Below are 144,179 nucleotides of genomic sequence, written 5' to 3'. Positions count from 1 at the left end.
AAAAAACGTACTGACCTCAAACTTTTGAATGGTAGTGTATTTCAGGAATGCACATCTCAACTTTCTTTGGATATATTCATAAAAGAACATGGCATGCAGCTGACACACACACATAATAAATCTTTTGATGTATTAATCTAAATGAAGTGCAATTACAATATTAATGGGCATAATATACAATTAATATTTTTTTTAGACTTTTGTACTTCAGTACTTTGTCATATGCAGCTGCTTTCGGCTGTTGTCATTGTGTCTGAGGTGGTCTTCTCTGGTCTCGTGGCAGTGGCAGCGTGACTTGATTTGAGATCTTCCTGTAAGTCCCTCAGGTTCAGTGGAGCTGGATCAGGAAGCTGCAGCCATTGATTTTTCTCTCTTCTTCTATTTTAAACCCTCCACAGTCACTGTCTCCACTCAGCTTTGGCCTCAAGGCTGCTGTCAGTTTAGCACGGACCCCTGGGATGAGCTGTACCGTAAAGACTACGCCACGGGCGCAACCCTCAGCACAGCTCCTTTGGCCCTATGCTTTGCTTTACTAAAACAGACTCAAACAAGCGAATGGCGAAATACTCAAACTACAATACTGATATATATTTTGCTCCAAATATGCTCATGTTGTAATTTACAAAGCGAAACATATGTTGGCTCAAACCTTTGTGCAGCTGTCTCACTTTCCAAGTATGTTACCTAGCTTGCTAACTGAAATGAACCTGATTTTATCAAGCTGTGCTGCTGATACAATCATACATTCTAACTCTTTTTCTTATGATATTACATCAATAGTTCTGGAGTTTCTAACCTTTTCCCCCTTTTTTTTTTTTTTTTTTTTTTGGTCTGCTGAACCCCCTCAGAGATTTTAAGTTAGTATTTCAATACAACTATTGACACATTCACATGTTCACGTTTATCTTATGTCAATATTAATAATAATAGTTGTAGTAGTAGTTGTATAATAAAAATGAAGACACAAATATATCATCGTTGTAAATAAAAAACGAATATTTGATAATTATAATAATGAAATGCACTGTGTGTCTTGGGTAGTCATTGGGTTAGATTTGAAGTAATAACAGTTGTGGGGTCTCTATAGTTACAGCTTCAAACAGATGGGGTCACGACACGCCTTCAGGTTCTTTTGAAATGAGGTCACAAGCAAAAGTGAAACAATACAATCAATGTTCCACATTACTGTACTCTGATGATCTGTTACTCTACAATTCACTGTGACATTTCGAAGAAACAAGCCTTCGTCTGCCTGACGTGAAATATCACGGAATGTGCGGCCGTCATTGGGCTTTTCTTAAAACTGCTGTGTTGCTTTTCTGATTGTGATCATTTTACTACTGAAAGAAAAGTTACGGATTTACAACTAAATAAGCTTATTACATGGCTTGGTTGAATTCTAATGTAGAATGTGGTCTGTTATTTCTTTCATAACAGACCGCTGCTAAGTATAACACACCGTTGCCATGAAAAGCAGAGCGTTGCTATGGACGCAGGATTCTAACCGTAGAGACGTAACGGACTATTTTCTTTAGCGGAAGCAATACAATAGTTTTTAAATCAATAAACTCCTTTTTAAATCTATTTTGTGTCAAATTGTTGATTTATTTGGTAGGTAGCCATGTAATAAGCGTAATAACCTCCACTTCGCGTCGGGGTCCTGATCAGCCTGTCGGGGTTGTATTCGCTATAACAACCGCCTCGCTCTAGCTCTACATTATCCCTTACTTAATTGACAGCATCAGTGACATGAAAATAATTACGTTTTTAAAAAATACTCGCATTAACTGAATTTGATTACAGGTTTTAAAAGCAGAAATAATTTTTTTTTACTCATCCAAATTGTCCTTTTAGCACTTGGACTGAAAAAAAAACAAAACAAAAAAAACGTATAGAGTAAAAAAAAAAAAAATATTGACGTTGTAAATAAAACTACGTTTTTTGGAGTATGTTTTACTTGAAACAGGATTTCTGCTTGTCTTTCTTTATTCGCCATTACTCAAATTAAGGCCTTAAAAAGGTCTTACATTCATAAAGTTATGGCATGTTGCATGCATAGAAAAAAAATGATATCTAATTATAAAAATATTATAATTATATATATATATATATATATATATATATATATATATATATATATATATATATATATATATATATATATATATATATATATATATATATATATATATTATATTATATTCAGTATTTTTGTCCTGCTTTCCAATGCAAATATCAACATTCTTAAATTACAATACATTTACTTGAGATGCAAATGTAAAATGATGTTTTAATTGTTTTGTTTTTTTAAATTAAGTATGTTTATGCTTAAAACTAGGACAAATGTATCTATTAAAGAGTTGGAAACTTCCATTTGAATTAAGTTGATTTTTAATGAGCTCATTGGCAGATATTCTTGTTTTAATCATACACTCATTTCATTTTGGTCAGTTTCACAAAAAAAAAAAAAATCATATTCTATGTTACTTTGCATTTCATGCTAATTGTATCTTGGATTAAGAATATTTTTTTCTAAAATGAATTAAAAAGCAATGGATATCAGATGGAATATTTCTAATACAACATTGGGTTTCTCCCTAGACATTTAAAGAACATATTGACATTGTTTTCCCTACAATTTATCAGTTAAAATGTCTTTAGTTGGTCTTAAAAAGGTCTTAAAAAGGTCTTAAATTTACCTTCATAAAAACTGCAGAAACCCAAATACTATTTCAGCCTTATACTTAAAAACTTCTTTAAAGGTTGAAATATTGGACATTGCATCACAGATTTAGCAATTTTATCATGCTATATTCATTATATGTGTTAACACAACTTCTTTCAAAACGGTGTACTTTTTAACCTTTATCCCAGAGAACGCCTTGCCCTATAGACTTCCATTATAAGTTCATTACTGTACATGTGATTTATTCTTGCTTTCACTAAGTGAGGGCTGTGTCTGTGGCGAGAGCTAAACTTGCGTTTAACCCAGAACATTCCTTTAAGTCCCTGTAAAAGGGAAAGTAATGTGTTTTTGGCAGCAGGTATCACTGAACCGTGTCTTTAGACGGCTTTCCTGTGATAATTAGCCTGTTGGATGTAATCAGAATGGGAAAGTGGTTTACTTCGGCCACCTGTGTGTGTGTGTGTGTGTGTGTGTGTGTGTGTGTGTGTGTGTGTGTGTGTGTGTGTGTGTGTGTGTGTGTGTGTGTGTTTGTACACATGGTCATGTGAATGCACTCTCACAAGGTCACTACAACAGCTGCAAGCCTGCTAATCTCAAATAGTGGACAGGTGTGTGTGTTTGCCCGTTGCGGCACATTTGAGTGCGTGAATGTGTTTGCCCCTCGTTGAGTGATGGGAAACGGGACTGTGTTTTTTTACAGTAGCACTGTATAGGCCTAGTACACAGGTGTGCTTTCAAATATTTGTCTGCAGAAAAATACTGTTTTTGTTTGTATCGTGGTTGAATTTCTGCTAAAGTGTTTTTCTCTCTATACAGGAAGTTTGGGGAGCGCCCTCAACCACAGCGCCTGACAAGGTACGTTTATCACCTTCACATGCTATTAACAAACAAACAAGCTGAGAAAAATGAACAACTTTTCCGCCCTCTGGTACGGCCTACATTTGTGCATTACATGAAAATGTTAAAATCTGTAAATTGGTTAACTATTACAGTTACCTATTAGTAACCATGTAGTTGTTTAACATCACATCTATGTAATTTTACTATAAAATGCTAGCAAGTTTTTTCAAGTAAAAATTATTAATTATTTTCCAGAAATCCCTGTGTTTAGTTTCTTATTTTTGCTCTCAGTAATAATAACCCATATAAAAATAGTGTTTTGTGTTATGTATTATGTTAATTAGTTAGTTCATGTTTATTGTATTATTTCAGCATTGTGTGTTATCCTAGTGTTTTGTTTTTGTTTTTGTTTGTATGACCCTGTGCACTGTCTATATATGAGTATTGGCCATGTTTTATGGACTTACAATGAACTAATTCGTCATGTGGCTTTCTGTTGCATCACCTGAATTATCATGGTTGTAATCAGTACATTTTAAGCTAAAAGCAGATTTTGGTATATTAACATTATATCATTTAATGAAATATATGCTCACTTTCCACTTTATTAAGTACCACCTTTCTAGCACCGGGTTGGACCCACTTTTTCCTTCAGAACTGCCTTAATTCTTCGTGGCATAGATGCATCAAGGTGCTGGAAACATTCCTCAGAGATTTCCATATTGACATGATCGAATCACACATTTGCTGCAGATTTGTCGGCTGCACATCCGTGAATCAGCGAATCTCCAGTTCCACCACATCCCAAGTGTGCTCTATATTGAATTTAGATCTGGTGACTGTGAAGGTCATTTGAGTATAGTGAACTCATTGTCATGTTCAAGAAACCAGTGTTGGAAGTGGCCAACAGAAGATGGGCATACTGTAGTCATAAAGGGATTGGCATGGTACGAAGGGGCCAACGTGTGCCAATAAAATATCCCACAAACCATTGATACAAGGCAGGATGGATCCATGCTTTCATGTTGTTTATGCCAAATTCTGACCCTACCGTCTGAATGTTGCAGCAGAAATCGAGACTCATCAGACCAGGCAATGTTTTTCCAATCTTCTATTGTCCAGTTTTGGTGAGCCGTGTGAATTGTAGCCTCAGTTTCTTGTTCTTAGCTGACAGGAGTGGCATCCGGTGTGTTCTTCTGCTGCTGTAGCCCTTCTGCTTCAAAGTTCGACGTGTTGTGAGATGCTCTTCTGCAGACCTCAGTCCTAACAATTTGAGTTACTGTGCCTTTCTATCAGCTCAAACCAGTCTGGCCATTCTCCTCTGACCTCTGGCATCAAGAAGGCATTTTCACCCAGAGAACTCTAGAATTCTCTGTAAAGCCTAGAGATGGTTATTCGTGAAAATCCCAGTAGATCTGGAGCTTCTGAAATACTCAGACCAGCCCGTCTGGCACCAACAACCAGTTCAACGTCACTTATATCACCTTTCTGCCCCATTCTGACGCTCAGTTTGAACTTCAGCAGATCGTCTTGATCATGTCTACATGCCTAAAAGCATTAAGTTGCTGCCATGTGATTGGCTGATTAAATATATGCATTAGCAAGCAGTTGAACAGGTGTACCTAAAAAGTGGCCCGTGAGTGTATGGCTATAATTTATCAAATATTCAGTCACCAATGTGCCATCCTGTAATACCTGAAACATTGTCAAAGTATTTAAAAAAAAAAAAAATTATGGTTTATATGTCATTTCTACCAACCACAGCCTTTTTGCAGTAAATTTAATAGGATTTTGTACAGTGTAGAAATGATAAAATTTTCCTTTTTTTGGAAAATCTTATATTATACAAGTAATTTTTGACAAAAATATATTCATAGTTGTTGCAACAATGTTTTAGACAAAAATGTGAAAGAAAGGTATGCACATTTATCGAAAATCTTATGTTTAAGCTTATAGAAGGTATGCCACGTAAGTGCATCATTGGCTAAGACATTTAAAACTGTGAAACTGTTGAGATTTACAATGTAGGTTTTCGAATAGTTCCTACACTGCTGAATGACTCGGTATGTAAAAACAAAACATGAAACCACATATAAAGCAAAAGGGATCCGTTTTCCCTTCACAAATTTGAATGTGATTTCTAATATTGAAACTATATTTTTTCCTGAAATTAATTGGTCTATGTTGGGTAGCACAGACAACATAGACCTGTTTATCAGACATTTTTGTCTGAGATTTAATCTTTGGCAGCATTACAGTTTATTTAATGGCCGGTCTGAAAATAAAAGCACTGTTGGCTCAGGACGGCCACTGAGCTTTGGTTTTAGAGTCTCTCGACACTGCTGTGGAGTTTTTCCACAGTTTCTGTCCCTTTTTGTCGCCAATCGTTTCACTCTACTTTCTCTCAGCCTCTTTCTCTCGTTTCCTTCTCGTCTCTCCTTGTTCTTTTCCTCCATCCATCCTTTTTTTGAAGAGTCAAAATTAGAGGCCAAGAATTCACTCAAGAAATAAGGAACGAAACGTTTTCAGACGAGCCGTTCTGTGAAGCAGCTCCAGTCAGCGGTTTTTGTTTTGAGTGGAGAAGTGAGGGACATGGAAAATGATAGAGAGGAGAGAGTTCAGCGCTGCCCGCCCAACCCGTGCCACACGCCCTGCGGTGAACTCGCAGCACGACTGCATTCTGGCACAGATGACACACGCCCTGGCAGGACGTTGCCACCGCTTCACGGCCCCTGTCTGTGCTGGGCCCCGTCCCTTACGGTTCACTAAGGTGCTGTTCAGTCATAGGTTAGGAGCAGATTAGGTCAGATTCATTTGGGTCAAACTTATTTAGAGGATGCTTTCTGTGGACGTCAGTTATTTTAATGAAATGTTCGCATGGTGTGACTGCTATAGGGGATAAAGTGATGAAGTGTGTGTGTGTGTCGGTGAGCCAATTGCTAAAGATAATGTGACATGCCCGGAGGAAGATGAACCTCTTTAAACCTCTAGAGTCTCAATTAACTGGCAGAGTATTATACAAACTATCTTCTTCTCTTCTCGTGCACATTCAAACATGCAGCTTTGGCACAAGTTACTGTTTTAAGCAGTATTACTAATTCTGCAAAATGTGGGCATGAACTAACTTGAGCATTTTGTCGTTCAATCTTCCCTCTTTTCTCTCCAATTGTCTAGCCTTTTCTCATATATAGTTTGATAGCTGTCATTTGATTTTTGTTGTTGTTGTCCAAAGACTGTCTATCTCTCTGTCTATTTAGATATATTATTATTCTTATGTGTTTTTTAAAATATTCTTTAGTGAACTATTAACCGTGGTTGCTACTAGTGGGAACATCCAAATTCTTGACCGAATTTTATTAGAAACATATGTGTCCCTGAGTGCAAGATAAGTCACCAATAGTTTTCATCTGAAGAGAAAATCTGTATGCCCGCTAAAAATATATTTGTTTGCTTTTACACTAACACGTACACTACCATTCAAAAGTTTGGAGTCTGATTTTTTTTTAAAGAAAGTAATACTTTTATGCAGCAAGAATGCATTCAATTAATCAAAAGTGATAGTAACGAAATTCATAATGATACAAAAGATTACTATTTCAATAAATGCTGTTCATCAAAGCATCCTGAAAACAGCGTGTCTTGGTTTCCAAAACCAATATTACACTGCACAATTTTTGTCATACAATTCGGAATGTTTCTTAACACCAAATGAGCATATTGGAATGATTTCTGAAGGATCATGTGACACTGAAGAATGGGGTTATAATGCTGAAAATTCAGCTTTGCCAACACCAAAATAAATTATGTTTTAAAATATATAAAAATGGAAAACGGCTATTTTAAATTGTAATAATATTTCACAATATTACTGTTTTAACTGTATTTTGATCAAATAAATACAGCCTTTGTGAGCATAAGAGACTTTTAAAAACATTTAAAATCTTAACCCCAAACTTTTGATGGGTAGTATAGATGGCCTCAAAGTAAATAGATATGGATTACAAAACAACAAAACTCTTTGCATCATGACCTGTTGGAGATTTAAGAAAGAGTACATCAGTAGTAAAAGATGCAGATAGCATTGGAAGGTTTGATTTATTTCCACCAATCACTTTTAAATGAATGTCCAAGATGTTCATGGAAGTCTATGGTTCTATTGTACATACTATATGTATATGTTTATACTTTAGGTGCCATAATGGCACATTACCTTATTCTTCCCTGTTCATTTATTGAAAAACAGTTTTGAACTGGAAATATTAATTTATTGTCTTTTAGTCATTAAAATGTACTGAATACGTACTGTATAATGTTTTGCTTTTTAACAATTTTGACTATTACTTGGACCATTTTCTCATCCAGTTGATTTTTCCTGATTAAAATGCTCTTTTAAGCCATTTCAGTGCACTTTCACAAATACCAAAATATATTAAAACCTTTTTGTTGTCAGTGTTCAGCGCCATTAGGCTAGTTCACCATTATTTTTCTTCTTTTTTAAAAAAAATGGTGAGTAACATCAGCTTCGGACTTCGGAGCCATTCATTTAAAGACAATTGAATGATTCAATTCCACATTTATGACACAAATAAAGAAAGATCACCGAAAATATGGTTCTTGACTTATGTAGCCCACATTGTGGTTTTCCAATTACAAAGCTTTGGTCTGTCTGACTGTTTTAATCTTTCTGGTCATTGTATCTTATGTGGCGTTCTGACTTTCTTGTCCTGCGGTTTAGAAACGTAATAAAATATGTGTATGTAGATTATGGCGTGTGTTGTGGGTTCGCTGTTGCGTGTTCAGTGTTTGTGTGCGTGTCAGAAGCTCTTCCTGTTGAAGTGCCCATATTTGTCATGCTGTTGCTGAAAACTTATGACTCACATAGGCTTATCCACTTCTTCCCTCAATGTGTGTCTGGCTTTGTGCGTATGTGTATCTGTGTGCTGTAGCTTGTTGCGTTTTTCTATCCTTCTGTGTCTAAATGTTATTTCATATTGGTTTTCTCCTCTTACAGTAAGGTGCACATATAGATCTGAATATGTCTTTCAGTTCTTTTTGAACTGAAGTCTCTCTATCGATCACTACAGTTTTGTTTAAGTATCTGTGTATGTGTGTTTTCCATGAGGGAGCTGAAGGTCTGTGGTTTTTCTCTTCAGCATATGACGTCACATGGCCCAGCGGCTTGACTTTGCGTGCAAGACCTTTGCTTGTGCGTGTGTATAGGAAAACTCTGATTGATCTTCAGGACCGCTCGCATGAAGTTGCATGTTATTGATGACCTTATTTTTACCAGCACTGCAAGATGCAATAAACCATGACATGGATAACGCCAAGTTTGGTTCAAATGTTCCCCGTATATGTTGGCCAATGAAATAAACCTCAACTTCTATCATATGATTTCCACTTTAGCATTCGGGTGGCGTATGTTTTGGATCCTAAGTGATCTATGATCTTTAAATACATTTTTGAACTGAACACACAACTGCATATTTTCAAAATCTTCTTGTCGGTGGGTTGTCAGAACAACTAGTCATTTTAGAAAGCTTTGTATAATTACAAAGTTCAACGTCCACCAGACACACTTCCAGATATGTTTTTGAAAAAAAAACCCACTTTGCTCACCATGGCTGCATGTATTTGAACAAATACAGTAAAAACTGTAATATTGTGAAATATTATTGCAATTTAAAAGAACAGTTTTCTATATGAACAGATTTTAAAATGTAATTTATTCCTGTGATGGCAAAGCGTCATTACTCCAGTCTTCAGTGTCACATGATCCTTCAGAAATCCCTCTAATGGGCTGATTTGGTGCGAAATCTGTTTGGCTGCTTAATACTTTTGTGGTATCCGTGATCATTTTTTTCAGGATTCTTTGATGAACAGAACAGTATTTATTTGAAATAGAAATCTCGTTTTACTCTCACTTTTGATGACTTGACGGCATCCTTGTATTCATTTCTTCTTCTTCATTATCAAAAAAATCTTACTCAACCCAAACTTTTAAACTGTAGTGTATTCGCAACCTTCTATGACTATGAACGACTAACTGACTATAACCTATTATCAAAACCATAATAGTCCTTGAAAACAAATGGAGGTGTATAAATTATGCACATTGCTCACAGCAGGTGGTTTGAAGTCTGACAGTAATTGTCTTGAAATGTATTGTTGAAGGTGGTGAATTTGTCATATAATTAGTGCTTTGATGACTGAGGTGAATTTGAAGAGTTTTACCATCTTTAGAGGTTACTGTTACAGTATAGGCACGTTAAACCTTTCTCTGATAAGTTGCATCCTAAATTTCAGCCTCTTTTTGCATTGTCGCCTAAAAAGCGACAAATGTATATAATCTTACTGGTCAACCTCACTAGTCACTACTGAACTGATCATGTTGACCTAACTTTCCAGAAAAAAATGGCAACCTTTTTTAGCTGAGAGCTATACTGTCAGATGCAATGCTAACAGAAGATGTATTATGGTTTTCCTAGCATCCTTGTAAATGGCGAGGGCCATCAGTAAACTCTCTTCTGAGATGCTTTGTAAACACTGCTGGTGTTTTTGTGAATTGTCATGTTGCCTGATATCAAAGCTGAACCCTGTTGATTTGAAAACACTTGAGCATTGGACGGAAATGTCGAAAGTCTCTGAATGTTCTTGCTTTGCTGTCTGTAATCACGATTCAGACGTGCAGCTGATTTCATGTGTCTCTTTGCACTGTTGAGGGAATTCACTAGCATTTGGGGAAACGGGTACATTTTATCCGGGGATAGAGGAGGGCTCTGCTCAGAAAAGATTTCGATCTCGCGTTTCTGAGGCACACAATCCAAATCCATGTCAGAGATGGTCGCTGAGTCTTCCTTTTCTGAACACACACACGGCAGGTTATTAGAAGTATCAAAGGTTTCAGATGACATGGGCCTGAGGAAGATGACATCACCAGATCTGCAGGAATTCGCTGTATGTGTGTGTCCTGTGAGGCTGGGAGGTTCAGAACAGTTTAGTATTTACTCGGTTCACAAGGTTCACTGACATACAAGATATTAGATAAACCTGTATGCAAGCTGCCAGGTAGGATATTTTTCTTCAGTGTTCTTTTATGACGGTAAAATCATTTAGCATGAGGGAAAATACAAATTTGACAGTGTACGCTTAGACCCAAGTCTTACTGCTTTTATAAAATGCTGACAATAACAAGAAATAACAGAAATCAAAAGTAATATAAATAAATTATTTTATTTATTTATATATTTTTTTATATTAAGTCCATTTTGGGGCCATTCATACGGAAACAATTGCATTGTTTAAAGCACTATAAATTAATGTGACTGATAACAAAGACATAAATTAGCGTAAATAAGTATGGCATATGCAACTGGAAAGATCAAATCTTTTTCCCCCACTAACGTGTGTCTTTTTTTTTTTTTTCTCTCTTGGCCTTTATTTAGATAGTATAGTAGGTGACCAGGAGGGAAGTGAAGTTGGAGATAGAGAGGGGAGCGGGGTCGAACCCGGGACGCCCAAAATGTCGGATGACTGCTCACGAGGCTATCAGCTCGAATGTGTCTTACGTTTTTAAATGCAATAAATGAGAGACGCAGGGTAGTGGAATGAAAAAAAGAACAAGCTCTGTATCTGAAATGGAATACTTCTCATAAATGATGCGATAAACAGTATTCCAAAAGAGTAGTATGTCCAAATACTTAGTATTCACAAAACAGGTGAAAAGCACCCGGATTACCTACTACTTCCGCTGATATTCTGGAGTGTGATTCCATGTCTTTCTTTCTTCAGTCGAAAAGAAATTAAGGTTTTTGAGGAAAACATTCCAGGATTTTTCTCCATATAATAGACTTCAATGGCAGCCAACGGTTTGAAGGTTCAAAGGCTTGACACGATCCCAGCTGAGAAATAAGGGTCTTATCTAGAGAAACGATTGGCCATTTTCAAAAAATAAATAAAAATGATATACGTTTTAACCACAAATGCCCGTCTTGTACCATCTCTGAGATGCGCCACGCATTACGTCATCACGTTGGAAAGGTCACGCAATCAAGCTGCATTGAGACTGACATTTGGACCTTCAAACCGTTAGCCACCATTGAAGTCCATTATATGGAGAAAAATCCTGGAATCTTAATTTCTTTTCGACTGAAGAAAGAAAGACATGGACATCTTGGATGACATGGGGGTGAGTAAATTATCAGGACATTTTTATTTGAAAGTGAATGACTCCTTTAAGATTTGCCTTCACGTCTTACCGGAATTATCATAAAAATAAGTTTCCTAGTCGGAAATTAGACATGAACGCCATCTCAAGTTGTATTTACTACTGGAAATCTCTGAGATAATTTTGATTCTTGAGTTTTCAAGTTGGACATGCCATCAACTTTAAACATGGCAGAGGGGAGAACGATTGCTACATCACTTTGTCTTGTCAATAAAGTAGTGCATATTGTCCATTTGAAGAATACCATATGTTTTGTACACAGCGAAAATAGTATGTATTTGACCGAAAATCCAGAATCGTCAGCAAGCTGACTATTTCGATTTTGCGGTAAATGTCAACGAATGGGATGCTGCATTTTATTCAGAATGAAATATCTTTACTATATTTTGGCTTAAATCTTTCCCCAAGAAATAAGAAAGAATAAACCTGGCGTTCTCCATAATTCCTTTTCTCTCTGACAACAAAGCACTTGAGTGCGCCAAGCTCGTAATCACGACTTTAGAAGTGGGAAGTAGGAAAGGCAGCATGTGAAGGCAGCGTTATGAATTGCACTGAAGCGACGCGACTGATGCTGGAAGGTCACATGACAGTAACAACATGCCAGATGTACTATGTCCAAATTTAATTGACTATTTCATACATTATAGAACTTATATACTTGCATATTGCTATACTTTTTTAGCGGTTGTGAAGTAAATTCATATGTAGTATCTACTCAACATGCAATTTCTGGATGCACCTATGATCTAGAACTTTCTTAGCTTTAGTGCTCCATTTTTAGATCACTGCATCGTGAGCGGGACGCAATACGCATGTTATGTCGGTGCACAAACTACTCAATGCACCTTTAATATAAAGCGGATAATAGATATTTTTGCTGACACAACAGTGCTGTTTGTGTGGCATCACACAGCATGTTGCCCTCAATGTGGGGAGGCGGATTTGATGCTGGAAACTTAATTAGGCCAAGTTACTTTTACCTTAAACGTTATTTCTCCTGTTAGTCTTGGTGCACGTTTTCAGCGAGCCTGTCTCTCGTCTTGTAGGAGAAGGATTATTGTCAGAGCACAACCCCTTTCACCTCTCTTACCTCTCATTCTTCCCCTCCCACCCTCATGTCGCAGGGCCCCCTTGCTTTCCATAACAAAAGCCTGTCTAACTTGAGCGTGTGTGAGACGTTTGCGTGGCAAAGTGAAGCTGCTTGTGTCTGTGTGTGTGTGTAAGCTGCCCCCACAATTACCCCATCTCTGTGTCCCTCTGAGCATTTTGACGTGTCAGGTGTCACCGACATCTGTGCAAATGAGCCGTTTTTTTGTGCGTAACCTTTTTTTAATCCAACACTTAGGGTCTGTTACAGATCAGAGTGTTTTCATCTTCCTGCAGAATATTTCTGTTTGGGATTCTGTTCAAAGCACGTATGTTATTGCATTAAACAACCTTGAAGCAATTTTTTTTATTTTTTTTTTATGTTTCCTTGAAATGCATCACACTTGCAGAGTGTCCACATTTAGAGAGCTAATTTAAGTTTGCACATGCTGGGATGTTTTTCGTTAGTTAACTGAGGTAATTGGAACACTGACACGAAATCGGAATTCCTCGATTATGAGCTAAGAGTTTTTGTGGCGTTTGACTTGTACACACACACATTGTTGTCCTTTTGCCCTTTTTCTTATCCCCCCCTCTTCCCCTTCTTTTTATTTTAAAGACCCCCAGCTGGAAAGCTGAGGTTTTTGGCCACAGTGTTTGTATGCTTTCTGCAAGCAACACATAGTTGCACTCACCAGAGAATTGGCTAATCAAACTTGGGCCTGTGTTTCTAGTCAAGCTCTGGAGATGTGGGTTTTGAAGCGCATACAGGCCTTCAGAAAGCTTTCTCTTCAAAAAAACACGCACACATGCTTTCACCAGAACCGTCTACAATAGCAATTCTAAAGCAGATTAACAGGTCTGAAACACAAGGAGATGTTTTAAAAAACATTTAACTGTGGTATTGGACTTAAAGCAGACAAGTGAAAAGCTGCCGTTTTTATGAAAATACTTAACAAAAATGTAATCTTACCTGTTTCAGTAATGGATTTTAGTTTTTTCTATGATAATGTTTTATCAAAGTTTCGTTACTTGGCAGCCAGAATCAGGCAGCTTGTCTTGCAAAGAGGATAGACCAAAATCGGTTTGTCGAAATAACATTTCAATAACATACTTCAAATCAAGATTAAAATCTGACATCGATGGTATGATATACTTTGCTGCTTGAATTCAAATCACGTTAAAAAATGTGTGCCTTTCCAGCTAATGTGCAAGTGCCTTCGAGTGTAAAAAAAAATAAAATAAAAAAAAAACCTTTTAAATGTAAGGTAGCACTTTCATTCCTACAGCACTGCATTACGTTTACTCCCGTTCATGTATTTACATGTGGACCGTATACCGTATATGGATGTGCATGAGTAATCAATTGGTCGAGATTTTGCATACGTTATTATTTTTGAACGCGCATTTTAAGTTTACCTGTAATCATTTACGTTGGTTTTTATTATGTGTTTGAGTATGTGGCTACAGATTTACTCACAATTCCCATTACTCCCATTTTCGGTCTTATGTGTTTCTTTTCCTTCTGTGATTTCAGAGAAGCCATGCGGAATTACCTGAAGGAACGAGGAGACCAAACTGTGCTCATCCTCCACGCTAAAGTTGCACAGAAATCATACGGCAATGAAAAAAGGTAAATGACCACTGCGATTCTTGATGAATTCACGAGATGAAATTTAACTATGAACATTTGCAACATTTTTTATTATTATTGCAATGTGTCTCACTTTTTTTCAGCATCTTACGCCATGAGCGTTGCGATTTTAAGACACATTAAAACTTTTTTACACTGTTCCATTCCTAACCTTGAGCACAAAAACGTATCCCATGTGAAACCCCTTATGCTGTCCATCTCTTCCCTAAAGTAGGAATATTAGGTTTTTAGGGAAGAATGGAGTAAAATGAAGAGGTGAAAGGACAAGAGAAGGAAAGAACATTTAAGAAGAAAAAAAGGAGGGAGAGAGAAGCTGATAAGAAAAGAAACCAAATAATGACAGGAAAGAGAAAAGAAATGATAAGGGAGGTGAGGTGATATGAGACAGGGAAGTGAAGGAGAGAAGGTCAGCGGAAAGAGAGACAAGATGATAACTGTAGAGAACCACAGTGTCTGGGGAACTGATGTCGCGGTTACAGCTCGCTCGGCCTCATTTGGCAGAGAGACAGCACTGTTATTCGTGAACAGCACAGCCAAAACCTGGACACTTGTCAAGAGCGACAGAATGCCAGATGAGAACAAAAGTATGCGCTTCATGAAATCATATACATGTGTTCTGTAATCAGAGATGATTTATGAGGAGGAAATGTATCACTTAGCTTCAATTGAAAATGAATGTGAAGCACTTGACTTGTTGCACCAGTTCTGCTCCTTTGCATGTCTTTGAGACCATGTTGTCTTTTAAAATTCCTAATGGTTACTATTACCGTTGGACACAATAGCAACACCCTGGAAAGCAACTACCTGCAAACCAATGCCATAACAACCCCCCCAAAACATCCTAGGGTCACTGATTTTGCCAAGTAAGACCTGTTCCTGGATCAACATATTTTGTTGATCCTGAAACAACATTCCTGTCCAAAAACAGTCCTAATCGTATCCCTACCCCTAAACATAACCCTACCCATAATTTATCTCTAAAATCAGAGGGAAATGATAGGTGAATAACACTGATGTAGAAGCACCTAACCCTGGTTGTAAACCTAAACTTGTAAACAAACTGTAAACTTGTCCCTCAAATCTGATTGGTTGATTGGAATATTGTTCCAGGATCAACAAAGATGTTGATCCAGGAACATGTTGTACTTGGTTAGCGTTTTGTCATTTTGCACGTGTTTGGTTAGCATTTTGGTGGTGAGATTAGATTTGTGCAACTGTTTCCATCAGAAAATGTCAAACTCTAGTTGTCTTTGTAGCTGTATGTAGTAAAGTCGTGGTTTTACATGGTGGTGAACATCAAAATGACATCAGAAATGTTATATACAGTAGATTAAACCAACACGTTGTTGCTGCCTTGTCAATGACAAATTGATATAGGTCAAACTCGTAAGTCTACTGGTTCTGACTACGACATGCGTCTTTCACTATTAGGATGTGAAAGTAGACTTCAGACATGTCTTTTCCTTTTTCATTTCAAAGACACCAATACAGAAAATGCTAAACAGTGCCAACAAATTGATTTAAAAACTCTTGGGGTTGGGTCTGTCCCCTAACTCATATCTACAGCATCTCTGTCTGACTGGATGTGGAACCGCTGTTATTCCCCTTTTATTGCACCAGTTTTCAGATATTAGCCGCAGTTCTGTGTCATGAGCATTCCCCCGCCTCACGTCTAGACGTTTACAAGCATTTCTCCAAGATGTGCGGTGAGCTGATAACGTCACCCACAGAGATCACGGCTTTAATGTCAAGTACAGATTCCGTGCTTCGGTATTCAAGGTCACACTGATTGCTATCTGTTTGCTCTTACATCCCTTTGATGATCTAGGCCACAATATGCACGAGATAAGCAAAGATGACATAGACCCCAGACTCTGGTGAGGTTCAGGACGTGGTGTAAGACAGTGTGTTCCTGAGTTATGAAATGTACCTTCTGTGCAGCTTTGCGTAGGTTCAGGTTGTCAGTGTTGTAGATTGACCATCTGATGGTGGTTTCTTGAGTTTGTCTTGCAAGTGAAAGCTGTACCAACACTACACATGTTCTGCTGCCACCTAGTGTTGATGTAATGCACTTCTGATAGGTCATGTACATTTTATGCGTAATGTGTAGCTATTCATTCATTCATTCATTCATGTAACAGTTGTGTTGATAATTGTACATTTTATCATTAATGTACCCCTTGCAGAATCTGTTGAGTTTTATTGCATTATTCATTCATTTGTTTGTTGATGTCATGACAATGGCAGCTTTTATTTATTTATTTGATTGTTTATTTTTTTATTTGTTTGTTTTAAATATTCATTCATTATTTCATTTTAATCCTGCCCAGAAGTAGCTCTATCTATCCATCCATCCATCCATCCATCCATCCATCCATCCATCCATCACATAATATATGAAGAATTCCATCCATACATCTCATGCAGTGTTTGTTTCCATCCATCCATCGCATAATATATGAATTATTCCATCCATACATCCATCATATCACAATATATATGAAGGATTCCATCCATCCATCCAGACATCCATCATGTCACATAATATATAAAGGATTCCATCCATCCATCCATCCATCCATCCATCCATCCATCCATCCATCCCATAACATGTGAAGTATCCATCTATAGGCCTACATCTCATGCAGTGTTTGTTTCCATCCATCCATCTATCCACATAATATGAAGGATTCCATACATCCATCCATCGCATAATATATTAAGTATTTCATCCACCATCGCATATGAAGTATTCCATACATCCATACTTCGCATAATATATGAATTATTCCATACATCCATCCATCCGCATAATATATGAAGTATTTCATCCATCATTACATAATATGAAGTATTCCATACGTCCATCCATACATCCATCTCATGCAGTGTTTGTTTCCATCCATCCATCGCATAATATATTAAGTATTCCATCCATCCATCCATCCATCCATCCATCCATCCATCATATCACATAATATATGAAGGATTCCATCCATCCATCATATCACATAATACATGAAGGATTCCATCCATCCATACATCCATCCATCCATCATATCACATAATATATGAAGGATTCCATCCATACATCCATCACATAACATGTGAAATATCCATCTATACATCTCATGCAGTGTTTGTTTCCATCCATCCATCCACATAATATATGAAGTATTCCATCATCCATCCATACATCCATCATATCACATAATATATGAAGTATTTCATCCACCATCGCATATGAAGTATTCCATACATCCATCCATCGCATAATATATGAAGTATTCCATCCATCCATCTCATGCAGTGTTTGTTTCCATCCATCCATCCATAGCACAATATATGAAGTGTTCCTTCTCATCCATTGTTTGCGTCCGTTCATACATATGTATGATATTCTGTCTAAATACATATCTAAATATACTAAATTGGCTACTTTAAATTTGTGCCAGCAATGGATGCACGACTCGCATTTTGTTCTGAAAAGGCAACAAATCGAGGATTTTTTTTATTTTTATAAATGAGCATGGCCCATATGCCATGCTTTGATATTTTTAATGAACAGTGTTCTCCACAAACACTTCTCTGTCTTACAGTAACACTCTTCATTTTTGTGTTTGCCTAGGTTTTTCTGTCCTCCCCCATGCGTGTATCTGATGGGCTGTGGATGGAAGAAGAAGAGAGAGCAGATGGAGCGAGACGGCTGCTCGGAGCAGGAGTCTCAGCCCTGCGCCTTCATCGGCATCGGCAACAGCGATCAGGAGATGCAGCAGCTAAACTTAGAGGGGAAGGTAACACACTCATGCACAGATGCAAACCGCAAGAGCTACTACAGAGCCAAAACAACATGATTAGCATACCATTATTTTTCTCATGAATACGCAAATCTTGCCTCTTCCCTGCAGAACTATTGCACAGCCAAAACATTATACATCTCCGACTCCGACAAAAGGAAGCACTTCATGCTGTCAGTAAAGATGTTCTACGGCAACAGCGCAGACATCGGCGTCTTCCTCAGCAAGAGAATAAAGGTCATCTCCAAACCTTCGAAAAAAAAGCAGTCCCTCAAAAACGCAGACCGTGAGTGCATTCACCATTCATATCACGCTCAATGGAAACACCTACAATGCTTTTGAGACGGTTTAACAATAAAGCATAACGGGAATGAATAATAACATCCTGTTGTGTAATAACTTTAAATGGAAATGAGATATTGATTCAAACAGCATGTTCTGAAGTCTCTGTGGAGGGTTCTGACAGAGTTGTGTGTCTCTCCTGTGTGCAGTCTGTATAGCATCAGGAACGAAAGTGGCGTTATTTAACCGGCTTCGCTCTCAAACGGTCAGCACGCGTTACCTGCACGTAGAGGGAGGAAACTTTCACGCCAGCTCACAGCAGTGGGGAGCCTTCTTCATCCACCTCTGTAAGTCGAACACACATTCACACACACTTCTGTTAAAGGAATAGATGACCCAAAAATGGAAATTTGCTGTGTGTGACTTTCTTTCATTAGTAAAACATTAAAGATGTTTTTTTTTTTTTAGTCAAGCCCATAGTCCTTGGTGATTCAAAAACGCTCCTGATAATATATTGAGGTCTAATAAAGCAAAACGATCAGTCTGTGCAAGAACTGTTCAAGGGACACTTTCCCTGTCATAACTTGTATATGCACTACTGTTCAAAAGTTTGGCATTGGTAAGATCATATTTAAAGGAAGTCTCTTATGCTCACCAAGACTGCATTTGTTTGATCAAAAATGTATATTGTGAAGTATGATTTTCAATTTAACATTACTGTTTTCTATTTTAAATGTAATTTAATCCTGATATGGTTAAGCTGAATTTTCAGCATCATTACTCCAGTCTTCAGTGTCACATTAATCTTTCTGGAATCATTCTAATAATATGCTGATTTGCTGCTCAAGTAATATTTCTAATTATTATCAATGTCGAAAACAGTTGTGCTGCTGACTATTTTTGTGGAAACTGATGCATTATTTTCAGGATTCTTTGATTAATAGAAAGTTCAAAAGAACAGCATTTATTTGAAATAGAATGTTTATGTAACATTGTCTTTTTTGTCTTTACTGTCACTTTTTTTTTCAATTTAATGCATCCTTGCTGAAAAGACCTATAAGACCCTTTGTGCGGTACTTTAGTTCAAAGTACAAAGTGTTTGGAAGATTTTAAACTATTACACTCACTGTTAATATTATTTTGGCCTTATTAGAAATCTGACCAACCACAGTTTACATGGTGTTTGTGATGTTTAAGAGGAGGTTAACCTGAAATATAATAAAATATAACCCTGAGAGCAAAACTGACTACACAGGTTTGCTTTACCTGCTACTATGTGTCTTAATGTCATCTTGAAATCAAAACTGACACTATTTACTTTGTTAGCGCACATTACTAGTCTTGTGGTGAACAGTAAATCCATGCAAGTTAATACACAAAAAAAAATAAAAAAAAATCTTTAAGCACAATTTGAACCTTTGCTTCCGCTCTGAAATGACTTCCCTCTCTGATCATGTCAGTTTGACGGCTTCCCTCCAACTATCAGTCTGCTATGAGCGAGGGATGGAGAGAGGAGGTGCGCTAAAGTAAACCCTGCCCTCTGTTCAATATTCCGTTTCACTTTGAAATACGTCACAACACTGAAGTAAAGTCGGTTGCAACTTCTGGTTCACTGGGACTTTAAACAAAACTGGCTAGGTCTTTTATTGATTTGATACAGGGAAACGCAAAGATTTTCAAATCCAGCTAATAGTTCTTTCTCAGAAGCAGCAGCCATTTTTAGCAATCGCTGAACATGATTTTATCTCCTGGCAAACTGAATATCTCCCATTTTGAATTCCATAAAGCCAGCCAATCATGTTGGAGCTTGTCATTTGGAGAAAACTATTGCCATTGTTGTGCATCAAGCCTTACAGTGTAAATGCAGTCCAATAGACCCATTACTGTCTATTATGTCATTGATGTCAATTAAATAGACAAGAAAGAAAGATAAAACTCCTCTGTGTTCTTGAGTCATTTCTTTTTCCTTTATTACTGACCATAACTATTTGTGTGTAATGGTAAAACATACATGCCATTGACACTGAACTTTCTGTGTTTTGACAACCACAATGGAAGGTCTGATCAGAGGATATGCTTATATTTCAGTGGATGACGAAGAGTCGGAGGGAGAGGAGTTCACTGTGCGAGACGGCTACATTCACTACGGCCAAACTGTCAAACTTGTGTGCTCTGTGACTGGCATGGCTCTTCCTAGACTGGTAAGAATCTGTCTCTATTCATCTGACGATTTTCATCATGTTATCATTTCTCTCTATTATCCTCTGTTTTGTTTCTATCTGCTGACAGTATGTATAATTAGCAGCCAGTTTATAAATCTTTAGGGGTCACAATCAGTCACTGCAGAGAATAGAATGCTGACGTCCTAATGTTTATATGATACTTCTGCTGATACTCTTATCAACTTCCTTTCCTTCTCCCCGCACACACAGATCATCCGTAAAGTGGACAAGCAGACCGCCTTGCTGGATGCAGATGACCCCGTCTCCCAGCTGCATAAGTGTGCCTTTTTCCTGAAGGATACGGAGAGGATGTACCTGTGCCTTTCTCAAGAGAGGATCATCCAATTTCAAGTGAGTAGCTCACTGGAAACTTTGAGTAAATGCATTTCTTACCGTTGGTTCAATGTGCTAGTAATGATGACTTCAGAGATGCAGTTTGATTTTGTTGGAAATATGTATCCTTCTAATCACGTATGTATACAAGACCTGATGTTTTTCTTAAATTAAATATTGTATATATAAATTGTGTATTGGAAGCTGTGAGCAGTCAATATTTTTTTTTATAATGACCTCCAAACTATATATTAGTATTTTCGGTTTTGTTTCTCTCCGGGGTCTCTCTTTCTTCATTCCAACACAAATGACACCTCCTTGCAACTTTTTTAATGTACACTACCATTCAGAGGTTTAGAGCTGGTAAGATTTTGTGTGTGTGTGTTTTTGAATGCAGTCTCTTATGTACGGAGCCCCTAAAGGGACATGGTGATGGAAAAATGATATGTCAATGCTGTGCTTTTGCGTTTGCTCGCAAACTTTCTGCATTCCCCCGAGAAACTTTGCAGCGACTTTTCTTTGTGAGCGAACGCAAAAGTTTTGCGAGGGAATGCAAATGTATTGCAAGCGAACGCAAAGTTTCTCAGGGGAACGCATTGAGACTTAATTTTTCCTCCCATATGATATTTTTTTCCATCACCATGTCCGTTTAGGGGCTCCGTACTTTTGCTCACCAACTCTGCATTTATTTTATGTTTTAAAAAATACAGTAAAAACAGTAATATTGTGAAATATTACTACAATTTTTTTTTATATATATATATTTTAAAATGTCATTTATTTCTGTGATGGCAAAGCATCATTACTCCAGTCTTCAGTGTCACATGATCCTTCAGAAATCATTCTAATATGATGATTTGGCGGTCAATAAACATTTCTTATTACTATTATTATCAATGTTGAAAACAGCTGTACTGCTTAATATTTTGTGGAAACTGATACATTTTCCAGTATTCTTTCATGAAAAGAATGTTCAAAAGAACAGCATGTATTTGAAATAAAAATCGTTTGTGACATTTTACATGTCTTTACTATCACTTTTGATGAATTTATTTTAATTAATTTATTTATTTATTTATAAGAAATTAATTTCTTTCTTCAAACCCTCTCCCCCCCAACCCCTAAAACTTACCCCAAACTTTGGAAGGGTAATTTATGTTGGACATCAAACCTTTGACTGATAGCAAAGATTCAGAAAGAGACACAAAGAGCTGGAAAATAGAGGAGGACATGGTGCATTTGATGTAATTGTTAGCGAACTAGTCAAGTCCATAAAACATCAAATTGATGACAGGTTAAAAATTATTTATGGATTTAACATTTCCATAGTGGAAGCATTATTTTTGCGTAACTTTTAAAATAATTTTAGCAATATCACATCCATGTATTTATAGCCATCTAATAGGCGGGATGATAGTCATTATCACAAAATAAACCCTCTCAGGGTGATAAAAATATCCTGATTGTTGGTTTTTATTTTGCGATAATGGCTATTTGATTGTGTATTATCCATTTTTTTATGCTATTTTTGAGTTCCCTGTATTTATGTGTGTTGTGTGTGTGTGTGTGTGTGTGTAGGCTACTCCATGCCCAAAGGAACCAAATAAAGAGATGATAAATGATGGTGCCTCTTGGACAATCATCAGCACTGATAAAGCAGAATACACGTTCTATGAGGGCATGGGCCCTGTACACACCCCCGTCACACCTGTGCCTGTGGTCGAGAGCTTACAGGTAACCCATACACACACAGAAGCTTGCATCTCTTACTGGTGTTGTACACTCACAAGTCTCTGCCTGCAGTTGATAATGCATGTACACTGTGTGTGTGTGTGTGTGTTGGAGCAGTTAAATGGCGGAGGAGATGTAGCGATGCTGGAGCTAACAGGACAGAACTTCACTCCAAGTCTGCGTGTGTGGTTCGGTGACGTAGAGGCTGAAACCATGTACAGGTATGGATATTATTTGAAAAGATATTTATATAGGAAAAGGGAGTAGAAATCCAAGAGGACTTGAAATGTCATTTATGTATAATGTTACAGATGCAGATCATTTTATACTGGGAATTTTTACTGGGAAGTTCTTTACAATACATTTATTGTATTGTTTACAAGCTTGATTTAGATCTCCACAGGGGCTTAACATACTTCAATAATTGTACTTCATTATTATATCTCAGAAATTTGAAATCCATACCAAAATTAATTGCTAAATATACTAAAATGTAAAATCGGCTGTGGATTAAAGGTGGTATCAGCGATTTCAGGCCCAAACATAAATGATCACATTCATCTAATCTTTCCTAACGATCCGCTAGCTGCCCGCCCCATAAGCATGCCGTCAAAAAAACGCATCTCTGTAGGCAGCCTAGGCTCTGAGATCTGCACACAAAAACAGTTGGTTTCACCAACCACTCAAAACCAAAATAAATAGTGTTCCAACCAATCACCGACAGGGGGAGGGTGTTGTGAGGTTTTGCGCTCGTGCACGCGATGTCGGAGCTGAAGAAGAAGACAGCATCTATCTAATGGCGCTTTTCCATTACCAGTACCAGCTCGACTCGACTCGACTCGCCTCGGCTCGGCTCACTTTTCGCTCCGTTTTCCATTGCAGATAGTACCTCCACAATAGTACCTGGTCGTCATAGCGACACCGCAGGAAACTGCCGTGACTTAATCTTCTACGCGATACCTTTATTTTACTGTCTGCGCGAGACACACCCGCTACCCACACACACAGGACAATGGAGGAAATCGAGTGTATGCTGTTTTTGGATGTTTTTGTTTTTGCTGTTTTTTATTCAGGATACTCCGTCTGGCGCGTGCAATGATGACGCAGTGAATAGTGACGATTCTCTCGGACCAATCAGCAGTCTGCCGTGTTTTCACGTCACATTTTAGTATCGCCTCAGCTCGCTTAGAACCTCGCCGGAGCTGGTACGAAAAAAAGTACCTGGAAGCAGGTACAGGTACAACTTTTACACAGTGGAAAACCAAACAAAGCCGAGTCGAGGCGAGCCGAGGCGAGCTGGTACTGTGTAGTGGAAAAGCGCCATAACCCTACCTTTCAAAAGCCTTCCCGATAACTATTCGTGTCTTGGAATAAACACGATGGTATTCCCTCACCCTAATCCTCCTCCTCCTCTTGGGGATTGACTCAGCCATGTTCAATTTCTCTTGTTCATTGATAGACGCTGTCTTCTTCTTCAGCTCCGACTTCGCGTGCAGCCGTGCACGAGCGCAAAACCTCACAACACCCTCCCCCTGTCGGTGATTGGTTGGAACACTATTTATTTTGGTTTTGAGTGGTTGGTGAAACCATTTGTTTTTGTGTGCAGATCTCAGAGCCTAGGCTGCCTACAGAGACGCATTTTTTTGACGGCCTGCTTATGGGGCGGGCAGCTAGCGTATCGTTAGGAAAGATTAGATGAATCTGATTATTTATTTTTGGGCCTTTTTTGGGTCTGAAATCGCTGATACAGCCTTTAATTCAAAGTTTCAGTTTAACATCCGGTGCGTCACTTGTGAAAAAGAAGTACACGTTAGCATACTTTCAAAAGAAGTACTTATTACATAAATAATACTTTAATACTATATACTGTGATAAGTGCAAACTGAATGTAATGTTTTGGACACTTAATTGCATGTTAGTTGCCATTAAATGAAACTTTAACTTTAAAGTGCTTTTTGACGCACTTAATTACACCTTTCATATGCCTGAAATATGGTTAAAATGTACTGCCAATTGTACTCATGAGCATTTATTGTAAACTAAAATATACTTTAATGTCATACAAGACTTGTGTGTCTGGTATTTTATTAATTGCACATTTGTAATTAGGAAAGTATAACCAATTACTTTAAAATAAAGTAAAACTTTGACATTATTACAAAGTGCACTTTTTAAAAGTGTACTTAAGTATGTTAAGAAACAGTCATTAAACTTTTATTTCATTTATATATTATCTGCAGATACAGTGTTTATACAAATAAGTACTGAGTAATATTAATTAACGAAATTAGGGTTATGGTTTGATTTAGTTGCTTGTAATTATACATGATTTACTGTTATTACTGTAATAAGTACATGCAAATGTGTAACAGGAACACTGTAAAATAAAAGTGTCACCAAAAAATATTTTTAAGATTTGAAGTGCACTTCTTGAATTGTTCTATTTCACAAGGGATTCCTAAATCCTTACAAACCTGTTTTATTGCAACAGTAAAAGACATGTTAAGATTTGACAGGTCGTAGGTTGAATGAAGTGCCTCTGCCTTGTAAAATTTGAAGTGGACAGACCCCACATGTTTTGTTTAATCTGTATGAAATCCTTATGTAGTAGTTAAAGAAAAATGTGTACTTTTATTACAAACATTGTAAAAACAGACTGATAGACATTTTATTTCCCCTGAAGGTGCGGGGAGAGCATGCTGTGCGTCGTCCCAGACATCTCTGCGTTCCGCGAGGGCTGGCGGTGGGTTCGGCAGCCGGTGCAGGTCCCCGTAACGCTGGTCCGAAACGACGGCATCATCTACTCCACGACGCTCACGTTCACATACACTCCCGAACCCGGTCCCCGTCCTCACTGCAGCGCGGCCGGCGCCATCCTACGAACGGGCAACACCAGCTTGCTTTCCACGACCGGCAACATCGCGGGAGTGACCGGAGAAACGACACCCTACGGCTCCAACAGCACGTCTAACGCCGTCACAGCGTCGTCCTCTAACGCAGCCGCGGCTGTGGTGTTATAACACACGCAGCAGTGCTCACAAACTCACTGCGAGCTATGCGTGAAAACAGAAGACTGCAAACTGTTTGCAAAAGTGCTGCGTATTGAATTTCAAAATCAAGGGATGGACGGGCAAAAAAGGCTAAACTTGTGGCGAGGACAAAATGTTTGAGAGATGGTTCTCCTGTGCCCTCTTGTGGTTTTTCTCCAAGGAGCCGGTTTGGTGCTAGCAATAGACAATGCCTGAGAGGAAACACCAGCACCTGTCAACGGGTGTAGAAGACATGGAGACAAGACCACAGCAATGATACATCGGCCGACTGAAAATCATGTTTAGTCTCCTATGTTTCCTCCTTCCGGTCTGCTCGTGTGCGATTGGGTGAGATGTATCATAGCCTGGGAGGTCGAAACTCTTAGGAAAAGGGTCACATTGAAATTGTGAGTTGACAGTTTTTATGGACCAAGGATATTGTATAAGCTTTAGTAAAGGTACATTTTTTTTTTTTTTCCTCCATACCTTTTTTATATCAAACATTATAGTACGCATTTGTTACCAAATAGGTTCTATTCCTCCTCTGAGCTTCGCCTTTTTATTTTTTTGTTTTTCTGTATATAGATAGTTTCATATACATATGTTCGCTTTGACTCCTTCAGTTTTGATACTTTGTATTTTGTAATACCGTCCTTTTTCTTTTCCCTACGGTTTTAGTTTAATTTTCCATTTGGGAGAAACTCAGAGGGCCTGTTTTTTATCATTCGTTTTTATGAAGTCTTTAAAAAGAAAAGAGCTTTAAGCAATGCGTCTGCCTTGCCTGCATTACAATATGCGCTACGCTTCCTTTAAGCATTTCATCATCGATCGATGTGTCTAGATCTCACAAAAAGGAACAATGCCATCTTTCTATGTCTTATTTGGAAATATAAACCAGAAAACACAATATATAGGCTTTGGATGCAACGTGTCTCTTCGATGCGGTAGCCATAGTGTAGTTCATTTGCTCTAGGGCGCACATACGGTTCTCACATATCAATTTGAGAAAGTTCATAGTCGTTGGATATTTGTAACGGTCAAGTTCTGACCTGAGTTTAGACTCCTACAGTTTTAGTGCCGTTTTATAATGTTTCTTTCTAAAAAATCCAGTTTTTTGTCTTCCTGAACATCCATTTGCAGTTTCTAAAATTTGAAATGATCTCAAAAAAGGATGATTTGGAGACGTGCTCTACCATTAGATGTGGCCTTACTGGAACAAAGGTTCCCGCTTTAGTTCACCCCTTCAAAAGGAGGTTTACAAACGCGACCCGAGGAACCACGCCTTGCATTTTGAACATTTTACATGCGATTTTTGATATTTAAACTCCCTAAACTTCAATTTTTTCGTTTGGATTTAGAAGATCTAAATGTGTAATAGATACGAACATACCCAAAGATATTATATTGCATTGTTGTCTCTGTTTTTTGAATATTTGAAGAGTATGTTGAGAATTGTGGCCTCTCGCACACCAAAAGTAGGAAGCTTTACTCCGTTGGTCATTGATGTGTTTATCGTGGCCTTGGTGTCTCACCAACTGGTAGACTCCCATACAGCAACATAGTGTCGGACCAGATCCGGCCCACACCTGGTACACGTTGATTCCGTGCGGCCCAGATGCGGGCCTGATCTGGGCCGACACTATGTTACTGTATGGGCTAGTATTAATGACAAAAACAAAAAAAAAAAAAAAAAAAAAAAACTAGCTGTAATGAACCCATCAACCAGCACTAATAGTGTTTTGTGACTTTCTTTTTTATGTACAGTAATTTAACTTTTGAATTTTATGCATCCATTTGTAAAAAAAAAACAAAAAAACAAGTAAAAAAAAAAAAAACAAAAGAACGAAAAAGAGAAACCATTCAGCCATTTTTTTTCGTGCGTCTGTGGCTCTTAACCCAGTTATGTCCTTGGTGTTTCCCGTCAAAACGGTTGGGTGTTTAGTGTCCGAGTTTGTCCTTACCTTGTATGCTAATGTCCGGATAGCAAATGGACATCATGGGACTAGAAACATGAATGGCCTTTAAATGTGTGTGTCTCAAATGTGTAAGCATACAGCAATACTGTATAGGTCACTTTGTGTGTCTTGGTCTGTGGAAATAGCCACTGATTTTTCACCAGCCTGATCCACAACACATGTGGTCATGAAGAACAGCTGGCTCAACTAGAGTCATATTCACTTTCTTTTACACTTCTCCTTCTACTTTCTCTTCTTCATACTAATTTAATCAGACACCTTTTGCGTGGATCCTGCACTGTCTTCCTTACTTGGAAAATCTGTAGTGTAGTACAAGTAGGCGACCCATCAAATAAGGCAATACTCCAGCATTGTAGGCCTATAATGTAGTTTATTTCGGGAAAAACTGTAACTTGAATGTTTCTGCAAAAAAAAAAAAAAATACAAAAAAAAAAAATACAAATCACTCGTTGCCTCCACTAGATTTTTCTTTTCATCATTATCATCATCACCACCCATATTTTTTGTTCAAAATGACTTTATTCTGTCCTTGACGGACACTTTGCAAAAATCTTCCATGAGGTAGTTTAACCTAAAGCTCTTGCACTCGGTTTCCCAGAATTCTCGCGTCTCAGTCTCAGTCACATTTTACCGCGCTCTTGCTATTCAGAATCATATAAGCGCACACTTCCATTTGGGGGAAGACGGCACTGGGCAAAAGCATGGATGCATTTTCTAACAGATATCTTGTTAAACGTTTACCAGCAGTCCATTTTTAATTTTTTCTCCCAATTATTATTCAAATGCTTCCCTTGATTTATATGGGATCACGACCCCAAAAAAAGACAAAAACAAGTGCTTTAAGCCAGTCCGCCTTGAAATGATTCAGCATCATTGAAACCGTTCCTACACAAACAAAAGAAAGCGATTAATTCAGACCGTAAATTCAGTTTGACTTTATCATGTTTTCATTAGCACAGCACAATATATCATCATTTACTCATTTATAATGAGAACATTTCTGAACCGCTCCGTCACTCTGATTGCTGCCTCTGTTCCACGTTTTGTTTACATTGTGGATTTGCTCAGCTCTACCCCTATTTTACCGTGGTGTTATGGTGGTAAAGTGCATTGTTGCTTTCTGAACAAACTAATTGACAATCTTGCTGTTTTTTACTGTTTACAGTTTTTGAAGGTGTTGAGCTTTAGAATGAAGGATTTGTTCAAACGGGCGTGTTGAGCTGTGTGTTTAAGTTGCACAGAAAATTGGAGGATAACAAAATCCATACATTTGCATTATATCATTTTGCTGTCAGTTATAAATCAATGGAAGAGCTCGAAACATGTTTTTCATGTAATATGTAGAGGTCATGCGCCGAGCCTTAAAAACACATTTAATTGCAAATCTGAGTGAACAAATAGTCATTTTTTTATGTTTCTAGTCAGTCAGTTGGTGTCATTTATGTCTATATGTTGGTTTTATAATTCTCCATTAACTTTGCTCTTCCAAAAACTGAGCTCTGATCAATGTGTAGGTGATATGCCAAATGTCTTATACTCACATTTTCATGCACTGCTTTTCAAACATGGCACCAGAGGCAGCTTTTCAAAGATATCTCAATAGTTCTAGACGAGAGAAGGATGGGAATAAATGATTATGTACTGTATACAAACAGTAGCGGTTCTCTAGTTCCATACAAAGAGCTTGAATCAGTCCTAACGTTGTCTTGCTTTGCCTTTTGGACGTGGAACATTTAATCAAAGGCTTAAATAGGGCACAACTTTTTCTCTTTTGCCGTCGGGAGAGTTAAGTGTTGTACTGCATAGTATCAAGTTATTATGCCTCTAGGACAGTTTTAGTTTGGTAATTCACCCTTTGCTTTCAGAAAACCACATTTGTCTAGATTAGTTGCTTACAGTCACTTTTCATGTAAAGCAATCCCGCTGTGCCTAATTTGATGCTCTGTGCTAGGCTTTATGTGTGCAGCTCATCGCTTTCACTTCCTGTTTGTCAGTGTCTCTTCCCCCCCTTTTTTTTTTCCTACTTGGTCTGTTCTAGTTATTATATTCAGAGGTATCAGTATGGTAGCAATCTCAGTCCTTAATGGGCCGCTGATGTTAGGATCATGTGCCCCAATGTGAAACAAGGAGAATTAGTTCCGTTTCATTTGTCTGTATGTTTGATTTTGTACATATTGCACCTGCTCAGTTCCATATGTCATTAAATAATAAAACTGCAATATTGGCATAAAAATCTAGAAATAAAAGTGAGATTTATTTCCATTGTATATTCTTTTTTTGTACAACTGCAACTCTTATATAACTTTTATATAACCTATAATGTTCTCTGAGGTCCACTTATTAATAATGTTATCAAGACTTTTACATCAAAAACATCCTAATTTATAAGTAATAAGCTATTTTCTATCCTGTTTTTGACCCTTTCTTTCAAACACTCCATTTTGATAGGCATGCCGCATTCAAGAAGTAAACGCGCACAAAGATATTTTGAAGAATGCCGGTAACCAAACAGTTGATGGACCTTATTGACTTCCATATTATGGGGAAAAAATCCTAATGAAGTCAATGGGGTCCAACAACTGTTTGGTTACCGAAATTCTTCAAAATATCTTTTTTTGTGTACAGCAAAAGAAAGAAATTCATACAGGTTTGGAACAACTTAAAGGATGAATAAATGATGACAGGTTTTTTTTTTTTTTTTTTTATGGGGTGAAATATCCCTTTAAATGTTTGCTCACCCCTGAAATGGGTCATACAGGAGTAGCCTACATTAAAATGCAATTTACACAAAAAGTAACTACAGTAATGATTTTTTATTTAATTTTTTTCTAAACCCAACGGAGGTGTCCTCGATGAGCACACAGCACTTTATGTGTCAGGTTATTTATGCTGCTAATGTTTGCTGTTACAGGGGCGTTTTCCATCGTGACATCAAGTTGGAAAACCCGCTTGTGAACCCGAACACCCTGGAGGTCAAATTAATTGACTTTGGCTGTGAAGATGGTTTTTTTTTTGTGTGTGTAGATGATTTTTACATTTATTTCAATGCATTCCTATCTTTCTCCCCCAGAAACATTTTCGACATTTAGACTCCAAGATGCTGGACTTTGTCCTTTGTCCAAATTTTCCTCTCCTGCCTTATGATACTCCTTTGAATAGTTTTTTTTACTCCGATTTGTACAATAAAAGGTGTCTTTTCCATAGTCAAATGTCCAGAGTCAAACACTATTAGGGCTATTTAGCAAGAAGATGTGGAGGAGGAGGAAATATCAGAGGAACTCTGGGAAAAAGGATCCTCAACAGGGTACATAGATCGTCTACTGTATGTGCCAGACACTCACTTATTCAGTGCAAAGTTGTGCATGCCGTGTTTATTCTACAAATGCTAGATTGGCAAAGATGTATAAAGGTGTTTCTCCAGCATGTGACAGCAAACCTGATTCATATGTCTTCATTGTATAATTATTGGACCAATTTTTTTTTAAACTTTGTCATTTCTTCCTGGGGAAAGAATTGAACCAAATTCTCTCACTGCTTTGTTCAGAATTTGCCTCTCGGTACCATCCTTGTTAACTCTTAACCCTCTGGTGCTCTTCTCGTTTTTTTCAAGACTTTTTTTTCTTCATCGGAATGGTAAGAAACTTGGTAATGGTGTTGGCACTTGCTAGGATGAACACACACACAAAAAAGAAAAAATATGGACATGATTCAGACAGTTTAAATGGTCCTGAACAAAACTTGAATTTCATCTAGTGGAAACTTTTGGTACTGAGCCCAAACAAAATCTTACTGAAAGCTCATTCTTTTAGATATCAGGCTCAAATTTGGAACACAACTTGTTTAGATTTATGGCTTTGATTTTCTCACAGGTTTAGAGTTTTAAAACATGTTTTTGAAAATATGTATTTCATATAAAAATTGAAAATAGTATTTTTGATTTATGTTATGATACATTTTTCATAACAATAAAGTAAAATTCTGTTACTTTTTTATTTATTTTTCACTTCAGCAAAACTGACGGGTGGCCTTTTCATCCATCCACTTATCATTCTTATCACTGCTGATATTACTTAGGGATGTTTAAATATTGAATATAGTTTTAAAGTTGTACCATCCTTCCTCTTAGGCCTTATTACTGGCAAAATTACTTGTTTAGGGATGTTATATTGTATATTACGTTAAGTTTATCGGAGGAACACAAAACCTTTGTGAGAGAACAAAACCATGTCCCTTTAGGGGCTCTGTAGTATATAGTTTCAATTTTTTTATATTTAAAATATTTATTATACCATCCCTATACTTAGGCAGTATTATCGGCAATATTACTTGCTTAGGGATGTTTAAATATTGTATGTTATTATATGCTTGTAAATACTTTTTATATAAAAAATATTTATAATAAATAAAAAATATATATATTTATATTGCACTGTTTATATTATTGCACTCAGTTGTGGTGTCTTCCTAATGCAATAAAAAAAACTGTATAGGCCTACACCTTTTGAATTTTACCATGTTTTTACCATGCTATTACTTCATTTACCGCTGTATACGATTTAAAAATTTAAATATTCTTTTTGAAATTTTCAGCAAAAACCAATGTGATGCAAGACAATATATATTTTTGATCAATATTTATGAGAAAATTTATTTGAATATATCATTAGATGAAATTTATGTAATATGATAATTACCAGTACAATCTCATGGATTTCAATGGATTAATTAAATTCATTTTGAAACTTATAACAGTCTAAATTTAGGAAACCTATTGTTTTTTCTAAAAAAACAACATCAATATTACTCTGAAAATGTTTTCAAATATATTAATTTTACTAGCAAAAACGTTTCCTTTCATATGAAAAAAATGATGATGATGATAAACAGTTTGAATCTCCTTTTCAATGCTGCAATGGTTCATCAATAGGTGGCAGCAAAGTGAAATGTGTACCATTTCTTTTCCAAACCCTCTTTCAAATTCAGACTATTTGTTATACTTTTGCTCTACTAACACATTAATACATTCATTTGTTTTTGTCGTTTTATGTAAATTTTAAGAGGCTAAATGCATTTTACAGAACTAATTTGAGACAAATCTAATAATGTAAAAATAAAAAATAAATAAAAAAAAACATAATTCATGTGTAAAGCCAGTTTACTTTGGGGTCAAAACAGACCCGAACACAGAAAGTGTAACAATTTAGTTCAAATGGTTATATCTCTTACATTCTTTTTATTTTTTTTGTTTAAAGAATAAAAGAAATGTGTATTTTGACAGTTTTACATCTCCTTACTAAAAATTATGAATGTAAAAACTTTTTTTACCTCTTCTAGTTCAAAACAGACTCTAATGCAATAAGAGAGCTTTATGGCACATTCCCCTCACCTAGTTGCCCAAAAAGCGATTTCGGTTAACCCGCTAATGGTCCCAGAGTTCCCAGTCATGGTCACCCCAGTCCCAGAGTTTCCCGTCTCAACCGACATGGTACCAGAGCTCCCCAGATGTCCATCCCAGAACCAGTACTGCTCACCCCTGCAAAAGGTTCCTGTTGCTGCAGCTCCAGTTGTTCCTGTAGCTTCAGAATACGCTACAGTCCCAAATGGATATACAGAATATTCATGTCATGACCGCAGCCAAAGCCAGTTCCCATGGCAGCCACAGTCCTGTTGCCTGTTTCAGCCTCCCCAATCCCAGAGGTTCCTTTCAAAGCTTCTGCATGTAAGTCTACCTGTAACATGAATCTTTACTTGTAAATATAGACATTTTTCTAGCTCTCACTGATTTTAAATCGTAATGTTGGCCACCCCTGAAATGGATCATTGCGTCTCTCGTACTACTACCATGACCTGTGTGAATCGGTGGGCGGGGCTAAAGAGGCCTAATGATGTAGAAGTAGGCGTTGATCTTCTGCAGAGGCGGTCTTTCGTCGCACTATGATGTCATAGAGCTGGTAAGTCCCACCCCTTCCGCTAACCCCACTGGACCTCTAGGTTGAAATATCATCAATGCAAGTGAATGGGAGAAAATAATTATTTTCTGGTCCCGTTTGAATTGTGCCATGAATGTGAACATATGTTGTCTGTGAATTTTTAATATAATGTTTCGTGTGAAGAATGCCACAATTTAGCGGGTAGAAGTTTGATATGGTTTGACTTTGTGTGAGAGCACTTTGTGGACTACAACTCTTCGCTGCTTTCGACGCGGGAATCTGAAGAAAGAACAGCCCATTTGGTTTGAATGGTGACATTTGGGTACAAAACACACAGGCATCTCGATCTGTCTCCATAGATTATCGCAGCATTAGCACCGTGATTTGACAAGTGGAGGGAAAATGTGTTATGGGGTGACGTCACATAGGCGACATGTAGTCTTTCTCGTTATGTCTTTTCCACAACTGCTAGCCAAAGAATCATACCATATACTGTCAAACTCGTAACATGAAAAATTATATAAAAAATTCACAGACAACATATGTTCACATTCATGGCACAATTCAAACGGGACCAGAAAATAATTATTTTCTCACATTCACTTTTTTCATTTTTCAACCTAGAGGTCCACTTGGGGTTTTACGGATGGGCGGGACTTACCAGCTCTATACTGAGGCAAAATCTGAAACGAGTCGTTTAACAAAAACAAAAAAAGTTTTGATTTCTGAAACTTACTCGATATTTTTATAGTACAATGACAGATCAAGGAAAAATTGATTTCTCATTTCATGACCTCTTTAAAAGAAGCTGAACTGGCTTTCTGATAACTTTATACTTACTAAAGCATACTAAAAAACATCTTTAAGCCTCATTTTTTTTAAGTTGTTGTGCTGCATTGGAAAGGATTTCTCAATTTGTCAAAGCTCTTGAATAGTTAGCACCACACTGCCAGCCAACAACACTTCCATTTAGCCACACAAATGTTTTTATTGGGTCACTCTGTGTTATGTCATTTCGCAGACCTCTTTACATCCATAATAGCTGATAGATTAGATAAAGCAAGCCTGAACTCACAAAGTTATTTGTAGGCCGGGATTAAACTTGCATATTTGCCATTGTTTTGCTCCCTAAAAGGATAGTTCACCCAAAAGTTCTGTCATCATTTACTAAGGCCCAAAAGAATATTTTAAAGAACGATTCATCTGTTTTTGTCCATATTATTATAGTTGTTCTAACACTGTATAAACACTGAGACATATTTTAAAATATCTTATTTTATGTGTGTAAAATATATGTCCACCATATGCTGCTGATGTAAACCATATCATAGTATATTAAAAAGAGCATCCCATTAGCTATTTATTGTCAATGGCTTTCAAAATTATTGACTTCCTACATTCTGTCTGATAAAACAATGGAAACTATGAAAAAAGTTTTATAATATTTGCACTTCACAAGAATACAGTGACGCAACTGAAATAATAGGAACATTCTGGTCTGACCCCCAGGTTGCATTTCATACAAAGCACTCCTAAAATATTCATTATTAGATGATATGTGCACTGGCATATGTAAATCTCCTCAGGGTTTTGAAATGTTTCCTTCATTAATAAACAGATGTTTATTATTTCGGGTGGTTCAATTTCCTGGTATATAGACATCCGACAGACGATTAAGACTTTACACGGTTTAATGTGTCAATGTCAGTGAGTATACAATGCGTTGCCAGTATCGGGGACCATGCGAACGTGCGTTATAACATCTTGGCTGATGAGTGTGCAATTAAAGGAAGAAATAATTGTTTATTTCATTGAGAGATGAAATTAAAAATGTGACTTTTGGCATATACAAATATTATAAACAAATATAGTCAATGACCATGTGTCCTGGGGAAAATATCCCAGATGTCAGAAGCAGCCTTGAGTAGGTCCTTTGAAGTGCGCAACAGGTGTTAAAAGTCTCATGCAATGATAAGGACAGACTCTATGTCACAGTGTACAAACAGTACAGCTTTGCTAACACAAGATAAAGACATGCCTGTGTACTTTCTTAGAGGAAAATGGTTAATGCTACACATCTACCTATAGACACAAGCTGGTACGTTTTGTACAGAGTTTTCACATTTTTGCATGTTGTATTGGCAATGAATCCAAAGAGGTTTTGCTATTGCAGATTGTGTAAGTACTGTATGTGTCATACATTTATCAAACAGAGAATTATATGTGTGGTGTGGTCATTACTGAAGCAGATATGATGAACAAAATATCAAATACAGCCCACTGTACACTCTTAAGCATCTGTAAACTGATCTCAGATGTCCGATATATACACTACCATTCAAATATTTGGGGACAGTACGATATTTTAAAAGACATTAATACTTTTATTCAGCAAGGATGCATTAAGGATGCACTGTTACAAAACTGTTTCATATAAATGCTGTTCTTTTGAACTTTCTGTTCAGAATCCTGAAAAAATAATGTTATAATAATGTTTCTTGAGCAGCAAATCCACATATTAGAATGATTTCTGAAGGATCATGTGACACTGAAGACTGGAGTAATGATGCTGAAAATTCAGCTTTGCCATCACAGGAATAAGTTACATTTTAAAACAAATTAAAACAGACTTTTAAATTGTAATAATATTTCACAATTTCAAAAACGTTTGAATGGTAGTGTATTTATAAGCACTATTAGTCTATTCTCAAAACATCTGGATGATTGCTTTGACTGTAACACGCACACACATACACAAATTAAGTAAAATACCAAGAAAAGCAAAGGAATCCCTCTTTGTCTTCTAGGTGAGCCAGAAAATTAGAGCACCAAATGGACAAACTTATTTATAAAGTCATGTGTTTTATGTAAAGCCCAACATGTATAAGGCATAGCCGTAATGAGGACTGGACGCTACAGTCTTGCTCCATTTGATTCTGCTGTTTGTTTAACAGTGACGTACTAAATTTAAGCACTGGATTCCGTCAGCATTTCGATGCTATTGGCAGCCATTGCTTGTGCTCTCATTTATCAACAGTCCAATGAGTCTCTTTTCAGCTAGCAGCCATTTTACTAAACACCGCCAAGCTCCAGGCACGTGCACTGATAGACCCCAAGTGGTGCTCAAGCACCTGCCCTTTTGGCCTCTGACTAGATAAGTGCCCTAATTTATGTATGCCCGTGGCATCCATCCTTAATCAATTCTCAGCGTGTGCCCAACAACTTATTCTTAATAAGCTGTGCAGGGCAGACGAGCAGCATCCACATCTCCCGGACCTGCCTTCATTGGTGACAGTCTGGTAACCATAGAGTTCGGAAATGCCACCAAAATGAACAAAAATGCCCCCATAATACAAGATATCAATTGCCCTTGTACGAGTATTTTTGTGTTTATAACATAATATAGTTAAGCAATATCACACAAGCAGGAGTGCTATTTACGCAAATATCAACACGATTGCAAAATGTAATATTCAGCCGTTTGATAAACATTAAGTTTATTTTTAGACAGAACATTGTCAATTTTGAATGTTTTTCCTCTATTTTGCCAACAAAAAAAGTTCCAAACAAAGCAGAGAAGTCACGTCTCCCTGCGACACACAGCGGAGTTTTGTTCTTGAATGATTCACCATTTTTGAACGAATCGGGTGAGTCAATGATTCAATGACGCATTCATAAACTCAGTGGACATTTGCTTCTTTCATGAATGAATCAGCCGGTTTGAACGAATTGGTTAAATGGACGATGATTCATTTATTACGACTTGCTGCCATCTACTGTCGGTTTTAGTTTAATATATAATAGTATTATTTCATATTTCTATACTAGAAACAATAATCTCATTACATTATTTAGGCAATTGTAATTGCAGTCTAAATGGATTTTGATAAATGCTAAGATGGATTTTTTAATACTGATTTCAGTTCATTGGTATAACAGGCCTATAGGGTGTAGTTTTAAATAGTGTAATTAATTAAAAGATGATCAACAATATGAAACTTTACTTTTTATAAATAATTTTAAAAGGTATAGTACCTTTTTTTTTTTTTACTAGAGCACCTGCCCCCCAAAATGTCTGTGCACGGCCCTGCCAAGCTCTGAACGATTTTGATTTCATATTGACTTTACTCAAGATAAACTCTTTGGTAAACCAAAATGGGTTCCTACGCTGCAATTTTCAGGGTTCGATGAGTATCAGTTACGCTTGTGCCGAGCCACGGATACTGGTGTCAGTCAGCCTGGTAAGCGTTCCTGAGGTTTGCGTGTTACTGTCGGTCTGTCTGGTTCTTCCAAACCGCGTTCCCAGCCCTCCAGCTCCTCTGGCGCTCCGTCGGGTGCTGCTCCTGCTCACTTCATCGAAATCATCCCTACAGCAGGTGAATGTCGCCAGAATGCCCTGTCTGAAGCGTTTGTTCATAAAACAGTAGACTATAGGATTGACACAGGCGGAGGTGTAGGACAGCAAGTGGATGAAGGATATCGGCGCTCCTGAGAGGAGACGATCGGTCGAACGTCTGTCGAAGGCTCTCCAGGCGTTGACGACGAAGATCGGCGTCCAGCAGAGGAAGAACAGCGCCACGATCACCAGCAACATGCGGATGACCCTTTTCTTGGCCATGAGGTTTGCTGTGGAGCTGTTGCTGCAAACCCTTCTCAGTTTGGATTTTGGGTTGCTGAAACTGAGCGTCACGGGTTCGGCGCGCTTCTTCTTGGACGGCTGGAGGTAGCAGCCGTCGCCGTCGCCATTTTTCAGATTGGACGTGCCGAACTCTTTCTCTAGTGAGCAAAGTGAGGATGAAACCGTGATTATTTGATTCAAGATAAAGCTGTTCTCTTTGTAATCCTAAAGCAGCTTCCCCGCTATCTCCGACATTTGCATATCATTTTCGCAGTTTGCATTTATTGATACACACATGAGTCACGCTTTCACGTTGGTCACAAAGCAGACGATGCCCTTCGCTTATTCAACATGCTAAAATAAATGAATACAAAAAGAAATGTCTGCCAATAGATCTAAAAGGAAAACATAGTAGGGCTAGTCAAGGTAAATAATTATTCAATAATTATAAAATAATTATTTCGCACTTTATTCATAACCGCCCATTTTACAAAATAGCATTTAAAGAATAACGTTTTAGTGGGAAAATATTGTTAATTCACATCATTTCTCATAGACTATGTCCATACTATATAGTACGCGAAAAACAGCACGCTAAAAGAGTAGTATATCCGAATTCATAGAATTCCAAATTTCCCATTGTAAATACAACTTCACTTGGTTGTTTAGGTGCTCAGAACTCTAATTTACGATATTTCTGATTCCAATTGATGGGCACATTCTAGGTTGTCCTACAAATTGACTTCATGGCTAAACAACTCAATTTAAAAGGGTTTTATATGATAATTACACATTTGAAATATTAAGGTCAGGAAGTCTATGATTTTTTTCCCTTACCTTTGTTTGACTTCCTATTAGCCATTTCAAATTTGATCCCCCTGTAGAGTTCGATTGAGGTGAGGCCATAAGCTGTCATCATTATGATCCCAGGCACGAGAAAGAGTATCAGCAACAGAAAAACATACCTTAAAAAGAGAGGGGAGAGAGAGAGAGAGATAAGTCAGTTGCAAAGTCAGACATGGGGCTGACAGTTCACAGTTTTGTTTTTTTTTAGCTGAAAGTAACCTTAAGACTGCAAATGCTGGGTAGCTTTCTAAATTTACATTTACATGATAGATTACTCCCAAATTAAAATGGTTTACTCATCCTCAAGTCATTCCAAACCTATCCAAGTGTTTTTTTTAGTTTTTTGGTCAAGTAGAATTTTTGATGAATCTTACAGATCTTTTCCATTCACTATTTCACTTCCATCTTCATTGGTTTGTAGAGTTTTTAGACCACATTCACAATTTTAGTGGAGCTTAAAGGCTGGAATACACTAGACAATTTTTGCCCTGATCTGCAGTCTGGAGAAGTTGATGCTACTTGCTGAAAATCAGAGACAATCTGCAGATTTTGGGAAGTCGGAGTTAACAGATTTCCATGAAAATCTGGTACTATATGATTGGGCACACACTCCAATTTAGGGGTAGGTGGGGAGAGAGTTAAAGTACAGTTACGTGTTTATATTAAGTATAAAAACTAATACCTAAATCGTAACATACAGTAGTAGCATACTTAAAGTGCAAAACTAGTAAACTATGATGTTAAGTTCACTTAAAAAAAAACTTACAAGTGTACTTGCAGTATATAACTACTAAACTAGTAGTTTACTAAGAGTATACTTCAAAGTGAACTTTCATAAACTAAAAAATACTTATTTAACTAATGAACTACCAGTATACCTATAAGTTCACTTGTAGTATAGACGCGGTACAAATGAAAAACATAGTTGTAAACTAGTTGTGTATTCAACGTTTACATTTAAAGTATACTTTTACACACTAAAAAGTGGGCCAAATTAATTCCAAGTAGTACTAGTACACTTAGTACAAGTATACTACTTGTACATTGATATCAGTATACTTACTTCATAAGTATACTTAAAATTATACTTGATCTTTACTTAAATATACTTAAAAGTATACTTATTTTTTTTGTAAGGTTTAACATGCACACACTAAACTTCTTGAATAAATAAAAGAGCAGCATGAAGTTTTTTTTTTAATTTCTTTTGTATTCCACAGAAAAAAAGCGTCTTTACAGTTAGTGCAAATAATCATGTTAGCAGCGGCAATTTTCACTAACTCCAATGCTCTGATGTTTTACCTTTAGTAGAAACATTACTGTATATTACTTCTATTTACACTTTGTGTGAATAGCATCTGTCCCTATTTGCACTTATACATAGTGCAAACAGTACCTACCACTATTTACACTCAGTATAAATATCATCAAGTTTTTTTACTCTTAGTGTAAATAACTGCTGCTGAAAACATAACAGCATACAGGGTGGGAACAACATGACGATAAATTATGACCGAATTTTTCTTTTTGGTCCCTTTTCCTTTAAAGGGATAGTTCACCCAAAAAGGAAAATTAGCCCATGATTTACTCACACACAAGTCATCCAAGGTGTAAATGACTTTCTTCTTTAAGATGAATACAATCGGAGTTATATTAAACAATATCCTGGCTCTTCCACATTTTAGAATGGCAGTGAATGGCTGTTTCTGTTTTGAAGTCCATCAAAGTGCATCCATCCATCATAAAAGTGCACAGCTCCGGGGGGTTAAATAAAGGCCTTCTGAAGTGAAGCGTTTGTGTAAGAAAAATATTCATTTTTAACATGTTACAAAGTAAAATTCTAGCTCCCAGCCAAATGGCCATACGCAGTCTACCTGCGCCTAAAGTACAACTGATGACGCAGTGTAAATATCAGCCGAACTCGCAGAAGTTGTGCTTAGACTTAAGTGATATCCGTATGTTCGTTTGGCCAGAAGCTATATTTTACTTTATAGAGTTTTAAATATGAATATTTTTCTTACACAAACGCTTCGCTTCAGAAGGCCTTTATTTAACCCCCCAGAGCAGTGTGGAGCACTTCTATGATGGACAGATGCACTTTTATGTACTTTAAAACAGAAACAGCCATTCAATGGCATTATAAAGCTTGGAAGAACCAGGACATTTTTTAATACAACTCTGATTGTGTTTGTCTGAAAGAAGAATGTCATATACAACTTGAATGGCTTGAGGGTGAGTAAATCATGGGCTAATTTTAATTTTTGGGTGAAATATCCCTTTAACACCTTATCCTCACAAAGATTAAGACACACACAGTCCTAATAAATCTTACCAGGTCTGCATGACATCACTGGGCCAAACCAAGCGGCACATGTTGCCTGTGCTGTTGTTACTGCGCATGAAAGGCACCAGGGTGCTGCCTATCGGATAAGGCAGCATGAGCAGAAAAGACACGACCCAAGTGGCTGTGATGACTTTTGCAGCGTGGGACTTCGTCTGCCAGGTACGGGACTTAAAGGGGTTGCAGATGGCACTATAGCGCTCCAGGGAGATGGCCACAAGGTTAAATGTGGATACGCTCACCGAAATACCTGTGTGTTTGGACACACAGAACTCAGTTGCACATACAGAAATAAATCTGGGCTTGTTAAAGTACTGATTCTCAGGAGGTCTGATATATATGCGTCTATAAACAACAGTAAACACAAAAATGGGAACAGACAGGAAAACTTCATAACAAACTATGTCTAAGCCCTGATAACAAAGGCATGGACTGTTAATAAACTTAATGGTGCGACTGCACCCTTTGCAACTAGTAAGACAGCAGTTAATTAGACAGCAATGTTAACATACACGCGGTAATAACAACAGAGCATGTAAATTGCGTCAGCTTTATCATGAACAAGTATTACAGAATAGCACAAAACAAACACATAAAACATGCTGATGCATCAAATAGAGAGACAGTGGCATTGTCTAATTACTAAATTGTTTACATGGCACATTTGCAACATCTGGAAGTGTGCAACCAACTGGCTATAAATAGTTTTCAGAATTGTTACACAATTCAACAAGTCATAAATATGAATTTAAAATGGATGTGCCTTCCAATAAACTATGTCTCTACAGTTGAGAATTAAATAGAATAAAAAGCATTTCTATTAGTGCAAGCTGCTTTACTGTGTTTGTGGTCTGCTTTTAGCCCCTTAATGAATAATAATACATCTCTAAATCAATCTTTTTTTACAAACCAAATGTGAGAAAAAAGCAGCTGGAACATTAAGCATTTCCTTTTGTTAAGTGACCCTTTATAGTCTGCCTCTCTCGTGTATAATGTTACCAGATTTCCTTTTTTTAAGGTACAAAGATGCTTGTCAGTTCAGAGAATATTAGACATTCTCATAAAGAAGTGTATCGTGATACTCACACTCAAAGTAACACAGTTACTATGGTAGCACTAGGTACTAACCCTGAACTTACCCTTAAATCTAACCTTAACCCGTGTAGTTACATTATATTACCAGTACTTCCATGGGTAACTACACTGTAAAATTAAGTGTAACCAAAATTTCACATTTCAATTTTGGTACCATAGCAAAAACAGTTTGAACTATTATATACATAGGCTACAAAATAACAGCATGTAGCCTTTAGATAGTTTTTTGGAAAGAAAATTGAAAACTGAATCACATCTCATTTCTAGTTTGATTCAAGATGAAATGCATGTTTGTTAAACGATCTGCTGTCATCTGAATTACCTTATTTATAAAGAATTATTATTTATATTTTGAAAGAAAAAAAAAGTTACAGACCAAATCTGTAGAACTCACTGTCATCACAATAACAAACAAAAATATTCTGAAAAAAAATATATAAGCCTTCTATATGAGAAAGTTCCCATATTGATTTAAAATTGGACTAATTGTTGTAACTCTAAAAGTATCCTTCATTGTATTAACTCAAATTTTTTATTTCAATGAACTCAAATTTTTAAGGCAACTATGTAACTTACTTTTTTAAGTTAAACCAACAATATTGTTTACAGTCTATTTACTATCTGGTAGAAGAAGCTGCAAAAAGTGAAGCGTGAACTACAAATATCAAAATGACTCACCCATGAAGTACGTGGCCACTTTACACATGCCGCTGCCGAAAATGAAGTCCTTCATGAGGTTGGGGATGAGTGTGAAGGGCATGCAGAAGACACACAGCATCAGATCACTGACGGCCAGAGACAGCAGGAACAGATTGGTGACCGTCCGCATGCGCCGGTTCCGCACCAGAACCGTGATGATGAGGCTGTTCCCAATGAAGCTCAGGAGGAAGATCAACACATACAGCACGATCCGCACAGTCTGGTTCATATCTGACAAACAAACACGAGAGAACGAGATGAGAATACCATATTTTTATACCAAGTTTTAACAAGCAGTTGTGTGTCTTTTGAACAAGTACAAGACGAAACTTGTCTTGGTTCGTTCACACATTTCTCAACACAAAAAGCCTGCGCTAATGCAAAGACTAAAGGCAATAAAAGTAAAATATGAATAAATGTAAATATATGCAGGCCTATATAAAATATGTATTAGCCTATAAAAGTTTTTTTTTTTTTTTTTTACCTTTTGGTTCCAACGTGCTGTCTCTGTCATTTTTACACTCCGACAAATTCCCGATTCCTAATCCACATAATATTTTATAAATATCAGTGGAATTGATGAGCATATCTTGAATTGTAAATGTCTCCATGTTTGTTTGTTGTTTCTGATGATTTCCCGCTTTCCTTCACAATATATATCCAAATGAATGTCTCTTCATCTCTTGGAGGTAAAAGCAGTACAGCAACATTTGCTCTGCCATAATGCCACAGTGCTGCACTCTATAGTAAAGCACATGGTTTGATCTTTATTCACAATGATATATACCTACTGTATAAAGTTTTGAGATGTCAAAAGCAAGAAGCAAACAAACAAAAATAACAAAAGAAAATGGATATTTAAAGTACGTCCAGGACTGTATTTCGTCAAGTGTTACTGCTCATGAGTTGTGATGTGAAGTAATGCTGTTGATCAGCGCTGCCTTCCAAAGAACAGCTGACCCCGCCTTCACTTTTTAAAAGACACCTTCCGACCCCAACGAAGAAAAAAAAAACAGTTTTTTTGAGAATTTGTAAAACTGTTGTAAAACTGTAAAGCTAATTTATTTGTACTTAGGCTATAATGATGATAATAATAATAATGTTGTTGTTGTATTTATTTTAGGCCGGTTATTAAGTCCAAAATTGTATATTTTGATGTGTTTCTTATTCTGCTGGCAACTCAGGTTATTCAACTCAGATTTTCCCATATATATATATATATATATATATATATATATATATATATATATATATATATATATATATAATAATCATTACATTTTGACACCGCAAGAAATAACATAATTTGGAACCTTAGCTTGATAAGAAAAAAAAGAGTAAAATCAATTTTTTTTTTCTTTTGTACACAAATTATAGTGTTGAATGTATTCATATGTCAGTTTTGTTTGACGGTTTGACAAACAACTCCAGATATTGAAGCCACCAAAAACTTTAATTTATGTGATATATATACGGTGATGGGTGTTTTATGGGGACTTTCCATAGACATAATGACTTGTATAAACTGTATAATTATATCCCCTTTTACATTATATCCCCCCTTTTTTTTTTACATTTTCAAAAATCTATTTCATATGATTTAAATGCTGTTTTCCTCATAGGGGTTAAACAAACAAACAAAAAAAGTCCCCACAAGGCCAAAAATTACTGGTATTACTATCTTTGTGGGGACATTTGGTCCCCATAACATTACCAGGACCACCAGACACACACACAACACACACACACGGATGGATGGATTTATTTATTTTGTACACAAGTCATGAAATGTGCTATAACTCTATTTATTCTTTCACATAACCGAACAACTACTTTTACAAGTGAAGTTGTTTGGGTACTCTTGGATACTGTTTTACTATTCTGATTATTCTGAAAGAGATTTTAAGGGCCCTTTTATGTCATTCACTGACCTCTCCACACTGAACAAAGCACTCATGCTCTCACACAATTTAAACAGCCTGGAAGATGCTTTATAGCTTTGGAAAGAGATCTGCAAAGTTAACAGACTTTAAATGGTTTATTTTAGCTTTTACAACATGCTAAATTCTTTTAGAGTGTGTGTGTATAGCTTATAGTATAATATCAAATATCAAGGTTTGCAACAACTTGTCAACTATTCTACAACTATCCAATGCCTCAGATCTTTGTTGAGTAGTTGTGGATCACGATTTATGTTGTGCTTGTTGATGCAAAAACCTTATTAATATTGACCTAACAGTTCACACACTGAAGTCACATTGTGCCCCACACTCCCCTATGTCTGGAGGAAGAAGAATGAAGCATATGCTGAAAAGAACCCTCTGTCTAGAGTTAAGCATTGTGGGGATCGGTGATGCTCTGGGGCTGCTTTACATCCTCTGGCACTGGAAACCTGCCACGTGTGGAAGGCAAGATGGATTCACTGAAGTATCAGGAAATTCTAGGAGAAAACATCATGCCGTCAGTGAGGAAGCTGAAGCTTGGGCGTCATTGGACCTTCCAACAGGACAATGATCCCAAGCATACTTCCAATTCCACCAAGGCTTGGTTGCAGAAGAAGTCCTGGAAGATTCTACAGTGGCCATCACAGTCACTTGACTTGAACCCCATAGAAAATCTCTGGTGGGATTTGAAGAAGGCGGTTGCAGCACGCAAAACCAAGAACATTACTGAACTGGAGGCCATTGCTCATGAGGAATGAGCTAAGATTCCTCAGAAACACTGCCAGAAGCTGGTGTCTGGTTAATACATCTCGTTTGCAGCAGGTCATAACAGCAAAAGGCTGTTCTACATAGTACTAAAGATGCTTGTCATGAAGGGGCTGAATAATTTTGAGACTGCATAAATCATTAAAAGTTGCATTTTCAGTTGAATTTGGGGAAACCACTTGAACATTTTGTTGTGTTGAGCTACTTCAGTTTTGTTTGATTTGTTCATTGCAAACAGTTGAATGTCTCCAAATGATGCCAATATACTTGATATGCAATGGGGGTTGAATACTTTTGTTTACAACTGTATTTATAATAAATACTGCAATATTCCATGAAATAAGAATGGTCTATTTCATGGTGACTTTAATTGTTGTTCTGGATGACAGAATGTGTTTTAATGATTTGGCAATGTAAGACTTCCTACTGCCATAAAGCTAGTACATAACATTCAGCTTTCAGACATACTATAAAACATTGTAAAACATAAAAGGGCTTTAGGTAAGTGTTTTGAAGAAGACCACACACAGATTTTGTTAACTCAAAAATCTCTAGCACTGACCAAAAGCTTTAATTCCTGATAGCTGCTGTCAGATATATCTGTGCACAATAAACATTATCAGCCTTCCTGCAAAGAGAAACAGAACCTGCTTGCTTGTTCATGCCTATACATGTTCAGGTTTAATCTGTAAGACTGGAGAAACTGGAAGATGCAGAGCCTTCTGGACCGAGGAACGAAACACAAAGGACATTTCTGGAAATTAACTAAATTAGCATTCCCACCAGAGATGCAATCACATTGAGTCAATCACCTTAGTATTGTCTTAAATTACATTTCTTTCCCCTTCACCCCCTCTTTCCCCTCTTCTCCCCATGCTGCAGATAACCTGAAATTCACCCAAAATTATATATGGGTTAATGCGAACAACTATCATACAACACTACATGTTTGGTATCATTTGAAATGTCTCAGTGCGACTGGTACAAATGTCTCATTCCCACAGAAATAAACCAAAAGGTAATAAAGAGTTTAGAGATATTTTGCTTTCTGTAGAGGGTGGATCCTCTCCCAATTGGTCTTCTTCTGTCCTCAGTAAGGTGTAAACTACCCAGATCTGGAGACTTGAGTAATGCAAATTCCCATTGTTAGCTCATGTTTCCATTTCAAAGAGGTTTCTGTCTTGGTCTGAGTATTTAAAGAGATTTAAAGAGCCTATTTAAAGGAGGCTCAAAGCACGATTTGTAGTCAGATCAGCCTGTAATGCTGAATGTCCTCAGACAATCAGCCTTATGTATTTTCTCTAATGTCAGGTATGCATCGTTTACTCTTTGTTCCAGAGCATTTCATGTTTTGGGTAACTCTTTATTTTGATAGTCCACTTTAGACATTCTACTAACTATAAGTAACTTTGCAACTCCATGTCAACTAACTGTCATTAAAGTGTAAGTAGACTGTATGCTTAATATCTGCTAACACTTTATTTTGATGGTCCCCCAACAGATATTCTGCTGACTATAAGTAACGCGCCATTTGGAAACTGTCGTTAGGCCGACTGAGAGGGCCCTACAAACCTGATGAAAACCTGAGCAAACTACAGACTTTACAGATTACATTTTTCTTTCTTTTTTTTAGAATCATAGATATTTAATGAGTATCATCTGATATACCCTTCTCTTCCCTGTTTCAGTTGATGACCAGCTTAAGCCATCACTGTTTACTCACCCAGCATACATACACTGGTCAAAATGACTAGCTGCAAAAACCCCACTAATCAACAGAACAGCATTCCCATCTAAAGCTACATTCATTTATCTTGTACAGCCGTGGCCAAAAGTATTCGCAAAGTTTTCTGCTTCAGTATTTGTAGATACCTTTTTTCACATGTTTCTACTGGAAAACAACCATTTCATAAGAATTTCATAACTTTTAAAGGCCTTTATTGGCAAAAACATAAAAAATGCAAAAGAGTCAATATTTACACATTTTTCTTTCATAACCTCTGTAATTCACTCTAGCATACTGGATATCAGCTTCTGACTGGCCGTGGATGTGGATCCAAAATCTCAATGCAATGATCTCAGAGTCTCTTCATCACTCCTGCCTAGGCTTGTGACATGATGCTCCATCATGCTGGAAAATGCACGGACCATCACCAAATTGCTCTTCGATCGTTGGGAGAAGTGGCTCTCGCAGGAAGTTTTGATACCATTCTTTATTCATGGCAGTGTTTTGGGGCAGAATTGTGAGTGAACCCACTCCCATGAAAAGCACCCCCAAAAATGGATGGTCTCAGAATGCGTCATTGTTGACACGACACAGGACTTCCCTTTTTTTGTCCGGGCAATTGATTTTACACATATCCCAAACAGTCAGATGGAGGCTTCATCAGAGAAAATAACTTTGCACCAGTCTTCTGCAGTCCAAACCTTGTACTTCCTGCAGAATTTCAGTATGTCCTTGGTGTTTTTCTTGGAGAGAAGAGGCTTCTTTGCTGCCCTTCTCCAAAGGTCTTGGCCTCACTGTGCATGCAGATGCACTCAAACCCACTGCTGCCAATACTGAACAAGCTTTGCACTGGTGGTGACACAATTCAAGAGAAGGTGCTTGCTGGACACTCTGGGACATTCACTGAAGCCTTCTTCTCTGCAGTTGAACCTATCTCCTTAAAGTGATCGATGATCCGGTAAATGGTTCTTTCAGGTGCAATATTCTTTGCAGCTATTTCCTTACATGTGAGGCCATTTTGATGCAAAGCGATGGCTGCACATCTTTCTTTGGAGGTATTTACGATTTGCTATTAGCAACCATTGCTATTCTAACACAAGAACACAATGATGGAAGACCCGTCCTTTTATCACAATTTATTTTAATATAAATGTATTATATATTAAAAGAATATATATATTTATTAATATATATTTTAGAGAACTAAAATAATTACAGCATAGGCCTGTAAAGTTTAAAAAAAAAAAATTATTTTGTGGAATTCATTTGAGTCGATAGCATAAAAACTCTTATTATTAATGTTAATAAAGGCATGTCGTATTTTGTGGAATTCATTAGTTTGAGTCGTTAGCATGAGAACTTTTTTATTAGCCTACTGTTAAAGGAATAGTTCATCCATAAATCAAAATTCTGTCATCACTTACTCACCCTCAAGTTGTTGAACACACCTGTCACACCTGTATACGTTTCTTTTTTCTGTTGAACACAAAATAAGTTATTCTAAAGGTGATGATACACAGGGCAACTTTTTGGGCAATGTTGCCATCAACGGGCAACCAAATGAGACACAGGGCCCATGACTGATCTAAATTATCCAGATAGAAATGTATTGCCCATTTTCAATGGGAAAGTGCCCAAAGCAACAATCGCTCGGCAAGATTGCCCAGCAACATTGCTCAAAAACTTGCCCTGTGTATCATCACCTTAAAGAATGTTGGTAACTGAACAGTTACACCCATTGACTTCCGTAGAAGGAAAAAAAAAAAAATTGGCTACCATCAACTGTCTGGTTATACCAACATTCTTTAAATGATTTCTTTTGTATTCAACAGAACAAAGAAACTCATACAGATTTTGAACAACTTGAGGGTGATGACAGAATTTTCATTTTCGCTATCCCTTTAATAAAGTCCTGTAGTGTCGGAACCTTCCGTCGAGGACATGTTTCCTGAAAGGTTTGTTGTCATTTGCCTGGATACGGTGCTTCATTCTGTGATGCTGCAGCGCTAACAGATGAGAATCTGTTGGGGGGAAAAAATCACATCGACATCACATTAAAAGTGTGATAATTATGGACGAAAGCACAGAGCTGTCTGTCTCTATAACGCAGATAGTTCAACGGCTCAAAGGGACTCATTTACACTCTCAGCTGGAGAAACAGGCTAAAGTGAGTAGCTTCAGCTAACTGACTGCAGAGTGTGCAACACGATATACGGTCACTGCATTCTTGACTGCCAGCTTTCGTTTGCTGTTGTATTTCATTGCAGAGATGTGTTTTTTTCTCTCTCTAGGAATGTATGCACAAACCAGAAATTAAACTAGAAACACTGAAAGATGATGTGAGAAGATTGTTAAAAGAATCAGGTACATGACCGTCGTATGAAATTTAAAGTGAATTAATTTTTATTTATTTAAATAAAAGTTAATTTAGTATCGTTCAAAAGTTTATGTTCAGTAATATATATATACAGCAAAGCTTAATTAAATTGATCAAAAGTGAGAGTAAAGACATTTATTTATAGCCTACAACATATTCTAATTCTATTTTTAATAGGATAAATGCTGTTCTTAGGGAAACGTAATTTAAAAAAAATGTTTTTTACAAATATTTTAGGCAGAACAAATGTTTTCAACATTGATAAGAAATGTTTCTTGAGCACCAAATCAGCATATTAGAATGAATATATTCTATTACTATTATACATAATCACTCTCATATTGATTGAGAGACTACTTTTTTTTCTTATTATCTTATCTTATCTTTATTTAATTTTTTACTTTACTAATTTTTTTTATTTTATTTTACTTCTATTTTTTTATATATATATATAAATATAGACAGAAGGGGCCTACTATATATATATATATATATATATATATATATTTACGGTATGTAACCTAAATTCTACTCAAGGAATAAAAAAAATATTTTCTTTATTAAAATTTATTTTAATAAAGTATAGTTTATTTTTATATTTTATAAAATTCTTTATTCCTTTTTTTCTTATATATATATATAAGAAAAAAAGGAATAATATTTACGGTATATAAATTCTACTCAAGGAATAAAAAACATGTACATGTCAAATGTCAACTTGCTCAAGAGATGAATGTGTTCTCTGTTGTACTGCCACTGACCCTTTTATTCTTGTAGGTTGGGAGAGGAAATTACAAAATGCAGTTTACAGGGAATTGCACATGTAAGTGATATACCATTTTATATTCATGATATACAACCCGAATTCCGGAGAAGTTGGGACGTTTTTTTAAATTTGAATAAAATGAAAACTAAAAGAATTTCAAATCACATTAGCCAATATTTTATTCACAATAGAACATAGATAACACAGCAAATGTTTAAACAGAGAAATTTTACACTTTTATCCGCTAAATGAGCTCATTTCAAATTTGATGCCTGCTACAGGTCTCAGAAAAAGTTGGCACGGGGGCAACAAATGGCTGAAAAGCAAGACATTTTTAAAAGATTCAGCTGGGAGAACATCTAGCGACTAATTAAGTTCATTGATATCAGGTCTGTAACATGATTAGCTATAAAAGGGATGTCTTAGAGAGGCAGAGTCTCTCAGAAGTAAAGATGGGCAGAGGCTCTCCAATCTGTGAAAGACTGCGTAAAAAGATTGTGGAATACTTTAAAAACAAGTTCCTCAACATCAAATTGCAAAGGCTTTGCAAATCTCATCATCCACAGTGCATAACATCATCAAAAGATTCAGAGAATCTGGAGAAATCTCCGTGCATAAGGGGCAAGGCCGGAGACCTTTGTTGGATGCCGTGATCTTCGGACCCTCAGGCTACACTGCATCACTCATCGGCATGATTGTGTCAATGACATTACTTAATGGACCCAGGAATACTTCCAGAAACCACTGTCGGTAAACACAATCCGCCGTGCCATCTGCAGATGCCAACTAAAGCTCTATCATGCAAAAAGGAAGCCATATGCGAACATGGTCCAGAAGCGCCGTCGTGTCCTGTGGGGCAAGGCTCATTTAAAATGGACAATTTCAAAGTGGAATAGTGTTCTGTGGTCAGACGAGTCCAAATTTGACATTCTTGTTGGAAATCATGGACGCCTTAAAGAGGAGGGAGACCTTCCAGCATGTTATCAGCGTTCAGTTCAAAAGCCAGCATCTCTGATGGTATGGGGGTGCATAAGTGCAGCTTGCATGTTTTGGAAGACTCTGCTGAAAGGTATATAAAGGTTTTACAGCAGCATATGCTCCCCTCCAGATGACGTCTGTTTCATGGAAGGCCTTGTGTATTTCAGCAGGACAATGCAAAACCACATACTGCAGCTATTACAACAGCATGGCTTCGTCGTAGAAGAGTCCGGGTGCCTGCAGTCCAGATCTTTCACAACATTTGGCGCATCATTAAACGAAAAATACGTCAAAGATGACCACAAACTCTTCAGCAGCTGGAAACTTATATAAGGCAAGAATGGGACCAAATTCCAACACCAAAACTCCAGCAACTCATAACCTCAATGCCCAGACGTCTTCAAACTGTTTTGAAAAGAAGAGGTGATGCTACACCATGGTAAACATGCCCCCGTTCCAACTATTTTGAGACCTGTTGCATGAATCAAATTTGAAATGAGCTAATTTTGTGCATAAAATTAATAACATTTCTCAGTTTAAACACTTGTTATGTTATCAATGTTCAACTGTGAATAAAATATTGGCTCATGTGATTTGAAAGTCTTTTAGTTTTCATTTTATTCAAATTTAAAAAACGTCCCAACTTTTCCGGAATTCGGGTTGTAATTTTTTTCTAATGCATATCATTAAAAACACTAGCCAGTTTATTCTAAAACATTTTATTCTTGTATTACCACACTGAGATCATCAGCAATAAAAAGGATGACATGAGATTTAGACAAGACAATATACCCTCTCTCTCTCTTCTCTCACACACTCATATACACATACATTGGGAAAGTCGAGAGTTTTTCTTCTTCCAGTTTTAGTGTTTATACAGTTTTATGAAAGATACTCTTTCTGGCAAAATGTAAAAATGACAAGAGACAGAATTGCTTCATTAAGCTTAAAATGATCCAGGTACAAATACAGGACAAGACTTAATGGAGAGTCTGACGTACAATATAAATTGCTTTTACAGAGTGTAGCCCATAAAACTGTTCGAGCTGGACATCGTTAGAGATGAGAAGAAGAAAAAAATGCATACCTTTAAACATATGGCTCCTTGTTTGAAAGGACAGCATTGTCAGATGTTTTGTAGATACATGTTTTTGGTGATGTGTTTATTCTAAAATGACTGTTTCAAGCTAATGGGGCTGAGAAAATATTGAAGGGACTGAAACAAAGAAGCGTAGGACTGGCTTCAAAAAGTTTGATAATGGAATATGGAGCAGGTGTCTGCTAAATGTCTTTTTGTGTAGACATTAATGTGAAAGTCTGGTGTATGTCAGGGGTTTCAGAGTGGGAGGAGGCAATATATGGGTACAATAGAGTGCAACAGTTGGGTTCCGGAAGGAAAATCTCATTCATTTTCTATCGTAGGGGAATCAATCTAAATTGATCATTTTAACTAAACATGCTTTGGTGTGCATAAACGTGTGAATTATATGGACTCCTTAAATCATTTGGTTATATAGTGTCCTTTTGGAGTCTCACAAATATCCTTTTTTAGAAAGGCCTAAATTTACCTTGAAAAAAGCTTGCAGAAAATACAGTTTTGTGAGAATCCAGAAGTAATGGTTTACTCTTCTGGATATTGCAAATGATGACAAAATAAACATGTTAAACAAGATAAATGGTGTATGCTTATTTTCACGATAAGTGAAAAAGGGTGCTATTAATCGCGATGAAAATGTTTAATCTATTGACAGTCCTAGTTTATAACCCTTAAACAGAGGACCTGTACTAATACCCATACTTGTAGCCTTTGCACTTCACCACTTGTCAACTTGCATGACATATTTCTTGTATTTGGCCAAAGTTTTCAAGTGGGTGCCCAATGGGACACACTTACAACATAGTGTTGTAAAAATGCAAGAGCTTTATTTACACATTTTGATTTTCAATACACTTCAAACTTTAAAATGTCTGTTCATTACCTATAACAAACACAATTTACTTGTGGTGCTTCATATTAAGTGATAAAAAGCAGCTGCAAACTTTGCTCATGCACACATGCACACACTCTCTAGTGTGCCAAGACCGCAAGTGTGGGTAAGTGTGGGACAGGCCCACCAACATTCCCAAGTGCCTATGGGAAAATTGAATGGGAGAAATCATGCTTCCGAAACCAAGGCCGCTGAAAAAGTGTGCGGGCACTGTTGCACTTTAAAACATTTCTGAGAATGAAAATTGTTTAATACAGAAATTGCATAAATAAGGTCTAATTTTGACTGTAGGTTTCCATCGAGGTTAAACTAATGTAACTGATGGTTTGTCCATGCTTCTGTGTCTTATGTTTATGTGTGGTGAAGTCTGCCTCCCCCTGGGCACCCCAGAGCACCTCCTGAACACGCCAAAGAGCCCCTGGAATATATGCGCAAAGCCCAGGTACACATTCTTTCTCTTATTTCTATAGACCTTATGCGCCAGAGAAACGAGGGCGCCGCCATCTTTAGACTATTGTCTTTGAACTTCCGTTTTTGCAGTCGCTCTGTATATTTCTATGGCATTGCTATCCATGAGTAATTAGCTTTTGAAGTGGATTTACTTAATTTAAAGTTAACGAAAGTTATCATGAGGACTGTAATGTTTGAAGCAGATGTCTTAACAAATGTCAGTAGACCAGGAAGATTTTAAAATGAGCCGTACATTCATAAATACGCAAGATCACTGTGAAAATACAGACCGCAAGTCAAAAGCCAACGAGCGCAGCGCTGAAAACGGGCGGGGCTACATAAGGTCTATAGGGGTTCAAGAAAGGGGTTGTTAGAAATTGTTAGAATTTCCAAGGATCAGCATTCTCCCCTAAAAGTGATCGGGCAGACCAAACCATAAGTCGCAGAGACTTGAAACTTCGAGGGATGGTAATACCCACCCAGTCTACAACGTCACCAAGGCTCGCCCCAATCGGCCTGATGGTGGCGCTACAGCGATCAAAAGTATGTGATGGCTCATAACTCCTAAGCCATTCGTCGCAGACTCAAGTGTCTTATATCGTTGGATGCACGTTTCTGATTTGATTGTCACCCTGGTGAAATTTTCGGGTATTTTTTTTTTTCCGAATCGGAACCAAACCAGTGCAAAAAGATTTTCGAAAGTTCAATTCAAGTCCGAGACGGGACGTCTAAACTTTTGAAGGTGGGCGTGGCCACTTTGACGAAAACGTCTATCCCTCTTGAATGGAATGATATGCTTTCACCAAACTCGGTACACCTATGTATGAGCTCGGTCCAATGAAAAAGGACGCTTGGTGGCTCTGTAAAATGAAAAAAAAAAAAGTGCTGCGAAAATAGCTATAGCTACGCAACAGTCAGTCCGATTGGCTTGAAAACTGGCATATGGTGACATAGGCGCAATATGGCGGAATAGACCCGCCTTCAAAGAGCCAATCGCTGATTGGTAAAGTCATTGTGTCACTGCAGCTGCCGTTAGAAGCTCGGGTTCCGAGAGACTCGCGATTAGGACTGCACATGCGCATTGGCTGGTCAAGCCTGAAAACTAAGCTTTTTTTAACTCTATTTGAGCATAAGAAACAACATTTACGGGACAGTTCATGTCAGATTTTGTTGCTGATTTGAAATGGGTTATTTAGTTGAGTTCGGTAAGCAGTTTTTGAGATTTCAGGATTCCCGCATTCAAATAGATAGAACTTGGATGACCAAAATAGCTGCCCGGAGGCGTTGCAAATATGGCCGCCGAGTGAACCGACTTTCCCTGAAAAAGACTTTGACCTCAATAACTGTTAAAAAGCTTTAAAACATGTATTTCATTAGGAAATTGCCTGTTTTGGCTGTAAATGGTCTTTTCACATATGATCTAGGTGGTTACTGTCACATTTTGCCTGTGTTTTGGTTTCGTTTTCATATTGGACATTCAGTTTCCTGTTTCCTGCGTTCCCTCTAGTCATTAGTTACCATGGACACTCTATTTGGTTATTTGAGTTTGTTTGACTAAATAAATACTTTTGTTTTGAACCCTTTGCATTTGTGTGTGTGTGTGTTGTAGGTGAGCTGGGAGAAGAGGATCCTGAAAAGTTTGAACAGTATGTGCTCTGAGTTAGGAATCCCACTGGCACGGAAGGTAAAGGTCTAAACCAGCGTATGTACAACACAGAATCTATTACATATTCATTTAATCAGTTATATGTTTTTTTTCTTCTCCTCCTTTTTATAGCGTCCCGTCTCAGAGCAGAAAGAGCTGACAAATAAATGGAACGAGATGGGAACTGATGAACCAGGTAATGCAGACATTCACAACCCCTCCTGACATGTGTTCGAGGTTACATCTCGGTGTGTGTGCGTGTTAATGCATGCACTCTATTGCAGAATGTTTACACACAGAGGTTTGGCTCACACACAGAAGCCCTGAGCAGTATAACAGCTCCATAACAATGCTATCAGTTTGCAGTGTGTATGATAACATTTACCGCCTTCTGGAGGACACTGGCATAAACAGCCCTGCCTGTGAAACCAGAGCATGTCCAGACCCCTGGACCGCATTCCCAATTACTAAAGCTTTCTTTCTTGCGTTCTTCTTTCTGCTTGCGTTCTTTTGCACTTTCTTTCACACTCTTTTTTTCTTTTTTTTTTCTTGGTTTCTCTTATTCTTTTTCTGTCTGTCTTACAATTTTGCAAATGACTTTGAAACAGAGTGTAATACTGCCAGGCCAGCAGCTTTTGTTCATGTTAAAGAAATAACTTTTTCCCCAAATTAACTTTTGGTCATCATTTACATCATTTACTCACTCTCAGCACACTACCAGTTAAAAGTTTGGAGTAATTAAGATGTGTTAATGTTTTTGAATGAAGTCTTTTATGCTCACCAAGGCTGCATTTACTTGATCATTGGTCCCCAATGATTTCTGCATATTAGAATGATTTGTGATGGATCGTGATGTTATTTTAAAATATAATTTATTCCTATGATGGCAAAACTGAATTTTCAGCATTATTACTCCAGTCTTCAGTGTCACATGATCCTTCAGAAATCATTCTAATATGCTGGTTCGGTGCCCAAGAAACATTTCATATTATTATCAATGTTGAAAACAGTTGTGCTGCTTAATATTTTTGTGGAAATTGTAATACACTACCATTCAAAAGTTTGGGGTAATTAAGTTTTTTTTTAAGCAAAGTAAAAACATTTATAATGTTACACAAGATTTCTATTTCAGATAAATGCTGTTCTTTTGCCCTTTCTATTCATCTAAGAATCCTGAACAAATGTATCGCAGTTACATATAAAGCAGCTTTGTTTATTAAAGTATCTTTATTCATGAATCTGTCTCTTTGCTACCATGATAATTATGACATTAACACTGATAATAATAAGAACTATTATTAATAATTGAGCACCAAAAATAATTGATTATAATGGATATTAATATTTATGCTAAGCCTAAGAGACTTCTTTCAAAAATACTCAATAATTTAAAACAATAATTTTATTCCAAAGTGAATTATTCCGAAATGTTGTGTTTGTGTATTATCAAAATCATGCACCTCAGAGAATTTGATCATCCTGAATCTCATCATTTGCATCATGTTTGGCATCAAGTCTTTATTCTCTAAATAGCTTTTTAAATATCAAAATGTAAATATTTTTCCAGCATTTATTTGTGTCTCCCTCTCCTTTCTTTTTCTTCCTTTCACTTAAGTGTAGATCTTACCAAGTCATTCCATTGGACTTTTAAGTATAATGTAAACAAAACAGGTTCTGATTAGCATCCTAGTATGTTGCCCGTGTTATTTGTCAACCGTATCCTGTTGCGCTCTTGTTTTCAATTACACTAATTGCTAGGCCATTACATACAAGTTTGGAAGCACTCAGATCTCTGTATTCTTTATTTAATTGCAGACCTAAGCAAATTCAGGCCTGTCTACGCACCCAAAGACTTCCTTGAGGTGGGTCTCGTTTACATAATCGAATCAGTTTATTTTCAAACATCCGGTCCAAATGAGAAAGATTGGGATGGATATGAAGCAGCTGATTGGATTCCCTCAGGAAATGTTCGGTTAAATTACTCTGAGTGAGAATTGACTGAGAGGTTGTTTTGATAGCACCACAGAACCACTTGATGAATGGTTTATTTATATTTGGCATATTGAATTGGGATAAGAAGGGGTTTGTAGAAAATGTTATCAAAGGTTTTAGCATTTGTCGTGTCTAGTACTTTTTACTATAAGTATTCTTATTTAGGTAATATGAAATGTATTACTTGTTGTCTTGTAGGTGCTGATTGGTTTAAGAAATCTGAATAATGATCGCAGTGAAGATCTAACAGTAAGAAGCAACTGGGGTTTAATCCAGGTTTCCCTCAATGTCCGTGACATTCCTCAAATGGTGAGTCACCCTCTTTTTATTTTGCTTTCTTCTATTTTCATGTCAAGACAAACAATTTGCATTGCAACTGCTGATAATCATCTGAAACCATTTCTATAAACAAATTATAGTAATCAAGTCAAGAGTTCTAGAGAAATTGAAATGATTGTGGAAAACTATCTTGGTGTTCACTGTGGACGAGATCTCGCGATATTAAAACGTGACGATATTTTCTGTCTCGCGAAATCAGCATGACGGAGTTGAGTTTGTGGCTAAACCTTGCTGTTTTTTGGGGGGGGTTTCCAATAACGTGCATTTGAGAACACATATAAAGTCTGACACGCTTTGTTTCATTGCGTTGTTATCATTTACATGTGTTGAGCATGTAACTCAAACACCATCTCTGCATATGCTGTGAGTTTAGCTCTCTTATAACGTTCATCTTGAAACGCAACATGCGCCATTTCACCAGATTTGTAACGTAAATAATTTATAAAGCTAGGCCAACACAGGAGAATACATCAATATGTTTCTAAATATGCAAATTGTCGTTCATCGCAATTTCAAAACAAAGTTTGTTCTTGTTCAAGAAATTACAGTGGGTGTAGCATTTCTATCATTAATATATTTAAAGATTAAGTGGACATTTTAATGAAATGTTGTTTGGCCAAATTAAACAAGGATTTGATGCTGTAAAGTGTAACAACAATCACCAGGCCTTTGGCTTTCATTTGTTATAATAATGTACATAAGTTGATTGTTTATATTATGTATATATTATTACATAATGTATTTTAACAGTGTTGTTCAATAAAACCATATGATTACTTGCTTTTGAACCAATTACCATTGCCTTATTGTTATTATATTTATTTTAAGTTATTTTAAAGGCTGTTGTTCACTTAGGTCTATTTGTATGACCACAAAAATGATCAGATTACACTATTAATCGTCAAAATAACCAGCCAATTACTCGATTACCAAAATAATAATTACTGACAGCATTAGATTAGTTAAAACTTCAAAATGCACCTGCATTGTTTTGCATTTTGAATAATTTTTTTTCCAGTCATCTATTTCATCATTGAAGAGTTCTTCAAAATGGTGTTTATACATCATCTCATCACGTTCTCGGGAACCAAATGTCGTGTATCGTTTCGTCTCGTGAGATAAGTGTATCATCACACCCAGATGGCATGCATTAGAAGTGATTTATAAGAAACAAATTTGGCCAAATTCTTTTGCAAGAATTTGAATAGATGAATGATCATAAAGCTAACCCACTTTGTCCTTTTGTAGGGATCAAATATTTTGATAATTGTTGCCCATTATTTCTCTGTGTTGCAGAGGGAAACATATCCAGAACTGGGTCTTACTTATGGGCAGCTTGGTATAGATGATCACACTCATGTTCCCCCAGGTATTTATTTACTCATTCCATTCATAACATGATTATGGAATAATGGAATATTACGTGGGCTGAGCTCCACTCCCGCCAGGTCCCAAAGTCCTTTCGCACTGGTCCAAATAGTTGTAGTTGATGTTTCTCTTGTTTTTTCCTACTAACTTGTCACAAGTCAGCAGAAGCTTCACCCACTGTATACACCCTGTGTAATATGTTCCGACTCCCTAAATTCTGTATTTACTATATTGTATTTAAAGCTACCAAAGAGGCTCACTACTCATTTGTAAATATCTGTGTTGTATGGTCTGTTTGCACTATCACTTCTTTTCTATCTTTCACTATCTCTCTGCTGTTTCAACACAGATTTGTTTGAGAGTGAGCACATTCTCATTGGAAAAAAAGGTAAAAATAAACTCTTTTTGCCGTTATCATGACACTAATGCTTGTTTAAAACCGCTTTATCACTCTTGTCTTGTTGGGAATATTTGTTTAATATTTGCCATTCCATTTCCCCTCAAATAATAGTCTGATTAGAATTTGAAGGCAGCTTAGCTGTGAGATCCCATGATGCTATGCAATCAGAAGAATAAAATGGTGTACTTTAAGTTTTATGAAATTATGATCACATTTATTGTGAGACAAAACATTTACACTACCTTTTTAAAATAAACATATAAATACATTGATACTTCTATTCAGCGAGAATGCATTCAATTAATCAAAATGGCAGGAAATAAATGTTTTTGTTACCAAAGATTTCTATTTCAGAACATTCTGTTCTTTTGAACTTTTTTTTTCATCAGTAAAATCCTGAAGAAATGCATCATGTTTCCACAAAAATATTAAGCAGCACAACTGTTTTCAAGATTGATAATAATAAGAAACATTTCTTGAGGACCAAATAAGCACATTAGAATGTTTTCTGAAGGATCATGTGACACTGAAGATTGGAGTAATGATGCTGAAAATACAGCTTTGCCATTATTTTCAAATAAATTACATTTTCAAAATATATTGAAATAAAAAGCTTTCATTTTAAGTTGTAATAATATTGCACAATATTACTGTTTTACTGTATTTTTGATCAAATAAATGCAGTCTTGGTGGGCATTAGACACTTAAAAATCATAAAAATCTTTCTTTAAAAACAAAACAAAACATTAAAACCCTTCCCAAAATTTGTGGTCCCCCCAAACAACGGTAGTGTAACTTACTTAATGATTTCTTGGTTTTCTCTAAAGCTCACTTTAATTTGTTCTGGATCATTAGACCTGGTGTCATGAATTTTCTTAAGATGTTCCTTCATATACAAAACACTGCCTGTTTAGTCACAGACTAGGCGGCAAGGCAGCTGCTTTAGGTTTTGGACGCATCCACAGAGTGTCTCTCTCTGAAAGGCCAAAGTATATGGAGGATTAGCTTTGGATATGACAAGAGCCTCTCAAGATGCGTTTACTAAAACAAATGCGTCTTCTTCTCCTGTTTTCTGCGTTTCTGTAGTGGTAAATGAGCAAGACAGTGCAGCGGCGCAGCAGTACAGCAGGCAGGGCTGTCCCACGGGTCTCAGGGCCCAGCTATGGACTCTCATCCTAAATACTACTGATGATCCTGAGGTACTGACTGAATTTCAGAATGCATTTTTTGTGCCCATCAAGGTCATTGTGTTTTCAACATTGATAATAATAAGCCATGTTTCTTGAGCAGCAAATTAGAATGATAAAATATTTTAAAATATATTAGAATAGAAAGCAGCTATTTTTCATTGTAATAATATTTCACAATATTACAGTATTTACTGTATTTTAATCGAATAAATGCACCCTTGGTAAACATAAAAGGCTCAAAAAAACAAACAAAAATCTTAAATCTTACAGACCCCAAACTTTTGAACGGTAGTGTATAAATATTTCTCTCTCCCTTTTTATACACACAAAATCAGTTACAGGTCCTCAGCCATATGTAAACCTACCATAAATATTTATGTACATTTAAACAAATTAAACTGTTTTTGTATATCTAAACTGACATTTATGGCAGTTGTTTTGAACATGTGCCAGAACTGACATTTAATGGGTATTTATTTGTACTTATCAGAAGCATTCTTGACTGAAACGTTCTATAAATTACAGTTAGAAAGGTAAAAGGTAGTAAAATCTTTTTTTTTTTTTTTTGAAGGTTAACAGAAGTTAAAAAGAAGAGGTGAACATGCTTTCACAGTAAAGCTTTTGGAACGAATTCAAGTCAGTTTGACATCAGAATATAGTGTGTTTGGTTGGTGAGGAAGCGATTTTCTCTTTCTTTCAATAGACCTTATGTAGCCCCGCCCCTTTTAAGCGCTGCTCTCGTTGTCTTTTGACTTCCGGTCTGTATTTTCACAGCGATAAATGCAAATTAATTATTTAAAAATCATACAATACAATAATTCTGGATTTTTATTTTAGATTCCGTCTCTCACAGTTGAAGAGTACCTATGATAAAAATTACAGACCTCTACATGCTTTGTAAGTAGGAAAACCTGCAAAATCGGCAGTGTATCAAATACTTGTTCTCCCCACTGTACATCATCCTTCTCAATAATACAATTAGCTTTGAGCTTCTTGTTTGGCAGAAATTACAGATCAGGTACCCCCTGTGATTTTTTTCACCCTGGGCATCTAATAGCTGCCATTTTCAGATGTGAAACAGTTTCTCTCAGCTGGCTGATTAGTCCTTGGCCCTCCATTAAAGCAGTGAAACGGCATCTGGAGAATGTTCTTTCTCTATGTGTTAATGCGAAGACAAACACCCGGCGTGGGGCGACACAATTTAAACAAGTAGAGTAATCCCTCACTCTTTTGAGCTAGTGCTGTAGATGTGGGCAGGACAGGAGTCGGTGGAATGACAGAGGGGAAGAGAGGAAATCACAAGAGTTTAAAATGTTTCAGGTGGAACAATTATGTAACTGCTGATAAAAGCCGCTGTCTGGATGACAGTGAACAGCTGTCATGCCTATCCTCACAGCAAAATGTGAAAAATTATCCTGTCCCTCTGGGTTTCAGGAGGGGAATGGGCTTTAAGAAAGACTTAGAGGCTGTCTTAAAGGTATAGCGGAGGATTTTCTTTTTCCGGGTGGATCATCAAGACTATTGGTCCTCCTAAGTGTCAATCATTCTGGTGATATGTTTACGTAAGGCCGTCGTACGTGCTCGTGCACACGATTCACACGATGGCGTGCGCTCAAAACACAGGTTGGGCTTCCCACTGATGCCTCAGTCGCGAAGTTTCTACTTGACAGGTAAAGTTTGGCATGCTATTTGGAGAAATCCATTTAAAATCACTGCTAGTAAAAGTTAATGTAAGCTATGATTAGCTCGTGCATACGTTTAATAGGCGTTGCCTCTCGGGAGCAGGTAGAGTGTTGCGCATGTGCATTTTTTCAAAAAGTGGAGAGGGCGGTTCTTTTCTAAAATTCGGGAAAATCCTCCGCTATACCTTTAAAGGGATAGTTCACCCTAAAATGAAAATTAAGTCATCATTTACCCACCCTGGTGTTGTACTAATGTAGAACGCCCTTCTTTCTTTTATGAACCACAGGGAATTGAAGAAAAAAAATTCCCGCTCGCACTCATCTATATAATGGCAGTGAATACTGTATCTGCAAACAGCATCAAGCTTTTTAAAAAAGATGCACAAAAAGTGAAGAAAGTACATGGATATTGTATTTCTATTTCATGTCGTGTTTTTGTTCATCTTGATTTCTCAAAACTTCTGTGCTTTTTCTGAACTGCGGCGCTAATAGTGTTTCACAAACGCAAACATCACGTAGCTGTGCACAGACCAACAGCCAAGGTCAAGAATTTCATTAGATAATACATAAAATTATCACCAAACCCTATCGTATACCTTGGTATATATTGCATGGGATCATTCCTTGATACTTTGATACTTGATGTCTTTTTTACTGCCATTATATGTATTATTTGCACCAGTTTATTGTGACATTTAATTTTTGAGCCAGATATTTTCAGCTGGAGGTCCCACTGAGAGCATAACATGATTGAGTGATTGAAAGCGATCCTATTAATATGCTGCTTACAATAGCAATTTAATTAGTTAATTGGTTATTATAATTAATTTAGCTGTAATGACTGGGGGTAGTTTGATCTGTGTATAGGTGCTTCTTTGTCCATTATGTATTAATTAATCTAATTCAGCTGACTGAGATGAATTCACTTTGTCAGTTCTTTTGTTTTTATTTCATTAAACAGGTCATAACACATTATGAACAGCTGAAGGCCAGAGTCATACATCATGGCCTGCTTGTGGACAACCTAATATATAAGGTACATTTACAATGCAGTTTATTTGGTAGAAATGGTTTTGTATGCTGCATTTATTCTCTTGAAATTTCCTCAAATGGGTTTTGACCAATAGAGTAACAGTTCTGAAAGACTAATTTCTTCCAAGATCAGGTTTTCCATGTATGCTTTAAGGCCAGTACATACATACCACACTGAAGCCAAAGAACTAGCGGCGGTGGTGTCGGCTCACGTCAGCTGCGTCTGGGCAAAAAATTGGTTTTGAACACACTGTAAATAGAGATGAGAGATAATAACTGTCTACCACAGCAGATGACAGTGTATTCGCCATTCAAAAAAGGGAATATGAACTAGTGAACTAGGAATGCGAATATACAAACTGTAAACAAAGCAGTGCTTGCTTACCATTTTGAATATGAATCATGCTGATCAGTTTGTCTTCACTTATATTAATTAGGCTACATACGGCCATATCGTTATGAAAATATTCGCGTATTGGAATGCTCCAAAAAGATGAAGAAGAAATTTATAAGCGCCTTCTTTGTGTGCCCTCTTGTCATCGTCATTTGCTTGAACTTTTGTTTTTCTTCTCGTGCGCTGGTTTTCAAAGCTGAACAGCCAATCAGAATGATCTCTTTTCCCAACGGCCCGACGCCAATTCAACATGCTCAATCGAGGTCCGATTAGAGCCGTAGTGCGAAACACACCGCAAAACTAGCCTGAGAGATGCTAAATGACTGCCTGACGGCCAACCGTCGTTTTGGTGTGTCTTGGCCCTAAGTGATAAACAGATATAATGGCAAGAGGATTGAAGTTTTTTGTTTGCAGTGTATTGCATATTAAAAACTGTCCAATTTTACCACACCTGGTGCACCCGTTTCTGAATAAAATGCCTGATTTTTCTTCTCAGGATGTGAAGCTCACTGCAAGTAATGACGATTACTACTTTGTGTTTGAGGACTATTTATATCAGGTGGGTGAATGCATGTCACTGACAGTGTAACACACTCACAATGCAAACTTTCAATCGCTTATGAGAATTTTCTCTGTGAATCACAAACAAGCTCTGATAATCAAAGAAGTAAAACAGTTTCCCAAGTTCTTTTATATAGGTCTTTGTACACATATCGCTGTAGACTAAACTATTGTCAGAAAGTTACTCATGCAAACCAATGCTCTTTCACTTCACATACCTAAATCTGGATAGATACAGATTGGACTGGGTTGTGTAGTCTCACAGATAGACCTCTCTATAATATACCTCTCTATTCACATGAGTCATTTCTTATTATAGGAGCATTATTACATTTCCACTGCTTGATATTCACTTTCACCACACAATCATACTCAAGTTTAATTTGCGGGTTAATTTTTTCCCATAAAACAGTAAAACGTGCTGAGATACCTTGCCTTATTATGCCATTTTTAGATATCATTATATAATGTATATAGTATAGAATATAAGTACTAAGTACATGTAGTTAATTACTATTACTTAGGACTTAATTGTATAATTGCACTGTAACACAGACATCTTAAAATAAAGTGTAACCAAGCCAGCAATTTAAGAGAGATTTTCAAAGTTGCTGTTCACTTGTTTCATTAGCTGGTATCCTCTGGACAACCATCAATGTGCTTCGTTCCTAATTTTTGCTGAAATAAACAAAAGATATGGCCAGTGTTTGGGCTTCACAGGAGTACATTGTGTCTTCACTATGGAACGGTAATATGAGTTGCAGGTGTGAGGTGATAAAGAAGCCAGGCTGGTTGTAAATATTGGTTTAGTGTGAAATCTGTGGGTCGTTCAGACACAGGGTGGTCATGTTTTTGTTAGAGAGGTGAATTTTGGGAAAATAAGGTGAAAGGGTTCATAATTACTATTCAATCCAATAGTAGCAATTGGGAGTATATTAGCAAGAGATAACAGATAAAAGATCTAAAGGTGCCGTCACATTAGGGAAATGTAGGCTAAGGAAAGGTAAATTGTATATTGTCAATTAGTGTAGTGATGTATGATCACAGTTCACACAGAAGTCACTTTCACCTGCATCTTAGAAAGCAGATAAAAGTCTGCTGATTTTTAAAGGTTTGATATTTAAAAAAAAAATTACATTTCCATTATGAGAAACATGACAAAAGAGAAAGAACATGCTTGGCCTCAGCAGGCTGAAACCCTAAAGTGGCACTTCATATGTAATTGAACCAGGAAATAAGCAATTTACCAAAGATACAAAGTGTGTTTTGCAATAGTAATCCTTATCTGTTTGTGTTGCCAATTATTTGTCCTCTGCTTTTCTCCGCAGGTCTTGCTGTGTTTTTCTCGAGACACTGCAGTCCTTGAGCATTTCAACTACAACAGCGCTACGCCTCCTAAATCTAGCGTCCAAAGTAATGTCTTTGAATGTTTATCTTTGCTGCAAAGTTCTGATTGATACCTTCCTTAGTTTCTTTTCAGTTTATAAAGTTGTCTCTTTTCTCAGGCAAGTCTGGCTCAGAGCAGTGTGCTGTGGTTTACCCCCCAAATGGTGATAAAACAGCTTCTACAAGTATTTCAATAATAGCATGTCCCAGCATGTATTGGTTCATTTGTTGAATTCTCTGAAACCGGCGGCAGTGCATTAATTAGATGATTTATTAGTTTAGCAGTATTATAAAACAATTTTGTAATAACGATAATCAGTATAACAGAATATGACATCTATGTGCCCTTAGGTGTCATCCCATTTCATGGCTTCTCGATGTACGGTGAGTATGAAGAATAAAGCACATAGCCTCAAATTGCAAAATCTGTTTTCTAAGCAAACATCTTTATCCTGTGTTGCAGTTGCCCCTCTGTGTTTCTTATATAATGAGCCATCTAAGCTGTACAGTGTGTTTAGGGAGATGTATATTCGCTATTTCTTCAGATTACACTCGATCTCCTCACATCCGTCTGTAAGTATCTGTATGTGACGTAACATGATTGATCGGTTTGCTTTGGATGATGGTTGTCTCTGAGCTCAGCTGTATGTGTATGTGTGTTTGTTAGGGAATAGTGTCTCTGTGCTTGCAGTTTGAGAGGTTACTGCAGACTCATCTTCCTCAACTGTTCTACCATCTACGAGAGATTGGAGCCCAACCGTGAGTTCACAATGCAGATTACTATTTTTTTTTTTTACATTTTTGTATAATGTATAACAATATTAGTGCTGTCAAAGCGATTAATCGCATCATACATAAACATTTTTTAATGTACTAATTTAATTTAATTACTATTTGAATGTTTTTGAAAGAAGAAAGAAGTCTCTTTATGTTCATCAAGCTTGCATTTATTTGATCAAAAATACAGAAAAAACACTAATAATAGTAATGTTATAATAGAAATGTCAACATTAAAAATAGTAATGTCTCTAAAATTTTTACTAGTACTGTACACACACACACACACACACACACACACACACACACACACACACACACACACACACATATATATATATACAGTGAGGAAAATAAGTATTTGAACACCCTGCTATTTTGCAAGTTCTCCCACTTGGAAATCATGGAGGGGTCTGAAATTGTCATCGTAGGTGCATGTCCACTGTGAGAGACATAATCTAAAAAAAAAAATCCAGAAATCACAATATATGATTTTTTTAACTATTTATTTGTATGATACAGCTGCAAATAAGTATTTGAACACCTGTCTATCAGCTAGAATTCTGACCCTCAAAGACCTGTTAATCTGCCTTTAAAATGTCCACCTCCACTCCATTTATTATCCTAAATTAGATGCACCTGTTTGAGGTCGTTAGCTGCATAAAGACACTGTCCACCCCATACAATCAGTAAGAATCCAACTACTAACATGGCCAAGACCAAAGAGCTGTCCAAAGACACTAGAGACAAAATTGTACACCTCCACAAGGCTGGAAAGGGCTACGGGGAAATTGCCAAGCAGCTTGGTGAAAAAAGGTCCACTGTTGGAGCAATCATTAGAAAATGGAAGAGGCTAAACATGACTGTCAATCTCCCTCGGACTGGGGCTCCATGCAAGATCTCACCTCGTGGGGTCTCAATGATCCTAAGAAAGGTGAGAAATCAGCCCAGAACTACACAGTCAATGACCTGAAAAGTACGCTTTAGTACTTTAAGTACGAAAAGTACGTCATTGACCAACTAAGCTGGTCAATGACCTGAAAAGAGCTGGGACCACCGTTTCCAAGGTTACTGTTAGTAATACACTAAGACGTCATGGTTTGAAATCATGCATGGCACGGAAGGTTCCCCTGCTTAAACCAGCACATGTCAAGGCCCGTCTTAAGTTTGCCAATGACCATTTGGATGGTCCAGAGGAGTCATGGGAGAAAGTCATGTGGTCAGATGAGACCAAAATAGAACTTTTTGGTCATAATTCCACTAAACGTGTTTGGAGGAAGAAGAATGATGAGTACCATCCCAAGAACACCATCCCTACTGTGAAGCATGGGGGTGGTAGCATCATGCTTTGGGGGTGTTTTTCTGCACATGGGACAGGGCGACTGCACTGTATTAAGGAGAGGATGACCGGGGCCATGTATTGCGAGATTTTGGGGAACAACCTCCTTCCCTCAGTTAGAGCATTGAAGATGGGTCGAGGCTGGGTCTTCCAACATGACAATGACCCGAAGCACACAGCCAGGATAACCAAGGAGTGGCTCTGTAAGAAGCATATCAAGGTTCTGGCGTGGCCTAGCCAGTCTCCAGACCTAAACCCAATAGAGAATCTTTGGAGGGAGCTCAAACTCCGTGTTTCTCAGCGACAGCCCAGAAACCTGACTGATTTAGAGAAGATCTGTGTGGAGGAGTGGGCCAAAATCCCTCCTGCAGTGTGTGCAAACCTGGTGAAAAACTACAGGAAACGTTTGACCTCTGTAATTGCAAACAAAGGCTACTGTACCAAATATTAACATTGATTTTCTCAGGTGTTCAAATACTTATTTGCAGCTGTATCATACAAATAAATAGTTAAAAAATCATACATTGTGATTTCTGGATTTTTTTTTTTAGATTATGTCTCTCACAGTGGACATGCACCTACGATGACAATTTCAGACCCCTCCATGATTTCTAAGTGGGAGAACTTGCAAAATAGCAGGGTGTTCAAATACTTATTTTCCTCACTGTATATTTATACACACACATGCATATGATATATATTTACAAACTTCTCTGTTTGATGTGATTAATGCAATTAATCGATTTGACAGCACTAAAATAAATATATGAAAATGTGTTTATTCTTGTTTATTGGTTATTTGTCATTTATTCAATAGTCATGTTTCTCCTAAGCAGTTTTTTATTTTTTTTATTTTTTTTTTTAGCTTTTTTTAAATCTAATTTGATTTTGAGTCCACATCCTTAAAGGGGTGGTTGATTATGATTTCACTTTTCTAACTTTAGTTAGTGTGTAATGTTGCTGTTTGAGCATAAACAACATCTGCAAAGTTACAACGCTCAAAGTTCAAAGCAAAGGGAGATATTTGCTTTTAAATAAATCGCTTTTTAAGGACTACAACAAATGGCTGGTAGAGACTACACGACATTCCTCCCGGGTTAGTGACATCACTAACCCTAAAATTTACATAAACCCCGCCCCCGGAACACGATTTATAGATTATCAAGACCGAATATGCTAATCAATGACTACACATAAGCTACATAAATTCATCAACCATTCAGAAATGTCCTGTTGCTTCTACATATTGTCACTTCTTCTTAAGTCTCTCCATCTTTGTCTGACTCCGGTTTGAACATAAAAGGCTAAAAGTTTTAGAAATGTTCAGTGCACGTCTGTGTGAGTGCAAGCTGTTGTAGCTCCGCCCCCTGTGCCGGGAGCAGCAGCTCATTTGCATTTAAAGGAACAGACACAAAACGGTGTGTTTTTGCTCACCCTCAAAAAGTGACAATTTTAACATGCTATATAAAAATATCTATGGGGTATTTTGAGCTAAAACTTCACATACACACTCTGGGGACATCAGAGACTTATTTTACATCTTGTGAAAAGGGCATTATACCACCCCTTTAAAAAATACACTATCATTTGATTGGTAATAAAATAACATTTAATTCAGCTCTTATATTTAGAGTTAGGAAATGGTTCTAAACCTCCAAATTTAACTATTAAGGTTCAGTGCAAAACTTTCTGCCGGATGACGAGTAAAAACAAAAGCAAATGTCATAGATTTATAATGAAAGATAGAATAAAGCCTTATTTAGGGACTACCAGAACTTAAACACCTTAGCGACCACATGGCGATGGGCTAAAATCCACACAAAACCCCTGCAGAGCAACATCCTAAAATACTTAAAAAAAGTAAATAAAAAAAACAAACCTTAGTAACTGTAGCAACAGGATAAACCTCCTAGAACAACAGTCTAAAAACCCTACACTTGAAACATCTTAGAAACTGCATTTTTTTCTAATAATGTTAAAATCTAGGTTTTATTTATTATCATTTACATGTGTAAATGTTCATTAAGTCCTCATTTATTATACATACAAGCTCAAAGCATATGTTACTCGAGTATCCATCTGAAATGAAGAACTGTTCACCACTTCAGTGAAACGCTGTTGTATTATAACAGTGCAGCTCCATCTATTGGCTGAATTATGCAAACACAAGTCACTCCTCAACATTTGTGAAAGAAAAGAACAGAATTGTAATAAAAGTGTTTAGATCTACACTGTGTATGATTTGGTATCTCATTATGTGTGTGTGTGTGTGTGTGTGTGTGTATCTTTCTTAGGTTGCGTATTGCCTTTAAGTGGATAGTCCGAGCCTTCTCAGGATACCTGTCCACTGACCAGCTCCTGTTGTTATGGGACCGTATCCTAGGATACGGATCCTTAGAGATAGTGGCAGGTGGGTTGATATATCCTAATGTGTGACATTTTGCCAGCTATTGTGAACATAAATAAATAATTAATTAATCCCAGTGCTTAGGATGTGTTAAACTGTTTTTAATTTACATTAATTTGTTGGTGCACTCTTAAATTAGAAAGGGCCAGTCAGTTACATGGCGTACACACATTTTCCTGGAAGATGACTGTTTGTCTGTCCCTTTTTTTCAGTCCTGGCCGCTGCAGTCTTTGCCTTCCGAGCCGAAAACCTAATGGAAGTGACATCACTGGCATCAGCTGAGGTTGTCACTTGCAAGCGAGTTTGTGTGTGTGTGTTTGTGTTTGTGTGTGTCTGTGTGTATGTTTGTGTGTGAGTGTTAAGGACTACAGAAATAGTGTCTTCACTCACAGCCAACACTAGTAACCCAGTCCACCCAAGGCACATGTTTTAAAATTGCTGGGATAACACTTTTAAAAGTGGACCAAGTACCCCTCACACAGCTTTAAAATGTTTAGACTATGTGATGTCAAATGTGATGGGAAATTTAGCATGACCGTTAACATCAACACTGTATGTGTGTGTGTGTGTGTGTGTGTGTGTGTGTGTGCATGTCCTGTGTCTTTGTGTGCGTAACAGTTTAAATTTCATTACTTGAAGGGATATTTTGGGTTCTGTAAAAGTTAAGCTCAATTTACAGTATTTGTGGCATTATGTTGAGATATTATATATTATAAATATGCAAAAATGAGGCACTTACAATGGAAGTAAAATGGGGCCAACCTGTAAACATACTCACCATTTCAATAGTATAGCAACAAGATGTAAGAAATATAGCCCAGTTTCACAGACAGGGCTTAGATTAAGCCATGATTAGGCCTTAGTTTAATTAGGACATTAAAGTAGCTTTTTAAAACATCAGCATCTTGAGACAAAACAATGGCACTGACATATTTTAAGATGTCAGTGCAAGTTGCTTTCAGTTAAATCCCCTCAAACGTGAATTTTATTCTGGGACTATCTTAAGCCTTGTCTGTGAAACCGGGGGTATGATGAGTGTTAACATTATTCTAGTGAAGATAAAAAAAACACTTGCTAACATTTTCTGTGTAAAGTTATATCCAATTTTATACCTTTTTTGCCATGAAATGCGACAAATCCCCAAACCCTAGAAAAACTGTTAAATGATGATCTAGACCACTTTAAAGTGTGAGTCACATTTACCGTTGTTCTTTGAAATTCTAAATTCTCATTTCAATAGGAACCCTCACAATTGGGAATTTTGCATGAGGGTGAAATATCACGCAGATTTTGCAACGGATTCAAGTTAGTCACATGAACCAACTTTGAAAGTGACTTCTGTGTGAGCTGTGCTTCATACATCGCTACACTATTGACAATAGACGATGGCAATTTTTTGCTTACGTAACCACACATTTACAGCTCAAATGAAACTAGGGGTGTACCTATACCCTCATGTCACGATTCGATATACATATCGCTATACTCCAAGACATATGGTAAAAGGTTAACAAAAAATGTACTGTTGATTAAAATGCTAAATGTGGTATTGAATAGGCTTGGACTTGGTGCTGGTAACCCAATTCTAAGGACAATGACACCAGAATAAAAATATTCATGAATCATGATTCTGAAGCTGAAAAAATACAGAATTATTTTAGACGAATATGCTTGCACTCTGTCACTGACTAGATATATTTAATATTCAACATTATATTTAGTAGTTTAATGTTGTACTGACAATAAAACTCTTTTCTCACACTGTAATAATGCACAAATACAGATTGTCACTCTCCACAATACATATTGTTGCATTTTTGTATTGTGACACTATATGGTTACACCCCTAAATAATACACAAGTTTTAATCGAAAAATTTATGTAAGTATAATAAACTTCACATTTCTGCTTTTAAATCCTCCAAAAATTGGCCCCTTCACTTCCATTGAAAGTGCCTGACTGCAATGCCACGGTCATGAAAATTCTACGGATGCTGCAACAGTCGTGATATGCCGTCACACTCTGCGGTGTCTTTCAAAAAAAGACATAAATTCATCATATAACAAATAATAATCAAATGTAAAAATATACAATGTACTCCACTTTACTGCAAAAATGTTGCGTTCTTTTAATTCAGAGGTCATGCTGTGGCGCGTCAATCTTCTATTGGTCACAAGTCTTCACGTGATACGAATTCGTAGACCAGATTATATATTTTTGACATAATATCTATTTTAAAATGCAAAAGCCTTTTTTTTTTTTTTTTTTTTTTTTAATACAATTTCTACGTCCAACTTTTGTTGAAGCATCCATGGCCATTAAGAGGGCTGCGCTGTCAGATGCAGTCACATGCATCTGCTTGATTGACAGCTGTAGTAAAAGTGCATCTGACCTGCTTTCGTTAATTCTAGCTGTAACCCGCAGTGACGCACGGGCCCGGGCCCCAAAACGCTGTGAAGATGCTGCTGGACAGTATCTGCTTGCTTATGTACCACCTGGCCTCTACTGGAGAAAGTATCATAACACGTTGTATTTTTAGAGTCCAAGCCTGGTCATGAAACATTAGAGGAGACAAGTTAACCTGATAGGGGACTCTAAATTTATTTGCTTCCAATTCCATAAGGACCGAAGCTTGAGAACTTGAAGGCCCCCGCCCCAAACGGCTCCTTTGAGACGGATGCACTCTTAGCACCTTCCAAGCTCTTGAGTCACATCGGTGCAGGTCACCAGGCGCCATTTTGTGAAACGGGATTGGCAGTTATGCGTTCTGTGTCTTAAGTGACATCTGAATGCATGCTTCTCTCATGAATATTTACAGTAGCTATTTACTTCGGCACTTTTGTTTTAGATGAATCCGAACGTAGGGTTTACATGGCCGGTAAATAAAGTAATTCGGTTCATGTGCGCGTTTATGTCACAAGCTTTCAAATCAACATAGATATTTTGACATGCGCACATTTCACGAATATACAGAGTTTCCCACTGTTTGCGCATACTAACCATTCTCCTACATTGCTTATTTTCTTTGTTTTAAAGAGCAGACTTAATATTGATTTTTTTCGGGTCCTAATTTAGGAAACAAACGAGCACATGAAGCTTTGTGCCGTGCTGTTTATATTTATCAATCAGTAAAAACGCCTTTTCCCGCGCCCAGAACAAGGCGTCTGTGGATGAGAGTCCAAAACAAGGACTGATGGGAAATTGTCCTGCTCCACTTTACAGACTATGGGCCAGATTTACTAACAGCTTGCTCCAGCGCAAACCCTACTGTCAGGATTTACTTAAAGATACCCAGAGAAAAATTAGCGCTGAAAGGGCCTGGACAGGGTTATTTTTGCGGCTGACCTTATTAAAAATGCATTTGTTGGAGTTTCCCTTTCAGACAAATTTATGGGAGAAGAGTATTTAAATGAATCATGCAAGGTGATTTACTAAAGATTGAAGAATCTTCGTTTTTCCATTTTCAATTCTTTTCTTCTTGCAGGCTGTTCTTGCTGACCTCTCAACCCTGAAGGTGATGCCCTTGCTGCAGATCTTCCTCTTCGCCACTTCTGTCTGAGGAGCGATTTGTGTGTGTTGGTGGCTGAATGTTCCAGTCCGTTTGGATTTCATGTTGAGTCTAAATGGATATTTCACCCACAAATGAAAATTCTGTCATTTTTTTACACACCTTCATGTCATTCCAAACCTGTTTGACTGTCTGCCTTCTGCGGAACTCGAAATAAGATATTTAGAACAATGTTGGTAACCAAACACGTTTGGTTCAAGTCATAGAGGTCTGGAATGACATGAGGGTGATGCCAAAATAAAAAAATGTTAACTTTTGGGTGAAGTGCTCCTTTAAGTAGTAACATGGCTATAAAGCCACTTTCCTTTTCTCCAGACATAACCAATTCCTCTAACTTATCAACCCTCCCGTCTAACCGTCTTGCTCCATTCTGGTAACTGCCTCTCACAATCCATTGAATTCCAAAAGGATAAATTAAAGATCTGTCCTACTTTTATCCTTTTCCCACAGAAATGCATTCGATTACAGGGGTATAATAAATTACCAACCCCCCATTTTAGGTTTCATTGCTTTCAATGCATAGTTTGAACTGTAATAGTGACACAAGGAAAAAACAAGACTAGATATGTACGTTTAATATATTCTTATTTATGAATGTTATAAATATGTTGCTGCCATATTATCACTGCAAACCTAAGAGAATACTGTATGCAAAACTAACGTTTTTGTTAATCTACGTTGTGCTTCATGCAACATAAGTAAATATCATGAATGAAAAATTCAATATGGTCTTCCATGTTACTGAGGTTCATTTTGTAGGATATAGTTGTGGTGTAAGTTTTAAAGATTAGGCCTTGTGAGGATCTTTGGCATAGTGGGAGTCTTGAAATTATAATATATGCCATCTACTCCGGTTAATTTAGGGCTTTGGCTTAGTGCCAGTGAATTTGGATGAGAACATTTATCAAACTATGAACACAAGTGTAATTTCCATGGATGACACACTGATTGAGATGCGTGTTTTGCCATTCATATTTACAAAATAGATGTTCTGTGTGACTATTAATAAACCCAGAACTCGTTGCACTCCCTGACATGACCAAAAATGTTAATTGATTTATTTGAAAGGAAATGCAGGTAATTTTGAAGTCACACACCAAATGAATTGTGTTCTTTTGTTTTTTATCATCTGTTTGTATTGAAAACGGGGGACACTTTACACATCTCTGCATGTGCAATAATTTTTTTATATATAAATTAAAACACGTTTATGTTTAGTTATATTTTGATTGCTAAAATATATTCATATTGGTTTCTCTACCATGTAACATCACTTCTTGACAGTAGTAGATATTATTTATTTTGAAGCATTTTTTCAGATGCAGATTCACAAGTTAAGAAATGCCTGAAATACATTTTAAAATGTTAATTCTTTATTCAATAAAAGCTGTACATTCTACACAATCATTTTATGTTGTTATTGGTTATTATTTTACATTTCCCAATATTTCATATGCATGAATGGATTTTGTTTCAACCTCAGTAAATATTAATTATTTTAGTAATTCTATGTAACAGAATTTTGAGTTACTCTATGTAAATGGAATTTTGAAATTGTATAAAAATATACTTAAAATGCGCAAAATGTACTTCATGTGAAGTATGTTTTGTTCAATTTAAATTTGTTTTCAGATAAATACCTTTTAAGTGTTAGTAAGTTGCATTTTAAGCTAAATTAATACATTTTAATATTTGTTGTGATGCATTTAATTTGACTAAAAATATCCATATTTAAAACTTTATCGACTAAAATAATGCATCGATTTACGGCGAAAGAATATTTCTTTTCTGAGAGCGTTTTCTGCCCTTGATAGGGCCCCGCGGGTACACCCGGTTGAATGCTCTGTTGCGATGTAACTGTGTCCTCAGAGTGCTTCATCACGTGGCAATCCTAAGCACCCCTCCAAAGCCTATAGGTTTTCGTCCTATAGAGCTGCGGGGCAGACTGACGCCTCTTTGCATACCGAGGGTTCCCTCCTGCGGCTCCCACCACTCCCGCCCGGCCGCAGCAGCAGCCTGCGCCAGCCCCGCAGTCTGCCAAACGGCAGGTGAAACGGCGCTCCTGAGACAGGCTGCTCAGAGATGGCACTCAGTTCTTTGCAGGAGGTGGTAGCAGGACCACTCCTTCCCCCGGTGGAGGGCCGGGGGAGAATCTTTTGTTCTCCACTCCCCGCTGCTCGCCCCTCGGGCTCCACTCTCCATACTTGTCCCCCTCTGTCGCCAGACCCCTGGCAGAGCAGGCCCCCGTGGTACGCTGGTCCTTCACTGGCCTCCTCTGGCAGGACGCGGCAAATGACCGTGCCCCCACACCGGGACGTTACGCCTCCCACGTCTGGGCTGGTCATTCCGCCTCGCTGCCCCATCGAGGGTGCGTCTGTGGTTCGCTTGACCCTGCTGGTTCAGTTCTTGGGAGCTTGGTTAGAACTTCCCAACCTGTCCCGCTGAGTTGCGAGAACCATCAGGCTCGGCTATGCGATTCAGTTCGCACGGTCTCCTCCCCGCTACTGGGGAGTCTGCTACACCATGGTCGGTGGCAATGCCCCTGTCATGCGTGCGGAGGTCGCCACCCTACTGGCGAAGGGTGCGATCCCTCCAGCCGAAATGAAGTCCGGCTTCTACAGCCCCTACTTCATTGTACCCAAGAAAACCGGTGGGTTACGGCCAATCCTGGACCTGCGTGTCTTGAACCGATCCCTTCACAGGCTTCTGTTCAAGATGTTGACAGCGAAACGCATTTTCTAATGCGTTCGTCCGTTGGATAGGTTTGCAGCGATCGACCTGAAGGACGCCTACTTTCATGTCTCCATTCTTCCTCGACACAGACCATTTCTACGGTTTGCTTTCGAGGGGCAGGCATATCAGTACACGGTTCTCCCATTCGGGTTAGCCCTGTCCCCTCGCGTCTTCACGAAAGTCGTCGAGGCAGCCCTTGTGCCACTCCGGCAACACGGGGTTCACATGCTGAACTATCTCGACGACTGGCTGATTCTAGCTCACTCTCGAGACCAGGTTTGCGAACATGTCCCTGTGGCACCTCCGGCACCTCGCCCGTCTGGGCCTTCGGGTCAAATGGGAAAAGAGCAAACTCTCCCCTGTGTAGAGGATCTCTTTTCTCGGTATGGAAATTTACCTGGTCGCCATGTGCGTGCAGCTTACAAGCGAGAGAGTGTGCGCAGTCACTGCTGACTTGCCTGAGACAGTTCGAGGGCAAGAGTGCGGTTCCACTGAAGTTATTTCAGAGGCTCCTGGGGCATATGGCGTCCGCAGCGGCAGCTACGCCACTCGGACTGCTTAATTTGAGACCGCTTTAGCACTAACCGAGTCCCAATGTGGGCATGGCAACCAGGCACACTCTAAGTACCAGTTACTCCGGCCTGCCATCAGACCTTCACCCAGTGGATGAACCTCAGCTTTCTACGGGCCAGAGTGCCTAAGGGAGCATCCGTTGTTGTGTCAACAGATGCCTCCACCATGGGCTGGGGTGCCATGTGCAATGGACATGCTGCCGCGGGCTCCTGGACAGGACCCCAGCGCCTTTGGCATGTCAATTGCCTCGAGTTTCTGGCGGTACGTTTGGCTCTGCACCTCTTCCGTGCGTTGCTCAAGGACCAACACATACTAGTCCGCTCAGACAATACCGCGACAGTAGCGTACATCAACCGACAAGGTGTTCTACACTCCCGCCGTATGTCGCAACTCGCCCGCCACCTCCTCCTATGGAGTCAGAAGCATCTGAGGTCGCTTCGAGCCATTCACATCCTGCGAGAGCTGAAGTGTCGGGTGCAGCCGACGAGCTCTCATGGTTTCAGCCACTTCCTAGGGAATGGAGACTCTATCCCCAGACGGTTCAGCTGATTTGTGAACAGTTTGGCGACGCACAGGTAGATCTGTTTGCCTCCCCAGACTCTTCCCATTGCAGCCTGTTTTATTCCATGACCGAGGGGACCCTCGGCACGGATGCACTGGCGCACAGCTGGCCGTGGGGCCTCCGCAAGTATGCGTTTCCCCCAGTGAGCCGTCTTCTCAGGTAGGACGAGGAGCAGGTCCTTTTGTTTACGCCTCATTGGCCCAACGGACTTGATACTCCGAAATCATGCTCCTCGCGACAGCACCTCCCTGGCCAATTCCTCTGAGGAAGAACCTCCTTTCTCAGAGACGGGGCACCCTCTGGCACCCACCTCCAGTGGTGGCTACCATCACTTCTGCTACAGCCTTGTCCATGAGACACGCCTATGTGTTGAAGTGGAATCTCTTCGTCACCTGGTGCTCTTCTCGCCGAGAAGACCCCAGAAAATGCACGATCAGTGTCGTGCTTTCCTTCCTGCAAGATGGGTTGGAGTGAAGGCTGTCTCCCTCCACCCTCAAAGTGTATGTTGCCGCTATCACCGCACATCACAATGCAGTTGAAGGTAAGTCTTTGGGGAAGCATGACCTGGTCGTCAGGTTCCTTAGAGGAGCGAGGAGACTAAATCCTCCTCGCTCTCCTCTTGTACCCTCTTGGGACCTCGCAGTGGTGCTATCTGCCCTGCAGAGAGCTTCATTTGAGCCATTGCAGTCAGTGGAGCTTAAGTTCCTGCCCATGAAGACCGCTCCTGACCGCTTTCGCCTCCATTAAGAGGGTAGGAGATCTGCAGGCATTTTCGGTTGATGAAGTGTGCCTGGAATTTGGGCCGGCTAACTCTCACGTGATCCTGAAACCCCGGCCTGGATACATGCCTAAGGTTCCACTCCGTTCAGAGATCAGTTGGTGAACCTGCAAGTGCTGGTGCTTACGTTGACAGAACGCAGTGTTTCAGGACCTCAGACCAGCTCTTTGTCTGTTATGGTAGGAAGCTGAAGGGAAAGGCTCTCTTACCAGACGCAGGGCTGACCATGCCCCCTTGGTGTGAAGGCTCACTCCACCTTTAGCGCATGGTGCCTCACTTACAGACATCTGCAGAGCTGCAGGCTGGGCGACACCCAACACATTTGCGAGATTCTATAATCTCAGAGTGGAGCCAGTGTCCTCCCATGTACTCGCCCCCAGTGGCTGGTAATAGGACCCGCTAGGTGCCATCGCTTGCTGCGCCATTCCACCCCACGGACTAGACACGTGCGCTATTTCACTCAAATGAGTTCTTCCTTCCAAGACCCTGAGTTCCTCCTACACTGATAATGCCGTCACCAGAGTGCTGCCCGGTTGCTCAGCCCTCGTGATTGACTAGGTGTTCCATGTGCATGGCTCCCCCGTTCCCACATGTGTATTTCCACGGTAAGTCTCCTTCGAGCTCGTGTTTTCCCTCTCTCTCTCAAATTTAAACATTCTACCCTGCGGGCTGGATACCTCTGAGTCTTCCATATACTGTACATCCTGTACACAGGTCATATGTGTAGTTTAAGTCCTCCTTACAGGTATACATTGTGGTACATGTTCCTCCTGGGATATGTTATCCAGTGTACCTTGGTTTTCTTTCGTTAAGCCTAGCCCTTCGTCCGTGCTAGTCTCACGAAAGGGAGCTCTGTCTTGCGCAGGGCACTGTCTTAAAATGGTTTGTTTGGATTCAGTCTTTCTAAACCACCTCCTCTGCTCTAATTGGTCAGTTGATCTGTGAGATGTGATTGGTCCACAGTGATCGTCGGAAATGAAACACCCATTACCATATCTGAATTTCAGCTCCAGAGGCTCCCTCAGCTTTTGTATACACAGTGGTTTTATAATGTCTGTCGTACAGTATCAGTTCAAGCCCGAGTCCTTTGGAAGTGAAGTGGATTCGCAGCACAGAAAACAGCATCTTCTCGACATGTCGACAACACAAACCAAACTCTTCTAGACCTCAGCTACAACTACAGTGTTTAAAGGCTGGTCAAAGTAGACGTTTGCAGGCTGCCAATGAAAAACAGGCTGGCATTATGCAAATTTTCTACAAACCTACATGGTTTGTGCAAGAAGTGAGACTGGAATTACTGACGACTTGTTTTTCAGCAGTTCAGAATCTATCCTTTTTTTTAGAAACACCTTTATTTATCGTGCACTTTGATCTTTAAAACTGCTGACCTTTTACATTCACAAACAGCTATACAGGCATGAAAGCAAGGTAACATTTGAAAAAAGCATAATATGGGCACTTTACTTTAGAAAAAAGTTGACATCAGCAATACAATGGTAAAATCATGTGTTTATTTTGTAAAAGCTGTACAGTGAACTCAGCTCCATGAATGTCAGCATCATGCATGACTCTACAAGCTGACCCCAGCTAAGCAAACTCCAGCGAATCTCTGACATCTGCTCCATCTATCCGCCTGCCCCTCTCATTCCCTCTGCGCCTCGTATCAAATTATGCCACTCGTCCAGTTTCTGCCCTGGTTTTCACTCCCCATTGCCTCACGCTGGTCTCGGTACATCTGCCACCTGTTTACACAGCTTCCCACGCCCTGTCCCATTATTACCAGACTTTCAGTGCACCCCTAGCGGTCCCTAAGTGAGTGCACCACAGCATTGCTTCTCGCTGAAACATTTCTTGTAGACAGGCACTATCACATTTCCACTGCGGGCACCTTTATATATTTAGACCCATGTAATAACTGCCCTCCTATCCTGCCAATACAGTTGAAACCTTTATGCAGGAAGTTAAAGGAGCTCTTTTTGAGATAATTCATTATATATGTTTATTTGCAGTCCAACATGTCATCAATAAAAATACAAATTCATTCTTTATATCAAATGAAGACTTTAAAATATTAGTACAATGATAAATTATATGAAAGCATTTGACTTTGTTTTGCAAGCACACTGTGTGATATTTAACATACAGCTACTGTACACTCATTCATGTTTTGTTAGTGTTTAGTTAAGTCTTGGCCCAGTGGTATCAAACTTTATACTGACAACTGCCTGGATGCATGAATCTGTTTGTTTGTCTTTTGTTTTGTTCCTCTTTCTTTGTCTTTTACAACATGCATTCATATGAAAGACATTCTTGGATTCATTCCTACAAATATTTGTGCATTGTTGATTTGGTTCATGCTGCTAATTGGCTGGGTTGTCGCGATTTGTTTCATCCTTCAAGCAGATACTGCTTGTCTTGACATTTAATTTTTTACAATTGATTCGGTTTAGGCCATGTCCACACTAATACATTTTAGTTTGGAAATGCATCTTTTTCTCTCCGTTTGAGACACTGTTTTTAGCAACGAAAACAAAGCTTTTTGAAAACGTGGGTACATTTGAAAACGCTATTTTCGCATTGTGTGGACGGGGGTATTTAAAATGATGATGTAAGTTTAGTCATATTGAACCCATAGATATTCATGTTTACACAGGTATTGTGCCTGTTATGTGCTATTCACTTTCACACAGTTGCTAAAATATGTTACTTTGCACACTCTTCATATCACAGTCCTGCAAAGATGACAGAAAATTTACTCGCATTTACTGTCCTGCGGAAAAACATGAGAACAGTTGCGTTTTCTTTTAGACCAAACATAATGGTGACTGAGTGCGACTTGGACGCATCAGTTAATGGTGAGATATTTTGCTAAATAAAATGACTGTCAAATGAAAATGAAAAATTTTATGAGGGGTTTACGCATGTGCTGTAAGATGAATTTAGCATTTTCCGACGTTTCAGTGTGGATGAGAAACTTTTGGAAAACGTTAGTGTGGTCGGAGAGCGTTTTGAAACGAAAACTAAATCTATCCAGATTAATGTAGTCATACAGTATAGCTTTAGATTGATGTTGTGTCTAATATGTAGTTACACTAACATAGTGTCAATAAGATTTTTAAATTAATACTTTTATTCAGCAAGGAGGCATTACATTTATTTACACTGACAACGTTTATGTTAAAGATTTCTATTTCAAATAAATGCTGTTCTCTGAATAACAATAACAAAAAAAAAATATATATAAATTGGAATAACTATCTGCACACCCCAGAACTAATACTTGAAACATCATTTTATTTTGATTTTATTATGCCACTTTTTTTTTTTTTTTTTGCAAAAAAACGTTTCAGATCTGTTCAATTGTGAGGCAATCTCCTGTTAATGCCTACTTCAGGTAACTCCAGTTAACTCCAAACTGTTGAACAGTAGTGCAGACATCTCACCCTGCAAAAATTAAATTCAGGGAGGTAGCAATGCCCTAATTCATGTGACGAAACAAAACGGAAGGGTCTCAATGAAATCCGAATGCAAGTGATCACAGGAGACACATTTGAAATGCATGATAATACCAGATGTAAACGACAGGGGTTTAGCCAACAGATGGGCCTGACAGGCAGGTCCGCCAACTATGATGATATGGCCCCCTAGTTATTGTGCAAATATTATATTTATTAAAGAATAAAATAAATAAAATGTGTTTTTGTATAATGCTTGAGTTTGATTGACATCTTTGTTAGGCAATTAGGTGTTATCCAGGCTGTACGTCTCAGGCATTTTGCACCTGTTCGTGTTTTATAATTCAGTTATAATTTGCAGTTGTGTGTAAGAAAATGTTAGAAAAACAGCAGTGATGTTTAAGCAAAATTCTATTAAAAAATACTTTTAAAAATTTGCATTGACATGGAAGAGATTCCGTCCTTCAGCCCGCAGGTAACAGCAACACTTTTCAATTCCAAGCCCAGGAGTCTTCGGCTCATTGTGTAACAGGTAAGCCATTTTGTTTTGAAAATCAGATCTTTTTTTGTATGTGGATGGGTTGTAGCCAGGGCTTATAACTAACTTTTTGGCCGATGATTTAAGAAAATTTACCAGCCTAAATATTTTTTACCAGCCATGAAAAATAGATTAATCCTTATTAAAGTTACAAAGTTATTCAGAGAAGTGAGTGATTATGTATTTTGTTATTTGATTAACATTAAAAACACAGACAGCATCAGGAATATTAGGCTGCTGTCACTTTAAGACCTGCACGGATCCAATATACTAATAGCCTACACATTTCTCAACTGTTTATGTTAACTTATGCTATAACAGACCATATTTACGAGGATACTTGCCAAAATGGGCCTTTTGACATAATTTTGTTTATGTCTGTTAAAGTGCAAGAATATGTGAAAGAGAGCTCACTTCAGTATTCGTGTGCTGTTTGAGACGTGGCTTTCTGGGCGCACGCTTCAGTAACGAGTAAAGAATTGAGTTCCCTTTCCCCTTTTTTTCAAGGCTTAAGCCGCGTGCATCCACCGAAATTACCCGGAACAATTTGTCCCAGGAACTTTTTTACCAGGAACTTTTTTCCCCCCAGACCTGTTGCTAGCCGCGTTTCCACCGTGATCTAAAGCACCGTGAAGATTAGGCAAATTAGTCCAGTGATGTAGGACTGCGCGCAACTTTACAGTTCCCACTGGATTTCATCCTCTGAATTTAAGCTTAATAAAGCCTGAACCTTGTCGTTGGTCCATAACAAAGTAAGCTTTCTGCACAAAATATGATATCATAGTAATATAACAATTATATAATAAGTATATAATGATAGTTTACATTGGCTTCATAAGTTAATTAAAAACATAAAAAGAAAAACACACCTGATGCGCATTCTTTGTTCTTCATTTTCTATAAGCAGGAGTTAACAAACCTTGCTGTATTTTCGTGTAATCCATTAAAAGGTGGTACACCGCCATCTTGCTCCGACGAAACTGACTTGAACACACCTCACGTCATAAACACGACTTCCCACCTCGTATGTATGAACTTCCCAGGAGGACTTGAACGCACCATGTAATGCTGCGTGGAGTCAACCAATCAAAATGTGGCATGAACTCAACCAATCAGCATGTTCAGCGCCCAAGTCCCACCCCTGAAAGTTCCTGAACTTTGAAAAAGTACTAGCCTACTAGAGCAGGGAGTTTCGGAGGGGGAAATATTTACCCGGAACTTCATTTAGACCCTGGTTCCTGCGGTGTAAACACATTGAGTACCAGCCCAAAGTTCCTAGTTCCTGGGGAAAGTTCTTGCGGTGGAAACGCGGCTTTACACTTTCGTGATGCGCAGTTCTGGCGCATCAAATGTCCTGAACGTCTTTCAAGTTTGTTCACATTCATGTTCTTACAAAGCTGCATTGTTAGAATTCATAAAAATGTTACCGGCCAACTGGCGATTGACACGGTTTCATATGCTCACCAACACCGATATTTACTCGCATTTGGCTCTTGGCGAGTGTTAATTTTAGGCCCTGGTTGTAGCTATTCTAGGTGCTGTTGTTTGTCGATGTTGTATGACTTAATTCACAATTGATTAAGTTCACGTCTGTGTTTTGTATAATTGAACAGACGTGAGAGATTCTTTCTACACAGTTTTGTTCTAACTTTTTAGTTAAGAATATGTAATCTGCAACAGTATTTATTGCTTGGGCCAGTCATAAATAAATTTAAGTTATGCTGACATTGCATGCTTTTTCCCTACACACTTACGAACATGTTTGTGACGAAGACGTGGTAGTTTTACTGTACATGTGTTCTACTACGGTTATTTCAATAAAAAGAAAAAAAAAATATTGAAATGACCTGAATATTAAATCTGTTAGTTTGCTTTTGGCTATATGAATACGTAGGATTGGAAAGTGAAGGACCCTACATGAAAGTGCCAGCTCACTTTGGCCCAGGCATAATTGCTCATTATGAGGCTCAACTGTAATGCGTCTTGGCTGACCACTTGTGATCGGATCACCGAAAACACATCTCAGGGCTTTTCTCTCATTCGCTCTCTGCCATCAGGGAACAGCTATCAATATGTGGGAGACTCCCAGAACTTCTGGGAGAGTGTATAATGTTTCCTTTGCTTATTTACATGTACTTTTATGTTAAGTGTGTAAAAGTGCTTACCTATAAAGTGAATTAACAACTGCATGCTTGTCATGTGATGTCAACATGGCGGTGCTCATATTGGGGCGGCCTGCTTCATGTAGAAAACATGAAAACAAATGTCTGGGGCAAGATTCTTCATTTAAATCATAAAACAAAGCACCACCTTTGATTGTATGCACACAATTTTATGTAGAATATGATAGGAAAATATTTTTGTATCTGAATCATATTCCAGATGAGCATTAACCCTCAAAACAAGAAAACACAGTCTATTATGCCTGCCTGCTTTCAACCGCGGTCTGCCTTCAAAGCTCACGTCTCACTCTCGCTGTCAGCCAATCGGATTGTGCCATGTTGGGACCGATGAACCAATCGCAGCCCACAGCGAGGAGGAAAACTTGTCTCGAATGATTCTCAGGGTGTAAATTGTTGCGTGTCGCGATGGGAGAAATAAAAGTGGGAAGTGATGAACAATAGAGCGGGCTGTTTCCGGGAGGCGCCAGAATTCCCGAACAACTTTCATGCTCTTTGCATACCGATAGTCTTCCAAGCACACAGCTCATTGTTGCCGCACACAGCCCGTTCAGTTCACACCAGCTGCAGGCTTTGTGTCAAATGAGAGTTTTAGGCGAGATCGCCGAAGAGGGAGAATCAAACAGCCGGCGTCCTGTTGTCAAATGATTTGCATACGGACTTCCGCCCCCTGAATTTAGTTTCTGCATCAACTAACGTTAGCAAAGGCAGAGTGGGCAGACCTGAGCCCTCATTTCAGGCGCAGTCTTGCGGACTTGACATTTAAACTCGGTTTAATATTGGACATGAACGGCACACGCGTGTATTTCGGATGGTCCCGATGGATTTGGATTAAACGGAACACTGGGATCTGACACTTGCATTCTGAGAAGCGTTTACTATGCTGGATATCTGCCGGCTCTTGTGGATGTACCGTGACTGTTTGCGGTTACTTCCCGTGTAGAATTGGGATCTCGCATTGGACTCAGTTGGGTATTTTGTAGCAGGGAAAAGCTCTTTGGGGCGATGATTTAAAACAGGGGATTCCACGTCAGTTTTGCACTCATCTGTTTGGATCCTAAAGTGGGATACAGCCAGATCCTCCAACCCAGTCCGGTGTATCTGATGTCGGAATGCTCTGATGTCTATTTCAATGTGTCATATTAGAAGAGTTGACCATCTCTTTTGGATGGAGTTTAACCTCGCGATCTTCCTTTGACGTCTTGGACAGTGTGGATGCATTTTTAGATCGTTTTTAGGTTGGATTACTTGTTTTTTGCCTACATTTTTACAGGTTGGATCTCGTTTATTTCGGGTATTTAAACTCGCTGCTTTCTGTGTAACTACTGTTGAAATCACACGTTTCATTCTTGTGATTCGTTTTGACGATCCACTGGGTGAAAATACTGTGTGATCTCTTGTTTAATTCATTTATTGTTCGTTGAAAGCTTTTTTTGCACACCATGACTTTCTTGTCCGGGGCAGCGGTTCTGTTGCTGCGTGGACTCGTCATCTCTGCGGTATTGGGCTTAGAGAGTTCATACACGAGTGAACTGTCGAACCGAGTCACTCCAGATCCAGCAGCGGTTGCTCCTACAGGTAAGACCTCTGCATCCTAATAAACAAACCACAAATCTGAGCAACCTGCGCTATTCTATGCGCCATATATGCATAGATAAACGCATATGCTCGATTGTCACTGCTGTTTTGATGAGTGTTAAAGGGAATGTTGACATTGTCACGGCACCATGGGTCCTGATGTGGGCATGGTCTCTCTTATCCTCGCATCGCTTCTGGATGATTCTAGAGAATCGTATCCTTCCTGTATGTGTGACTGTTTACGAAAATGATGAAGGTCAGGACAGCATCCACATGGAATTCCTGCTGTTCCACCAATAAACGCTTGGCATGAGAGAGCAGGAGGGAATCCCACAGTCACCAGGCAGCACCTTCATGAAGAGAAACCTCGAGATGGGGTTTTCCATGGCCACTGGCTGATATAATGCATTTTCAAAATTGACATTTATTGTACACAATATTCAGTAAGCAATTTAAACAGTATACATTCAATGGCAAGCCATTTTAACATTTATTGCTTTATTTAGTATCTATTTTTATGTTACTAGTATTTTTTTTTAAATAACTAATAAATAATCCAATAGTGACTAGTATCTTTTTCAATAGTACCTTCCATTAAACTAGCACTTATTCTCATAGTGACTAGTGTCTATCCAGCCAGTCACTAGTACTTTTGCTATAGTCTTTATTGTCTCTCACTATCCCAATAGTGACAGATAACTATTCCATTGTGGCTAAAATAGGTTCTAGTATACATTATTTAGTTATTAGTAACTAGCCCAAGACTCAGAAATATCATGGCCAATACAATTTTTAAATCAACTTATAATATTTATTGGACATTATACTATTTCTAGTTGATTATTGGTTTAAAAAGGTTAATGTCAAAACTGATGGGGCAGGAGTCAACATTCATTGTCTAATGACACATTCTGAAACGTCCAAATATTGGCAGATTAACTGATGCCCCTGATATACTGGATGTTTATCACAATTGTATACAAGGTTGTCACCATGGGTGGGACAACTGTGAATGTTGTCCTGGGCCCTGTAATGAGGGTGACCCAATAAGGTCTTCTATGCTATAGCCTAGTTTTTAGGAGACGGGGGCCCCACTAGAAAAAAAAAACATAGCTTTGGGCTCTGTGAATTTAGTGAAGTCTGTATATAATCTCTTCAAATGGACATTTGATCTGCTGAAGGAGATGTTCTAGGTCACTCATGTATCCATCTTTAGGTCAGACAAATAAAGAAGAAGAAAAAAAAGCTAAACTAAGGTTTTTTTTTTTTACCATACTGACATATAGCATAAACAAACATGACTGTTTCAGTCAGTCAATCAGCCTATTCTGGTTCATAACCCCACAGCTGTTTTCCCAATATTAGTCATGCCTTTAATGACAGTGAATCGTTTCTGACGAGCTGAAGTCTGGTCAGAGCGCTTGCTGAGGACACAGGCTGAGATGACAGATTGCTGTCTGTACAGAGCTATGAACTGCTCATATGATGAATGCAATCCAGATTTGTGGTCATACAGGAATGTAGGCTTAATTAGATGGGTAAATAACCTGCATGCAAATGGTAATTGAGTCATCAGAAATTAAATCCCTTGGACAAATTATTTCAGCTGGTGCCATAGTTTAGTGCACTCTAATGGACACTTGTAATTTATTGATTAAGGACAACAAGTGCACTACTGTTCCCAGCTGCAACAAACTCATTGAATTCAGGAAACCCTTAGTTATAATTGTAAGTGCAGTGACACTTGGGGTTTTCTTGACTCAGGTACGGGATTGATGGCGCATTTACAACATTTTGAGCATTAACATACTGTCAATAGTGGACTTTACCCCTCGGTTTTGTTGCCAGGAAGTCACATTTCAACATAAAGCATGTATTATTACAGTGTTAACTGAAAGTCATATAACCCAACAAGCTCATTGGAAAAACATGCCTGGAGTGACACTTCTGCAAAATGATTATTTTGCTTCTTGCACTTTTCGCAACACTAAAATCACGTTCAGTTTTATCCGAAACAGATGAATGTGAATCTGGCAATATTTCATTAAGTTGGCTGTGACAGCTGCCGTGGCGAGTGGCGTTAAAAGGTGAATATGCTCTGTTGTGTTTGAAAATAGCGTATTGTCTACATTAAATCCTATAGTTATTATTAACTGAAAGTGTTAACTAAAACAAATATGAGATTAATGCATTTGCTGCAGCAACCATACCTTTTTTTGCTTGCTTCTACAAGTCTTTGAGCTCTTATATTGTGACGTGTTTTATTGGACTCGTACACTCACCACATCACAAGTGTAGTGCTGTACCAGATGAGCTACCAAGCAAGTTTACTATACATACATCAGAAAAGCCAAACATGGAGCTGGTTATGTGATGCAAACAAATGGATTACTTTGCAAATCATGCAGTAAAGTGTTTGAGGTCATGACATGGCATTGTGCAAGGAACCATCCGAGAATACGTTATCAATAATCTGCCCCTGTAATCATAATTTGTGTTGAAAGGAATAAAAGTTAAAACTGCAGTGAATTGTATATAGGTTTTTGGAGCAAAAATATAATTGACCATTACACAATCTTTTTACGGCTTACTTAGGGAGCTGATTTTGTCAGCCTTCAAATGAGTCACTATACACACACACACACACACACACACGTTTATTATAAGGACATTAAAATGAGAGGGCATTTTTTTCAGTATTGTACTCAAGCCACTGATGAGTTTAAAGTCCCCCTGTAATCAATAATTGTATCCCTTAAAACTCATCTTTGATCACCAAAAATGACATATTTAAACGTTTTTTTTTCCTGTGAAAAAAATATGTATGCCTTAAAATAGCTTGAATGTAACTCTACACCCTTACTTCATTTAGTAAACGTGATTCCATGAATATGCTAATTAGCCCGGCCCCCACTCAATTGTGCCAGCTCACAGATTCACTCGGCCAACTTACTGAGGTAAACGCTGCACAATGGTATCGCTCTTATCAACGTCGGACACGTAACTGTAATTAATATGATTAGCCTTTTGCTTGACTGTTATCATACAGCTAGGCTAATAACGTGTTGCTAATGTCAAACAAACCATGTTCCCGTTCACCATTTCAGTCTGCCTTCTAACAATCATCAGAAACGCTTTGAACAACTCAGAACGTCAGTGGAGAAAGGCATATAGTTCGTCATTACATCGTAATATACATCATACACCCGCTATATTGCTAAATCTACCCGATTTTTCATATCAGCAAAAATAGCACGTTGACGTGATTGGTTACAAGGTAGTTTGTGACGTCAGAAACACCAGCGACGGTGTTGACTAATGAATTTGTTTTCAATTTGTTTTAATGGTTTGTCTTAAACCACATTAAACATATACAACATTAAAAACTTGATTTTCACCACAGGGGGACTTTAACTGAAGGTTAAATAGCAGTGAATGTGTATGTAGTGGCTGTGTTGGCATGCATACTTGTGAATTGTGCTTTACTCATTAATTTACTGAATATGCACAAGCAACAGTGGATATTAAATGAAATGAACGCTGTCAAACCTGAGCAGTAGGACGTGACACATACAGGGATACATGCAGTCCTGCTAGTTCGGCAGATAAAATTTGTGAGTGACAAATTAAGTGCTTGTCTTGATACATATTTACACAAGCTGCTTTTTTGTGTACTCAAAGTCTCCACTATATCAATAAGGGTGCAGTTGTCATGAGATACAACCATGAGGAATATTAGGACTTCTTGGGAGTTCTGTTGCTTAGTAGAACACAGATTAGCTGTCAGATACCCTTAAAAATAAAATAACAAAAAAATCTACAGTAAAAAACTGGCAGCTGTGGTTGCCAGAACTTCACTGTAAAATACAATTATGATGCTACAAGCTTTATGTGAGGCATTTTGATTACTGTGTTTTACTTTTCCTAACTGTATGTGAACTATAATGTCAATATACCATCCTATTAGAGCTATTCAAATCTGTTTGCTACTGTAACGTGCTGATAATGATGCAGGCGGACTATGAATGGCCACGTGATGACTTGTAGGTCATCAAAGTTGCCCTTTAACAGTGTCAAGCAAAGACAACACCACCATGGTAACACACATGATACTAGAATGCACAGCATTAGCATAACATATTCTGATAACAAAAATAAGAAGAAATATAACTAAATGAAATATAAACAAATTTGATGGTCTGTCCAGGCAATTCTGGGATTGCCCATACATTATAAGGTGATTAATGTATTTTACATACACCTTTGCCTTATGTGTTGCCTATTAACAATATAATATTTCTCTTTATTGTTGCGATTCATACATTCCAAATATTGTTTACAATATTTCTGTAAAATGACATCTATAAAATATATAATTTGTACTGTATATGATATGGTAACTTACAGTGAATCTATAAACATGTTTTTATGTTGAATTCATGGAGGACTATTTTCATTTTTTATTACTAATGTTTAACATTGTATGTAAAGTTATTTTAGAATGTCAGTGTATATGATTTCAGTTTAAAATGCTAAATGAGAATTTGAGCTGTTGGTATGCACGCACATGTGTAGACGTGTGACGATTCCTCTGGCGGCGTTGTGCTTATGTGCTTATGTGCGTGTGTGCTGGGAGTTTGTCTTTGGCCTCTTTGTGTGTCAAACGGCCCCTCTGGTGTTGACCCAACAACCCACTTCCCATCCGGACTGTGGTCATCTGCTGCTTTACAAGCTAGAATAAGCGAGAAAAAGATAGGCTACTGTTATATATTTCACCACAGAATTAAAGAAAGTGCACATTAGTGAGTATGAGTAGACTCTGCTTGTGTCTGTGTGAGTGGCATGTGTTAAGCTACTTGTTCAGTGAAGGTCTCCCAATTGTAAGCACAGTAATGAAGGAATTTCCTGTCCCACAGATGACTATCATGAAATGCGCTCTGAGTGAAAGGTCGATTGTTTTTGTGTATCTTTCAGATCATTTGAATACGCTTCGTCGTAGAGGCTTAGATGCATTTGTTTATCAGTGTCTTTTTGGTGGCTGTCCCATATTATGATTGTCCTACATGATGAGAGGAGAAACTGGTTACTTTAGGCCATACTAGGATACACAGTTCCTTTAGTGATTTCAGGTAATTCATAGTAACCTTAAATTGTACAACTTTCACCATCCTAGTTGGGATAAAGTTTGTCTGTTGGAACAGCAATTTGTTTTTTTTTCCAAACAAGGTCATTTTGATCTTGTCCATTAATAATGCAGTCACTCACTGGCTGTCTGGATTATCCAGGTCATCCCTGGCAAACTTGTAATGACTGTTGTTGATGTGCTTTTTATCTGCTGTTTAATCAGGGTACTAATCAGTCCATAAACCAGTGTCATTAAAGTGATAGTTTACCATAAAATGAAGATTCTGACATCATTTACTCCCCCTTAGGACCACTGATAAGGTGGGACAACTGAACTGTTTGTCCCAGGTGGAAAATTAGTAACCAAACCGTTTTGGTGACCATTGACTTTCATTCTACGCACATAAAAACACTTAGACATTTCTTAAAGTATCTACTGTTGTGTTCCATACAGGTTTGGAATGGCATGAGGGTGAGTAAATGATAGAATTTAACTGTTTGTATTTAACTGTTCATCCTTCATTCATTCCGTATTTACATTTCTACACCTTGCCCTTTCAGATTCCTTTCAGACAGACAATATATTCACATACTTTCTCTCTGAGACAATAGATTCACATACTTTCTCTCTGAGACACTATAACAGTCAAAATCATTTCCCTCACCTTACTTTACCTCGTAAAAATGCTAATTAAAAAAATAGTCTGGATCAAAAACTTGTCACCAGCAATTTTTGGACATAAGATCAATTTTCCAACAACATTCCACAATATACACAGATGGATCTAAATCTGGATATCTAGTGGCAACAGCTTTTGCAACAAATCAACTACAAATACGCATCCCTGACCAAAGTTCAGTTTTCACTGCAGAGGCAAATGCTCTATTATTGCCATTGAAGTCCATTGAGATTTCTTTGCAAAATGATGGTTTAATAATATTTGATTCAAAATCATATCTTGAAGCATTGGAATCTATAAAAACTGATCACCAAACAACTGTGAAGATTTTAATCAAATTGTCATCGCTTGAATCAAAGATTTTTGATATTATTTTATCCTGGCCACTCGGGAATCTCTGGAAATGAGCAAGCAGACCGTGCTGTCAAATAAGCATTATCTACAGAACCAGTAAAATGCACTATACCTTTCACAGATCTGAGACCAACATTGAATGCATACACCAAAAATAAATGGCAATTGGAATGGGATCAGTGCTTAAACAACAAACTAGCCTACATCTTGATTTTGGGAAAAAAAATAATCCATTTTAATAATCGCTGGGATCAAGTCATTTACACTCGATGTCGGATAGTAAACTCGAGACTGACAAATAATTTTTTATTATCAGGAGAAAATTCACCAAAGTGTTCATCTTGTCAGAATACACTGTCTATTCAACATATTTTTACTTTAATACTTCTGTAATATTCTGTTGATACCTTTGAAAAGGTTTTTAACCAAGTAAATCCAGTCTTAAGGTTTTTAGAAAAAAAAAAAAGATCTTTAACATTTTAGGCTATTTATTTTTATTTTTGAATAACTAAACTTGGCTCTCGCCATGAACAAGAACAATAAATAAATAAATAAATAAAAATGCTAAATCAGATAAGGATTTTTTTTTTTCAGAACTTATTATTTTAAAAGGGGTGATTGATTATGATTTCACTTTTCTAACTTTTCTAAAGTTAGTGTGTGATGTTGCTGTTTGAGCATAAACAAAGTCTGCAAAGTTATGATGCTCAAAGTTCAAAGCAAAGGAGATATTTGCTTTTAAAGAAATATTTTTGGGACTGTAAGGACTACAACAAATGGCTGGTAGGGACTACAGGACATTCCTCCCGGGTTTGTGACATCACCAACCCTACAATTTACATAAACCCCGCCCCCGGAGCACGATTCATAGATGATCAAGACAGAATATGCTAATCAGTGACTAGAAGATAACTACACATAAGCTACATAAATTCATCAACTAACCATTCAGAAATGTTGTCTACATGTTGTCACTTCTTCTTGAGTCTCTCCATCTTTGTCTTGACTTCGGTTTGAACATAAAAGGCTAAAAGTTTTAGAAATTTTCAGTGCATGTTTGTGTGAGGTAATCTAAGCTGCTAAGAACGAGCTGTTTTAGCTCCGCCCCCTGCGCCGGGAGCAGCAGCTCATTTGCATTTAAAAGGACAGACACAAAAACAGTGCATTTTTGCTCATTCTCAAAAAGTGACCATTTTAACATGCTATATAAAATATCTGTGGAGTATGTTGAGCTCAAACTTCACATACACACTCTGGGGACATCAGAGACTTATTTTACAGCTGGTGAATAGGGCATTATATCGCCCCTTTAAGAGACTGAAAACAGTTCTCACATTTACCACATTTAGCAGTCACAGTTCCTCATACAACCACCCAAGAGGACATTTGACTGACATGTGATGCAACCAATCATAGTTCGTTTTGTTCTGTGTCATGCTTTGGAGGGTGAAAATCTAATAAATTATTTATTCAAGAACGTTTTGCAAATGGAGCTGCAAACTTCACATACTTTTGAAATGCAGGGTTTAGTTGATCCTTGTAAGTGCTCATTGTCACAGTAAACGTGACGGCTTTCTTCTTCCATGAGGAGATTTGGCGTCACGGCGGCTTTGTTTCCAGGCGGGCCGTTAAAGAACGCAACTCGCACATCTCCCAGAAATCCTGTAGAATTTAGCCAATTAGATGAAGACTTCGTAACTTCTGAAGTGTTTCCAATTTTGTGTTCCATATGCATCAGACGTTCGGCCAACGGTCTGTAAAAGCATGGCGTCTGAGGCTGACACTATCATACAACTAACATAAATCTCTCAGGAGGTCCTTAGAAATCGACTGTTGTTGAATGTTTGTTGAGTTGGCAGATGAAATCCCCTTAGTGATATTCCTGTGAACGTGGCTGTTCTCACATTAAATGCCTTTGTGTATTTAGACTGTTTAGCTTCTCAACAAACAAACTGCCTCTCTGAGGGACCCTCTGTCCTGGAAGCATGAGTCTGGGAATTGTAATTTAATGTAGCCTTCAAAATGTGTCAGATGATCTTTGTTTTGTGTCTTTCTCTCTAGACAAGTATTATCATTACATAAGTCTGAAGTAGGAAGTAAGCAATGATGTAAAAGCAGCCTTTCACATGCTGGTTGTGTCACGTCAGCCATTCAATTGTAGACACAGACTTGTAATGCAACATTCTTGTCTTTTGTCTTTTAGTGGGATTGACATCAATGTAATACCAAAAGTTATAGGCTGTACAAGTGTACTCCTGTCTCTTGCCTGAACAGCAACAGAATGAATGCTTAGATGGTGTCAGTCTGTGTGTAATACATGTTTTATAATGTGTAGCATTCTCTAAATAGTGTTATCTGCACAAAAACTGCATCTAAAGGGCATCATAAGCATTTGTGTCCATCTTTGTGTCCATCGCAAAGTAGTAGTCTCTCAGTAATAGCAGCAGCACCGCCGTTGTGTTGCAACACTGTTGTCCCTTTACATTTCCATTCATTTGTCTGTTAATCTCTTTATCTGGTCTTATTAAAAGGAACTCTGTGCCAGAGCAGTTGTTTTCCATAGACATTGTCTCAAAACAAACAGAGCTATTAAGGCTCTGGAAGCAGCATCAGAGCACCTTCAATATGCAGGGCTGAGGTGAATCAGAGCTGGTATGTTATAGTTCTGTTTTTACGCAACATTTTATAACTTAACTCCGGTTACTTAAAGGTCCTCTGAAGTAGTTTGGGGGGAAAAAATCGAGAACAGCAGCATCCCGAGGATGGACGAACATGAGAGAGATGGCATTGGAGACTATGTTTGTAATGTATTATGTATGTAATACAGAGATTATGTATTTATTTATGTTAATATCTGCGCAATTAATGTGTATTTAGCCTGCCTCTCACCCCCCCCCCCCACCCCCACCCCTTTAGATCTCCTGTATTTTGGTATCCAAATGTTGACAGGTATGTAACCTATAGGCTAGTGTCGTGGGGTAACTAACACATTACAAGTAACGTGAGTTACGTAATCAGACGTAATCACACGTAAAAGTAACACTAAATTTACAACAAAATATATGGGTTACTTTTAAATAAGTAACACAATTTACTTGGTTTTCCCATTTATTGATTGACACCTCTTCTCTCCCAATGTTGAGAGAAATTGGGAGTAAGGTACAGAGGTTGTGTGCGCTGTGTAAACATGATGGTTGTAGTCTTAGACTAAATGTAAGCATGCATTTACTCATCTCACTTGCACAAAAACAGATTCAGTATTCCTCAACATGAATAAAAACAGTGAAATGTTATCTCAGAATTTTACACAAACCAGAAATAATTAAATTCTAAATTACATGAATATACTTTTTGGGTTCCACAGAAGAAAGAAATCCATACAGGTTTGAAACAACATGAGGCTGCTATTATATATTCACATTTTTCAAGTTTAATATTATCAAATGACAACTGATCGCTGTCCAAACTTGGGTGCTAGAACTAGACGTCATAATCTAGACTGCCCTGACAGTTTTTTTTTAAAACAATCTAGTGGAACACATTCACACACGTCTGCTCAGATGGAACACTAGATGCCATCAATTCCTTTGGTTACTCAGTAACAGTTTGAGAATATCCTGCATGTCTGATATCTACCATCATCACAATAGTATGACAGACACTATTTCTCTTGGGGTAATTAATTAAATTCCTGAGGGTTTACATTAGTTCTTCTAATACAAACACATACTTCTATGAAGTATGTGCTCCAGGCTAACACTGATTCAATTGAAAATATGGTTTCCATTCTTGTCCATAAGTATAACAATGTAAGTCTATTTATTTTGTTCTGTTATATTGTCTATCAGGCAATATCGTAATCATACGATATTCGTAAGCCTGATCAAGAAACATAGTAACATTCCTACTAAACGAACTGCACTAGAGGTGTAATTTAAAGGGTTAGTTCACCCAAAAATGAAAATTCTGTCAGTAATTACTCACCCTCATGTTGTTCCAACCTTGTAAGACCTTCGTTCATCTTCGGAACACAAATTAAGATATTTTTGATGAAATCTGAGTGCTGGATCACTCCTCCACAGGCTTATGGACACTATAACTTGCTGGCCCAGAAAATGTATTAAAGACATTGTTAATATAGTCCAAGTGACTCCAGTAGCTCAATCTTAAGTTTATAAAGCGACGAGAATACTTTTTGTGCGCAAAAACAAACAAAAATAACAACTTTATTCCACTTTTCATTTCCTTCTCTCTGGGCCTCGAGTCTTTTCACGTAGTGTAATAGCGTAGCGCGTCTGTGTTGCACGTGACCACGTATCACACACATGACCAGCGTCGCCCCATAGTGAGCCTACGTGGTGACGTGCAACACAGACGCGCTACGCTATTACACTACGTGAAAAGACTCGAGGTAATATGGTAATATTTTCCTTTGCAAACATGAATAATAAAATCTCCAGATCTTCAGTCTGTTTGGATCCTTGTGAATAAAGCAGTTAAGATCCACATACTGTAATTGCACATATTCTCATGTGTCTTTGATGAGACCCCAGACACTGTTGTGCTTATCTAAGGCCAGAGTGGCCTCTTTTACGAATAAAATGGCAAGAGTAATGTTTTAATTTAACTGAAACTATTCTCTGAAGCCTTGCATTGTCCAACTGGTATCTCAGATCATGCAGAAAATAGTCCCCAATGGGAATGTAGGTCACTGTATTGAGCTGGACTGTGCAGCTTGTTTTGTGCCATTCTCAGAGGAACTGAAGGAGTTCTTTGTGATACGCTGCATGTGGCTGTGAGGTTTTCTTGTCATTTCTAGTCTGGTCTGACTAGCTGCTTTCACAATGTGATGGGTGCATTTCAGGATACTGGTGTAAATAAAGTGAAATGACCCATTTTGTATTGGAAGACACAAGAAAATTGCTGAAAGTGCAAAAACAAAAAGGCCTGTACAAAAAGACAAAAAAAAAAAAAAAAAAAAAAAGACGTACAGGTGGTAAGCAAAATAAACAGAAATGCATACTTCCTCCTGTCTTAAGTATGTTTATTTATGTTTATTTGGCTCAATGCCTAGCCTAGGGCAAAACTCAGTCGGTTCATGAGATTCCACACAGGAATCATTGTTTTTTGGAGAAACAAGTACTGTACTTGAGGAAAGAGATGTGAACGGATGTAAATCTTATGGTATTTTTTAAAATAATGAAGGTATTTTTGTGCTTTAGTACAGTCAAAATTACATACAGCACCTTTAACTTGTGTGTAGTAATACCTGAATTTTATATGTAGCCTATATCGCAAAAATTAAATACATTATTAAAAACTACACTTCTTTGAATATCCTTTTATTTTAATTCCACTTTAAAATTCAAATTATAATTTCGCATCCTGTTTGCTAACTCAATTCAAATTCATGAATGGATTTGCAGTTTCAGTGGAATTCTCAGTTCATTTCCGAATGGCTTGTAACCCTGATGATTTGGGGTTGTGATATATTTAGAACAATATAACACAGGTATCATATCGTGGAGCCTGAAAACATGCCAAGCACTCAGCTGTGACATCCGCTGGCATGATGCTAAAAAGGGAATGACATGAAGGTGCTAAGACCCACTACAGAGGATGAGAAAGACACTTTATAGTCCACCTGTGGTCCCTAGATTACATGCCCATGATCTCTGTACACACACACACACACACACACACACACACACACACACACACACACACACACACACACACACACACACACACACACACACACACACACACACACACACACACTCATTTACACACTCTCACATTCACACAGAATGCTTGCTGTCCATAAAAGCAGATATTTTCTTATATAGTTTCAGTGAGCTGCTTGGTGTAATTTCTCCTTTTGTAAAGCTCATGTTACATTAGTCTCTGTTCATTCTTTTCTGTATTTATAGCTGCCTGCATCAGAATGTCTCAAATGTCCACCGTCACTGTCATTTTGCGAGTTAAACAGAACTGTTCAAACATCTGTATCAGGTTTATTTACATTGGTTGCTTTATTAATAAGATAAGTGTCAGGCATCACAAAAAGCCAAGAGAGAGTATAGTTGTGTGTATTCATTGGAAGACTGGATGGAAAACTGGCCACTGCTCACATCTATCACAACAGATTGCCATGGTGTTTGACTTTCAAGGTGCATGAGAGACATTTTACACAGTCACACAGAAAAAAAAATGGTGTTGGAACAATTTTCAATATTTTGCTAGTAGATTTCATAAACAGTTGCAAAAAAAATGTCAAATAGAGCATTGAATTAAATACAATTTTGAATTAGAAAGACTGAATTAATATTTTCTTGTAAAACTTACTCCAATAATCTTTGTTTTATTTACTTATTTACAAATAAACAAAAATAAAGTTTTGTTTTTTACAGTGCATGCCTATGCTTTTATGTCCAAAACTGCTTACTTATTTATTTGTTTTTTTTTAGAAACATGTTTTCATATATGTATTATGAAAGCTTGAAGTGGTGCTGTTAACATTATGAGATGAAGGGATGTTTCGGATGAAAGGAATAGGGGCAGCCTCTCATTTCAGGGACTTTCCTTTTTCTTCAGGGTCAGAGAGAGAGAGAGAGAGAGAGAGAGAGAGACTGTGGGTCTTACTGTACATCTCGTCTCTGTAAACAAGACGAGAAGATACAGAATGCTTACAAAGGGTGTGTTCTATGAAAAAAAAGAAAATAAAAAAGAGAAAAAACCTGTCACTTCTGCCACTAAACAAACAACCTGCTCATTAACCATAGAAAGCAATCGAGAAAAATGTATGTCACATTGGCACGCTCTCAGTTCCTTTATCTCTAACTTCAATGACTGGCTCTCAATACTTCTATAGTATGTGACAGAGACATCACTTTCTTTTTTATCAGACCCAGTATTCCTCAAAATGTTTTCTTATGCTTTTACCGTGAGTATTTCAGGATTGGCACTAGTATAATATCAGCTGATAATACACAATATATTCTTCTCTCACAGCTTTTCAGCAAGTATCGCCACCATACAGTTTTTTTTTTAGATTTCTTTTTTAAACAGATGCTGCTCTTTTGAACCTTGTATGCATCAGAGCATCTTGAAAAAATAGATCACCGTTTCCACAAAAATAAGCATCAAAACTGTAAACGTTGATAGTAATAAATGTTTCTTCAGCACCAAATCATCTTATCAGAATGATTTCTGAAGGATCATGTGAGACTGAAGACTGTAATGTAATGATCGCTGAAAATTCAGCTTTGCCATCACATTTTAAAATAATATATTCAAATAGAAATCAATTATTTCACAATATTACTGTTTTGACTGTACTGTACAGCGTTGGTGAACGTAAGAGACTTTAAAATGTTTCAATGTTTAATGCTTCAAAAGCATTTTACAGACTCCAAACTTTTAAACGGTAGTGTATAGACACATTCAACTATATATTTTTAAAGCAGTGGTCAGTGAGAAACGCTAAATCAAGCCACCTTTTATTGAGATTTTACTCTCCACTGTGGGTAAAGTGGTCTGAAGTGCTAGATGAGTCAGCGTATGCTTTGAGGTTAGTGGTAATCCAGCTCTGCACCCCCCCCTCCCCAAAACAGGTGCGTTCTCATGGGCCGCTTATCCGGCTTCACAAACCGCTAGAGTTACACATTCTGTATCTGTGTTGCCATGTGCTGCACTTCCGCTATAACTCTGTTCGGCTAATTGATTGTGGATAGACTGAAGGCTTAATTATTCCACTGGTGCCTAAAATGTGGTCAAAGGTTAAATCCATCATGCTGTGATGTCATCTCTTTGGACAGTGAGTGAGGTGTGTGCTGTCATAATGCTGAAATACTGTGTTATAGTGGAGTTGTATCATCAAATTAAACTACCATTATGCTGAAATGCACTATCATGCTGGATGCCGCATATTACATCCATATACGATATAGACACTATACTGCAGGTCACACAGAGATTCCGGAAAACGCACTAATAATGTCCAGGGATTTGTCCTGGGATCGTTTAATTTTGGTTCATTCACACTACCAGTGATTTTCTGGAATTTGTGCGTGCCTTCACATTAGGATGTGACTTGTAATGTACGTGTCACAAACGTTAGTGTTGAGGTAAAACAGCGGAAGAGTTTGCATTGCTTTGAACAACATGGCAGCTGATCCGGCATTAGATGTTGATGTGCAAACTTTCATCCTTAATTCCTTTGTTCCTTGAAGTACACAAACTTTCTTCGTTGTTAATGTGCAACCTGTATTTAAAAACCCTGGTCAAAGAGTTGCACGATTACTACGTCATTGTGACGATACATGCGTCATCACTACAGCACACCCCTTACCCTGTGTGAAGGGGTGTCCCAGAATGCGCCCTGTGTGAACAAAAGGAAGGACCAGTGCCGGTCCTTCCTTTTGTTCACACAGGGCACATTCTGGGACTGATCCCAGCAATGTTACTAGGTCCCCATCCCGGGACGTGTGTACATTCACACAGAAGACACTCTAAAATATCTATGGTAATTTTCTGGGATCAACGCTCTGTGTGAAAGGGGATTTAGTTCACAAGTTCACACTTGGCATGTTTGGTTCGATTAAAACGAACTCTGGTGCGATTGCTCTGTTAGTGCAGTTCATTTGAATAAGCGTGAATGCTGCCATCCGTGTGCTGGTGCGCACCAAACAAGAGGACTGAGGCTGCTGAAAATATGGGTATCGGTCCGCTTCCAAATTAACTCTGGTAACTCTGGTGTGGTTCAAATGAAATATGAACACAACACTGACCAAAGACATGTAAGCCAACCAAATATGGGACATAATGTCACAAGATGTGACCCTAAAAGGACATAATGCTGAAGCATGCCTGTTTTTTCTCATTATAGTCACGATGTTGCCCATCACAGTTTGGTACAGGCATCAGAACCACGTCTCCTTGCAGCACATCTTCACATGTGTGTGTGACAGAGGGATTCCTGCTGCTGTTTTGACTCCTTAATAAGCTCTTCACGAGTTCTCAGCTGGTCAAAATACCATCATATGTAGGCTACGCACATACAACGAGCGCATTTATCCCAGCTCACAGCATTGTTTTGGATGTTCCATCGCAAAATATACATAATAAAAAGCCGACCAATCAGGTTGTGGACGTATCCCTATGCCTTTAGGTTCAGTGTTGAAATGCCAGTGTGAACGCTAAGCGTTTTTTTTTTTTTTTCGGACCAAACTTACCAAGCAAACCGAACTACAGGTGTGAACACATCCTTAATCTACAGTCTGCCACATTCACATTGAAATATAATGTTTCAGCTACTTGTAATGCTATTGCACCATCTGTACCTTCTCAATCTCATGAAATTTTATGTCGACTTGCCATCAGACCGCTATTGAAGTCATTGAATAAGTGGCAGAATTTCTTCAACAATTGGACAAATTAAGCCCAGATGCTCTTGTGGGAAAATTGACAAGACATTCCTGGACTTAAGCCTTTTGTAAAGCTAAAATGGAAATCAAAAAGGAGTGAAACTGTAGGCAGATTTTCTAATTGTGTTTATAGCTCATATTGTATCATAGGTGACGTATTTCCCTGCATAACTGCTGAAGTCATATTTGTGTTGGTGGCATTTTAGAGAATCTGTAGGAGAGTTTGCAGGAAGTGGTTCCAAACAAACAGGAAGTCACAGTTCTCAAACAGGAACTCGAGAGGGTAGCCTACTCACAATATTCATGATGTTACTGAAATCAACAATGATTATGCTATTTCGAGAAAAGTCAGACTAATAGAGAACTGTTTGACTAGAGCTGTTTCTTATGTCAACATAAATGCAAATATCACCATAACCAAATGCATTTAGTGTATACAAATGTTAACCAGGCATGTGTTTTTATATTTAGACAACTATTCAAAGTATGTTTTGTATCTGCAGTATTGCTTGTTTGCCCCCCTTTTTTAGTATAAGACCACCGGGCAGTATATTTAGACCTGGTTTCACAGACAGGGCTTAGATTAAGCCTGGAGTAGGCCTTAGTTTAATTAGGATATTTAAGTAGCTTTTACAAACGTGCCTTAGAAAAAACAAACAAAACATGGTGTGCATTTTGAGACAAAACAATGGGACTGACAAGATATGTCAGTGCAAGTTGCTTTCCGTTTCGACAGCTCAAACATGCATTTTAGTCTGGGACTAGGTTTAAGCCTTGTCTGTAAAACCGGACATTACTGTCCTGACTTTACAGGTTTCCTCTTACACCTAAACCAGCAGTTCACACATCTGTAACCAACACAGTCTCACCCCCAAACGTCACATACTGACGCGTCTTGACCAAACGGCAATATACGACGAAAAGGGTACCCCTAAAACGTCCGTATGTGACTATTCGGGTTAGGGTTATGGGTAGGTTTAGGTATGCGTTAGGGTACCGCTAAGAGGCGCTGCTGGTGCGCTTATGTCTTCGTCTCATATGGACGTTTTAGGGGTACCCTTTTCGTCGTATATTGCCGTTTGGTCAAGACGCGTCAGTATGTGACGTTTTGGGGTGAGACCGGGCTGCTGTAACATACTAAACACTTCATTTTGTCCATCTCAATGCAGTATTTTAAACTCATACAGAACTCAGCAGTAAGAATGGGGTAAATCTTACGATACGTTTTTATGTCTTTTTTTAGAGACTGAATATTATTGTTGCGGATTGTATTTATTTAAATGTCACTACATTAGTATTATGTTGCTAGCCAACATACTGTAGATGAAAAACTTGAGATAGTCTTGAAATCATCAGTTAGAGTGGGTTGAAAATTAATAAACAACCAGCAATGTTTTGCATCATTTCCAGTTGTTACTGTAACACAGTACTTATTTATTACTTTATTCATCTAAAGAAAGCATTTCTGGTGCATAAAAAAATTCATTACTAAAAGTAAAATGTAGCCTATAATATTTAGTGGTGGGGCCAGTGAAACTGATGGCAGGGCAAACAAAATCCTTTAAAAATCTAGCAATGATCTACCAGGTCTTAGTCGACTTGCTATGACCCCTTTGACTTTTTGACTGTCAGTTCAGACTTCTGCATTTGCCATTAGGTCATGAAGGTACGTGGGTGGACCTCCTCCCCTCTGACTGACTGATCTTAAAAGAGAAGTTCCCTCAGCCAGTTCATCACTGGATGTCCTGTCTTTATGTTTAAGTCCTATGTGACTAATATCTCTACACATCATCTGCAAACACAAACGGATGATGTGTGGTTCTTCTTCCTCTCATGAATGTGCACTTCTCTCTTTCCTCTTAGTGCAAACACTGCTCTTCACTCTACAGTGTTGCTTATACAATCACAGATAAGTATCTGCTCTAATTAAAACGGTCTCTCTGCTTTGGTGGTTAGTCACTCAGGTCTTCGGGTTTCACCTTCAATCCGCACATTCCCACTGTAATGGCGCACAAGCTCTGTCTCCTTTTCTGGAAGTCTGAACTCCTGGATTGTGAGCCTTGTCAGATTTTGAGGGGGAAAAAAATATTTTAACACACTTATGCAATGTCATAAGCAGAGGATTATAGGTGCCCCGTCCGTGGAGGAATAATATGCCTTTTTATGGAGGTTCAGAAAGACAGGAGCAAAGGGGATTTAATAGATTTGGTGAATGTGGTTTTCACACCCATGTATAGAAAAGTGTCTTTCTGTTTTTATACTGGTATTGCGATTTTGGTGATCTTGCTATTTTAAAACGGAAGCTTGGAAATGCAGAAAAATAAATTGAGGTCAAGATCTGTGTGTATAACAGGGAATTTTGTCTTTTTTTGTTGTGCAGTTTAAGATTTGGATTGAGTAACATGCATAATGTGTGTTTGATGTATGCATGAACTACACCAAACTCTTAAAAATAAAGCTCCCAAAATTTTCTGAATTATTTAGTGTGCCTAAAGTCCACCCCTTTCTTACAGTCAACCTCAAGCTCGCATTCAGATCTGCCTCCATCGAATCATCAATGATGGATAAAACCAATTCCATGCCCTACATTTTTTTAATAATACATTTCATTCCACATTACAATATGGAAGAAAATATCTGTAATCTTTTCTGTAATCAGAACTTTAATATCGCAATGTATATTTATATTGCAGTAATACATTGCACTGTATTCATTTTCATTTTTGAGTTTGTTTAATTCATTTTGTTTAAATAAGTTATCTTGTGCGGTGAATGTGGATTGCTGAATTTGGTTATGTAACTTTTACAGTAAATATAAAGTAATGAAACTGCAAAAGCAACACGATTGTTTTACCTAGTATGTCGACATGTTGTGATATTAGAAGCACGAGAAAACAATGGAGATCCAAAACTAACAGAGATCCCTGATCCAGAACTGGTTAGGCTACTATTCCCGTTCCATGACAGCATCTCGGAGCAGAGTTTCCTGGGAAAGACACATGAGACATTCCTGTTTCTCTCAGAGTTTTTCTCTCTTTCTTTGAGGTAATGTTAGCAGCAAGGTGATATATACTGAAAGACGCATTTCATTGCATTTCTTGTTTGACTGGACTTCTCACCCTCTCAGCTTACGGTCTCTAGAGAGGCCCAGTGTGTGTGTTGGACAGAAAGAGATTGTCTCACTTTCTGTCAGCCTGTCAGCTTCCTTTCGGGTTCCACATTCAGAAACTCTTTGAGTGCTCATATCACATTTAATTCTACTCACATTGTTTCTATCCCAACATACTTCCTCCGAAAGCCGATGGAAGTGGGAAGCTATGTGTTTCAGCAGTGTGCCTGCTTCTGTTCAAGCGAGACATCCAACAGTAATCCGAGTGTCCCAGGCACATATCAGATCTCTCACATGCATTTACTTTACACATTGCTTTCTCTCTTGCAATTCTGTAATTACCAGTTAGATTAAAAGGGCAGCATAGCTTGGTTGTGGAAAATGTTGTGTGATTGCATTCTGAACTGAACGCAAATTTATTTTACATTTAGCCCTATCATTATCTAGAGAGATGCATACACTGTCTGAAAAAATATGCAAACATTTTACCTTTAGGGCAGGGCTGGGCAACTCTGGCCCTCGAGAACCATTTAGTTCCAACCCTGATCAAACTCATCTACCTGTTGGTTTTTAGTAATCCTGAAGAACTTGATTAGCTTGTTCAGGTGTGTTTGATTAGGGTCGGAGCAAAACTCTGCAGGAAAATGGATCTTGAGGGCCAGAGTGGTCCTGCCCTGCTTTAGGGTACAGATTGTCACTGCGGTAGTACACTTAGAGGGACACATTTGTCCCTTATCTTCCTCTAAAGGTGCATATTAGTACCTTTGAGTAGTATTAATGTGTACTACTATGTTAAAGGTTACTACTATGAAGGCCCGGATAAACTTTACAACAATATTCTTTAAGAGTACTGCACCAGTGACAAGCTGTTGTACCTAGGGCTGGGTGTCGAGTTCGATACTGTTTAGGCACCGACCGAATTGCCTCGAAAAAGTTGCTCCGTCTTCAACTGCAAGGTGAACTGGAGCTTGTCACAAATGAACCAAAACTCAGCGTATAGGCTACTTGCCTCACAGACATGAGAAATAGGCATATAGAGACCTTGAAATGTCTAACTTTTAAATGAACCAAATCGACTGAGACTGCCAACACTGACTCAAAAAACTATTTTTTTTAACTATACCCAGCCTTTGTTGTACCCCTAAAGGTACAATTTTTGTCAATTTTAGTGTATAAGGAGCATGAATATTTATTTATTTAATAAAATATTTTAGAATGTATTTTATTAAGTAATAAAAATATATATATATTATTATTTTTAAATAAAGTGAAATGAAATGTACTTATTTATTAATCATTTTCATTCTAGTGACCTATTTTTAAAGTCTTGCGACCTATCCAAGGGACCCAGAATTTAAAATCTGTACACTGCATTAGAAATTTCTCTATATATTATGATATATTTATGTATAGACATTTGTCGCTCTTGATTGGGTATTTATATACTAACTTTTTTTGTATAATTTTTCATTTGAAAAATGATTTCCTTCACCATTAAAAATAGACTGAAGAATAATTGATCAGACGGGGATCTGTGGCATGTCATTCGTAGCTTAAGTAAAAAGTGGCTTTTGAAGATTTTTTGAGGACTCTAGTTTCTCTTGCCTTTATATCATGGAAAGAGAAAGTTTTAGCAAGTGGCGGTTTATCTTTTATTTGTAACTTGTGCCTCCTGCCTCTGTCATTTCAAAGGTTTGTGTATGTGTGTGTGTATTTCTCATGGAGGCCCGTACTGTTCTTTGTCATTTAGATAAACCACTTCCTGACAACTGGAAACAAAAATCTATTTATAGCTTTGCGTGTCCTAATTCCACTCATTTTGTTCTTCAGAACTATTTTTGCTGCATGGTTTTATTTATTCTCCCCCTCACCGTGTCACTTCCTGCCACATCCTGTACGTATTAGGTGAGGTTTGTTAGTAAGTTCAGCAATGTCACGAATGAAAAGTGACCTGCACATCATCAGCAGTCTTTTTTTGTTTTCTTTGCTAATCTAAACATGTTGTTAAAAACTTTTAATGATACGTACAGTGGACTCCAAAAGTAGGACATTTTGAATCCTTTTTTAATTGAATACAATTTGTCATTACACATGACCAACTTAACAATTTTTCTGAAAAGTAAACACATTTCAGAATGTTTAATGACAGCGGCACTCGAACTGCATGAACTTTTGCGTCCAACTTGATGACCATGTTCTCCAAAGAGCATATTGTGCTTGGAATGGAAGCAAGAACAAATACTTTTGTCTGTACAAATTCTCACCTGATCTATGTCACTAATTTACTCGACATACGAATATTTCTCATTAATTTACAGTATAACATAACATAACAGTTTTCATTTTTCCACAATCTTTTTCATGTTTTAATCAAACAAAACCCCACATTTTCAAAGTTTGGACCCTACTGTTTGACAAAACCGTTTTTGTAATTGTTAGACATTACTTGTTGTCACAGTGTTCCTGTGATGTCACCCATCAGCACAAGTGAGTTCTATGCAAAAAAACCACACATGGAAATGAGGGTGGACAGGGACATCTGGCACACAAATATGATTATGCAATCCGATGGGGGAACACATGCAAGGCATAATGCAAATACTAAGAGAAGACCTTCTTTTGTTTAATTTTGTTTAGCAGCATTTTGCATTTTGAATTTTATTGAGGAGGGTTAAATTTGCTTCGTCACCTTACATAAAGATGTAGTCAAGTCCTACTTAAGTGGGTTAAAAACACTTAAAGGGGTGGTTCAGGATTTTCGACATCGGACCTCATTTTCAAGTGAGCCTGGTTGTTATTCATCAGTGGAGACAGTTTTCAAAAAAATTCATCCAGTCCTTACTTTTGGATAGTTCGCCTATGCTAGGCTAGCGCGAGTCAACGGTGCACGTTAGCCTGCCATTAAAAACAGTTTTACCCACTCCACAGTACACCAAAAGAAAATAAATTATAACGGCAGACTATCGATGTAAATGTCTATTGAGAGAATAATGTTAGAAATCAAAGTACTCTTGTATCTCAATTATCTGCGGCAGGAAAATACACTTGCGCGATTATGTGGACCGGCTCTCTCGGTTTCCTAGGTAACCAAATATAACTCCGCCGCTGCTGTATACTGTGCTTATAAATACAGGGAACAAATTATAACTAATGCAATGTGATGAAAGTTTGATTTCTAACATTATTCTCTCAACAGACATTTACATCGATAGTCTGGCGTTATAATTTATTTGCTTTTGGTGTACTGTGGAGTGGGTAAAACTGTTTTTAATGGCAGGCTAACGTGCACCGTTGACTCGCGCTAGCCTAGCACCGGCGAACTATCCAAAAGTAAGGACTGGATGAATTTTTTTGAAAACTGTCTCCACTGATGAATAACAACCAGGCTCACTTGAAAATGAGGTCCGATGTCGAAAATCCTGAACCACCCCTTTAACACTTAAGTCTTAAAATTGCATTTAATGTCGACTATAATACATTTCATGTAATTGTAAATAACATGCAATTAAAGGGATAGTTCACCCAAAAATGAAAATTCTGTCATCATTTACTCACCCTCAAGTTGTTCCACACCTGTATGAATTTCTTTCGTCTGTTGAACACAAAATAATATATGTCTGTAACCAAAAAGTTGATGAACCCCGTTAACTTCCATAGTATTTTTTTCCCAATACTGTGGAAGTCAATGGGGTCTATCAGATGTTTGGTTACCGACATTCTTCGAAATATGTTTTTGTCTAATGTTTTCTATATCTTCTTTGTGCTCAGCAGAAGAAATAACCTCTTCATTTTTGGGTGAACTACCCCTTTAAGAAAACATTCAATTCAGTTTGCACTTTAGTAATTTCCTTTAAGAATATTATTTCAGTAGTAAGTACTCTATTTTTCAGAAGGGAACGAAGGGCTCCCTAGTGTTCGAGAAAAACAAATTTGAGGACAAAATGTTTGTTTTCAATATATTTTTTTAATGTTATTGTGAAAACCATAAACAAATAGTTAACAATTTACAAATTACAATATTTCAACAAATTTACAAATTAATTTAAATTGAATTTAGGCCATTAAATATAACTTTGCTGTAATATTGAATAGAATAAAGTCAAATTTTTACAACTAATTTTCTAATACATTTAAATTGAATATAGGCCCATATAGTACACATAACCTTGATGCAATAGTTTGTAGAATAAAGATTCTTAATAATAATAAGTCAGTTTTTCAGATGATATTTTGATTATAGTAACAATATAAAACATTTATTTTTTCATAATATCATACTTTTCTCATATAGTATACATGGGTCTTTATACAAGCAAATATATTGCTGCCTTTATATTTTAGGAAGAATATCATATATTTAAAAAACAAAATTCTGTTTAATCTGTCTGTCTCTTGGGAAACATACTTGGGCTTCTCAGTGATGTGTGCTGTTTCATCCAATCAGGGCTCTTTCCTAGTAATAGTTTGTTAAAACAGGATTGATTCGTCTTCACGCGCCTTCTCTTAAATAAGAGCCATGATGTGATCCAAGCACCATTTGCCATATCAACAGTCTGCAACCTAATAAGCGTGTCAAGACCGGTGAAAGCACACCACTGTAAACAGAACCCTACAGATGCCCAGACATGCACATGCTCACACGTACAGACAGTTCGATTAAAATGATGAGTAATATTATTATGTAGCAATCTTTAGTTGAAAGTCTTGTTTACATATGAAAATTGCCATGTATGTCTGGGTGTGCAATAAACTTGGAATAAACTGTGTAGAAAAGCAGAAGTTTAATGCTGAGTTTAATTATGTACAAAGGTTAATTGTGTATCTTTTCCTGCAGACCCGTGTTTGACAGTCATCCCTCCATGTATGAACGAAGCCGACCGCTTCAGTTTAGAGGCGCTTCGGCACATTCACAAGCAGCTAGACGACGACAACGATGGAGGAATTGAAGTGAATGAGAGTGTTGAGGTGAGCATATGTCATTTAATACAATAATGCATTTGTTGTAGTGGGGAGGGGGCATGTTTCTATATGTGTGCATGCATTTTGTGAGGGGGTCGAGGGGGCTTAAAAACAGGTCAGTAAAGCTTAAACCTACCAGGGACCTCAAAGGGCAAAGTTGACATTGATTCTTGCCTGCAAGAAGAGACCATTGACATATGAGTACTTCTCCCATAGGGCTACTATATTACTGTGTGTGTGTGTGTGTGTTGGTTTTCATGATGAAAAATCCTTGCATAATTTGCTTCATGAGATGTTAAAGCTTTATGTCACATGCATGTGTCACATACATATGCATATCTTCCTAAACGTGATCGAAACATGCAACACATTCTGTACCAGTTAAATATAATCTTGACTTTGACATGATTTATGTGACCGTACATGCTAATTGCCATTTTGTTTCACAGAAACAGTGTGTTTAGATGGATACAAATCTTTTCCAATAAAAGGAATCACCAATCATGAATATTTATGTGGAATTAAAACACTTCATGGACGTTTTAATTTACCATGTTATCATGAGCTAACAATGAACATTTCACAGCATTTATTAATCTAAGGTAATGTTAATTTATGTATACTATTATTCATTGTTAATGCATGTTTGTTCATAATACGGTAAATAATTGAAACTGTAAATTATAAAAATGTATTAGTAAGTTTAAAATTTTACTTCAACATAGAATAATAAATGCTGATAAAGTACTGGTTAATAATGTTAGCTATTATATTAACTAATGTTATTGAATTGAATATTAAACCTTTTTGAATAGTTCAAATATCTCCAGCCATTGTTAGAAGTTATGAAGTGTGTGTGTGTGTGTGTGTGTGTGTGTGTGTGTGCTTCAGGCATACCTTACGTTACCCCATAAAGATGGCAATATCTGAAATCCTTGTCCTTATGGGGACATTTTTGGTCCCCACGAGGAGAACAGCTTATAAAGTGATATTTGTTGAAAATGTAAAAATGCAGAAAGTTTTCTGTGATGGGAAGGTTTAGGGGATAGAATATACAGTTTGTACAGTATAAAAATCATTATGTCTATGGAATAATAGACTCTACTCAAAAGTGTAAATCCCACAATGCACCTCTCAGTTTGAGTTCTCTCATTGCCCTACTGTAACCCTTGCACTACATGGATCTTCAGTTCTTTTTATTTGATTGCAACTGGAAGTAAACATGACAGGTTAAAAATTGCTATTTGTCTTTTAAAATATTAGTAACATCCTAATGCTTCACAAGAGGTAGTAAACTAGTGACTTCTAGTTTTTCCACACTAAAATGTACAGACTTCACCAGTGACCCTCACCATTGCCTTCAGGTTTGCTCACAACCACAAGATTAAAAGTGAAAATATAATTTTTTTCTCTTTTTACTTTCCTGTTTTTTTGTCTGTTCAGCTGTCTTTGATTTTAAGTGATAATTTTTGTATATATACGTGAGGTAAGTGAGGACGTGACATGTGTTTTGAGTATTGTTTCTGGTCATGGCAGGTGCTTCTGGGCTCAAGAACTGTTTCAAGAAGAGGCCCAAGAATTTCTCCTTACAGCGACTGAAAGTTGGTGTCCTCTTTCAGGACACAGCAGATTCCTGTGTGTCTGTGTGTAAGAGAGAGAGAGAGTGAGAGTGTGTGAGAGAGAGAGAGAGAGTTGCTAAATAAGCCTACACGACTTTAAAGATGTCTTGCCTCTCGTTTGTTGGTTATGAGTATTTGAAGATAGCAACATAATTCATAAACAGAAAGGACAATCAAACCGCTGATTTGCATAACCCTTATGTTGTGTTCAGGTCATTTTGACCCGGAGAGGATTTTCTTTTTCCCAAAAATGTTAGTTAATGTTATCGCATTGGACTAAAACTTTCTGACTTTGCTCACACAGGGTAGAACTACTTCCCAAAATGTTCACCTTGTTACACTTAATGCAAAAAAAAAATAGCTAATGGCCTGGTTTCACAAATAGGGCCTAGATTAAGCCAGGATTAGGCCTTAGTTCAATTAGAAAATTTTAAGTACCTTTTATAAACACACCTTAGAAAAAAAAAAAAACATTACTGGTGTGCATCTTGAGACAAAACAATGGGACTGACATATTTTAATATATGTCAGTGCAAGTTGCTTTCAGTTTCGACAGCTCAAACATACATTTTAGTCTGGGACTAGGTTTAAGCCTCGTCTGTGAAACCATGGGTATAAGTCTCTTGTTATGCTATAATATCACCAAATATTGGATTCAATCTTTTTGTCAACGTGTTTTCTTTCACAAAGAGATGAACTTTATTCTCATATCAATGAGGCTCATATAAATCAGTTTAAAAAATAAATACAAAACCTGTCCTAATTAAAAGAAAACAAGTTGATATAAAGATGGAATCCAAAATTAGGTGATAATATAGCATAACAAGAGATTTATAAGCTATTTTTTTTTTGTAGGCTGGTAATGTTTGACCAGGAACACCAAAGATGTTACAGTTTAAGGGATAAGGACATTTTCCATCATGTATGTGCAGCACACAAATAAGCAGAACCACAGAGATATACACAGTTTACACAGATCTGACCACAGAGAGCTTCACACTTATATAGTTGCTTTATTCTAATAGCTTTATTGTGCTATAAAACTCTGCTCCAGTTATGTATTCTTCTGGTCATTAGCACTGCAAATGTTGTTGGCTCATTATGATTAATCACTTGGGTTTTTCCTTATTTGTAAGTCGCTTTGGTTAAAAGCATCTGAAAAGTGAATTATTGTCATGGAACTCAATGGATATGAGATTCATGTGATGTTTCTCTTGTGTCTTTTTTTTTGCATTGAAAATATTTGCATGATATTAAAAGATATTTTTTGGAACCTTTAAAGCCTCCGATAGAGTCGCTTGCACCCTGAAGCCAAATAAAACATGATATGGCATGAACTAATTCATAAGAAGTCATTTTCCTATGGTCTGAGCACGTTATCTTCTTGTTCTTCTGCAGTTTATAATAGAGGACATGAAGCAGCAACAGACCAATAAACACAGTAATCTTCACCGAGAGGACCAGCACATCACAGTGGAGGAGCTGTGGAAGAGCTGGAAACTATCAGAAGGTAAAAAGAGATGGACAGAGAAAACACGGGCTGGGTGGCGGATACAGCTTTGAGTGACAAAAAAAAAAAATGGGTCCACTGGTAGAGATTTTAATTTACTGTTTATTCCATAATATCATTGGGCAGGGCGTGTGATAACAAAAACATGGAATAATTAGAAAATATAGAGCAAGTTGTTTCCCAAACTAATGGAGATGTGAAAGGACTTTTTTAATGTAATAACTGTCACATCAATATAGAATTCAGTTGATGTTAAAGTTGATAAAACGCTGTGCAGACAGAGTGAGAATGGCAGGCAAGCAGTAACAACAACCAGACTCTCATCGTGGAACCCCTGGCATGGAACACTGACAAGTTTTGCTAGCTAAACAAACCTAAAACTTGCTGCATCTAATTCCGTTTTTAAGAATTTGTTTACGTTTGGTATTGTAGTGTTACTAACTGTACTATAAAGTTTTCTCACCGGTGAATGACACATGATGTATTGCAGTAACCTTGTCTCGGGTCTTCTGGGCTCTGCGTGTTCATGCTTTCAGGAGGCGTGGCTTTGGACGTACACTTTTAGTGCTATCAGGCTAAAGTTAGCATCTTCCCAGATGTCCTACTGCACCTTTAATGTCAATCTGAACATTTACTAATACATTTTTAGGATCCAAATTGTAGTAGTGTCAGGTTTATGTTCTGTTTGTGTTTTAGTTTGGTTTTGTTCTGTTCCTGTTTGCCTGTGTTTCCATTCTTAAGGTCCTTCGTATGCGCTTTCTTCGTATTCGTCATTCGGTGGCTCTGAAATGTCAAAACACCTCTCAAAATGCTTGCTACTGATACAAAAAACGCAGAAAATCTAACCCGATCCAATTTTTTTTATGATGGATGTAAATTTCGGTGGCAGTGTGTAAATGTGATTGACACAACGTGAGGTCGTATTTATTTTTTAACGTGCAAACATTTCGGAGGAGAATTTCAGACTCTGTGTGCAGGGACCTTTAGGCTACGTTCAGACGGTCAGTCCAAATCAGATTTTTGTGCATATCCAATTGAAATCTGATCAGATTTAGCAAGTGTGATTGGCCAAATATCACATTCAACACAATCCCGTCACATAAATCCGTTTCGAGCTATATTCATATGTGGTTTGAAATCCTATTCAAATCGCATTTCTGGAAATCTGTTTCAGTCTGAACGCTCTGGGGTGCGTTTCCCGAAAGCATCGTTGGCCAACTATGGTCGCAAGTTCATCGCAATGTCCATTGAACTCTATTGGTAACGACGGAACTTGCGACCATAGTTGGCCAACGATGCTTTCGGGAAACTCACCCCTGATCGTGTTTCGATCGTATAAACCAATGCAGATATAAAACGAAAGAGCGGCATGGACACACAAATCGGATCTGAACAGTTGCGATACACAATGTGGACAGTCAATAATTTTAGATCAGATTCCAATATGCTTTAGTAAATGATATTTTTAAAACATTTTTTTATCAGTTTTATGTGATTTACAGGACAAATAAGTCTGGTAACTAGATTTAAGAAGGCAACTCAGAAATTATAGAACAAAAAATGATGAAATCATTTTTTACAAAAACTCAAAAGAAATGCAAATACTTGGTTTCTAAACACTTTAATTACTAAGAACTTAGTAAAAATGTTTAAGCATGTTAAGGAAATTAATTAATTTTAAGATAAATCACGGTCGCACCACATGACATTTTTTAAGGCTACCGACAATTCATCTAGATGAAGAAACACTAAAATCACTTAAATTACATTTTTTAAATGAATTTAGGTGTACACAACATCCTTAATGTTCGAACAATTGCAACAGTTTTTTTTTATTTATTTTTTTTGTATTTTAAAATTGGCCTGTCGAAAATCCTTATACGTCATTGACCCATACACAAATAATTGGATTTAAAGTTTAATAAAGACTGTTATCTTCTACCACACACTATGTGACAATTAGTTAACAGTAGTTAATGCACTGTGAACTAACAAGAACATGAACATTTTTATTAACGAACATTAACAAAGGTTAATAAATTCTGTAAGAATATACTGCTTATTGTTAGTTCAGGTTAACTAATGTAGTTAAGTAATGTTAACAAATGAAACCTTATTTTAAAGTGTTACCAATATAACCATATTCACTACTGTTCAAACTTTTGTTTTTGAAAAAGGTCTCGTATGCTCATCAGGGCTGCATTTATATGATAAAACCACTGATCTATATAGAATGATATATTATATATAATGTCATGATATAGATCAGTGGATAAAACAGTATTAGTGTGAAATATTATCAGAATTCATAGAGATTCTTTAACGAATAGAAAGAACAGCATTTATTTGAAATAGACATCTTTTATAACATTATACATGTCTTTACTGTCACTTTTGAGTGTGTCCTTGCTAAATAAAAAAAATTCTTTTGAACAGAAATACAATTTTCTTTTCAACTTTTGAACGGTTGTGTGTACTGTTATTGTGATATAAAATTATTTTCATTTTGTCACACTAGTATAAAATGAATTTAATTGGACAGTTAGGCTACGTGTTTGGTCTCAGGGTTTCCTAGTGGTGATGTCATGAGAGACTATGAATTGACTAATCTTGCACATGCATCTCTAAACAAAGATTGTGTGTTACCCATTGAGCCTCTAATACAGTGATGGCATCTTACAGCATCAGGCTCTGTTGAGGCTCGGAGATGTAATCTGAGACACTGCCCTGTTGTGTAGTCTGGTTTTCAGTTTGAGTATGAAATATGATAGTTTAGTCATTATATTAATTGGCAATGGATTTTGTTCACAACTAAGTAATTAACTATCATGAGTGGCCATTTCCCTGTACAACACCTGTGCAGGTTCACTCTGTTCTCTTGATGTCAACTACAAGTTGAGAAATCATACTGTACAGTTGTGTCCTAAAATCTTTTGCATTTGAGACAATTGTTTTCATTACATATTATACTGTCAACATAATTTGAGCGAGTATGTCTAGTCAGATGGAAATTGAAACAATGATATGTATTTGACTCAGGTTCTAATGTGGGGACATGTAGATTGTGTTCAAAACTTTGCATGTTTGTAACGCTGGTGCGGTTGCCAACTGAACCCTGGGGCCGAATTCACGAAAATCCCCTTAAGAAAATTCTTAAGATAACCTCTAAGCAGTTCTGAAGAATGCAAATTCCTAAGAAGTTCAAATATTTTCTGAAGAACATTTTAATGTTTTTCTTAAGAAGAAAACCACAGTTTTTTTGTGTTGCTTGATTGAAAGGTATTTGCTGGAGAGTCGGTGAATTAAAGGGATAGCTCACTTTGAAATTAAATTTTGGTATGTTTTAGCTTACCTCAAGGGCATCCAAGATGTAGGTGTCTTTTTTTCCGCAGTAGTTTCAATTTTGATATTTTTAGGTCAAACCGTTCTTGTCTGTCAGTCATTTAATGCAGGTCTATGGTCACTGTCTCAAAGAGCATGCACAGAGTCCAAATTAAAACAATTCCCCATCGTCCAAATTAAACAATTCCCCATCGTAAGTAAGTGTCTTAGGCCATCAATGTGTACTTACGATGGAGAATTGTTTAATTTGGACGATGGGGAATTGTTTTAATTTGGACTCTGTGCATGCTCTTTGAGACCGTGACCATAGACCTGCATGATATGACTGACAGACAAGAACGGTTTGACCTAAAAATATCAAAATTGAAACTACTGCAGAAAAAAAGACACCTACATCTTGGATGCCCTTGAGGTAAGCTAAAACATACCAAAATTTTATTTCAAAGTGAACTATCCCTTTAAAACCTCAAAGTGTGTATTTTTGCGCTGCCTGTAGATTACTTAGATATAATAAGCGTGTATGTCACATCTATCTTGATGGGAGTTAATCACGGCGTTTTTAATGCGCTGTGTCAAGTTTAAATAGTTATTTTTAAAGAGGCCATGTCTCAAGATTCAGCAGTCGTTCCCATTCATTTGCGCTCTGTCTTTTTTGTGCTCTCTCTTTAGAGTGAGTTCGTCCTGTATCTGTGCGCGCTGCCTCACTAGTTCTAGCTAGAGTAGTGATTTTCATGAGCAATCGGTGTCACTCATCCACAATTTGTATTATGTGTAGCTAGTGTTATATTATAATGCTTAATATTTGAAACAACCCAATAAATTCATTGAACATCTTACCTTTGGGGATTTAAAACAGGTTGGAGGTTATCCTAAATTTATGAAGTTATTTATGATGATTTTAAAAAAACATTATTTTTGGGAATATGAATACTTCTTAAATTTGAACTTGAAAGAATCTTTATCTTAAGAAAAAAGAAAAGTTTGAGAATACAAAATATCCTCATCTTTATTCTTAAGTTAGAAAGTAAGAAGAAATCGGCAAAAAGAATGTTTGTGAATCCGGCCCCTGTTGCGCACCAAACAAGCAGACAGAGACCCACATTTTCAGGTGACGTTTCTCGGTCAGCTTCCAAACGAACTTTTGACTCGTCTGCACATTTCATAAGCTCTTTTGCGAGTTCTCTGCTGGTAAAAGTACCAACATGTACAACAAGGCACATTTACACCCAGCACACAGCATTGCTTTGGATGTTCGGAAAGGTCCGTCGTAAAATATAGGGTGAATTCAGGTTGATTGGGTGGCAAAAAGTGCCCCACTCACTCTGATTTCACCTCATAAAAGCTGTTTTTTTTTGTTTTTTTTTCTGTGTTAAAAATGATAGTGTTTATGTTAAGTGAACCATGACAATAAATGTTTAATTTTCTTTTCGGGTTCTGACCAAAAGAACCAAGAGAACTGAACTACATGGTGTTTCGTAAATATATATATTGCCCTATGTCTTTTGCACAGTTTACTGACCAATTTATGTAACACCCAAGGGTGTAGATTTGGTTTGAACATTGGGGGGGTTGAAGTTTGGGTCTGCATATTTTTCATGTGATCATGGTATAAATATTGGGGGGGGGGGTTGTAATGCATAGATTTAAATATTGGGGGGGTTATCTCCCCCCAACCCCCCCACAAATCACGCCCCTGGTAACACCCCCTGCCCTCGCACTTATCACAGTAAAAGCACCTGTTGGAGTTTACACTTGTCCATCACTACAATTGGCACCTCTGTTACTGTTCATCACCCCTTTAATGACAACAACACTTGAGCTGCATGAACTCACACGAGTTTGTGTCAAACCTGATGTTCAGGCTGCTGTGATGATCCAATGCTTCAATGGAAGAACATCTGACCATCTGTACAAAGAGCCACAATTGAATTATTTGTGACCTATAGAAATAGTACAGAATCTAAAAAATATATTTTTTCTTTATTCTTCATTACTTTTTTAAAGTTTAAGTTTAAAGTCGCTGTGGACGCATTTGAACCCAGCTATATGATGTTATTCACTGATGTTCATACAGTAGTGGCTAAAAGCGATGTCTGGCGGAGATATTTGTTTTTAATGACCTTACAAGTTTGATTAAACCATCAAAAACAAATATGTGTATTAAATATGAGGGAAGAACAAAACACTAAACTTGGTTAATGTGTTTATCTGACAAAGTTATTTGGCAAAAAAGGCAAGCTCGGGTTTTATTTTACAATGAAAAAAAAATACATTGAAAAACAAATAGCTCACAGGGAAAAACAAGGACTGTAGCATATTCGTTGGTTTTTATTGAAACTAACTTTGGCAGGACAGACACAACCACATTCAACATAAACAAGAACCAACAAGGGACTGAACGGAACATATAAATACACAGGAGGAAATGAGGAAACTAACTAGACATAGATGGAGAAAGGTAAACTAATCAGGGACTAACAAGAACAGGTGCAGATTAGACAGAACATAATTGTAACACGTACAAATATAATAATATTTGAATCAATTTTCCTAGGCCTGACATATCTTTTCGCTACTACAGTATTTAGACCAAAGGCCACAGATGAAACGAATACTAAATATTGAGCTCATGAATCATTTTTTTCCTATTTGTTGAAGTTTTCTGTTCAAAACATGTTAAAAGATTACAAATTTGTTTTTGAAATGTGTTCAAATATGCATTTTTGAAATGTGTCTTCTCACCTCTGTCTTTGCTCTCAGTGCACAACTGGACACTGGAGGATGCCGTTCAATGGCTGAAGGAGTCGGTGGAGCTTCCTCAGTATGAAACAAACTTCAGAGATTTTAAAGTAGATGGCAACACGATACCTCGGTAAACACGCTTGCACTTTTGTGTTTCATTCATAGACTCTCCAGTGACTATTGTTTTTATACTGAGTTATAACAACCTTTCTACTCCTAAGCCTAACACAGCCTCACACAATTTTTTTTTCTTTTTCATTCATGCATTATTGAGTGTGATTTTTTAAGCTACACTTATTGTGACAGAACCTTATAGAGAGTTGAAACTTATAGTAGTATCTTAACTTTCTCGCTAAAACACTTTACAATAAAGCTTCAGTTGTTTGCATTAGTTAACTACATTGGTTAACATACAGAAAAATACTTCTACAGAATTTACTTATCTTAATGTTAATCTCAACATTTACTAAAACAAAGGTTAACCTGTTAACATTAGATAATGCACTATCATGAACATGAACATTTTTATTAACTAACATTAATGGGTAATGCTAAATGTTGTCAAATATATTGCTCGTTGTTCATGCTAGTTAATGCATTATGTAAAAAAATAAACCTTAATGTAAAGTGTTACCGCTAAAAGTAAAAAAGAGCCTATTAAGAATTTATTTTGTGTATTTTTTAATATGAATTTGTATTAGTTATTCAATGCTGATACACCAATAAATAAAAAAATAAAAAAAATCACCAAATGTGAGATTAACAGCAGCGCTTCCCCCTAGTGGTGATGAGGTGTCAGTGCACAGACAGTGAAGACCTGCATAATCGTGGGGGGCAAAGAAAGGTTTATGGTGTTGAGTTTCCCCTCACGACCACTTCTCCATGACTCATGAAATGATGTCACAGCATTAGATCACCTTTCACCTGCAGTTATGCCCAGTATGAGTGTGGCAGCACATGTGATCTTTCAGTCATACAGTACTCACTTCTTAAAATTAGTCTTTGAGCTTGAACTTGCCATTCATACACACACACATACAGTCACATAGGCTGCCCCCCCCCCCCCCACACACACACACACACATTATAGGATAGGTTTCGACTTACAGGGATTTGCTTTATTTTTATTATGATATTTATTGCGTAACAATTTATTTTGACGTTCCCCTTTAGACTTTCTTTTGACTGTAAGTAATGTTGCACCTACATGTCAACTAACTCATCAATCATTAGTAGACTGTTTAAAATCTGCTAACACTTTATTGTGATGGTCCCACAACAGACATTTCTACTGACTAAGTAACTTTGGAACCCGAACCCCTTATTCTACTAACCCCTTCCCCTAACATTCTACTAATACTCATCTAATACTCTAATGAGTGTTAGTTGATATGTTGGTGCTACATTACTGTCTAAAGGGGACCATCAAAATAAAGTGTAACCATTTATTGGATGTACTTATGTTGATTTGCACTAAACATTTCAAAGTAACGGTTGTTTGAGGGATCACAAACTATGATTCTTGTCAGTAGAAACAGGCTGATTTTGTGTGATCTTGACTCACATTCTTACTCCTGACCTGCATTGTTTTTCCATTCTGTTACAGATTAGCGGCCAATGAACCGTCGTTTATGTCTATGCAGCTAAAGATATTAGACCAACGACATAAACAGAAATTAAATCTAAAAGCATTGGACGCAGTGCTTTTTGGACCTCCACTACGTAAGTGCACTGAGACATGTTTAATTGTTTATTTAAAAGGATAGTTCAGCCCAAAATTGATGTTGTTCCAAAACCATTTGGCTTTGCTTCCTTGGAAAACAAATAACGTACTAGTCCTTTTTTCAATGCAGTTAAAATGTATGTAGTTCATATGACTACACTATACTGTAAAATATTTTTTTTTTAGGTACAATCAACTTGGATGTTTAGGTCATTTCAACTTAAATTACATTAAACTGACTTTAAAAAAAGTAGTTGAATCTTGTATAACTTATGTAGAAAGTTGAAAATTGCTTAACTTATTTTGATGAGTTAAAGCAATGTAAAATATGTTGTTATAACTTATTGATCATATATTTTTTACAGTGAGGTTTGGGGTCAGTAGAGAAATTGATTATTTAGCAAGACTTTTATTTGGAGATAAATTGATACTTTTATTGGTAACACTTTACTTGAAGGGGTGTGCATGAGACTGACATGACACCGTCATAATCATGGCATGACACATGTCATGAATATGAAGGAGGTTTTATGCATGTTTATGACAACTGTCATTAAGTGTCATTCGCTCAATTATGACATTTTTAATGCAAGTATGATATTGCGTGAGATGTCTTTGTTATGGCAACTTGACATTACCAAGACAACACAACCTGTCATAAATATGTCATAAACATGACATAGCAGATTAATTATCAAACTTAAGAAACCACTTAGCTTTATGGGTTAACATTTCATTAAACTGTCAGGTGGTTGGTTTTGACATTGGCTGTCATGAAGCCATTATATCATTTTAATGACAAATTAAATTTGTACCACTGTAGTTGAGGTCAAGAAAAACATTCATGACAGCCAATGTCAAAACCAACCACCTGACAGTTTAATGAAATGTTAACCCATAAAGCTAAGTGGTTTCTTAAGTTTGATAATTAATCTGCTATGTCATGTTTATGACATATTTATGACAATTTATGTTGTCTTGGTAATGTCAAGTTGTCATGACAAAGACACTGACAGGTTATGATGTATTGGTTTATGTCAAGTTGTCATAACAAAGACATCTCAAACAATGTCATATTTGCATTAAAAATGTCATAATTGAGCGAATGACACTTAATGACAGTTGTCATAAACATGTATAAGACCTCCTTCATATTTATGACATCTGTCATGTCATGATTATGAAGGTGTCATGTCAGTCTTCTGCACACCCCTTCAAGTAAAGTGTTACCCTTTTATTTATCAAGAATGCAAAAAACAATTTCAAATAAATACTATTTCAAAAGTTCTTTTGAACATTCTATCCATAAAAAAATGAGAAAATCCTTAAATGTATCATGGTTTCCAAAAAAATATGAGGCTGCACAATAATACACAAAGATAATAACAAGGAATTTTTCTTAAACACTAAATCAGCATATTTTATTGATTTCTGAAGGATCATGACACTGAAGAATAGAATGACTGCTGAAAATTTACTTTTGCCATCACAAGAATACGTTTCTTTTAAAAATATATTTAAAATAAATATACATTTATTTTAAATTGTAATCATATTTCAAAAACATTAACAAAAATCAAACCGACCCCAAATTTTTGAATGGTAGTGTATATGCTGAATTCTTCTGGGCTATTCTGCAGTCAAGCAGCTTTGTGCAAGGAACATACCAAAATTGGTACATTCAAAAGTTAATGAGAGAAATAACAATGTGCAATTTATTGATGAAGTTTTAATTTTTCTTTTTTGAGTCAGATCTTTTCAATGAATCAGTTGATCCCGTTCTCATAGCAGGTGGAAATGATAGAAAATTCACTGTAAAAAGTGATCAGTTGATCAATTCTACATAACTTAATTTTTTTTTAATCACGCATGTACTTTATTTACTTAATAATTTTAAGGTAACAGGTTTCCTCACTTTTTTTAAGTTGTCATCTCTTTTTACAACCGTTTCAGTCATCCGGTTGCAGCAGTTAAAGGGATAATCTACCCAAAAATGAAAATTATGTCATCATTTTTGTCATTCTCATGTCTTTCCAAACCTGTATGCATTTCTTTTTTTCTGCTGAACACAAAAGAAGATATTTGGAAGAATGTTGATGACCAAACAGTTTTGGTTCGCATTGACTTACATTATATATTTCTTTGTCCATACAATGGAAGTCAATGCAAACTGCAACTGTTTAGTTACCAACTAAACATGAACGAAATGAGAGTGAGTAAATTATGACATTATTTTCAGTTTTGGGAGGATTATAGGTTTAACAGCTCACTCAAGTAATATAAAGTTTGGTTAGTGTTTTATACAAAATAATTGTATAAAAGTATTTGTTTAAATACTTTCTTTTCCTCTCTCCTTCCTCTAGGTCCACACCATCACTGGCTGAAGGACTTTATTTTGATGATTTCAATCATCATTGGTGTTGGGGGCTGCTGGTTTGCATACATACAGAACAAATCGTCTAAAGTTCACATCTCCCAGATGATGAAAGATTTGGAGAGTCTACAGAATGCTGAACTGAGCCTGACAGAGCTACAGAGCCGGTGAGCAAAAACAGACAGTGCCTGTCTGAATACAACCATGGGATATTCTGCCTTTTTCTTTCATCTGTATAACATCATATTTCATTTCTTGTTATGAGAAGGCTCATTAAGCTCTTTTATTCCTCTATTCCTCAAGGGAATAGCTCATCCTAAAAAGGAAATACTATCATCAATTTACTCACCATCATGTCATTCCAGATCCACATGAGTTTCTTCTGTAGAACACAAAAGGAGAGACTAGCATTAATATGGCAAAAAGCACCATAAAAGTTGTCCATTCAACTCTCAAATAAATCTTCTGAAGCCATACTATAGCTGTATGTGAAGAACAAACTGAATTTAGCTGTCTGTACACACACACACACACACACACACACACACACACACACACACACACACACACACACACACACACACACACACACACACACACACACACACACACACTACACACTATCAGAGGTGTGAAAGTAATGTTCATATTGCAGAAATGTACAGTTCTAAGATAATAGAGATTATGCAGCTAACTAACGTAATGCATTCATTTAAGCAGAGACAATGAGAATGATTACATGTTGTGATCATAATATATGGGACATTTCAAATTTGTCAGTTTTGTATGTTGATTCAGAGTTGACGTCATCTGAAGTCCTTGCAAGCTTTGGGTCATCTGAAATCTTCATAAGAGGCTGGGTCCAAACTGGTGTAATCTCTAGTTGGAAACAGAAGAGCAAATGAAGAATAATTAGCGTAGCTGCTGTTCGTAACATTTCAAGCAAAAAGATAATCATGTGCATTTGATCATAATATAACTGGAGTGCAATCTTATTGAAACCATAATGTGAATTCTCGGCTGAAGGTGTGTCTTCAATCTAGATTTAAACTGGGAAATTGTGTCTGAGCCCTGAACATTATCAGGAAGGCTATTCAAGAGTTTAGGAGCCAAATGTGCAAACTCTCTCCCTCCTATAGTGGACTTTGCTATCCTAGGCATCACCAAAAGTCCAGAGTTTTGCGACTCTTTAAAGAACATGATTGATAATAGCATGATAAAAAATTGGTTCAATGAATTCAATTGAATTCAAATTGTATTCTAAGAGCTTCCGTGTACAGATATTTGGTCTTATCTGGTCATCCAGTATTTTATATTTTTAACACATTCTGTCAACTTAGATAATTTAGAAATTTCATCTGGTCTTGATGAAATATATAACTTGAGTATCATCAGCATATAGCAATGGAAACTCCAAGTTTTCTTATAATATTACTAAGGGGCTGCATGTATAATTAAAATAGCAGAGGGCCTAAATCAGGTCCTTGCGGCACTCCATACTATACAGGCGTTAACTTAGATAATTCCCTGTTTAAATAAAATGGTAACTACAGGTAGGATCTAAACAACCTTAATGCCTGTCCCTGAATACCAGTGTAATTTTGTAATCGATCTAAGATACTATGGAGTCTGTAGACGCAATATGTCATGTTTGATGTCACACTGTCAGTGATGTTGGCATTACATTCATAATGTTATAAGACTTACACAAAGCTTACACAAAGCTATCATATGACTTGGAATATAGTACACAAGTCATGTGAACTCTACTTATGATACTATTATGATACTTTACAGCCTATATCCACATTCACTTTCATTATATGGAAAAGAGTGGATAGGATACTGTTTCTTTTATTTTCCACAGAAGAAAGAAGTCAAAGTTTTGGAACAACATGAGAGTGAATAAATGATGACAGAATATAATAATTATCATTAATAATATATTTAAATTCTAACACACCAGATTTCAGATGTGACTTAAATTGCTCTGTGGTTTCATCAGGTTGGAAAAGGCTCAGGAGGAGAACCGGACAGTGGCGGTGGAGAAGCAGAACCTGGAGCAGAAGATGCGTGATGAGATCAACGGAGCAAAGAGAGAAGCCAGCAGACTGCGAGAGCTGCGAGAGGGGGCTGAATGTGAACTCAGCAGACTCAAGTACGCAGAGGAGGAACTAGTGCAGGTAGGAACCAATATAAATCACACAAGGTCTTTCATAAATGTGAGTTGGTCTTTAGTGTGATAAGCCAGACTTTATTCATATTGTAGTTTATTCTGGCTAAGAACTTCCCACCTACACAGTAAAAAGCCTGACTGTCATGTAAAACACAGTTACATTTTTTTACAACCACAGTTATTTTTTTACAAGATGCATATACAATAACATTTTAATTATTGGCATGATTGGTGTGTTTTTGTACAGTATACATGGCCGTATACAGTATACATACGCTACCGTTCAGATGTTTTGGATCGGTACGTTTTTTAAAATGTTTTTGAAACACAGAGACTACATTTAGTTGATATAAAATACAGTAAATTGTGAAATATTACAAGTTTGTATTTGAATATATTTTAAAATGTAATTTACTCCTGTGATGGCAAAGCTAAATTTTCATCCGCCATTACTCCAGTCTTCAGTGTCAGGTGAATTTTTTGATGAATAGAATGTTCAAAAGAAAGCATTTATTACAAATACTAATCTTTTAACAATTTAAAAGCCATTACTGCAATTTTTTATAAAATCAATGCTTAATCTTAAATTAATTCTAACACAATAACTAACCAATAATAGACCATTGTATGTGTGTCAGAATTTCTGTCTGTCTAAAAGTAATACAGTACATATGAGCTATGGACATGATACAGTAATGATAAATATATTTTTCAAGCTATTAAAATTGCCTTATAAAATTGATCTTGAGGATTAATATAATAAAATGTAATGAATTGCTATGCATCCAAAATGATTTAATTTCCTGCAGTTTACCATTCCTTGTCTATTGCCTTACAACAGCCCTCTTCTTTAAATACAACACTAGATCGTTCCACAATACAAGTAATATATTACAAATTCCACTTGTAAATATATGTTTGAGTGTTTGTTGGGTTTTTCCAGGTGCGAATGGCGCTGAAGAGAGCAGAGAAGGAGATGCAGTCAGATTGGTCGGTGCCTGAAGCCCTGCAGATGTGGCTACAGCTCACACATGAGGTGGAAGTGCAGTACTACAACATTAAAAAACAGAATGCTGAGCAGCAGCTCATGGTCGCAAAGGACGAGGTGAGTGATTTATGTTGTCACTTCCTGTTAGGACAGGAAATAACCAAACAATTATAGGTTCTTTGAGTTTATAAAAGATTTACATTGTACTTCAACCCTTATACATTACAAGTGAAGTTTCCTTTTCAGTTTAAAACTACCTAAACAAATATCTTTCTCTCTCAGAGACTAACAAAAACGAAGCTGAAACTTCTTCCCTTTAATTTAGATTTCTAATGATGTGGTTAAATTACCTTTTAACTACATGGTTTGTTTTTCCGTTTGTTATTTGCTTCTGGAATGAGTCATCAGCAGTTAAACTAAAGCAATTAGCAGCCACTGCAGCAGGAGAGAAGAGCTTGAGTTCAGTACAACCAACGACTGGTGCATTTCCATGCAGTATCTTTGTATTTTCATCACTTGTGTGTTTCTATGTTCATGTTGTGTGAATTTCAGGCAGAAAAGATCAAGAAGAAGAGGAACTCTGTGTTTGGTACCCTCCATGTTGCACACAGCTCATCGCTGGATGAAGTAGACCACAAAATACTTGAGGCTAAGTAAGCACACTTATAAGCAATAGACATGCAGTCACTTTACCAACCACCCACACAAAAAGCTAATGGTTTCTCGCATTACATGAAAGCTTATCAGTGTTTTTTGCTTTTTAGAAAATCTCTATCAGAGGTCACAGCGTGTTTGCGGGAACGTCTCCACCGCTGGCACCAAATAGAGAAATTATGTTGCTTTCCATTAGTTAATAACTCTGGGCTGCCCAGCCTCACCGCCTCCCTGTACGCTGACCACAGCTGGGTGGTCATGCCGCGGATGTCGGTGCCACCCTACCCAATCGCTGGCGGGGTGGATGATCTTGACGAGGACACACCACCAATCATTCCACAGTTCACCTGTAAGTTTCTCTCTCCAGGATCAAACTGTGAGAAATGTTGTGAAAATGTGACTTTACACGCACACACACATATATGGGCCATTCAACAGAATTGGTTCAAAGTCAGAGTTGGAAACGTCTTGGAAAAAAAAAGGTCTTTTCCCACAAATTTCGTATCTATGCAAATTGTATAATATCCATGGTACACATTTCTAGTAATTGTGCAGTTAATTATCATATTGTATTTTCAGAACGTTTTGGAATATTTTTCCTCTCTCCAAATTTGTCACTACCGAAACACAATAATAAATCATTTAATAAGAAGGCTTATATTGACCTATTAATATTTTGTTTACATCTACCTTGCAAATATATTTTTTGCTATTTAAAAAAAAACGTTTTCACAGGTAAATCAATAACAATTACAATTTTAACAATATTTCAAGTGTAATTTAAAAGATTTGTTGTATTTTCAATACAATCTTTCTTTGTAAAAGTCATTTAGTTAATCATTCTGATTTCAAAGTTAAGGATTCATTAGTTTGAATATACATTGAACCAAACACTATAATAACATCTTAGTTGATGATTCAATATACTTTATTTTAGACAAAACATCCCATGTTTCGGTCGTGGCGGCACATTTTCGGTAGTGACAGTAATGTTTTGGTAGCAACCACATCACATTATGGAATTTTAAGTCAAATACTAAAACACTACTAAAACGTACTACGATACTAATGATTTGCATAACATGTATCTGTAGTGACAATTTTAGATACTTTTGAGCCTAGTTCAAAGATGATAAGCAGCACATGGTTACCTAGCACAGTTCTGAACAGTTGTACACACATACAAACTAAATTTTATGGAATAACACCCAACAAAGTTTACTTAATTGCAGAAAAAAGGTGTTTGGTATTGACATTCCTTAAAGTTACACACATATTTTCAGACTTTTGAACACATTTCCCTCAAAATGATGTGCGAAATATCTACAATGAAAGAGAGGCTATAAGAGAGAGGGACACAGGAATATTTCCTGATCAAAAATGTACGGCTGTGGTTAAAATCTCAGCCAATGGACTAAAACACACACTGTTTCGGTAGGGACAGAAAAATGCGGGACACATTTTTTTTAACATAAAGTTTCATGATTTAAAAATAAAATATAAAATCAATGTTTTTTTTTTTTTTTTTTTTTTTACTTTGTTTTAAAAACAACAATGAAAAATAAACACTTTATGAACATTTATGAATATAAACCTTACTTATATTTTGCATATTATTGTGTATTCAATAGATAATACAAGGATCTTAGTAAACATTTAACATTTGAATACTTAAATGCTTTTAAAATTTTTGGTTGTGGGACAGCAGTTTGCACCAATTCTGTAGAATGGCCAACATACTCCCTATTGAATTCAATGGTTTTATATCAGGACATATAAAAAAAAAAACATCTGGTCCTTGGCAGGTCTTAAAATGAGGTAAATACAACCTCAGATGAACAACAACACATGACATATTACACCATGTAATTATTTATTTAACAAAAGCTAGGCCAAAATGGAAAAGCCATGGTGACAAACTATGTACACCCTTACAGCTTCCATAGGAATTAAGAGGGTAAATAGCAGTCAGGCACTGCTAATCAAATGTCTTTGACTAACTGATCATCAGCAAGTGTGATCACCTCTATAAAAGCAGAAGTTTTGGCAGTTTGCTGGTCTGGAGCCTTTAGGCGTGTGTTAACACAATGCCAAGGAGGAAAGACGTCAGCGATGGTCTTAGAGAAGCAATTGTTGCTGCCATCAATCTGAGGAAGGTTATACGGCTATTTCCAAACCATTTTAAAGTCCATCATTCTACAGTGAGGAAGATCTTCCAAGGAGTGGACGTCCCAGCAAATTTACTCCAAGGTCAGACTGTGCAAAGCTCAGAGAAATCGCAAAACACCCAAGAAATACACCTCAGACTCTACAGGCCTAAGTTAACATGTTAAATGTTAAAGGTCATGGCAATACAATTAGAAAAAGAAAAAGTATGGCATGTTTGGAAGGGTTGCCAGGAGAAAGCCTCTTCTCTCTAAAAAGAACTTGGTTGCACGGCTTAGGTTTGCAAAGTTACAACTGTAATGATTTCTACTCAATTCACCAATGACTTGATGACCAGTGATTTTTTATCACATGTCACTTAAGGTGTGGTTAACACTCCCAATTCCCAAAAGAGTTGTTCAATAATTTAGAATTAATGTAAATTAGAGAGAGTTGGTCAGATGATTTATCTGAAGGATTTGATCATCAACACAATGAAGACACAGTTGTAATTAATTTAATGAAATGTATTAATAGTATATGCAAGAGCAAATACCACAATGATTAATAATGCTAATAATGAATATGCACTGCTATAGGATAATAAACTAATAACCAAAAGGGAAAGTACTGAATTAAACAATAAAACAAACAAATGATTTAAACACAGAATGGATAAATACAATGTTGCTGAACTGAATGTAGCGATGGAAGAGAATTGTATGGGAATGCTTCTTATGAGAAACCACCTAGATGGCTCTGACAAAATAGTGATAAATAAATGCTTATTTACATTTAGTCATTTAGCAGACGCTTTTGCCCAAAGCGACTTACAAATTAGGACTAAATTAAGCGAGTCATCGTGAAGAGGCAAGAAACAACGCAAGAAGTGCTCAAAATACGAAGTTCAGGCATTGTTCAGAGTAGCATAAGCCCGATAAGCGAGGATTTAAAGGAAAAGTGAGAGAATTGTTTTTTTAATTTTTTTATGAGGTTAAGTGCTCACGGAAGAGAAGGGTTTTCAGTTGTCTTTTGAAAGTTGCCAGGGATTCTGCATTCCGGATGAGGGTGGGAAGAGCATTCCACCAGCATGGAACTGTGAATGAGAATGTTCTGGAAAGTGATTTTGTGGCTTTCTGTGATGGAACCACGAGACTTATTTATCATTAAATAAATAATATACCGATTATTTGTAACAAACTGACCCCAGGTAATTGTTAAGTTTATATTTACGTTCCACACAGTCGGGTGGTCAGTCTTCCACTGGTGATGCGTGCAGTGGGAAGGGTGCAGAGTTGCAATCCAGTAGTCATTGCCACGCTGGGCTGGAGGATGCTGAACTACGGATGGTGGACTGGGCAGCTGGGTCTGTTGAATATTCACAGGGTCTTTTGCAGACTGGCTGCATCACTGAGGAGCTGTGTGGGACAGGCAGTGTCTGCCGAAGCAGAGGTCCTTTGGGGACTAGGCTGCGCTGCTGGAAGAGCTAATCTAGAAAATCTACAACAAAATGGCTGAAAAAGAAAATAATCAAGGTGTTGATGGCCCAGTCAAAGTCCAGACCTCAACCTAACTGAAATGTTGTGGCGGGACCTTTAGAGAGCTGTGCAGAAGCAAATGCCCGCAAACCTCAATGAACTGAAGCAATGTTGTAAAGAAGCATTTTCGGGAATTTCGTTTCGCGTTCCTACCCCGAAGTGATAAAATAAAATAAAATTCTGTATCAAAATTTATAAGGAAAGACCAGTACTTTGTTTAGGCTTGGTCTGTAGGGAATTCCAAACCTGCCAACATATATTCAAACGCACATAACTATAGAACCAATTCTTAATGCGCATGTGACCGCCATCAGCGTTTATCACAGGTTCGCGTTTAAAGTCTGTGTAGAGAGAACGGTGTCGTCTTAGCGGCCCCTAATTTAATAACAAATGATCGTTGCGACGGAAGCGAATCAATCAAAACTAACTTTAGCTGGAAAATAACTTTATTAAAGAACCGCTATAAAGCCAAAACATTCTCTGTTACCTTAAATTATACGTTTATCACTGTAAAGCTGCTTTGAAACAATCTACATTGTTAAAAGCGCTATATAAATGAAGATGAAAAAAAAAGAAAAGAAAAAGAAGAGCGGTCCTAAATTCCTCCAGATTAATGCCAGAGACTGATACTGTCATACAGAAAACGATTTCTTCAACTTATTGCTGCTATAAGTGGCTTTACAAGCAATTTAATTAAAGGCTGTACTTAGTTTGTCACTGATGGATTTTCCATTTTGGTTTTATTTTTGTAAATAATGACACCGTGTAATATGTCATGTGTTGTTGTTCATCTGAAGTTGTATTTACCTACTTTTAAGACCTGTTAACAACCAGATTATTTTTATGTTCTGATATATAAAATTATACAATTCTAAAGGGTGTTCTTTATTTTTCACATGACTTTATATTTATTTATTTATTTATTTTTGTGAAACTGTGGTACAGTTTTTTCAGGATTTGTGGGTAAACAGAAAGTTAAAAAGAACAGCATCTCGTATCAGCCAGAATTGTAGTATTGGTGCATCCCTAATACAATGTTTTGAAAGATCCACAATCAACAGAGCTTTTCACACTGCGATTAACCACGAGTTACGGTCGTTCAAAAAACACTGCTTTTAACCCTGGTTAAAGGAACGTTTCACAATTGTAATTCAGAAGCGGGGGTTAGCACCGCTTTTTACCCGGGGTTATGCTCTGGAGCAGGGTTAGTACAGCTTTTGCAGTGTTAACCCTGCATTGCAGTGCTAAACTTGTACAGTGTGAAACGATGTGGTGTTAGAATGTTAAAGCTAGACGCTTAGCAACAGAAAACCAATCGCGTACATATTTGCGTGCTTTGTACAGACACAGTGTTAGTGTGTCAGATTCTAGTGTGTTTGAAATGTTCTTTTATTATATCTGGATTGGACTTTTCATTGGACAGTTCTTGTTCATTCATAATGTACATTCTTTGTTATGATAAGCATACCATGAAAGACTGCTAATGATCTATCTGTCCTCACAGCTGCTTTGATTCGACCTCCTCTGACCCGCAACAGCAGTGTTTGTCGTTCTCGCAGAAGTCTTTTGTCTCAGCCTTCATCCCTCTCTGCTGACCCTGACCTGTTGTCCATGGCTTCGGCCCCCCTGGCCTACAGACCCGACGGAGACGATGATCACATCTTCTTCACTGTAGAAAGGAAGGGGTATGACATCTACAGCTTTTCTTTTTTTCACCTGTTTTTTTTTTTTTTCGTATCTTACTAGAATTTTTTTTTTATATATAAAGCTTTAAAAATTCTGTACGTTAATTTGTTAACTTGCCTGTCTTTAAAAAAATCGCTTTTATTGTATATGTGAGTAATGTCTGTGAATGTACACTACCGGTCAAATTTCTAAGCTGAATTTTCAGCAGCTATTTTTCCAGTCACACAATCCTTCAGAAATCATTCTAATATGCTCAGTTGGTGCTCAATTATTATTGGTGCTCAATTATTAATAATGGTTCTTATTATTATGAACGTTGAGTTTTTGCTACACAAATAACACTATTTTTACTATATTTTTGATCAAATAAATGGTAAGCATAAGCGACTTCTTTCAAAAACATAAAACAAATGAATCATTCCAAACTACTGACTGATAGTGTATCTTTTTTTAGATTATTATGATGCATTTTGTGTTATTTTTTATGTTTTTGTTTCACAGGGACCCTCAGGACACCTGCTCAGATTCAGACTCTCTCAGTTCCTCTTTGGGCAGGAAGCAGTTCTCTGGTCAAAGTACATATGTTACGGGCACGGATACCCCACCACGTAAAATCTCTCGTGAGGAACTTCTTCTCCTGGCGCAAGAGGCCCAGGCTGCGGCCATGGAGACCTTACCTCCTTCCACATCCTCCCCTTCATCTCCTCTTGACTCCTCCTCAGGTCACAAGGGCTCTCCTGACCTTACCCACTATTCCGTCCTCCCAGAATCTCAAAGTTTAACCTTTCAACCTAGAACCAAAGCTGTGGCCTATAATGGCATTATGGAAAAGTCATACAGCATGGGGCAGCTGCCCGCTGGTGGGACGCCTCCAGAGGGACATTACCCCTCGATTAGCTCACTCGACATAGAAAGCAAAGCTATCAAGGAGCCCAAGCAGCTCCAAACCACCTCCTCCCAGGACTCTTGCGATAACGGAGAGAAAAAACGCTCCAAGATCAAGAGCTTGTTCAAGAAAAGCAAAAAGCTGTGAAGAACAGTAGAGAAGAGGATGACATGGAGAGAAAAAGAAGCCTTAAAACAAAATAAATGAGGGTAATGCTGTCAACCAGAAGCCAAAACATTTTTCAGTTTCTTTGTCCTTTTTTATTTTTATTTAAATGGAATGTAGCTCCATCTGGTTACAGTCCTGGGTTGGAAGCCTTTTTTTATGGTGATTTCTTTTTTTTAGCCTCACATGTATGCCTTTGAAGGCCAGAAAATGTCATAGCATTTTGCAGAACATGGCCTCTTCACTGTCTTCTGTTAAGGTTTTGTTTTCTATAAAGTGCACCCAAATTATGTCACTAGGAAGGGGTCAGGAAGCATACCAAAAACAAGAAGTAGGGGGTGGGGGGGACAAATTTGTCCTAAATGTATGGTGATCCACAAGTGAAAAATCAGTCATTATTGTCTTTCCATCATGCCCTTCCCAACCTGTATGTTTTTTATTTTTTTTTATTTTTTTTATTTTTTTTATGTGGGACATCATGAACTGTGGTTGTATGGCAAGACCTATGTAACAATTCTTAAAAAAAAAAAAATAATAAAAAAATTATATATATATATATATATATATATATATATATATATATATATATATATATATATATATATATATATATATATATATATACATATAAAAATTTAGTGATCCACAGAGAAATTATTAGCTTTCAGGTTTGGGACGAACTGAGGGAGAGTAAACAATGACAGATTTTTTTTTACTTTTGGTTGAACTATTTCTTTTATGCTAAAATGTAACATATTCCCCCGGTTTCACAGACAAGGCTTAAAGGAATAGTTCACCCAAAAATGAAAATTAACCCATGATTTACTCACCCTCAAGCCATTCTAGGTGTATATGACTGTCTTCTTTCAGACAAACTCAATCTGAGTTATATATATAAAAAAATATCCTGGCTCTTTCAAGCTTTATAATGGTAGTAAATGGTGGTCTTGATTTTGAAGTCCAAAAAAAGTGCATCCATCCATCATAAAAGTTAACCATACGACTCCAGGGGGTTAATAAAGACCTTCTGAATCAAAACTATGGGTTTTTGTAAGATAAATATCCATATTTTAAACATTATCAATTAAAATAAATAGCTTCTGGCAGACAGCCTACGCAAGTCGATATATACGGCAAAAGAGTAACCCCTGACGTGATGTGTGAAGTAGGATGTAGGAGTAGCTTAAAGGGTTAGTTCACACAAAAATGAAAATCTTGTCAGTAATTGCTCACCCTCATATTGTTCCAACCCCATAAGACTTTCGTTCATCTCTGGAACACAAATTAAGATATTTTTTATGAAATCTGAGAGCTGTCTCACTCCTCCATAGGCTTCTATGTTATTGAAAATGAGTAGTGTAACAGCGTAGCGCCTCTGTGTATGCGTCAGCACGCAGGCTCACTATTGGCCGACGCTGGTCATGTGTGTGATGTGTGTGACATACAACACAGAAGCGCTGCGCTGTTACACTACGTGAACTCACCAGAGGCCCACATAGAAGAAAATAAATAGTTGAATAAAGTCGTTATTTTTGTTTTGTTTTTCGCACAAAAAGTATTCTCGTCGCTTGATAAACTTATGGTTCATCCACTGTAGTCACTTGGACTATTTTAAACATTGTCTTTACTAACTTTTATGGGACGGCAAGTTTCAATAACATAGAAGCCTATGGAGGAGTGAGACAGCTCTCAGATTTCATCAAAAATATCTTAATTCGTGTTCCGAAGATGAACGAAAGTCTTACGGGGTTGGAACAAAATGAGGGTGAGTAATTACTGACAGAATTTTTGGGTGAACTAACCCTTTAAGCTCAAACAAATAGAGCTGGGCAATAAACTCAAGCTCCTCTTGTCTTATATCAAAATCCTCTGACATTTCTCTTTAAAAATTCTTGTTTTAGACTTCTAATTCGTGCCTACTGTTTTGCTTTATCCTCTGCTCTTCCGCGTTCTTCAATGCATATGCGCCAGGTCAAGGGTTACTCTTTCGCCGTAAATCGATGCGTTCGGCCGTCTGTCGGAAGCTATTTATTTTAGTTCATAACGTTTTAAAAATTGATATTTTTCTTACACAAACGCATTGCTTCTCTTCAGAAGGCCTTTATTAACCCCCTGTGGCCGTGTGGAGCACTTTTATGATGGAAGGAATGCAAATTTTTTTGGACTTCAAAATCAGGACTGCCATTATAAAGCTTGAAGAGCCAGGATATTTTTTAATATAACTCTGATTGTGTTTGGCTGAAAGAAGAAAGTCATATACACCTAGAATGGCTTGAGGGTGAGTAAATCATGGAGTCATTTTCATTTTTTGGTGAGCTATCCCTTTAAGCTTAGTATCAGACTAAAATGCATGTTTGAGCTGTTTTAACTGAAAACAACTTGCACTGACACATCTTAAAATATGTCGGTGTCATTGTTTTGTCTCAAGATGCACGCCAGTAATGTTTTTTTTTTAAGGCACATTTATAAAAGCTACTTAAATGTCCTAATTGAACTAATCCTAAATGTCCTAATCCTGGCTTAATCTAAATGCTGTCTGTGAAACCAGGCCTTGAATTCACAATACTTTTAACGACAGCTGGATGTCGCTTCAAATATCCCTGCCTTTGACATTTAGTTCATCGGTAAGGTTGAGGTTTTTCCTATAGTGTAAAAACCGTTAAAAATCCTTTCCCCTCCTCTCAAGGGCCCAGGGTGGGCTTTCAGCTTTGTCATTTTTGTTTACTGCCACAGAGCTCCTGTACTTGACAATATTTTTTTAAGTAAAATAAAAAAGAGGTAACACTTAACATAAAGCAGCATGTCAGACTGCCTATAATGAACACAATAGTTTAGTAAATTAATAAAAATTACTTTACGTTCTTAAAATGTATTAAATACTTAAGCACTATATTTTAATGATCATTACACTCTTCTGTTTTGATTTAAAACACAATTTTGCAATACAAGATTGATGCCAGCAAATTCATAGCAGTATAAAATTCACAACTGACCTTTAGAAGTGTTTTGAAGACATTTTCAGGTGTGGCGTTTATAAGGCGTCTTGACTAACTGCTGTGTGGAAAGCGCTACTGAATTATCCTGCTAAAGGTTGTTGCACTATTGCTTTCCTTACCGGGAAAGAGTCGTTTTTGGCGGCATAAGAGTAAGTTATGTTAGTTAGATTAAGGAGAATATTTGTAAAGATGCGTTAAAAAGCAGCAAATTGATATCAGAGCCAGAAAAAAAAAAAAAAATCAATTTGATGGATTTGACGCCTCTTACCATATTTATTCTCTGAAATATTATAAATATGTTTATTAGGAATTATTAAATTGTAGACATTTGATTTCTTTTGGGTAGCTGAGGAAAGATTTGTTTTTTTTCTGAGGACAAATGTATATGCAGATTTTGACCCAAAATCCCTCTCTCTTGGACTGAGTGCCCTGTTTCAAGGGCGTTACCATCACTGTGATCATTACCTCTCTCCACTCATACAAATCATCCACAATAGGGCACTAAACTGATTATGTTTTGGCAAAAAAAAAAAAAGAAAGAAAAAACCCCCAGAAAAACTACAGTTTTTTTTTTAATTGCAAGACCTTTGTCCAGTGCCAGAGAGGACAGCGTGACAGTGGTGCCTAAATTTGTTTGTCTCAGAACTCACTCACTCAGCATTGTATACGCTGATACATAGATGAAGGGAAAAAATGTTTTATGCATATACACGTGTGTTTGTGTGTATATATATTTATACAGTGACTGACATGGACACATGAATGTTGAGATGATTGAGCTGATCTGTTTTTTTTGTTTTTTGTTTTTTTTTGTGTGAATATTTGTATACAGTAGAACAAATTAATAAAAAAATGAGGCAAAAGTCTCATCTGTGCAATCAATTAAAAATTGTCTGTGAGTTATTATATTACTCTGACACAGCCGATTTCAATCAGACCAAACTCTGTCGCTGTGTCCTAACCAAGCGTGATTGGCGTGACGCATCGCAATCAATCATAAAGGACCAATTTGGCAACCTGGCAGCCACGCGCTGAAGCTAAAAAACTAAAAAAAACTAAACAAACGATAAAAGGTATCTCTTCTCTTCCATGATTTCTGCAACGTCGCGCTAGTAAAATCCACCCACACTTAGCGCATCCTAGCTAACTTGGGTGACTAGAGACAGATTACGGAAGGTCAGAATCATTAATTTAATTCATCGAGTTCCCCAAAGAAAAACCATTAAAACCAAACCGTTTGGTGAAGCATCACAGAAGTCATGAAAAAACAAGGTATGTGTTAGTTCTGCAGGGTATCTGTTTTCCAGGCCATGTTGCGGATTAGCCTATTGGTATAAGTATAACCTATAAGTATTTTATTTTTATTTTTTTTTTTAAATTTTTTTTAAAGCTGTGTATACTTCAGCTGTAATTTTTGTAAGTAGTGATGGCCTGACCATAGCTGCAATGATGACATATTTATAGGCCAAATCTGGAAGTAATCATCACTCTAGTTTCTCTAATATGGGAATGAGAGAATTTCACCGCTCTGTAGAGCAGTACTGGGGCCAGTTGCATAACTGCCAATAGTCTTAAAGGCCATTACATTTCCTTTATTTTTCTGTTAATATCTGTTTTAAGTCAGTTGCATAGCGTAGACTGTCTAATTTGATATTAAAAAGTAAGACTGATTGCAACTTGACTAACCGCTAGTTGCTCATTCTAGTCTAGACTCTAGGCTACTTAAGACACAGACTAAATCCGAAATTGCCACCTAAACCCTCAATCACTATTCCCTACGGTAATCCACTAATAGTGTTTACTTGAAGGAGTGAATGAAAACGAGTGAGCGAATTCGTACAGCCGTTGAGCGCACATCGGCTGTACACTCGGTATTGATATATCGGGATAGAATGAGTGCACTCAATAATGTCCACTATGGTTTCGGACACCACTACAAATGGCTGTCCCCTTAAATAACGCCCTATTTGAGGCTATAGGGGGTGATTTCGGATTTAGCCACAGTCTTAACATAATGCAGGCTTCCTCAAATCTGGTCCCGGAGGGGAAATAACTTGCAGAGTTTAGTTCCAATCCTAATCAAACACACCTGAACAAGCTAGTCAATGTCTTCAAGTCAAGTCAAGTCACATTTATTTGCCGAACCAAAACTCCATCAGGTGGCAGAATGGTGAAAAAAAAACCTTGGGAGAACCCAGGCTCAGTCGGGGGCCAGTTCTCCTCTGGCCAATGAACGAACAGTGTATGATTATGATTCAGGCAGCATTATAGGTCAGAAGTCAGATTGGTTTGGAACAATCAGAATATTATCCAGTTCCATCTGGTTGAAGATCAGAGTCACGCCAATATGGAGATTGTTGAGGATCAGTGCCGTTGGCTGTCATGTCGCTGATGCCTTCACAAGGGAGAGTCTAGTTGACACAACCTCTGCTGACACTTCAGGGATGCGTTGTGGTCGTGTCTAGGCTCAGGTCCACCATCTGATCTGGATATGGCCCGGATCCGGGCTGACTAGGCTACATCATGCGTTGTGCATGTAAAAAAAAAAAAAAAAAAGCACAGGTCACTTTAATCAAGTAAGTAAAATCATAAAATAAAGACAATCAAATGCACCTCATAATTGAGTTTATTAGAAACTGAAGAGTTATCATGTGGGATTTGAATCCAGCTCTTTGTAATTGTATTTTGAGAATCTTACATTTTTCAGTTAGTTAACATCAGACGTTTTTTTTTACATATTGTATAATTTAATTGTGCTGCATTTCCAATGTACAGCTATTTTAGATATGTGAAAATCAGTGTATCAGCTAGATTGTACAGCAGGGAATTCATAGTTTGTATCATATGTATATGAAACCTATATTGGTTGAAATGTATATGCTTTGAAACGTGCAGTAGGGTTGTAATGGACTTATTCTGTTTGTAAGAGTTGAAACTCAAAAGTTAGCATCACCCTGTTTCCCTCGGAAAGCCACAATTTTTTCCATTGGCTTTTGGATTATTGCAGAAAACAAGCTCTGTGATGAACAAAACTATGACTCATACACATTTTGTTCACCAAGATCATTTTCACATAGAAGCTCAAGCTTGCAGGGCCGGCAACAAGGGGGTGGCATTCGTGGGCCATGCCCCCCCCCAAACAAGTTACTGTGCCTCCCCCCTCCCTTCATGTATTTACAGTAAACAATTATTATAATATTTTTATTTTTAGAAAGGGTTTTTGGTGACTTACTACAGGTGAGATTTTGCATTATTCGCTGCAGTAAGTCAAGCCTGGTTACTAGGAACGTGCTACAACCATGGCTGTAGCCAGCTACGAGGTCACCGAGGTCTGGACCTCAGTATTTTTCAGAGGTGTAATAAAGGTTGTGAAATAATTTCCTAATATAGTATTAACTCGACTTTAGTGCTGCAAGGATATTCCACAGCATCAATATACTTTGTTAACATATCAATATCAGTTGACCCTATGTTTGCTTCCTACACTGCCACAGACAAAAATGATATCTACAAAAATGAAAATATCAGTCAAAGCTTAGGGGAAGAGATAGGGCAAGATAAAGAAACTGAGAGAAAAAGAAAGACTGATGGAGATGAGAAGAGAGCAGGTATTGACAAACAATCTACTGCCCACAGACACGGTTTTATAGCTAGTTCTTATCCATTTTTTTGGCCTTCAAAAGTCTTAAATTGTACATATGTAGGTCCGAGAATTTTTTTTTTTTTTTTTGGCATGCCCCCGAACCCCCCTAACATTTGCAAGCTCTGTGATTAAAAAAAATAAAAAAAAGCCCTGACTTCAACCCCTGGCACATTTTTAATTTTTTTGTAGTGAGAGATATTGGCAGAAACTCATACAGTAATTCAGTCTGCCCACTAGGCATTTACTATAACCTTGTAAATAGCGTTAATCGATTATAACCTATTATAGGCTATCTATTATTTATTTTATGTTGTAGAATAAAACGTGAAAATATCCCAAGCTTGTTAACCATAGACCTTATTTTAGTGATTTAACCCAAAACATATTCTAAAAACCAATTGACTTCAGAATAATGGGCTGGAAGTTCAAAAATGCTAACTTATAACCCGGGGGTTAGGACTTATTTCTGCACCACCCTTAGGCATTCACATTTCTGAAAAATTGTTTTAAGACATTAGAATCAGTATTGAAATGGTGGAGAATACTATTTTTGTCCTCTTTTTCATCCGTCTTTCTCTCTCTCTGTCTTTTAGGGAGGTTGAAGTATACATTAGAGCAATAGAAAAAGCAAAAATGTGTTTGTGTGACACCCCATTTATCTTATAAGTGGGCACTGGTGACTGGAGGAGAAACATGCATGATTGCTTTATCAATATAAAGAGAAAGTGAGGAGAATTGTGTTGATGGTTCATCAATTCCACACAGAGATACGCCGAGAAGATTCTTATGATGAATGGTCTGCTCAGAGAGAGAGAGAGAGAGAGCAAGAGCAAGAAGGAGAAATGTTAAAACAACTCAACCTTGCTCGCTCTCATATGTTCCCCCAACATGCTGTCTTTCTCTCTTTCTTGTTCATTCAGTGGCATTCTCTATCTACACACACACACACACACACACACACACACACACACACACACACACACACACACACACACACACAGAGAGAGAGAGTGAGAGAGAGAAAAAACCTGCAAAGTCTCTCTTAATGATCCTGCTCGCAGCAAAAACAGATGTTGCACTAGATGGCAGTCATGTACCATTGAAGGAATGTAGTGGAATGAAGTAAAGCCCCCAGTACCACTCCCAGCTCACAGGTTTAACACGTCTCCTGTGTGTACGTGTGTCAGCATATGTTGTTTGTAACCACAATGACCCTTGGTGCTATCTCACAAAAAAAATACTAAATCTAACATAAACAAGCTTATGTTTTCATTGATTTTTGTCTTTGCTTCCAAAGGGAAATACATTTTGCATAATAATGGTGTTTGTTCATTGCATATGAGGTCACCACAAGAACATCATCATCATCAATGTAGCTGTGCACACCTGCAATGACCGAAGTAAATTGTGTTCTGTCAGTACTGCGTTTGAAAAATGTGATTCTTGACAGTTCATAAAGTGCATTCTGTAGTATGCGTGTGTAGTTTGAATTTAATCCAGGCATACTCATGTTGACAATGTTATGTGACTTACAACGTCAGCCGCGTAACTGTTTCTCGACGTTTACTAAAATGAAAACTTCTTTCCTGTGCCTCATTGGATAGTAAAATGTCCATCATATGCATACTTCAATCTCTGTGGAAGTAGTAGGTCATCCTGGTATTTTTTTGCTTAGTGTGTATTTGGACAATGGACTAAATACTATTTATTTGATGTATAGCTTTTCACATACTATATAGGTAGTCATCTTTGGATGTGGGGTGTGCTAGATCATTGGGACAGAGTCATGGTGACTAGCTCCTGAATGGTTTCATGTCTACGGAATGTAATAAGTGGTTTGCCGACAGCAGATTTTCACCCACACCTTTTGACGCTCCTTCTGGGTGAGCGGAGAGTACCGCTGAAAGATGAGGGCTGTGGTTTTCAAGTGTCACAGTGGCTCATATTCTCTCCGCTGGAGAGAAATCACAGCTAATGCAGCTCAGGTCTCTAAGGGGGGAAACACTGTCTGGACACATGCGTTGTCTTTTCTTATCTAAACGAAGATGTACTGTACTGCAGAATTGTAATTTGCTTAAATTTGGCTGTTCCTAGAGTGCAATCTTGCACAGTAGGGCTGTCGATTAATCAAATTTTAGTTTAGATTTTGACTTCCAACGATTATGAAAACGTGATAATCAAGATAAAATGATCATTGTGCCGCATGCTGCTCCTTTCCTTTAAAGCAGTATGCTCTCGCCCCTCCTTAAAAGCCTAAACTTAACGTCCAAATCATATATGTAATGTGACTGTCGTAAAATGCAGTCTACTGTGGGACATGCTTTATTTTTAAAAGAATTATTAAAAGCACATTAAACTGCGAAAGAGACCCCCACGCGCTTTCTGTGTGCGCACTGCGAGACGGAGCGGAACACGGACAAGCAAAGTGAACTTGGTGTTTCAGGCATATGTGCCTAAATGGTCAAATATACTCAAAAATATGTCAAACTGTCCGTCTTGGCGAGTATTTACATAAAGACAGTTATGTCTTAAAGGATTAGTTTACTTCAGAATAAAAAAAATTCTGATAATTTACTATAATAAAACGTGTCCTCACTGATAATACTGTTTAAACAAATGGGTTTTGAGTTTAGACTAAAATTCATGCAGCGTGGCTGTTGTCCTAAGAGCCAGGGGAAGAGAGTTCCATAGCTTAGGGGCTATAACGGAGAAAGAACTGCCACCCATAGATGAAAGACGAAATCTCAGCTCACAGAGCAGTTCACAGCCAGAAGATCGGAGAGGTCGAGGGGGAATATAAGAAGAAAGTCCGAGAGATTGGAAGGAGCAAGACCATTGAGTGACTTAAATGTAAGCAGAATATTTTTTTAAGAAATACGAGAAGACACGGGTAGCCAGTGGAGGTTGAACAGAATTGGAGTGATATGAGCAGATCGTTTGGTGTAAGTTAGCAATCTTGTGGCAGAGTTTTGAATATATTGCAAATGTGAGATAGAGTGTGCTGGTAGTCCAGAAAAAAGTTCATTACAGTAGTCGAGGTGAGATGTGATAAACGCATGTACCAACGATTCAGCGTCTTTTGGGCTGACATAGGGACGGAGTTTGGCAATACGGCGGAGATGAAAAAATGCAGCTTTACAGAGTAGACTAATATAAGCGTCGAAGGTCAGTGAAGGGTCAAGAGTGATACCCAAGTTTTTGACAGTGGCAGATGGAATAATTGATGTAGCTTCAAGGTCAAGTGAGGGAGTATTAGTTATATTTTTCGTTAGAGATGGTGGACCAGTAATTAATATTTCTGTTTTAGTCACATTGCAGTTTATCCAGGTCTTTAATTCATTAATAGATGATGATAGTGATGTAGTCTGGTAAATAGAGTCCGGTTGACAAGCAATATCTGAATATCGTTGGCATAACAGTGGTGTTAAAAACCATGGCGGCAAATAATCTGTCCGATAGGCAAAATGTGAACAATA

The 144,179-nt window shown here is 37.4% G+C and overlaps 4 protein-coding genes across 7 annotated transcripts in view; 3 read left to right on the top strand and 1 right to left on the bottom strand.

Moving 5' to 3' along the window:
- The window catches only part of rbpjb (recombination signal binding protein for immunoglobulin kappa J region b), a 54,202-nt gene extending 25,666 nt beyond the window's left edge, over positions 1–28,536 (top strand). The window contains exons 2-11 of one of the 2 annotated variants that reach the window (XM_079866816.1): positions 3,503–3,541; positions 14,377–14,472; positions 18,122–18,287; positions 18,402–18,576; positions 18,782–18,919; positions 20,661–20,773; positions 21,005–21,145; positions 22,706–22,861; positions 22,976–23,079; positions 25,542–28,536. In XM_079866816.1, coding sequence (XP_079722942.1) covers positions 3,503–3,541; positions 14,377–14,472; positions 18,122–18,287; positions 18,402–18,576; positions 18,782–18,919; positions 20,661–20,773; positions 21,005–21,145; positions 22,706–22,861; positions 22,976–23,079; positions 25,542–25,878 — 1,465 coding nt within the window. In that variant the 3' untranslated portion in view covers positions 25,879–28,536. Of the gene's footprint in view, positions 1–3,502; positions 3,542–14,376; positions 14,473–18,121; positions 18,288–18,401; positions 18,577–18,781; positions 18,920–20,660; positions 20,774–21,004; positions 21,146–22,705; positions 23,080–25,541 lie in introns of both variants that reach the window. The other variant, XM_079866817.1, reaches the window with a different exon arrangement.
- Positions 28,537–35,461: 6,925 nt separating this feature from the next.
- cckar (cholecystokinin A receptor) lies at positions 35,462–44,345 on the bottom strand. 2 transcript variants are annotated; one of them, XR_013820594.1, is made up of 6 exons: positions 43,877–44,345; positions 43,372–43,623; positions 41,590–41,848; positions 39,249–39,376; positions 36,488–38,569; positions 35,469–36,124 (listed from the first exon to the last, which is right to left on the bottom strand). XR_013820594.1 is itself a non-coding variant. In XM_079866815.1 (5 exons), the coding sequence occupies exons 1-5, from the start codon at positions 44,001–44,003 to the stop codon at positions 37,992–37,994; spliced, it is 1,344 nt and encodes a 447-aa protein (XP_079722941.1). In that variant the 5' UTR covers positions 44,004–44,345; the 3' UTR covers positions 35,462–37,991. The 2 variants fall into 2 exon arrangements, 1 of the variants encoding a protein (XP_079722941.1); XM_079866815.1 differs by having other exon boundaries at positions 35,462–38,569.
- A 5,440-nt stretch (positions 44,346–49,785) lies between these two features.
- Positions 49,786–75,869, top strand: tbc1d19 (TBC1 domain family, member 19). The gene is made up of 21 exons (XM_079865189.1): positions 49,786–49,993; positions 50,118–50,190; positions 50,981–51,026; positions 54,302–54,377; positions 55,995–56,069; positions 56,163–56,226; positions 57,846–57,892; positions 58,221–58,331; positions 59,658–59,730; positions 60,079–60,117; positions 61,216–61,328; positions 63,963–64,037; positions 64,924–64,986; positions 66,317–66,401; positions 66,494–66,538; positions 66,726–66,758; positions 66,838–66,947; positions 67,042–67,133; positions 70,785–70,900; positions 71,110–71,180; positions 74,382–75,869. Exons 1-21 carry the CDS (start codon positions 49,898–49,900, stop codon positions 74,454–74,456), a joined length of 1,578 nt encoding a protein of 525 aa, XP_079721315.1. The 5' UTR covers positions 49,786–49,897; the 3' UTR covers positions 74,457–75,869.
- A 10,640-nt stretch (positions 75,870–86,509) lies between these two features.
- Positions 86,510–134,583, top strand: stim2b (stromal interaction molecule 2b). 2 transcript variants are annotated; one of them, XM_079867269.1, is made up of 13 exons: positions 86,510–86,522; positions 86,749–86,862; positions 110,392–110,522; positions 113,534–113,645; positions 119,748–119,859; positions 121,336–121,451; positions 123,816–123,993; positions 125,832–126,009; positions 126,946–127,107; positions 127,543–127,643; positions 127,755–127,993; positions 132,832–133,012; positions 133,515–134,583. In XM_079867269.1, the coding sequence occupies exons 3-13, from the start codon at positions 110,421–110,423 to the stop codon at positions 134,044–134,046; spliced, it is 2,013 nt and encodes a 670-aa protein (XP_079723395.1). In that variant the 5' UTR covers positions 86,510–86,522; positions 86,749–86,862; positions 110,392–110,420; the 3' UTR covers positions 134,047–134,583. The 2 variants fall into 2 exon arrangements, with proteins under 2 accessions (XP_079723395.1, XP_079723394.1); XM_079867268.1 differs by lacking the exon at positions 86,510–86,522 and having other exon boundaries at positions 86,592–86,862.
- The last annotated feature ends 9,596 nt before the right edge of the window (positions 134,584–144,179 follow it).

This window comes from Squalius cephalus (genome assembly GCF_949319135.1).
Source record: "Squalius cephalus genome assembly, chromosome: 3".
Taxonomy (NCBI): Eukaryota; Metazoa; Chordata; class Actinopteri; order Cypriniformes; family Leuciscidae; genus Squalius; species Squalius cephalus.
The sequence above is the reverse complement of the archived record's forward strand: the minus strand, read 5'-3'. Positions and strand labels throughout refer to the sequence as shown.

Excerpts from the sequence above, each read along its gene's own strand:
- cckar (XM_079866815.1), bottom strand. The coding sequence starts at position 44,003 with ATGGAGACATTTACAATTCAAGATATGCTCATCAATTCCACTGATATT. Across the intron at positions 43,624-43,876 it reads CAGCACGTTGGAACCAAAAG|ATATGAACCAGACTGTGCGG; the intron begins GTAAAAAAAAAA and ends TTTGTTTGTCAG. Across the intron at positions 38,570-39,248 it reads TAATAGGAAGTCAAACAAAG|AGAAAGAGTTCGGCACGTCC; the intron begins GTAAGGGAAAAA and ends TTTGCTCACTAG.
- tbc1d19 (XM_079865189.1), top strand. The coding sequence starts at position 49,898 with ATGGACGAAAGCACAGAGCTGTCTGTCTCTATAACGCAGATAGTTCAA. Across the intron at positions 49,994-50,117 it reads AGCTGGAGAAACAGGCTAAA|GAATGTATGCACAAACCAGA; the intron begins GTGAGTAGCTTC and ends TTCTCTCTCTAG. Across the intron at positions 66,948-67,041 it reads CGATCTCCTCACATCCGTCT|GGAATAGTGTCTCTGTGCTT; the intron begins GTAAGTATCTGT and ends TGTGTTTGTTAG.
- stim2b (XM_079867268.1), top strand. The coding sequence starts at position 86,727 with ATGACTTTCTTGTCCGGGGCAGCGGTTCTGTTGCTGCGTGGACTCGTC. Across the intron at positions 86,863-110,391 it reads AGCAGCGGTTGCTCCTACAG|ACCCGTGTTTGACAGTCATC; the intron begins GTAAGACCTCTG and ends CTTTTCCTGCAG. Across the intron at positions 127,644-127,754 it reads CACAAAATACTTGAGGCTAA|AAAATCTCTATCAGAGGTCA; the intron begins GTAAGCACACTT and ends TTTGCTTTTTAG.